General features: G+C 42.0%; 6 protein-coding genes across 7 annotated transcripts; all 6 read left to right on the top strand.

The window, feature by feature from the left end:
- Positions 1–1,319: 1,319 nt before the first annotated feature.
- LOC142081378 (pantetheinase-like) lies at positions 1,320–7,160 on the top strand. The gene is given in 9 exon segments (XM_075148098.1): positions 1,320–1,731; positions 2,089–2,229; positions 3,095–3,287; positions 3,818–4,081; positions 4,084–4,111; positions 5,174–5,547; positions 6,446–6,496; positions 6,499–6,621; positions 7,041–7,160. Coding segments are annotated over 9 exon segments (1,497 nt in total). The 5' UTR covers positions 1,320–1,528.
- Positions 7,161–11,408: 4,248 nt separating this feature from the next.
- LOC142080461 (pantetheinase-like) lies at positions 11,409–20,304 on the top strand. The gene is made up of 7 exons (XM_075145850.1): positions 11,409–11,671; positions 11,776–11,906; positions 13,901–14,093; positions 15,538–15,829; positions 17,006–17,379; positions 19,304–19,474; positions 19,734–20,304. The coding sequence occupies exons 1-7, from the start codon at positions 11,459–11,461 to the stop codon at positions 19,860–19,862; spliced, it is 1,503 nt and encodes a 500-aa protein (XP_075001951.1). The 5' UTR covers positions 11,409–11,458; the 3' UTR covers positions 19,863–20,304.
- Positions 20,305–21,902: 1,598 nt separating this feature from the next.
- LOC142080460 (pantetheine hydrolase VNN2-like) lies at positions 21,903–33,115 on the top strand. The gene is made up of 8 exons (XM_075145849.1): positions 21,903–22,031; positions 23,968–24,198; positions 24,303–24,433; positions 25,512–25,704; positions 26,293–26,584; positions 27,608–27,981; positions 28,150–28,320; positions 29,624–33,115. Exons 2-8 carry the CDS (start codon positions 23,986–23,988, stop codon positions 29,774–29,776), a joined length of 1,527 nt encoding a protein of 508 aa, XP_075001950.1. The 5' UTR covers positions 21,903–22,031; positions 23,968–23,985; the 3' UTR covers positions 29,777–33,115.
- Positions 33,116–44,544: 11,429 nt separating this feature from the next.
- LOC142081377 (trace amine-associated receptor 1-like) lies at positions 44,545–45,561 on the top strand. The gene has a single exon (XM_075148097.1). It carries the CDS (start codon positions 44,560–44,562, stop codon positions 45,559–45,561), a length of 1,002 nt encoding a protein of 333 aa, XP_075004198.1. The 5' UTR covers positions 44,545–44,559.
- Positions 45,562–58,360: 12,799 nt separating this feature from the next.
- LOC142079953 (trace amine-associated receptor 5-like) lies at positions 58,361–59,346 on the top strand. Its single transcript, XM_075144628.1, is given in 4 exon segments — positions 58,361–58,391; positions 58,394–58,762; positions 58,765–58,969; positions 58,971–59,346. Coding segments are annotated over 4 exon segments (981 nt in total).
- A 7,167-nt stretch (positions 59,347–66,513) lies between these two features.
- STX7 (syntaxin 7) lies at positions 66,514–100,492 on the top strand. 2 transcript variants are annotated; one of them, XM_075145847.1, is made up of 11 exons: positions 66,514–66,637; positions 67,102–67,158; positions 73,386–73,539; positions 88,472–88,541; positions 90,443–90,533; positions 92,247–92,384; positions 93,119–93,171; positions 93,931–94,021; positions 95,352–95,424; positions 96,381–96,463; positions 99,088–100,492. In XM_075145847.1, exons 3-11 carry the CDS (start codon positions 73,458–73,460, stop codon positions 99,178–99,180), a joined length of 774 nt encoding a protein of 257 aa, XP_075001948.1. In that variant the 5' UTR covers positions 66,514–66,637; positions 67,102–67,158; positions 73,386–73,457; the 3' UTR covers positions 99,181–100,492. The 2 variants fall into 2 exon arrangements, with proteins under 2 accessions (XP_075001948.1, XP_075001949.1); XM_075145848.1 differs by lacking the exon at positions 67,102–67,158.
- The last annotated feature ends 19,910 nt before the right edge of the window (positions 100,493–120,402 follow it).

The raw sequence follows: 120,402 nt of genomic DNA, 5'->3' as shown, positions 1-120,402 counted from the left end.
AAAACTCAAGGGGAGCTGAAATAGGGGCATACCTGCAAACTCACACTAGATGACTTGACCTCAGTTGTGGCAGAAGTCGTCTAATTTCTCCTTGAGCCCAGAACTGGGTCCTAAAAGGGGTTCTCTGTGGTACCCATTTTTCCATAAATAAGAAAAATGGTCTAGTCCTAGCAATTTCCAATTAGTTTTTCCTGTGAGTAGCTACTGGAATTTACATGAGAGAAACTTCTTTCTCTGCCAGAGCCCTTTTTGGGGCACTAGCAAGAACTGCTCTGGTAGCCAGCTGAACTGTGAAGCATCAGGGTACCAAAGGGCAGGCTTCCCCTGGGAACATCCTGGCAATAGCTCCCTTTTCTTTTGTGTCAGATGTTTGACTTTACTGAAACCAGGAATGTACACCTCAACCTATTATGAAGTGCTGACCCTGCCAGTGCTGATGGTGAGGCAGGTGAGAAGGAGCTGAGAGGACTAGAGGTAGACACAAGGTGCACAAGATGCAGATCTGTAGACATGAGACTTAATTAACGCTCTTTGTGGAATGACTTGTTCACTTACCTGACTTGTGCTGTTAGGACTTGAAGTGGCTGGGATTACCAGAAAGAGCACAAATGTCATTGAAGTTAATGAGCTGTCCTGCAATGCATGAACTTCACCAGACCTCCAGTAGAACCTAGACAGGTTTAACTAACCCCTCTAGCTTTCTGGCAACACACCTTCTCCCCTCTTCGTTCTTTCACGTACACAATGGAGGTGAAAGAAACCTGAAGAGGAATCCTGGTTTCCAGGTTTGTTGTTCAAGTCTACTCACAAGCATGTTCTTCTGCCATGGTTATCCAGGGGTCCTGGAACCATGGTTAAAGCAGAGCAGTGGGATGTCCCGTGGGAAACTCAGCAATCCCCTGGCTAGTGCTGTGCTTGCCTCATGCAGTGGCAGGTCTAAGTAGCCATCTGCTGGTACTAACTCTGATGTACAATCTGTGAAGCTGTGATAAGTAAGGACTGTGCCAGAAATAGCCAAGCTACACTTGGTTAGATCGGAGCAGCTCTGAGCTGGGGTGGCACAGGTAGTGCCCGTGCAGCAGCACCGACCTCGGGACCAGCCGCCTGCCTCCTGCAGCCCTGCCTGCACCCCGTGCCCTTGAGTTTGGGCAGGAATGTGTCCGTGCTGGTCTTTGCTGAGATCTCCCAAACTCTGCTTGTTTTCCTGCTGTGACCCCGGCTTGCCTTGAGCTGCCTTACTACAGCAACGCCACGCCTGAATCATTCGCAGATCTGGCAGCCGATGTGTTTCTTCGGCTGCAGCACAGTGGTGACTTCTCTGTCGGTGGTGTAAGGCAGAATTGCTCAATGCTGGCGGCTCTCTTGCCTTTGATGTTGTGAGACTTTCCGGGCAGGGTGATTGCATCTCCTGGTGTCAGCTTTCTGCCACTCTGGGGAATTCCCAGGTTTTGTGCAAGACTTTCCCTTCTAAAGCCCCCTGGTTTTGCTCGCCCCCGACCTCCTCTTGGGCGACTTCCAGGCTCCAGACATGGGGCTTCCTAAAGCTCGTGCCTCTGCCCTGCTCTTGGTGCTGTCTGCTCTGGAGGCCTGTGCCCTGGACAACTATGTCGCAGTCGTCTACGAGCACAACGTGGTCTTGTCAGAGGACACTGAAGTGCCGGTTTCTCCTAAGGAGGCCTTGATGCTGATGGACAAAAATATGGCAATTTTGGCAGTGGCCATCAAAGAATCATAGAATCATTAAGGTTGGAAAAGACCTCTAAGATCATCGAGTCCAACCGTCAACCCAACACCACCATGCCCACTACACCATGTCCCTAAGGGCCTCATCTACACGTCTTTTAAATACTTCCAGGGATGGTGACTCCACCACTTCCCTGGGCAGCCTGTTCCAAGGCCTGACCACTCTTTCAGTAAAGAAATTTCTCCTAATATCCAATCTAAACCTCCCTTGGCGCAACTTGAGGCCATTTCCCCTCGTCCTAAAAGAAGCAGCCAGACAGATATTATGACAGAGTTAGACACATTGATTTTGGTAAACACTGGTCATTTATTCACTTTTTTAATCGTGTTTTTTGGGTTTGTGTGTTGGTACCAGGGTGCCCATATCATTGTGACTCCTGAAGATGGCATTTATGGCTGGGTCTTCACAAGAGAAACCATATACCCTTATCTTGAGGATATCCCAGACCCACAGGTGAACTGGATTCCGTGTGCTGATCCTGGAAGGTATTGTCCCTGCTGTGCGCGGGGGAGCGGTCCGATGGGAAAGACGGCTACCTTTAGGAGTGGTGTTGATAGTTCTAAATGTCTTGGAACAACTGCTGTGAAATGAAGGCAGGTTAGACATCATGTAGTTGCCATAAATAGCTTCAGACAACTTCCTTCATCATTTTTCTCTGTCATTTTTTCTCACTATAATTCTTTTGATTTTAGTTAGTATACTCATAAAGGTTGAGATTTATTTAAGAGAAAAGCAAAAACTTACAGAATCTACATTTCAGTAATGTATTCCATGCATGTTGTAAAAAATGTTTAAGACACAGGAATATTAGGAATATTTGTGAATAAAATAACAGCTACTACTGAAAGGATATATTGCACAATTTTAAATTTATATTTTTGAATCATGACATGGTAGTCTTTTTATTCTGTTATTTTCCTTAATAAATTGCACCATTTTTTGAGGCTGCAATGTTTGGTGAAAAACAATGAAATGCACCGTAGAAGAAACAAATCAGCACAGTAGCTGAATCAGGAGCTGAAGCAGAAAGCTGAGATTAGCCCATGTGTCAGTGTAACATCAACGCTGTACCACACGCTGGCAGCAGAAAGGAGACGCAAAGGTGCAAAGGTTTTCTTTCACTGCGAGGAAACCCCTGTGTTCCTCACTTATCTGACACGAGGTGAAGCTGGAGTTTCAGCACACTAAGCTTTGAAGCACAAAACCGCTGCCTTCTGTTGAATAACAGAAAACGACAGAAATTACTAACTTAAACCTACCATTCTTGTCATCTGTACTCTTAGTGTTGGCATTTTTATGTATTGACTGGTTTTAACATTTTATTTCCTTTCTTCCTTCCCTACTGTTTAGGTTTGCTCCCTCACCAGTGCTGGAAAGACTGAGCGGTCTGGTGAGGAATAACTCCATCTATGTGGTTGCGAATATGGGAGACAAGAAGCCCTGTAATTCCGCTGATCCAAGGTGCCCAAGTGATGGTCACTATCAGTACAATACCAACGTTGTCTTTGACTCAGAAGGGAAACTGGTGGCTCGTTATCACAAGGTAAGAGGATTTTACAAAGTTCAGGAAGTGCATAAGCCTCAGGTGATTAAAGAGGTGAAACACAGGCTGCTTCCCAGGCTTAAATGTATTTGTACATAGAGTCATTATAGAGCAGGTGTCAGAGGACAGGTGAAAGCCACTGCCTGAAGATATCTTCGTTCCTGCTATTTTGAATTTAATAGCAAGTAATTAAAAGGAATTAATTAAAACTCAGTAAGCCTTCTATTTTTACTGCTTCTCAATAGGAAGTGACACATGCGATAGTAAAACATTAATGTCCTAAACTCTTCCTAACTAAATACAAATCCCCTTCACTGGTATAAATCAGAACCACGGATATTTGTGCTTGACTCCTCTTGCAGTGGTATGAATTCTCCTTTTCGAAATTAAGATATAGCATGTTCACAAAACATATTCTCCATTACTTGTATTTAAGTGAATGTGTATTACATTCAATATTAGTCTGATTTAAATGGTTTGATTTCTTCTCTAATCTTTTTTTTTCTCCATTCCTTCCTTTCCATGAACAGTACAACCTTTTTGTGACAGAGAAACAGTTTAATTACCCCAAGGATCCAGAATTTATCACTTTCAATACATCCTTTGGCTACTTCGGCATTTTCACTTGTGCAGACATACTCTCTCACGACCCAGCTGTGGTCTTGGCAAGCAGATTTCAGGTTGACACCGTTCTGTTCCCAACCGCTTGGGGTAATACTCTCTCACTGTTGTCGGCGGTCCAGTTTCACTCAGCATGGGCTATGGGAATGGGCGTCAACTTTCTTTCAGCAAATATACGCGCAACTCCACTTTACATATGACAGGTAATGTGATATTGCTCTAATTGATCTTGTTCCCGCGGGCAACATTTATATCTATGTAGTGCAGTTGACCGGAGCAGAAATTCCCGTCAGCTTTAGGCATGCCTACACATGTCAACAGGATTAGGACAAGAGAACTTGTTGAGATAAAAAGGAAATCAAAGCGTGATATGTAAGAACTCAGAACTGCTTAAGTTGACTAGAAGACCTTTAGTTATTTGTTAAATGATCAGTCCTGAGAATTTATGCATGTGATTCGTCATCTTCTTTTATCGAGCTTTTCGTCAAGTGAAGGCCCAAACATTTTTTCTCCACTAGGTGGAAACCTAACTCTGAGAAATGTTCTTGTGAGTCCTGCAAACATTATCTCTGGGCTGGAGACCTTGTGTCGAGTTTTCCTTTCAGGCTCTGTTTTCACTGTATATTATTCCTGAGCAGATGCTAGAAGTCAAGCACAAGTTTTGTGGGCAGGCGCTTGCAGAAGTGAGAGAAAACTTACTGGTGTTGCTAAAATGTAGCCCTAAATTTTGCCTTCCAAATAAAAGCAGATATGGGCCATTCTTTTAGTTCTCAGTCATTGATGACCATATGTCATACAACTCATATTCTTTATGGATAGGTTTTACTCTGGGTTTTAAAGATTTATGTATTTATGTAAAGAGCTTGCATAAAGATGTGACTTTTGGTAATATCTTTTCCTTACAGAATTTTTTTGACTTGAGAGTGTTACCATTCATTTTAATCAGAAATACTGATTTCTGATGCAGCTAAACTCAGTGAGGAATGTACAGCTTCAGCCACCTAAATCATATATAATGGCATATAATTAGCACACTAATCTTGTCACTTACAATACATGAAACATCAGAGTTTTGTCTACTTTCCATTGATTGCAAAAAGCATAGGTTAGGATTGTAGTCTGTGAAGGCTTAATTTAGTTTCAAAACAATCTGATAAACATTAGAATAAAATTTGACACATGTTTAATTAGCGAAGACTGCTTACTTGTACCATACACTTGCTTTCAGATTAAAAGCTAAGCTTTCTGGTGTTATGTGTTTGCAGGGAGTGGTATTTATGCCCCAGATGGTCTGAGAGCATATTATTATAATACAGAAACGGAAAATGGTCACCTTTTGGTGACAGAACTGAGTTCACGCCCGCGTCTGTCTCCTGACTATCCTGCTGCTGTTGACTGGAAATTGTATGCCAGCAGTATTGAACAGCTTCCATCAAATGATCGTTATTTCAGTGGGGTCATTTACCATGATCTCTTCTCCTTCACGGAGTTCACTGAACCCGAGGGAAATCGTGCCATTTGCCGGCAGGACCTCTCTTGCCATCTGAGTTACAAGATGGCAGAGAAGCAGAAAGATGACATTTACGTTCTGGGTGCCTTGGATGGGCTACATGTTGTTGAAGGAGAGTATTATTTGCAGGTAAAGGTTTTCCATTCCTATTTGGACAGTGGGAAGGCTGCAATACTCTCTTTGCAGCCCATTTGCATTTGTCTTATTTTTGATTGAGGGGGTTTAAGAAGGGGCATTTTTTAGGCCCCTCTGAAAACATTTGTTTTCTTCATGATGCATTTTGACTTCATTGATCCTGCTTTTCTGTCTGTGTTATAAATGATGAAAGTGAAGACCCTGAGTTGACCCTGTGCTATAACACTTCAAGGAGGTTTCCATATATGTGTACAAAAGGGAGAGAAGATCGTAGAGTTCTCCCTGTCTTCATAGGGATGCTCTCGTCACAACAGAGAGCTATTTTCTGCTCAGTGGATTGTGCCATCGTGCTGATGTGATTCTCTAACACGCAGTTATCTCACAAAATGAAGAAACTAAATACGGATATAACCTTTGTATTCACATGGCTTGCCAGTGTATTGGTTCTTTTAAATTTCACTGTTAGGCTTTTTTTAATGTGCTATATCTTCATCTCTTTTCTTTATGTCTTTAGAGTATTCCCACTAGAGTAGGCAAATAAGTATGGCTTCAGTTTTTTGGGAAACTCAGCCAGAGCTGAAGTAACTTACCTAGGTCATAAACTATTCCACATCTATAACTAAATGTGTATGCATTATGCATGAATTCAGACGTAACTTATAAACACACGTGTGTACACACAGACACAGTGCTTTGCTGCGGTGCTGGCAAAGAACTGTCTTTTACAAAGTTCAAAGTGCCAGGAGCACCCATGGATCCTCCTGGCCTAAATAAATGAGTAGATGCATTGGATAATTTCTTCATCGTGACAGCTTTTCTTACAATCAAATCTAGCTCTTGACTGTTGAAAGCTTAGCAGTATTTTGCCTTTCTGTATCCTCCTCCCCCGCAGATATGCACGCTGCTCAAGTGCAAGAGCACAGACCTGAACACGTGCGGTTCCTGAACACGGTGGAGACTGCGCAGACCAAGTTTGAGACGTTCTCCCTCAGCGGCACCTTTGGCACGAACTACGTCTTTCCAGAAGTCTTGTACAGCGGGGTGCAGCTGGCCCCCGGGGAGTTCGAGGTAATGGGACTCCCTTGTGAGTTGTCAGACTTGTAACACAAATGGTCAAAAAGCCACTACAAGACACAGGAGCAACTAGGGCGCTATCAGTGTCCTCCATTTCAGTAACTGGCTTGAGTTCAAGGCAGCTTTATTTCTGCCTGATTTTCCTGGCTGCATTCATACAGCAGGTCCATTTCCCCGATTCCCTTTTTCCCCAAATCTCCTAGAACAAGACCTTCCTCAAGATAGAAGAAGTGTAGTTTTTCTCAGACTTTGTGGTATCTCCAAGTGAATAAGAGACTCAAACATGCTTTGCTTTGTCTTTTTTCTAGACATCTCTCAGCTAGGTCAACATTAATTAATATATTATTTTGTGTTTGTCATACAATAGTACTGCTTTGCTGATGTTCCTATTTATTTTACTTTCCCATAACTAGGTGCTAAATGGTGGACGACTGATAAGTCGGACTAGTACATTGAAGCCGCTTTTGAGTGTAACACTCTTTGGCAGGTGGTATGAAAAGGACCCTACACACACAGAGCAAGCTTCACCATGATTTCACTGCAGATCCTTTAAGATCTCATGTGCTTGTTTCTGTAATGCTAATTATTCATAATTAACAATAATGTTAATTAATGTTAATACCCATAATTATAGTGGCATTCTATTTCTCAAGTTGCCTTGTCTAACAGCATAGTCATTGCACATTGATTTGTTGACTTGATTTTGCAGCAAAAATAAATTACTATTCTGGGCAGTTCTGTATGTGTTTTTGTAAGGTAGCTTTTGATTCTCATAGGCTTGACCTTGATCTCACTGGGGACAAGAGAAAATAAATTCCTCTGACTTTAGTGGTGTAGGATTCAGGTACACAGCGGTGGGTTGTGGTCCAATAACAACCGATTTTTAATTCTTTGAAATTTTTGGCGGGGTATTAGAAGTCATTTCCACAACACTGTTCCGCCCCATCTCTGAACGCACACTTTTCTAAACCAGAGATTAACAGAACCTTTGAAGGCCGATGGTTGAACTTTTAAGTTACCATTTACTTTGAAAAAGAAAACAAGCCTCCAAACACTATTGCTTCAAAAACAGTTATTCAACTGAGTACATAGTGTAGTATGTTATCATGCCATGCCCTAAGTTACAGTTTGAGGCGTCTACTTGAATCTTTCTGGCCACAGTTTTAGGGTGTGGAAAATTTCCTTTCCACAAAACTATCTGTAACTGTGTCACCTTTTTCAAGCAGGCAGGTGGGTCCACATAAAAAATTGTCAAAATGAGCAATTTTGCAGGTGCATATTTGTCTTCCCGCGAAATGTTTGCTCATGCTGGTGCGAGGGAGAGTCAGGACTGTGCAGGCAGGTGTTGGGAGAGGCTGACGAACAGCTTGAACAGATTGAACGCACTGTCACGTGTGCGGGTGCAGGCTCTGTAGACTGTACCTTCTAAGCAAGTAGACTGGATTACTTCGGGTGGCACAGCTAAGATTTCTATGTCCTGTTAATTCTGCTTGTTTTGCAGGTTTGTTTTGAAATAAAAACACTGTTCACATTTAATCTGACCAATGTCACAAAACATAGACTTGCAGGATGTAAAATACATTGTTTTTTAACAAAGTGAATGTTGCAAAACCAAGATTTTAGTCTCTAGATGTAGTAAATTGTAACCCTCTACAATTCATATAATAGAAGTAAATCATAGAATCATAGAATAATTAAGGTTGGAAAAGACCTCTAAGATCATCGATTCCAACCATCAACCCAACACCACCATGCCCACTAAACCATGTCCCTAAGTGCCACATCTACACGTCTTTTAAATTCTTCCAGGGATGGTGACTCAAAAGGAAAACACTCTACTTGTTTGTGGAGAAAAAGTACTGTCTCTCGACATCTATATCTGCTCCCTAGGACATAGTGCCCTGTTACAGCTAAGCAACATAACTATGTGCTGTTGCTAAAAATGAGCGGCTTCTGATTTCCTCAGCCCTGCCCGCATGTCCTCACTGCTTTGCCGTGATTGCATGGTTGCAGGTATGACCCTTCACACAGGCTTCTCCACAGCAAGATTAACCTGTTGAATAAGGAGTAGTCTTCCCCGCAGTCTCTCTTAGCAGAAGAAAAGGAGCAGGACCACAATCTGAAGACGGACCACCTCTACAACTAAGCTGATTTAGCATCAAATCGCATCTTGTTTCACAAAAGTAAGTCAGTCCTCAGGTAACTGCTGTCCTGAGGCAGTAGCAGAGACGGGGGAGAGTGCAGTGGAGGGGTGAGGGGAGTGGACTGGGAGGATGGAGGTGTGAAAAGTAGAGGGAGCTCTAGGATAAATTTCTTCTTACGTTGCCCACAGCCATGTATAGCCTGGACCGCTGTAGTTTCGTTAAGTTTTATTCAGTGGGTTGGTTTGTTTAACTGGAGTTAGTTCCTTGCTCCTGGCTGAGCGCCCAGCTCTGCAGGCTGAAGGCGGCGGTGCCTGCTGGTACAGAGGCGGACAGGGATGCCTGCATCCCACCGCACTACTGAGAGCCCCCTGTCCTGGCAGTGTGACTTGAACTTCGTGGGGCAGTGCCTGGCCCCTGCATTTGTCACTTTTTCTGCTCAGCTCTACCAGGCTGGTCACCTTTCTGGGCTGACTAGCTGTTGCTAAACAAGGGAGCGTTGCTAAACAAGGGAGCATTTACTGCTTCCTCCTTCAGACTTACGTCTGATTGTGGTTAATGTGACTCAATCCATATTTCATTCGATAAGACAAACAGGGGAAGAAAAAAAGGTTTCCAAGCTACATTACTTCAATTTTCACTAAAGTCTCTATTGCAGCCTTTTAAAGGCTCATATTTAAGGCTCCTGAATGAGCATGCTGTATCTAGCAATCATAGAATCATAGAATCATTAAGGTTGGAAAAGACCTCTAATATCATCGATTCCAACCATCAACTCAACACCACCATGCCCACTGCACCATGTCCCTAAGCGCCTCATCTACACATCTTTTAAATACTTCCAGGGATGGTGACTCCACCACTTCCCTGGGCAGCCTGTTCCAAGGCCTGACCACTCTTTCAGTAAAGAAGTTTTTCCTAATATCCCTATCCTAAACCTCCCCTGGCACAACTTGAGGCCATTTCCTCTCGTCCTATCACTTGTTACTTGGCAGAAGAGACCAACACCCACCTCGCTACAACCTCCTTTCAGGTAGTTGTAGAGCGCGATGAGGTCTCCCCTCAGTCTCCTCTTCTCCAGGTTAAACAGTCCCAGTTCCCTCAGCCGCTCCTCATAAGATTTGTGCTCCAGACCCTTCACCAGCTTCGTTGCCCTTCTCTGGATGCGCTCCAGCACCTCAATGTCCTTCTTGTAGTGAGGGGCCCAAAACTGAACACAGTATTCAAGGTGCGGCCTCACCAGTGCCGAGTACAGGGGCACGATCACCTCCCTACTCCTCCTGGCCACACTATTTCTGATACAGGCCAGGATGCTGTTGACCTTCTTGGCCACCTGGGCACACTGCTGGCTCATATTCAGCCAGTTGTCAACCAGCACCCCCGGGTCCTTTTCCTCCGGGCAGCTTTCCAGCCACTCTTCCCCAAGGCTGTAGCGTTGCCTGGGGTTGTTGTAGCCGAAGTGCGGGACCTGGCACTTGGCCTTGTTGAACTTCATACAGTTAGCAATGTATGCAGAGAAGTACTTAGAGGTGAACATTACCAGATGGAAACCAAGGTTCCTAATGGTTGAAACCTTTGGTCAGCACTACTCTCACAGGGAACTCTCTGGTGCTTGCATTCACCCACATTTCTGTCTTTTCTGAGACAGCTCTACAATGACAGCCTGCTGTAGCTGAAGGCAGGCAGCCTGTTCCGCTTCCCAGTATTCAGAAAACCTTTTCCAAATGAGAATACTGCAACTACTAGAAAGTCAAAAAGTGGAAAATATCATAGCAAAAAATGCATTTGAACAGAATTGAAGTAAAAGATTTAAAATGAAGGCCTCTTAATACACAGCATGTTCCTGGGGACAGGAGAGATGAGCAGAGGAGCAGGCATGCCACCATGCCTGGTGAACTAGCCTGCCCTGCTTCAGCAAAGTGGCAGTCAGGCAATGAGGTATTCAATTAATGGCCTGGCTGCTGCTTACCTGCATGATTTCAGAGGAAAACATTCCCTCCAGATGTGATTTTTCTAGTGGAAAGCTGTTGGAAAGTGATGTATGGCTAAACAGAAGCGACTGGGAGAGCCACCGGGATAAATGCAAGGGACAGTCTGTTGCTGGCATGTTAAGTATATTACATCTAAGTACAGTGAGATGCTATGCAATGACTTTGGTCTAAAGAAACTCCGAGAAGTAAGGTGCACATAATGGCACATATCACAGGAATTGGGGAGTATGAAGACACTAGAATAAAGCAAATAGTTTTTAAAACCCTCAATTTTGCCACTCAAACTTCATAGAAGACTAGCTCCAGGGGTGACACATTCATCTTTCACGTGAGTATCAGAGTTGAGTCAACATAGATAGCAAAAGTCTATTGCAATCAATGACAGAAAAAAGTATAACAACAAAAATTGGACCGTTCTTTCTAGCCATGTGTTTTATAACTTATTTTTCTATTGGCACGATTACTCTTGGCATTGCCCAGTTTTTTAGTCTCGTTGAGTTGCGACATCCTTACTGAGTACTGTTACACTTTCCAGTACGAGACCAGTGACACTTGATTCCAAGGTAATGCTTTAACAGACCAGCACTTCCTCCTCCTTTAAAGTTAAACTTTGTCCCTCTTTGCTTTTCTATATATGCGCCTTTTGCACCATTTGGCGGCCGTGACTCAGAGCATTCCAGGAGCTGCGAGGCAGCAGCCATGCTCCCTTCCCAGCCTCTCCTGCACGCTGCGGTGTTTGCGCTCGCAGTCCTTCAGGCCCTCGCCTCCGACACCTTCATTGCAGCCGTCTACGAGCACGCGGTCATCCTGCCAGGTGCTACTAACAAGCCCGTTTCTCCCGACGATGCTTTGGCCCTGATGAACAGAAACATGGATGTCTTGGAAGGGGCCATCAAGGAAGCCGCCCAGCAGGTACTAGGTCTATCATGAGCGTTGTTGATTAGTGTTTTCTTCTCCTGCTGTCCCTCCTGGCTATCTGTTGATGGGTGAATTCTTAACGGAGCCTGTTGTGTCAGGGTGCCCACATCATTGTGACTCCTGAAGATGGCATTTACGGCTGGCGTTTCACAAGAGAAACCATTTACCCCTACCTGGAGGATATCCCTGATCCAGCAGTGAACTGGATTCCCTGCACTGATCCCACAAGGTGATTTCTTCTGCAGTGATTTATGTGGTTTCAAACTAGTGTCTCATGGAGTCATTAGAGTCATGCTCCCAGTAAATGCCTAGGAACTGCTAATGCTTTTGACATGAGGTTAAGTTTCAATTAAAGTTGCATATGAAGTTGCATATATGATAAAATATAAAGCATGTCCATAACTAATTGACTAGAGAACCCTGTTAAAAAAAATGGTTTTTGAATTAGACACTTGTTGTGGTTTAACCCCAGCCAGCAACTAAGCCCCACGCAGCCCCTCGCTCACTCCCCTCCGGTGGGATGGGGGAGAGAATTGGAAGGGTAAAAGTGAGAAAACTCATGGGTTGAGATAAAGACAGTTTAAAACTCTATCCCAGCCAAAACCAGTGCAGCACTTTAGTGAGAAATTCAAACAACATACAGAATTTGGGTGCTAAATGTAGAGGAAACTTCTTTTTATTTTTTCATTTGGAAAAACTTTGATGCCAGAATATGCTGCTTCTCATTCTGCTTTTGGTATTTGCACACTATTTTGAATAGAACTGATTGGAAATTCTTAACACTAGTTTTTATTTGCTTTGTTGGTTTGTTTGGTTTTTTACAAATGCTATGTTCATATGTATAAAATATAGCATGCATAAAAACATACATACCATTTTTCTGGACAGCCAAGAAATCGTTTCTGAGTAGCTAATAACAGAGGTGATAAGTTCAGTCAAGGTCCAAATCTCTGAGCGATACAAACCCAAAAAGTTTTAATCTTAGTTTTTCACAGTTAAGATAAAGTCCGAATTGCTAGAGTCTCTGTGCTGTAGAACATGATCTGTCATTCAAATGTCATATTCCAGCAGGGACACGATAACCTATAGCTGAGCGCTGGACTTCAGATCCATACAGCATGAAGTAAGTGCTCAGCCATGAAAGTACAGCTGTGGTCTGCCTTCTTCACTGCTGCTTTCTGCACCTGCTCGATGATGAGGTGCTAAGACCATATAATATTACATCTGTGAGGATGTAATTCCTCAACGGTCCTGAGGGAAAGATTCACAATGGGGAGAAGTGCAGGATGTGCAACTTTTTACTGAGACATAAGTAGTTAAAATATACAGAGTCTTTCAGTGAATGTGGGGTGTGGGGTGGCAGCGTGTCTAAGCAGGTCTTTATTCCAGTTCTTCACAGTTAGTTTTTGTGAAGGTGATCTGTGTGTCTCTTCACTGTCCTAAATCAGGTTTTTCATTAGTGCCTTGTGGGAATATAATGTCTGCCATCACAGTCTGGCATGCCCTATGCCTTGGTGTTATATATGTATCTTGCATGATGGTCCTCCTGTATGGCCCATGCACACCTTGCAAAGCCATATGCATCGCCACTTTACAGAGGGTGATGTCTGCTTTCTTTCTGGCCTGGTACGGGTGCTTCAGAGGTGCTGCCAGTTTATGGCACATGGCCTGTCACATCTTGAACAGAATATCCCACTGCTGTTCATGCCATGGCTAGAGGACTGCCGCTCCCGTTCGTGGGAGGAGATGAATTGCTTTGACCACATCACTATTCCACAGCTCAACTCTGCTTGGTGTGTTGAGGGCCCAGAGCTGTGGTCCTCGTTGAGGGCCCAGAGCTACAGTCCTCAGGTGCTGTTACGCCAGACGCTAAGATATTCTCCTGTGTGACACCAAGTTAGTCTCTTCCTCTGCCCAGCGATTCCTCTCCTGCCCTTTCCCAGCCCTAGGATTATCCGTTTGCTGCAGAGCATGTTCTGGGTGCCGAGGGGTGCTGGAAGGCAGCCCAAGGGCGGCATGTCCCTCCGGACACTGATGGGAAGGCTCCAGGACCTGCCCCAAAGTGTGGGAAGCAACCTGAGGGAGAGCTGCAGCCACCTGTGTATCTGCATGCCCTGCCATGACTGCAGGATCAGAGGGGCTGCCGGCGTGCCCTCAGCACTCCAGTGATGGACACCACTGACAGCACAGACTTTGTTAGTCTTTTTTTCTAAAATGCATTAGATTTGCTCCAGCACCGGTGCAGGAACGACTCAGCTGCATGGCCAGGAATAACTCCATCTATGTGGTTGCAAACATTGGGGACAAGAAGCCGTGTAACTCCAGCGATCCTGGCTGCCCCAGCGACGGTCGCTATCAGTACAACACCGATGTCGTCTTTGACCCGGAGGGGAAACTGGTGGCTCGTTACCACAAGGTAAAGTGGCCTTGGAAAGTCAGAAGGTATTTTTCCATTACTTCCAAAATATCTCCATTTGGCAACAGAATTAAATGGCAGTCTCATGGCAGATTTTTGCTCCTGTTTATAATTTAAAAGAATCTCTCTCTTGCTGTGAAGTGTTGACTCCAAATTTGCATTTGCTGTTATGTTTCTCAAAACAGACTAGAATGAAAAATGATTGCTCAGGTCCAATTTAGTGGCATATGATTTTGGTTGACTTCCTCAGTTCGTTAACTCCCTATTACTGGAAATCCTGCTGCTTAAGCAGCTTTAGATTTCAGTGTCAGGTTTTTACCAGACTACCTCTTCAGGTTCCAGGATTTTAAAATGTTCATCTGCATCTTGTCTTAGATGCTTAGTCTGATTTAAGGAAGACAGACTCTTTCATATCGATTTGTTTTCTGATGATGTATCAGCACAGTTTTTGCATAACAGGAATTATGTGGATAAAACCACAAACCTAAGCTGGGTGTAAAAAGAGATGAGGGCATTGAAACATTGCACCCAATGCAAGTATCTTCTTTCAGTTTTATGCGCCTACCTGCAAGGTTCATCGAAGTTGTTTGAGGGTCATGTGCCAGATATCATGCCAGTGTGGCTAGACTGAAGTCAGTTGTTTATTAAATGCACTTTGGGCCCAGTATTTCACCTGGTTCTTCAGAGACGATGCCAAGATATTTCTTTGTGAAAAAATTGGTTGAAGGGGACACGGATAATGCGAGTCTGGTCCCCCGTGTGCCATCCTGGCACAGCCCAGGCGCTGAGTTACAAGTTCAGTAAACTTGAACCTCTTTTCTGGCTTGGTGGTACGTGTTTATTGTCCAGGTCACCTGGAGATTAAAGGACTCTTTTAGTAAAAGTGAATGTGATGGAAGAAGGAAAATGTTGGAAAGCTGTGAATGTCGCAAACTTGGATTTTTCCGTTGGCTGAGATCATCTGCTTTTTCCCCATCACCACCACCTTTGTTTTCTTCTCTGCTCTGCAGTCTCCCTGTACTGTCTTGCACTTCCTTCTGGTGCTGTGTGCTTCCAGTCCTTCTGTGCATCTCCACACCAAGGTCACCAATGCTCCTCTTCCATTATTATTTCTCTTCTGTGTGTCTTATGGGTCACAGGAATTATAAACTAGGTGGGGAGAGTGGAGAGATTATTTTTATGGGAGTTGCAGGTGGCTGACACCAACAGACCTGCAGATAGCCAGCTGCTTTCCTAGCTAGATGCCAGGACAATATGCGTCTCCCCATATCCACTTTTTGGGCACTATGGTGATCATACCATTTTAGCCTGACTTCCTACATGTGAAGGCTTCAAACACAGGTCAAAAAATTTCTCCAGTAATTCTGGACAGTTTTAGGGAATAACTCCAGGATATTATAGTAAGTGCCTTTAACTGGTTTCTCTTTTTTTCCTTCCCCTACAGTATAATCTCTTTATGTCAGAAACTCAGTTTAATTACCCAAAAGAGCCAGAAGCCGTCACCTTTGAGACCCCCTTTGGGAAGTTTGGCATTTTCACGTGTTTCGACATCCTTTTCCGTGAGCCTGCCGTAGTCCTGGTGAGCGAGTTGCAGGTGGACACCGTGCTCTTCCCGACAGCTTGGATGAACGTCCTGCCATTTCTGACTGCGGTTGAGTTTCACTCTGCCTGGGCTATGGGCATGGGTGTCAATTTGCTTTCAGCAAATACTCACAACATCATCTTGTCAATGACAGGTAATTAATTCTCACTCTGTCTGAAAAATCTTTATAGCCATGAATCTTTATTCCCTGTTCTGCAAGGTGATTTTGCAGAGGAATATAATATTTGAAAGGTGAAGAGTCTAGTCACCAAATTTTAAACCTGACAACCCCTATCCCTACTGATGCCATACAAAGCACAGCAAAACTTGTGGTGTTTTCTTTTCTTCTCCCTGGCTTCTTAGGATTTTCCTTTCTTTCTTTTAATGCCTCTAAAGAAGTAGGAAGTTACTGCCCCTTCTATCTGAGTAGAAACCTCCGAAACTTAGGTTCTTTTCCTCTCCACCAGTAATTCTGCAATTGAATGCCAAACAATAAATATTCTTGTAAACCCAACACATGGCTCCATTTATTCTGGCCAAATGAAAGACTTATTTGTAGCTGTATTTAACACAGTTGTGGAAACGTGTTAAAAATGAATTTTCAGACCTGTTGCAGTAACGCTGCTAAGAAGTCTGCATTTTCTTTTAAGAGTGTAGCACTGATTTTCTAGAGCTTAGCTTATAGGATAGTATATTTCAGCTAGACCAGTATCTTCACTGATCTGGGAAACCACATATTGGCTTAGGGCTTCTCATTTGAAATGCTTGACAGGCTACTGCTTGTTGTCCATTTTATGTGGCTCTTCAGCAGTGATGGGTATGACAGATCTTCTTTGATTTCCCTCTGTCGCTTGGCACTGGTCAGGTGTGAATTCCCCATGTGGGGAGGAGTCCTCAGCCAGTGTAAATGGGGCTGGACAGCTGTTATCTCCTTCTGTGTGCACCAGGATGGGCCTGTGATACTTGCCTGTGTTGTGTTTTGGATGGTCTCAATTGGTAGATGGTCCTTTTACATCAATTAGCCGAGAATAAAGGAATTCTCAAGCAACTCTGTTGTGTACAGGAGAAAAGAGGACTGGGGAGGCCACAAATACAACCATAACATAACATCCTCTGCCTTGTCTGCACTGAGCAGACCTCACCCAGGGAAATAAATCCTATTCTCTGCCAAAGCAGGATCTCTGTGTACTGAGTTGCTAGTGGTCACCATTGGTGAGACTAAAATTTCTGTAATATTTAGAAAACAGTGGATAAGCTAGCAGTAGGGACAATTAAAAGGACAATATGAAATTTTTTATCATTTTTGGACTGACTATTGCACTCTCCTCAGGGAGCGGTATTTATGCACCAGACGGAGCCAGAACATACTACTACAGCATGAAAACTAAGGATGGCCACCTCCTCGTTGCTGAACTAGATTCACACCCTCGCCTTTCTCCTGCCTTCCCACCTGCTGTCAACTGGAGCTCATATGCTTCAAGTGTCAAAAGATTCTCACCGAATAACCATGATTTCAGAGGACTCATCTTCCACGACTGCTTCACTTTCACTGAGCTTACTAAGCCTGAGGGGAATCTCACTGTTTGCCAGAAGGACCTCTGCTGTCACTTGAGCTACAAGATGGCAGGGAAACGAGAAGATGAAGTTTATGTGCTAGGTGCTTTTGACGGGCTTCATGTTGTTGAAGGACAATACTATCTGCAGGTAATGATTCTTTGGAGGGAGAGTGCTTATTTTAGGAAGCTTCTTTACAGGGAGAAACCTTCAGCTCTGGGGGCGGGGAAAACAATGACTTTCTTGTATGCTGGAGTCCTGGTGTCCTATTTGTTAGCAATGGGAAGTAGTTGCTAAAATGTCCAAGCCTGCTTACCTTTAAATCCAACAAATGCAGTGGAGGGGTCTCTAAACCTCTTCTAAGTTCCCAGAGTGCGCTCACTATTTTTTCAGCTGTGCAATATTGGCTAAATTTAGGTCCTCTTTTGTGACTATCTGCAGTAAGTGTTCTGAATCTCCTGTGTAATCCTCCTCAAAGAGTTGCTGTTAAAAAAGCAGTTGATCATATCTATTTTTATGAGATGCTCTGACAATTTAGAGTCACAGAGATGTTAATTTTTTGTCATTACTCAAATCATAGCAATGAAGTTTACTGAAATGGGATATGACTTTTACTGGAAATGTCCACTCTTCCTCTCTTTTAATCAAATGTTTGGGAAGACAGTGAGTTACATCCTGCTTGAATTTGTTTAAAGTCATACTAGAAAACCTTCTTTGCCTTCATAATTAAGTTATTGTGCCAGCAGATTATTGGTTTTTTAGTTACTTACTTCTGTCTGTCAACACGGTCTTTGCATATCAGCTGGTACAGACTCCAGGATATGGGGGGAGGTCTTAGCCAGCAAACAGCTCATCTAATACATTTAAGAAGGTAGCTTGAATAAATTCAGTTCTTGGTGAGCTCGCTTGGAAAATTTATTTCAGTGATTGTGGAAGCTGCCAGATGGTCTCTACCAGTACTGAATTTTCTAGAGAAGACAAGAATTTCTACTCTTCCTTTTTCCCCTCAGTATTTTTTTAATTTCCTCAGAACATTCTGAGAGAATTAGGTTCTTTATTTCTGCTTGTTTGCATTTCAACAGGAAACCACATATGGCGATGAATAATACTTCTGATGTTTGCAAATGAGCTTCTTCTATCCCCCAATATCTGACACAAATAGCCAAACTCCTCCATCACCTGTCAGCAAAACCATAGAATCATAGAATCATAGAATAGTTTGGGCTGGAAGGGACCTTTAAAGGTCATCTGGTTCAACCCCCCTGCAGTGAGCAGGGACATCTTCAACTAGATCAGATTGCTCAGAGCCCAGTCCAACCTGACCTTGACCAGGTCACAGCCAACCAGCCAACATCCTTTGAACCTTCACAGGAGTGCTAGCCCTATTTCATATTTCTTCATGGTGTCCATAAACGTTTATCAGCTGTAACCTGGAGAATTAACTTTAAGGACAAAACATTGCCATTCCTACTTTCCTCTATGTGCTACAATTGCTAACACAAAACTGTAACAGAGGATGCTGACTTCATCACCTTGACATATATTCACCAGGACTTGGATGGAGAACGTAAAATTCAGATTTGCCATGGACTACCAGACCATCTAATGAATTGTCATTAGCAACATCTACAAATCCCAGTAAAAGGACATGTATGTACAGTTGCACAATGTACCCATGAGGAGGACTTTGTTTCATTTGCCTAAAATTTCCATTTACAAACTCATCTTACCAAGACGTGTGAGAAGGGAATCTTCAAATGAGAGAACTGAAAATTGGAAGAATTAGTGGAAGTGACAGGATTGACCTTCAGGGATGAAATACGGTGCTCTGGCAGCACTTACTTCAGAAACTAAGGTTATTTCTAACTACTAAGGCAGTGCATCTCTGGAATACCCCCAATCAGATCAAGGGTTGAAAAAATAAGCTACAACTGAAAAGGAGTTGCTTAAAGATTATGAAAGAGATCCTGTGATGGTCACCTGCTCTGACACACACTAGCTTTGATGACACAAGGCTTTCCTACCAGAGTGTTTCTGTCTTGCTAAGTATGTTGTTGTCTTCTCCTCCCGGCAGATATGCACGCTGCTCAAGTGCAAGAGCACAGACCTGAACACGTGTGGGCAGCCGGTGGAGACTGCGCAGACCAAGTTTGAGACGTTCTCCCTCAGCGGCACCTTTGGCACGAACTACGTCTTTCCAGAAGTCTTGTACAGCGGGGTGCAGCTGGCCCCCGGGGAGTTCGAGGTAATGGGACACCCTGGAGCTGTGTCATGCTAGGTTCTCTGCAGGGTAGTAATGGAATAAACTGTTTCAAAACAGCCAAAGTGACCTTGCTCATAGTGAATAATCAGATCTATTAAATACCTTTTAATGAAGTCACTCGTTTCAGTAAGAGATACGGTCTGACGTACCTTCTTCCTGTTTTGTCACATCTTTCTGAGCTCTTAGCATGTTCATATGTGTACTCCTCTAACTACGTCCTTCTCTTGCCTTTGTCAATCAGGTGTTGAATGATGGGCGCTTGATAAGTAAGACAAGACCAACAAAACCAATCGTCACTGTGACGCTTTTTGGACGGTGGTATGAAAAGGATCATCTGAAACAAGACCCACAACCACCAGCCTTCCCATGATACCATAACTGAAGCTGTATGCTATTAATCTCATGTCCAAATGAGATACAGCATCCTCTACTACAACAATCTCAATTATGTATCTTATTTCCGGTTGCACAAACTTCTTATCAATGTGCTTTGTTTAGTAATAATGCAGCAATATTATTTTATTGCTACAATTTATTGAGAAGTATCTATTTCTATATCATAAGATTACTAACCTTTTATTAGTGCAAAACAGGAGTTGTGTTTCTCTCTCTGTTTTCTGGATTTTAATTTTTCTAGCTCTCAGAAAATCTGTATTGTGGGCCAGAGGATATATTCTTATTAAAATAGCATTGCATATTTTATAATTGCAGATTATTATGAGACCAGAAAATAAAACAGTGAAAGATGTGATTCATGGCAGCTCTATACAAAAAAAGCTCAATAATGCTTTGTCTCTGATATACAACTACTTATGCTGACCTATACAAGTCTGCTCTTTTACCTCACTTACACATTTTTTTTCCTATTTGTGTTGCTTTGGTTTTGTTGCCTTTATGCCATTGGTGCACATTGTGTGGCACATGGCAGCACAGAATAGTGCATCATGGAGGCTGAGCAAGAGCTCCAGTCAAAGAGCCAACCCTGAAACAAAACCTGACACCACTTCTTGGTCAGAACTCAACATGAATCATCATTTCTTTGAAATCTCTGTTGAACCAAAACTTGGAATGGAAACCTCAAAATATTCTGCTTGCCAGTTATGAACAACAGCTTGTCGGCACCTGCTGGCTGCCTGCACTGGATGCTATTCAGTACTGGAACAGTTTGCACCCAGTAAAGAGGTCACCGAGTGACCTGGTATCACATAGCAGCTCCTCCCTCCCATCTTCTCTCTCTTTCTGGCTGTGTAACACCAACATCTGTGAAACAAACTTTGTCTTTTGCTCCTTCATGATAATGCTGGGTGGTGCTGCCCTGCAAATTCATTTACTGTATGGATTAGCAGGGATAGATTTCTACTTAAGACCAGCTACTGCTGTTGAGAAGGCACTGTTCACACCTTTGCTTCCTCTTCTCCCCCAATGACCTGTGCTTTGTTGCTGCTGCTAGACCCTAGTGACCTTCCTTCAGTGTATCAGTGTATAAAGATGTGCATGTTGTGTGGCTGCGTCTTTAAGAGTGGTCAGAGACCCCTCTTCATCTAATTTCTCCTTCCTTTTCCCCACACTGGCACCATTCCTGGTCTCAGCATGGTGCTCGCAAGGTCCTCTGTTATGGAGCTGGTGAGAAGTTGGGAGTGCAAATACAATCCACGCTCCAACACTGATTATCATTGCTGTGCACCATATGACCTTTTCTGTTTTCAAATGTAAATAGATACTCACATGTGACATAACATAGTGTCATGTCTAGCATAATGACATGTTTACCAAACGCCCAGATAATGTACTCTGACTCATGTAAGCTCAACACCAGTGCTGCTAGAGTCACACTTTCTTAAACCTTGTTCACTGTTGGAGTTACTGTCTGACCACAGACCGATCTCAGTCTGGCAAGGGATTATCCCGTGTGATCCTCTTCCCATGGGTACAGATTCAGCACAAACACTGTACTTGTCCCCTGGGAACCTGGTGGGTGATACCACAACGCTCTCCCAGGGAAAGGATCTGGATTTAAGGGAGGCTATGGCACACAAGAAGGTCTCATCCTGCAACCCAGAAGGGATTCAGCGGGAGCATGTGGCTGGTGCGGGAGCTGAGGCAGCTCCTTCAGGTCTGTTCACTGCTGATACCAGTCCTCTGGCTAAGGGAATGTGTGTGCAAGTAGTATATGATCCCAACCCTGAATCTGGTGAGTATCTTGAATTCAGGATTTGGTTCAAGGCCATTGTGGTTTGGTTTAGGTATATTTGTATGTTGAATATTTTCCTATAGAAGACTGGCATAAGCCATCATGGCACTAAATTCTTTTTGCTACAAAGATTGCATAACATCTATCGTTGTGAAATGTGTTACTGTGTGAAGTGAGTCAAGCATACAGAAAGTAATCTTTTGCAAGTCTACCCATGCATCCATATACCGACTCAGTCTGTATAAAGACAAGGCTGCGTGTAACCACCAGTAACGATAAACACTTCTTCCAGGGAAGTGCAGCAAAAAACCGTTTTGTTACCTGACAGCTGAGGCAGAACCAAAGAAGGTAAGAAACTTGGGCAACCAGATACAAGTGATTTTTGTGCATGTGCAGCTTTAGTGTGAAGATTTCTGCTGGAGTCATCTGTAGACGTAAGAAAGCAGGTTGCAATAAGCAAAATTTAGAAATTGTGGCTCCCGTTCATGATACTCTTCTAACAGAGACCTTTGGGGACCAGAGAACTTCAGAGCTCAGTTACTGAGTGATGTGCTGATGGGTTTGCTCAGACAGCCTGCCTGTTTGTCCCCTGCGATGTGGAGCAGCCCCCAAAGGCCCTACAACTCTGAGCCAGTGCTGTGCTGAGCTGGGGTGGCACAGGTAGTGCCCGTGCAGCAGCACCGACCTCGGGACCGGCCGCCTGCCTCCTGCAGCCCTGCCTGCACCCCACGCCCTTGAGTTTGGGCAGGAATGTGTCCGTGCTGGTCTTTGCTGAGATCTCCCAAACTCTGCTTGTTTTCCTGCTGTGACCCCAGCTTGCCTTGAGCTGTGTTACTACAGCAACGCCACGCCTGAATCGTTTGTTAACCTGGCAAGTGACATTGTTTCTTCAGCTGCAGCACAGTGGTGACTTCTCTGTCGGTGGTGTAAGGCAGAATTGCTCAATGCTGGCGGCTCTCTTGCCTTTGATGTTGTGAGACTTTCCGGGCAGGGTGATTGCATCTCCTGGTGTCAGCTTTCTGCCACTCTGGGGAATTCCCAGGTTTTGTGCAAGACTTTCCCTTCTAAAGCCCCCTGGTTTTGCTCGCCCCCGACCTCCTCTTGGGCGACTTCCGGGCTCCAGACATGGGGCTTCCTAAAGCTCGTGCCTCTGCCCTGCTCTTGGTGCTGTCTGCTCTGGAGGCCTGTGCCCTGGACAACTATGTCGCAGTCGTCTACGAGCACAGCGAGCACAGCGTGGTCTTGTCAGAGGACACTGAAGTGCCGGTTTCTCCTAAGGAGGCCTTGATGCTGATGGACAAAAATAAGGCTTGTGGGTGAAACTGCATGGTGAAGAAGAAGATATTGTCAGGATGAAGAATATTTTCCTTGGTTTCTTGCTGAGCAGTAAATGATTAGCCAGGTTATGTTCCTTTACTCTCACAGACATACCACAGGTTCTAACAAAGGTTTTTTATGAAGCACCTGAAATTATAGTAGTAATATTCTATTTCCAAAATACTATGCAAAAATTGCTTTTCGTGAGAAAAAAACTGCTTTGTATGAGTAATTTCACATTGCTTATTGTGCATAAAATGCCTTTCATAACAAAAATAGTAAAAAAAAAATCTGTGTTGTTTAATTCTTTCTCACAAAACAAGTGAGTATGTTAGCTCTAGGAGAGAGATCAGCACAGTTCAAGGGTTAGTTTATATTGCAGTATGAACCCAGGGGGGGAGGACATTCTCAGGGCACCTGCTATAACTATAATAAGCCATTGGCCAAAGCCAAGAGGCATGGCAGGACTATGTGTTGTATAAGCATAGCTGAATCAGCTACACTCTGAAGCGTGAGGGCTGTACTTCACGCAGGTGGTCTGCCTTCAGCCCTGGCTGAATTGTTAACCGATGGCAGCCACGTGCAGTAAGTAACACTACCTGGAGTAGTGTGCCCTAACCACAAGAGTCTGGGCTCACCCTGAGATGGGTTTGGAAATGTGGAGAGGGATGTATGAATGGAGTGTGTAAGTGCTTCTTCCATGGAGACTCTTGTAGATCAGCATGGCTTCTGACATGCTCTCTTAGCGTTTTGTTCACGTTTTATTTACAGCGTTTCAAATCGGAAACAAGATCCAATTCCTAGAAATGTTTCTTTGACTTCTTACTATAAATAAATGTCCTGATTGTTGGCAGAACTATGCTGTACCTTCCCAGATTACTCAACAGAAGATTATTTCCAAAGCACACTTTATTAGTCTTTACTCCTCCTCTTTCTATCCGGTTTATATTTCCCATGCCTGATCCAGAAGCTGCGAGGAGCAGCCATGCTCCCTTCCCAGCCTCTCCTGCACGCTGCGGTGTTTGCGCTCGCAGTCCTTCAGGCCCTCGCCTCCGACACCTTCATTGCAGCCGTCTACGAGCACGCGGTCATCCTGCCAGATGCCACTGATGAGCCCGTTTCTCCCGACGATGCTTTGGCTCTGATGAACAGAAACATGGATGTCTTGGAAGGGGCCATCAAGGAAGCCGCCCAGCAGGTACTAGGTGTATCGGGAGCTTTGTTGATTAGTGTTTTCTTCTCCTGCTGTCCCTCCTGGCTATCTGTTGATGGGTGAATTCTTAACGGAGCCTGTTGTGTCAGGGTGCCCACATCATTGTGACTCCTGAAGACGGTATTTACGGCTGGCGTTTCACAAGAGAAACCATCTACCCCTACCTGGAGGATATCCCTGATCCAGCAGTGAACTGGATTCCCTGCACTGATCCCACAAGGTGATTTCTTCTGCAGTGATTTATGTGGTTTCAAACTAGTGTCTCATGGAGTCAAGAGCTGCTCCCAGTAAATGCCTAGGAACTGCTAATTTTTTCAATCTATTAAAAATCCCAAGTACCGTAGAAATGAGATGCATTAAAAAGAACTCTTAATTTAGTGGAAGTGGGAATATGCAAGGTAAAAAGCATTGAGACAGTCTCACTCTTAAAAGTTGCAAAAGGAGGAAAATGAGGAACTTTTAGGCAAAATCATTAGTTTTAAAACATGTAAAACTTTATCACTTCAGATCAATTGTGAAAAACTTCTGTAAGTATAAGCTAGTTTATTATCATGTCAGATGCATAGATTAGACAAGGTGATTCACCCAGCTCATGTGGCTGGGTGATTTCTAAATCAAATTGCACAAAACATTTCCCTAGATCTGAAAGAATTACCTTTTAGAAATCCAACTGCTTGCAGAGTCTGCTGTGTTACACAGGGCTGCTCTGAATGTGAGTCAGCAGGGGACACCAAGAGGACCAGGCTCCTGTCTAAGCCAAGCTTTTGTATTCTTCTGTTCTGAGGCTTTATGAAACAAGATTTCAGGCGTCCTCAGCTCTGTAAATGCTGTGGCCACTTTTTGTTAAAGGCTTATGGGCAGCAGCCTTAAACAGAGTGAAGAATCTTAAAAAAGGCTAAAATGGTCTTTTAAATCACAATTTAGGTCTGCCTGAAAACATATTTTTAAGTTATTTTAAGTTTATATTTGTATATTGATTTAGTCTCTCCTCTGTTTTCTGAAGCTGTCCATATCTTTGTATATGTGTTAGCTGGGAATTATATCCACACAGAAAACAACATTGTTAAAGGTACAGGAAAGAAGAACACAGGGAGACCATTTTTCAAAGCTAAAAGAGACCAGCAATTTAAAATGATGACAGAGAAGAAAATGAACAGAAACTATGATGTGATCTATCCCTTTTTCTGCACCTGGAGATATGCAGTTAGTGGAATAGTAATTTTGAATGCATTTCTTCCACATCTGAACTTAAACTTGTAAAATTTTTTGCTTTTTTTCTTTCACCAAAAATGCATTAGATTTGCTCCAGCACCAGTGCAGGAGCGACTCAGCTGCATGGCCAGGAATAACTCCATCTATGTGGTTGCAAACATTGGGGACAAGAAGCCGTGTAACTCCAGCGATCCCAGCTGCCCCAGCGACGGTCGCTATCAGTACAACACCGATGTCGTCTTTGACCCGGAGGGGAAACTGGTGGCTCGTTACCACAAGGTAAAGAGCATCACCCTGTAATTGATTTTAGTATACTTTTCATCTCTCTGGCACCAATCTCAGATGGTTTATAAATAATTTTACGTAATTGTAGAGCGGCAACTAATCCAGGATGATCTGATGCAAGGATCTTATGGCCAGAAGGAAAAGCAGGCAAGTGCTTGATCGATCAGGCATTATTCCCAGGAGCACTGCAGCTGCAGAGCTCGTGCCGGACACCAAACACCTAAGGGCTACATTTATGATACTAAACGGGAAAGAAGCAGTGACAGAGTTTTCCATACTCAGTAGATGTTAGCGGGTCTTCAGCACAGTTTTAGCCAAGCCAGATATGCTTTTGCAGGTGATGTCTTGGCAGGGTTTTGCAGTTAATATTGGCTGGGCATTGCTCCCAGGAGGTAACTGGGGCGTAGCCACACCTTTTGGCAGGGGGAGAGGGTTGGCTGGATGGATGCAAACCCACTGTGCTGGCCAGCTCAGGTATCTCAACCCCCAGCACTGCCTTAATGCCCATCTCAGATGCAAAAGTAGCTGTTCATAATCTTGCCTTATTTTCAGTTTCTAATATGCCATTTTCTTCACCTGCAGTACAACCTATTTAGAAGAGAGACTCAGTTTAATTATCCAAAAGAGCCAGAAGCCGTCACCTTTGAGACCCCCTTTGGGAAGTTTGGCATTTTCACGTGCTTTGACATCCTTTTCCGTGAGCCTGCCGTAGTCCTGGTGAGCGAGTTGCAGGTGGACACCGTGCTCTTCCCAACAGCTTGGATGAACGTCCTGCCATTTCTGACTGCGGTTGAGTTTCACTCTGCCTGGGCTATGGGCATGGGTGTCAATTTGCTTTCAGCAAATACTCACAACATCATCTTGTCAATGACAGGTGAGTTGCATTTGGGAAAAGGGAAATCATATTCAGATCACCGGATTCGGCAGCAGGCAAAAATGTTTTACAAATAGTGAAGTCTCTGGAAAACAGTATTTCAATGAGACTAAAAATATTCTTGATGTTTTATTGAATGTAGTAAAGAGCTTCAGGCAAGGAAATGTTGAATGTTCTGGGGGAGGTAAAATTAGAAACTGCATGACATGAAATTTTGATAATATAGAAGTGAAATTTTATTTCAAAAATAGCACAAAGTTTCACTTAAATTTTCAGCCTCTCATTTAGAAGCAGCATTTTTTGTTTAAAATTCAATCAACAGTTCAATGGAGAAAAAATGTTTTAAACAGAACTTAATAACCTAAAACCAAAAGGAGGATTCCTATTGCATATTGAATGAAACACTTTCAGGTTTTTGTGGCTGCTGAAGAATTAGAGGTATTTATGTTTCGGTTTCATCTGAGTAGATATTTACTGCCAATATGTTTTCTGTAAACATTTTCTGAAAACATTGCTGTAGCTGCATCTGTAACTCTCCCCTGAAGGCGAAGCTGAAGCCGAAGCCACAAAGGAACTTCTTTGCCTGCCCTAAATAGGCTGAGCTGAGTTTAGGCCACAGCCCTGGGTTTCCTTCTGTGAAACGTAATTACCCCCATCGTTTCCTCCTTTGGCAAATATGCCACTCTTAGAGCTCTGATTTATACCTAAACTAACCTAAGTTCTTAAAAAAAAAGGGGTGGTCGTGTGTCAAATTGCCATTTAAGGCTCAAATTCAAGATCCAGGGAAGCACAAAACCTGTAAAGGCCGTGTTGTTTAACCCGTGAAGTTTAGGTCATGTTTTTACACTGGGATGGGTATTTTAGCGGTTCTGTACTTTAAAGTTCTTCCAAAATTCTCCGTAACGTGTTGACTGAAAACAGCAACACGGAAAAGCCCGCCGGTGTTGCGGGGGGGGCGGCTGGCCCCCTGCCGAGCTGTGCTCTGGGGTGCAGCTGACGGAGGGCCGTGGGTGTCCTCGGCAGGCAGCGGGCTGTTCACGCCGGAGGGACCCGCCGCCTACCATTACGACAGTGGGACCGAGGAGGGATGTCTGCTGCTAGCAGAGCTGAGCGCACGCCCCCGTCTTTCTGCCACCTACCCCCCCGCCGTCAACTGGAGCTCCTTTGCCACAAGCATAAAGAAATTTCCAGGAGAGAAAGACACCTTTTCGGGAGCTGTCCGGCGGGATATATTCACTTTCAGTGAACTCAGGCACAAAGCTGGAAATTACACGGTTTGCCAAGGAGATCTCTGCTGTCATTTGATCTATCGGATGGCAAACAAGAGCAAAGATGAAGTTTATGTCCTGGGTGCATTTGATGGGCTTCACGGTTCTCTCATAAAATACCATTGGCAGGTAATTGGTTTTGTAGGGGTGAGTGTGGGTTGCATATGCCTACATCCCAACCATCCCGAAACACTTGTCTGTTCCTGCATTGTGAGAACTTTTCTTACAATCAAATCCAGCTCTTGACTGTTGAAAGCTTTGCAGTATTTCGCCTTTCTGTATCCTCCTCCCCCGCAGATATGCACGCTGCTCAAGTGCAAGAGCACAGACCTGAACACGTGCGGGCAGCCGGTGGAGACTGCGCAGACCAAGTTTGAGACGTTCTCCCTCAGCGGCACCTTTGGCACGAACTACGTCTTTCCAGAAGTCTTGTACAGTGGGGTGCAGCTGGCTCCCGGGGAATTCGAGGTAATGGGACACCCCAGAGCTGTGTCATGCTAGGTTTCCAGTCCGTGGCGCTGGAAGCTGATACGTCCCATCCAAGAACCACTTTCTTTGGTTCTGCGGACCGTAACTGAAGAGGACATTTAAACGGTTGGATTGAATTCATCCTTTCTGATGAGAACGTATAAATGCTAAGGCTGAGGATCTCTTCAGTGTTTTCTTTAGCAAACATGCCTTCCTACTTCAGGTCCTAAATCTATAAATGGCAGCTTTCAAGGAGCTATTTTCTACAGGTTTCTGCTGATAGGCATTTTAGGAGACAAAGAAATCAAATACTCTGAGAAATTGTCCAAGCAAGAAAAAATACTAATGAGTATCATACATAAGAGCAGACAGAGATCCTATGCAGATAAAAACGTTAAAAGGGATTTTTGAGGGTTTTGTAGTTTTTTTTTTTTATTTGAAACTTCATCGTATATTTTTGCCAAAAAATGTTTTCATTCATAAACCTTAGATTACGTTTATGTAAGAGGTTAGATGAAATCTTAATTGATTTGGAAAAGGTATATAATAGCTTACAAGAGACAATGAAGACAGTGAAAAAGAAGAGTTTCAGGGGAAACAAGGGTGATTTTTTACAAGGTAGAGAATGGAAAAGCATTGCTCATCCTGCATATTTGTTTTGAATGGAACTGCTGTAAAAATATACACATCAAAGGATTTATTAGTATGCTAAAATATGATCATGGTCTAATTTAAAAAAATATTTTTTACATTTTCTTAACAAATACATGCTTATTGTTTGTCACAGAGGCTCTTAAAAAGTTGCAGGTGTTTACAGTCTATGAATGACAATAATTTCAAATTGATCTGCAAAAAGTAACTAAGCAAAGCAACATATGGCAAGTAGCCTGAAATCCTCTACTTGCATCTGGAAATTGTTTCGTTGTTTTGGGGTCTACAAATCAAAAAAGATTTCAAATTCCTGTCCCAGATATGTATATAACCTTCATTGTCATGTATGAGTTACTAATGAGAACTTAACAAATCAGTTATTCTCACTCTCACCTTCTTATGAGGTGGAGAAAATGATCTTTTTTTTTTCCAAAGGTGGAGCTGGAGGAAGTTTTAAAGGGCTTCAGGTCCAAGGAAATGTGGGAAGGCTATGGCAGAGCCAGAGCAAATTCTGCTTTCTTTCACTCTCACGATTGTCTTTTAAAAGTGCTGCATCAAAATATTCAACATCTAAGGCCTATCTTTTCTGTACCATGCGATATTGCTAGTCTGTTAGTGGACTACTAGTGTAATTCTTTCTCTTTTCAACTAGGTGCTACGTGATGGACGTTTGAAAAGTAAACATGGCACATCGAAACCGCTCATAACAGCAACGCTTTTTGGAAGGCTTTATGAAAAGGATCTGCCGCATCCTCTGCGAACCTCCCCACAACATAACTCCTTAGCGGGTACACAGTCACCATAGACAGGAGGGGAATTCCCTACAGTGATCCACCTCCTCATGAGCCGTGGCAGTTATCCTGTATCATTCCTGTTCGGCAGTCTTGCTCAGCAGCCGCAGCAGTTGAGTTTATTTAGAAGAAAGCAATGTGAGCACTCTGTTGTGTACCTGTATCAGTGGTATATTTTTTTAATAGTGCTTGAGCCAGTGCAACTCTTTTTTAGTACAAATGCTCTGTCACATGAAATCTTTAATTAGAAATGATTGTTTCCCAAAGATATCATGTAGCTTGCCAGAATAACACTAGAAAAGAGACTGATACTGAAACGTGTGAAATGTGAAGTTTGCCAATTTGCTGCAGAACAAATCTTCGCCAAGGAAGCCTTTTTGTCCCTTTTGCCCCTTCCTGTTTTTTAGGGTGTATAAGCACTAAGTGTCCGTGTTTCTCAGCCAGTCAGCAGGGCCTCCCTAAAGCTTAATGGGCCTTGGCCCCATTCTGACCAAGGGACTGTACAATGAAGACAAAACCAGATTTGAAATGGTTTTAGGTGTAGCCTTAGGGAGAGAAAGTAGTCCTCCACAACCCACATAGGCGCTGAGTCTGGCTGAGCTCCATAACGCATTTTCAGTTCTGCAGTCCCTCTGAGCTTGCACTGCTTTGTGCAGGGCAGACGCGTGCTGGGTCCAATGCATTTACCATATAAACACAGGATGCCAACACCTTCCCCTGGCTATTTGAAAAATTTCTTCAAAACTGTGAAAACATAGGAAATAGGCAATGTTTTAGCACCTGAAACACATTTTACCATGTAGCGTGAGAAATGGGCATTATTCGGGACTCGTAGCAATGATATGTAAAACTTGGCAGTCCTAGGCCTGATTTCTGTCTATCATGTTCTGCACCAAACAGGCCTCGTTTGTACCACATATGCCTTGGAGTCGTCCCTGCCTCAATGCTTATCCCATGGTCTTTTGCGTCTACTGCCCTTCACATCACTGGCTTACAGCCTGCACCACGCTTAGCACTGAGCTGCCCTAGATGTGGCACATAAGAAACAGTATGTGGCTTCCCACCCCATGCACACCAACGTACGTTATCCAGAAGTTGTTGAAATCACATGATTTCTGTTTTCCCATCTGCTGCTGCTTCTCAGCACAGAACTTTGGAGGCTCCTTCCAGGACTTGTTTCATCCTGGAAATAAAACAGCTGAGCTCGTACTCAGGGGAGGGACTGTACTGCTTGGGAGCAGTTATTCAAGAGACGCAGGGCCTCGAGGTCATGCTTGCTGGTGCCTTCTCCAGCACCTCACCCTCTTCTCACCTGACTTGTGGTTGTAACCCAGACTAGTCTTTCATCAGACAGAGGAAGTTTTGGTCAAGAGAGATGATGACCAACCTGTGGCTGTACTAATCCCACGTGACTGTTGGGTGCATAGTGAATATGGGGTCCAGAATTTCAAGATGCAGACATCCACCCTTCAGCTGAAGCTGAAGCTGACCCTGCTCCCCGAGCCAGTCTGGTACACCCCAGGAGCCCCTTGTCTTGTCCATAATGGGCAACAGTTTGGGAAGGGCAAACAAGACTGAGCATGCTGGTTATGAAGGTCTGCAGTGTCATCCTGTTGACAGGACGGCAGGTCCGTTGGTTTGCACGGGGGTCAGCACAGTCAGGCACATTCGGAGGAAAGCGTCTCTGCAGGAGCGCAGCTGGGAGCTTTGCCCTTTGCCCACCACCCTTTGGCCTGGGTGGGCCCCATGGTGGTGCCTCCCCATCCATCCCCAGTGCTGCTCACTCAGCCATCTGCCCTGGGAGAGCTCAAGGAAACGCTCTCAGGAAGACAAGAGCTACCCTGACTTGTAAAGTCCAGTACTGAAAAGGATCCTAAAATGGTTTTTAACTTGAAAACATAATTCTCTCTGCTGCCCTTGAACCCTGCTTTTTCCCTCTCTACCCCAGAGGAGGGACCTCCGGTACCTTTCTGTTCTAGTCTTGGTCGCTCCTTGAGACAGCTCAGGCCTGGGCTCCAGCGGGGTAGGGCTGGACGGAAGCGAGAGCCCCGCTGGGGGGGAGGCGGCTGCCCCTGCAGCCCCCTGACTCACAGGTGCTGCAAAGGCTGCAAACTCGGGTGTGGAGCCAGCGCCGCACCTACTTCTTGCGTGCCCTGCTGCTCACCTCCATCTCCCCCTTGGCTGCCCTTCAGGCGAAATATGCTTTTATTACCTGGCCTAGAACTGCTCATGTGAAAAAGAAAAAAAAACAGAGGAACTGCTACTTGAGTGGCATGTGAACGCAATTTGACTTCTGTTTTTGTTGTTGCAGTGAAATCACTTGATTAAAATCTTTTTTTCACTGGTTGGCATCAATAGCTTTACATGCTAATCCACAGAAAAGAAGAATCTGGGGATACTTCAGGGAGAAATACTTCACAGATACATCAGTGGCACTCTTGCAACAAACAAATACTTCGCAAGTTGCCGGTAATCTAAATCCTGAGCATTTCATGTACTCCAAATGGACGTGGAATTTTCTGAAACTGAAGAGGAATACAGTTGGGAAACTTGGATTGAACAGAATTGTAGACATTTAGTTTATTATTACCAGGTTTATCTTTCTCCTATCAGGTTAAACTTTCCAAAAATATCTGTAGCAGTGGAGTCAGTGAGTTCATTACTGTTAATGAAATTGGGCCCCTGGGGAGATAGCTAAATTTTAAAGAAATATTTTTCTTTTATTCAAGAGTAGATTTTATGCCACATTCTGCTCTCTTGTCACTATTCAGGCTGTGATAATTGAACATAAAAATCGCCCACATATCACTTGCTGGCATTTCTGAAGTATGGAGTACTTCCCAGATACATGCAGAGCTGACTGTCTTAGGCTGTCAGAGTTGGAAATGGGTAGGATACAACGGATATTGCTAGTTAAGTAGCTTATGGGATATCAGGAAAGGGCTCTTGAACCTCATCCATGAGGGATGCAGAAGTCCAGGATTCTTTGAAAATGACACTAAAACCAAATTTGAAGAATGGTTGACGTGTAGTTTTCAAGATGTGCTGCACAGCTTTCCTCTCCCTGAGAGGGTAATGAGAGTGCCATACAACGAGGAGTTTATTAATCCCTTTCTCATTTCTGATGATAAAGCAAGAATTTAACCAAGCAGAGGATGAAGTTACATGGACTATTGCAGCAGTCTCAGAATAGCTCCATCATTTTAAATGGTAAGAACCATGAATCCTGCTTTCGGGTAAGGGTTCCCTGGAAGGAGTGCAAAAACCAACCAGATCTTCAGCTGAGGAACTTGGTGGTCACAGTGACTAGATGAAGTTCAGTTTCAGGAAATGTGAGTTTTTGTTTTGTTCAAATTATGCAAATTACAGAAACATTCAGAATACAGAAGCAGAGAGATAATGAATGACTGATGCAACAAATCACATTCACCTAAAACGGTTTCTGTTGAATTCACAGAAACTTAACCGGCTACGCACTTACTTTCCTACCTGCTAGGTAAGAGTTAGAAAAGAGAGAACGTTAGCTCATCTTGAGGGGAAAAAAAAAAGGCCTCTCCTACATTTTCCTTATGGGACAGAATTTGAGTTTCTGAAAGAACAGGAGTGTTTACTGACTCTGGGACAGATGTGCCAGAGGAGAAGAATCAAATTAATTTATATGTAATCCACATCAATGACTCCACCTCAAAAGCTGCTCCAGATGGTATCCTAATGAACGCCATCCTTTTCTGAGCTGGAAAAGCCTGCTCTTCACACGTCAATATTTCTTCCTTATACCTTGATGCTGGCCAAAGCAAACAAGACCCACCTGTCCACGGTGTCTCTGATCAGATGGAGAGAAAAACAAGTCATTAATAGATTTTATTGATGCAAGGCTTCAGATGAAGGTAGAAAAATACTGCGCTAAAACAAGTGTGATCCAAACCTTATGGCTGACTTAAGTAAGACTGGTAACAACTTTGGGGAAACTTTAACTCTGAGTAAAATCTAATGTGCTTTATTGTACATATTGCATTAAAGCAAGCAGACCTTGAGCAAAAATAGAGTGACAGAATCTTAACAATCTGGGATTTTTTAAAGAGAGCAGGACACTACAGCCATGTCCTTGTACACATATTTTAGTCATCATGACCTCAAGTTATCCATTAAATAACGTGGAACGGCGAGGTGCAGTCAGAGATTATGCAACTATTAGACCCAGTAATACAATACTAAATGTTTACGAACAACTCGTGTTATCATAGGTGAATTACTGGCAGTATGGGACACCATTGCTAGGTACACAGAATCAGTGCAGATATAGTGAGTGATAAAATGACCATGACCTGAGTTTGAGTTGAAGAATTCATACATTTCTATTTAACCAAGAATGAAATTATAACCCCACCTCATCCAGACAGTGTTTGCAATGTCACCATCCACCATCAGGGCAGGAAAGCTGAAAAAGAGAAATAACTTGCACAAGTCAATAAAGACAGCAGCAATTATTAAAAGGTTTACCACAGCTAATACGAGAATGCTTCTTAGTGGCTTGTGATGGACTATGAGATGTCATGGAGCCCAACAGAGAAATAATTCCAGTATATCTTTTAATAATTAAGCTCTTGACACCGTAGACAAACAGCACCTCCTACTGAAGCCACGGTGAGCACAACAGCATTACCCAGTGTTGCCTACCTGTGGATCAGACACAGCTAGAAATGATCAGTCTTGGTGAAACAGAAACTTAGCATATTGACAACAATATGTTAATTTCTCTTTCAGTTTAGAAAAGAATTAAGAATTAGCAGAGGCACTTGTAGGCTCCATCTGTGAAAATATTAAAATGTTTCTTGTAGCTATTCATTACTATAAAGTTGTAAGTGAAATATCCATTGTCTGTTCAGATATTCTCATGGCAGCAGCAAATTTCCACTACAAATATGTACAATATAAGAAATGCATTGAACTACATGATTTTAACTTTGCCTATGCACCTTCATTTGCTTCTTCTAATGTTAATTTTGATGAACTCATAGTCTGGTAGCTGTAATGGTGTCAGGATGCAAAAGCAGCAAGGAGTGTAAGAAACTAATATCTTTTAATGTCAGAAAAAATAGTCAATCTTTAGGAAAGCCCTTTGCAGAAAAAAAGGAGAATAATTTGCATACAGTTGGTTGCCCAGCTCACGTACTGCAAAACATAATAAAATAAAACATTAAAAAAAAAAAAAGAGTACCTTAGAGATAGTCCTCAAGACCAAGCGATGACTTTTGTAACAGGAATGTTTGAACACTTACTTCTAAATGAGTGTTAGGAGTATGAGACATACTTGAATTTATTAAAGTCAAATACATAGAAACAGTTTTTATAGGATGGTTATTTTTATATTCTGGAACTCACCTTGCTGTGTTTTCCACCCATTTGAGATTTCTTTTTGTACACTGAAAAAGGACTATTCAGTTACAGTTTTGGGGTTCTTTAAGGAAAAGACATTGTTTTGTTCAGGCAAAAGCTTCTTAGTAATTCATGTCAAATTTAGGAATGGTTTTGGAAAAATCTAAACCTTATTCTGCAACATTTATGAAAATCTTAGGCAAAATATAATAATGATAAGCAGTTTTAATGCCTTAGCATCAACTCCATTAAGTTGAGCAAAGAGTACAGTGAACTTTAGGCCTTTGCCATTGCTAAGTTACTTACAGACTCTTTAGGATACACTTCTCCATACTTGTTAGAGACCTTTCTAAGTTTTCCATATAGCATTTATTACTGTGCTGGCTAAGTGCTGTTATCTAACACCTAAAGCTCTCTCTTTTCTTTTTTCATTTTGTCTCCACTAAGAGCCAGAAATCTTGACTTAATGCTCTTTTCACTGAGGTCCGATAAAGTCAAATGGGGGCAGTGGGTTTGCTCTATTACTACTAAAATCAGTGGTGGTACATCAGTTTACATCTGCTGATCGTGCATCTGCAGAGACAGAGATGTTCTGCATTTAGTTGTGAATCCAAACAGTTGTATTCTGTGTTTTTTTTCAGTGCACCCTGCATGGAGACTCTCACACCACTTGACTGGGTTTGGTTGGGGCTGGAAGTCATTGGCTCTGCCCAGGAGAGTTCATAGAGATGGTGATCCATATAGGTCTCACCTTGGCAGAAGTTAGGTGCACTGGCCCTGTAAAATCCCCAGTATCTTCATTTGTTACCCAGCTGACAAACTGTACAAAAATTGATCAAAAACATACAAACTTTTGTTTTCTTCCCATCCCCTACTTGATTAGTAGTTGTCTTCTCCAGTTTCCTCAGAGATGTTTTTACGCTGAGTTGGCTGCAAAAGCTAATCTAACCAAATTGTGAAAACACATTATAATTCATTCATGGAAACTTATTGTTCAGAAGAAGAATTATGCTTGCCTAAATAGAAATCAAATATGTCTGACACTGAGATATAAAAGGGAAGAGCAAGCTGTAAAACCGTGGCCATTAATGGACAACGATGTACTTCCTGGTAGCTAGACTGAAAGACAGAAAGCTTTGGCAGGTGTGGGTAAAAATACATGTGTGGTGCCTTTCATAATAGATGTCATTTAGCTATACCTCAAGAGTATCAGATGGCTGTATGTATAAGGACCAGAGCTATAAAAAAAAAAAGCTTCAGTTTGATCAGTCATCATTACCTAGCAACAGGCTTAAACATTCATTTTGTTGAAGACTTTCTAAGCCTATCTTTAATGTTACACTAGGCATTTTAGATTGTTTATTCATGTTAACATTAGCCTCTGTTTGCAGGGATTTTTCCACGTTCAGCGCTAGACTAAACAAAAAGCAGGCACAAAACCTCTCTGATTAGGAGAAAACAATACCTTTTTAATCAGTCTTGTTCTCAGATACTGTTGAAGTATGTGATTGGATTTTTTGCAAAATATCCAGTCTGGGATAGACAAATCAAATTTTCAAAGATAACTGAAGTTGCTAAAGTTTGGCAACGTTACACAAAATTGAAAAGAGGGCGAGAAACATCAGCCCTTAAAAACAGTTCAGTGCTGTTAGCTCCATCTGTACGTTGACCATAATAAACATCTGTCTTTACTTTGTATGCTTCTTTCCATGAGCCTGGCTTTAACTTAATTCAAATGCAGTCGTCTTTCCATATGCTACTGGCTCTTGTCAGAATAGATTTATTATCTGCTTATCTTTTCTGAATATTTAATATTTACGTCATTCTGTTGATGCGATTTTTCCAGCAGGCTGTAAACCAGAGTCAGACCAAGCATGCAGCCGCTCGGCTGTGGGATTCACGTGGGATGAGTCAACACCGCGCTGTATCCGCAGGCTGCGCCGGTTCGTGATGAGGAAATAACTCCTGAGCAGGTACTGTCTCCATCTCATGCAGCCTGAAATACGGTGAGCTGCTAACATGCTAGTCTGGGATATTATTTTCTTTCAAAGACGAATCTTCAATGGTTAGCACTGAAGGTAACAGTTGTTATTCTGCACAGATCACTGCGTTCTTTCTGTAGTGAACAGCAATAGCACCAACAGCAATGAGGTTTTGGTGGTGGCCGAGAGGATGATTTAAAAAGCCATTCATTCCCAATAGCTGAAAGAGAAGCACAGCTAGGGGGCAAAACTCTTTTCAGGCACAGCTGTGAATTCGGAGTAAGGCTCTTTACTTTCTGTGAAGTTATTCCAGGGCCATGAGGATGCAGATGATGAAGCTGGGATCGTACCTGCTTACTGCTCACTGCCTCCCTCCTCTGCGTTCGCCTTCGTATTGGAGGTGGTGTTCGGAGGCCACCGAATATCTACAAAGCAGCCACAGTCCTAAATTCACTCCTGTGCGATTGGTGGGTGCACGGGAGCACTGGAGAGGCACAGGGGACCTGCCTGGCTGTGTGGGTGCCTCCGCACGCGCACTACAGCTCGGGGGATTCGCTCGCCCTGCCGGGGAGAGAGGCGAGGGGCTGCCCCTGCCCTCCGGGGAGCCCTGGTGCTGCTGCCTGCGGGAACAGCTTTTGCTACCGAGCAGAGGCAATAGACTGCGTTGTGGCATTACTTAGCAGGGCTACCAAATATGTAGAACCCCCACTTCCCCCCATGCAGAGATAGTTTCTTGGCTTTGGATGGATGTGTTTTGCTTTGCTATAAAAACATTTTCTTGGAATCTCTTAGTCCTCTGTGCATTTCAGAGATTTGCATTTATCTTGGGGTTTGGATTTATTGCCCTGATCCTAAGCACTACACTTTGAGAAAGAGCACAAACATCGCATTACTTTGTATAAACAGTTATTTTTCCTTGGCAAGGAAAAGTGATGGTTTCCACTGAAAAGCAAGAATATAAAACATGGGAAAAGATCTAGAGGTCAATCATCTCATCCGCTCTTCTTTAAATTCATCTGGTATAAATCTGGGCTAATTTCAGATTGTTTTCAGTGGAATTGCACCAGGTTTGCAGCAATAGCGTTCAGATTAGTAGATGGCACATCTTCTCATTTAATCCATATAATGAAGTATTTATTTTGAACTAAAAGCTCATTGGGAATTTGTGCATTTCCCCCCAGATTTCAAACATATGAATGGAAACTTAAGAAGATAATTTGTTGTAATGCTTTGCTTTTTTTCCTGAGGACTGCATAAATGGTGAGTGGAGTTAGCTACTTTACTTTCAAAATTCCTCTCCAACCATGGGGCCACCTTAGAGCCCCCAGTAGTTTTAAATATATGGTTCCCCTCACAGAGATCCAGTTTTTAAAATGAACCCTATGAAAACGAGAAACTTTCCTCTGTTTAATGGATACTGTAAAATGATATTTTCTGCCAAATGACCAAACTGTACCCGTAGAAATACAAGCTAAAAGAATTAAAGTAGAAATCAATGCTGTCCTGCTTTTTTTTTTTTCATGGTAACAGTTCTCACTCCTGAGCCCCGTTCTGTTCCTTCCCATTTCCAGCGTCCCTTTCACAGCCTTGTCTAAGAAGGACAGAATCATTTTTTAACACATTGTTCAAATGGGTTTGGTGTCTGGCAAAAGTGCTATTTCCATTTCCTCCTGTGCTGTTTTCCTTTTTAATTATTTTATGTTTTAAAAACAAACAAACAAGAAGTGTAGATGACCCAAGGTATGCTAGGCAGTGTGACAACATCTCTTTTTCTTGGTTATCTTAAAATCTGAAAACTAATTATTGCAGAAATATAAATTTTGCAGAAAAGAAAGTCACAGCAACAATTTTTTACTTTGAATTTTGAAGTATAACTGCTTTAGTATATTACAGACTCAAAAGGCTGTTGAACACTGACTATTTATAAGTCCTCTGAGGTCTCCCAAAAATAGAGCTTGACATATTTCTCTTTGATATTATAAATAGCAAGTTTGAGAATATTTTCATGACCCGCGTCAGCATTAAGCCACAAGAAAATGCCTGTTTGAAGCATCTGCACCAACAGCATGAAAGCTTGTTACCAAAGTGTTCCTTGTTGCTCTCAATCAGTTGACAATTTGGCCTGCTTAATTACTTAATTATCTTGGTATCTCATAAACTGCCACTTTACATTCATTTCAGTAAACATACCCTTAAATGCCACCTTTCCCATGCTCGCAGCTTCCTCTGGGTCTGTGGTTCATTCCTTTCCGATGTGTATGGGTCCTGCAGCACAAGCTGGTGCATTCAGAGATAACGAAGGCTAAATGCTATGCCCATGGGTTGGCGTTTGGTAGAAGAGTGAAAGGCATCTCCAAAAACAATCTATACAGAGAGGTCCTGCTGTGCCCACCAGCAGCTCTGGTCGCGGGGAGCCTCCTGCTGCCGTGGGGCTGCCGAAGGCACCTGCTGGACCCCACACCAGTCCTGTCCCTGCCGCAGGCAGTCGCGGTCACCAGCCAGCCCCAGCCCACTCTCTCCTCTACGCTTTGCAAAGTACGTGGTGGGTGTTTTGCAGCTCTTGGCCCCGAGAGGATTTTGGTAGGAGCAGGAAGGCTGGCCAGCCCCACAGATGAGTCTTTTCTTCTTGAGAGGTGAAGTCAAGGTGAGAGCCCAGCCACACTGATATCAGGGACAAAATTCATCTTTAGTGTCACCAGGTCCCTTTTTCTGCATTTTTTCTTTTTAAAATACATTTAATTATTTTAAAGTATATAGACTTTGCCAGTAGTCAGCTAGAGATCAAACATGGCCTGCCCCAGGGACCTGTGCTCAAACTGGCTGCTCTCAGATTTGTTATTTGAACTTCCCTTCCACCAGCATATTCCAGTGATAACTGCACAGTGCAGGCACACAAGATATGACTGTTAAACCACCATCTGATAAATATAATAACCCTACAACATACAATTTTGCATCATTGGGTTTTGACTCTTCCTCTTCATTTTATTTCATCTCCCTGAGGACTCCTAACCCTTCCAAAGTCTTCAGCAGGCTTAAAAGAAGCAGGTTGCCTCCTGGGGAAATGTCACACGTGAGAGGAAGAATGGCAAGTTGTTCTTGCATTTTAACGCTCCCTGAACAGACTCAAAATCTGGTGGTGAAGGGAGGCAGAGCAAAAACCCAGACTTCACAGCTGGCTGCTGCCTGCCCGCCTGCAGCGGAGCAGAGCTGTTCAGGGCAGGGGAAGACTCCCCAGCCTCTCTGCTGTGATTCTGGTAGCACTGGCACCCCAGAGGGTCCCCCAGGGTTTCAGCTGGTTGCTGCCACCCAACTGTTTCTGAAACAAACACTTGAAGCAGAGCTGCCTTCCCAGATCATCGCCTTGAGATTTAGCCACCGAAGGAGAGGCACGGCAGGAGACAAGTGTGTGTGCATGCATGGATGTCCTTTGACTAAATCCCCATAATGAGCTGGTCCCTATAATGAGCTGGCCACCAGACTTCTTCATAACTATGATTTTTGTATAGAGTAAGGCAACATGGATTTGTTCCCCTAAATTTTACCTTCCTATAAAATGTATATGTCAAGACGGTAATTGCCAAGGCCTAAACCTTCACTCCTCAAAGAGAAGTGCCTGGCTCCAAGGAAGGCCCACAGCTATGAATCTCAAAAGGGGGAAGGCCTCTCTCACAGACCAGTATGTGGGTGCCTAACATCTCTTTGACATCTCTAGGACGAGAGGAAATGGCCTCAAGTTGCACCAAGGGACGTTTAGATTGGACATTAGGAAAAATTTCTTTACTGAAAGAGAGGTCAAGCCTTGGAACAGGCTGCCCATGGAAGCAGTTGAGTCACCATCCCTGGAAGTATTTAAAAGACGTGTAGATGAGGCCCTTAGGGACATGGTTTAGTGGGCATGGTGGTGTTGGGTTGACGGTTGGACTCGATGATCTTAGAGGTCTTTTCCAACCTTAATGATTCTATGATTCTATCCCCAACTCTGAGCAATTGGACCTGACTCCTCTCCTTGACATATCCTTTTGCCTCTCTCAAGTGGTTTCTCACTCAGCCTGATGTTGTTTTTGCACTTTTTTTAGTTGGCAAACTCTCTTCCTATAGCAAGGAGAACCTTGTATTGCAACACCCCAGTCCCTCTATGAGTGCAGCCTCAAGAAAAATAAAAGAACTGAGTTGTTTGCATTCATTTTGATTTTTGTGCACATAATATAATGAAGCAGCTAACCCAGGTCATGCAGCATAGTTTGCAAGAAGTAGCATCTTAATCTACCTTGTTGTATATGTCCCCGAGGCAGCCAGCATAACTGGGCTTTAGCTGATGGTCACCATATTAAGAGTCTTTTATGTTCAGCAGTATCTGTTTTAAAAGGCTGCATGGTCCTTTGTGGAGCAAAAAACTGATGCTCCTCATCTGTGGCTCCAGTACAGCCATTAATAGGTGTTTACTTTAAACACCTTTTTAGTAGCTGTATCTTGCAAATAGCTGTTAACTGATTAGGCTGTTAGATTAAACCTGTTTGTTCAGTAGAGTAATCAGAACTAGGCTGGTAAATACACATCATGTCACTCTGCACACAATATACCTTTTCAAGGAAATCTTACATGCTGCTGTAACCTACCTATACTGACATACTTTGCTATATTTTAGAAGCTTACAGAAGGGAGACTACATGGCGGGTTTTGTTCTGCACCTAGATAATCTCAGGCTGCTCACAGTGTGACTACAATGTTTAATCAAACAAGTAAACGTACTTCAAATGAGTTCAATTTACCTATAAATAAGGCCCATTAAACAAATATGACCATTACAGCCGTGATTTTGTTTTTAAGTGGGTAACAAAATAAACAGTTTGAGCTACTATTCATATTAACAGCTGCTCCTGAGACAAGGGGCCAAGAACGCTATTCATTGCACCCAACGTCCTCCAGCAATGTGCCAGGGGCTTCTGGAGGCTGCTCGGGCTGTGGATTAAGTGCCTGTCCTCTCAAAATTACCCAGAACTGTTACGATGGTGAAGAGGCTCCGCTGCCTTTTGAGATGGTCTTTAAAAGGAAGGGGTGCCCCTCAATGAGCAGAAAACAAATGACCATCAAGAGCAGACTTCTACCCAGCGTGAGGGGAGAAAGGTAGGAGGACAGGGTTTTAAAAGGATGCTTTTTCATATTTCCATTTTATTGAATTGTAAACTTTGCAACTAATTATGAAGTGTTCTGTTTTCTTGTTAAAAACTTCAGTGTTTAGCTCATTTGGACAGTTTGCCACATGAGTTTTGACTTATTTTGTTTCCATTTCACGCAAAGCTGCACACTTGATCTCAGTTTGCTCAACATTTTGGCTGGAGTTCCTTCTTTCTGTTTAGCGAAAAAACAAAATCTCCTGAAAATAAGATTTTTTTAAAAGAAAAACAGTTTCCAGGGGAGATCATATTTCTTTAGGCTAAACAGTTTCTCTGTCAGAGAACAATAGGGAAGTTGTTCATCTTTTAAATAGAAAAGAAAACTAGAGATAGATTAATTCTTTTTGATTGGCTTCTTAGACCGTTTTACCATATTTGTTTGATTTATTTACATATTAAAAAAAATGAAGGTTGAAATATATGTGACACATTTATAACCTGAATGAGCTTAAAACTTTTATAATTATGTCCAGTATATACAGTTAAATCGGCGTTTAATTCTTTCTGATGTGAAAATTGAAGATTTGAGTTAATAAAGATCCATCTGGCTGCGCTTCCTCTATCTGGGTGTAAATACACCAAAAGAAGGAATGGCAGGCAGGAAAAGAAACACGAAGAGATTGACCAAAAGTGAAATATATGAAGTGATAGTTAAAGTGAGGTGGAAAAAAGCAGAGATGGGGTTAAACATTAGTAGGTAGAAAAAGGGGGAAGCAAGAGGCACCCCAAACAGTAAATAAATATGCTCAGATTGTGTCCTGTACTCCTGAGAGTGCCTCTGGATGCACCTTCTCCCGGCACTCAGGTGCCACTGCCTGGCACTGTTTGAAAATCCCTCTGTAAACACAAGCTGTTAGTTATAACCCTGTAGCTGTCAGGGTTTTGCAAGCTATAGTTTATCATTTGTATTCAGCTTCCATTTAGCTTCTAATGGCATGGTGTGTTTGTAATAACATTTGTTTCAATATGGGAAAAAATTAATTATTCTGTTGTGTTCTGTCCAGAATAACCAGAGGCAGTGAAGTCCTGAAGCAAACGGTTAAACTGGTACCGGCTGAATTGCCATGTCAGTATTTTTCTGACTTAAACAACCACATTATACCATAACGATAATGCCACTGAATAGCATACGTTAATGTTCTTTATTTTTCACAATAATACTATTTTTCTGTTAATTACAGGAAAACCAGATCTTTCAACAATGAGTATTGCTTGCTAAGTGCTTAAGTACTTTCATGAAACGCTTTTGTAGAGACTCGCAAGAGAGACATGTTACTGCATACATGAGAGCACGGCTAATATTTGTGTCCTCAGTTGCAGACTAAACCGATGTTCAGAAAATGTTTCTCTCCATGTTTGTGCCTGGACTAGAAACAGTATTAACATAATAAATATACAAAACAATGCTAAACTACTAGCACTGAAATAAACTAGAGCCCGACAGAAAAGATATTTGCTTATACAGCAGCTAATGCTTCAGATTAGTCAGGCTCTTCCATTATATTTTGGCAGCAAAAGGTCAGAAAAGTTTTTTTCTCCTCTTAGATTTTTTCCTTACATCCCTATTGACAGTTGGAGCCTACAAGAATTTTGAGTAAGACTTGATCTGGTCAGGCAGTGCCCTGCCTCAAAACCAAGGGCTCGTGGAAACCCGGGTTTTGCCAGGGTGCACAGCGGGGTCAGTTATGGCTATCAGGACAGGGCTGGAGGAGAGGCTGAGATTTAGCCTTCTGTTTTACACTTGTACATCTCAGACTTGTGTATCAAAAAATAAGTTGAGGGAGTTTCAGAATCTAAAATTACTGATTTTCAAGAGCAAAGTGAGAGATACAGGACTCCGACAAATTTTGATGAAGAAGACTAGGACTGTTTAAACAGAAAATAACGAAAAGGACTTCTCGTCTGCCCACTACACAAGACATTGCCCAGTGCAGGCCTCTGGGAGCCACTGCTATTCTGGTGTGAGGACACCCCATTATACAGTTTATTTCATCAAATAAGATTCCCATTTTAAGGGAAGTCTAATGATAAAAGTGTCATTCTGTTAAAAGTATAATTACAAAATAGTTTTATCCTTCATAAATAATGAAATGTGAATTTCCCACACATCCAAATAAATGAAGGTGTTTACAATTGCCCTTTTTTTTCCTCCCTGCAGCTCTCCCTGTATAGAAAAGAAAAAAACAGTTGTAAATGTATCTCAGCATTAGGAAAAACAGTACCTGTGCTGCATACCTATGTGGATTTGAGACCTCAGTAAGGATGCAACCGTGCTGTGAATCCGTAAATGCCTCTTGCATAAGGAGCAGCTGGTCAAACAGTATCCGTGTTTCCATGTATATCTTCATGGTTTGCATTATTCTGGCCACAGTGGTTGGAAATTTGACAGTTATCATCTCAATATCACATTTTAAGCAGCTCCATACGCCTACCAATTTCCTGATACTTTCTATGGCTACAGTAGACTTTTTGCTGGGATTCCTCATCATGCCTTGCAGCATGGTGCGCTCTGTTGAGCACTGCTGGTATTTCGGGGAGCTCTTCTGCAAGATCCACACAAGCACGGACATTATGCTGAGCACGGCTTCCATCTTCCATCTTTCCTTCATATCCATCGACCGTTACTACGCTGTGTGTGACCCTCTAAGATACAAATCAAAGATAAATACTTTTGTTATCTTGGTCATGATATTTGTAAGTTGGATGGTGCCTGCTGTTTTTGCTTTTGGGATGATCTTTCTAGACCTAAACTTGCTAGGGGCAGAAGAGATTTATAATCACATACATTGTGCAGGAGGATGCTTTGTCATTTTTAGTGAAACTTCAGGTGTTGTGGCCTCCGTAGTGTCTTTTTACATCCCTGGATTTATTATGCTGTACATCTATAGGAAAATATATGCTATAGCCAAGAAGCAAGCAAGATCCATTGATGCAATTAGCCAAAAAAAGATGCAATTTGAAATGAAGCACCACATTTCATTCTGCAGAGAAAAGAAAGCTGCCAAGACATTAGGCATAATAATAGGAGTGTTTCTCATTTGCTGGAGCCCCTTCTTCTTCTTTACAGCAACCAATCCATTTATGAATTATGTGATACCTCCTGTTCTCATTGATGCTTTGGTTTGGTTTGGTTATTTAAATTCTACATTTAACCCAATTGTTTATGCATTTTTTTACCTGTGGTTTCGCAGGGCATTAAAGATGATTCTGTTTGGAAAAGTTTTTCAACAGGACTCTTCCAGGACTCATTTGTTTTCAGAGTAACATGCTTTAAATGGTTGGATTCATGGCTTTGAATTTTTGTCTGGAGGCTGAGCTCCCAGATGTAAGAGCTGAAAATGAAGGAAACACCTATATATTTATTCATCTACCAAATCTGGTTCAAGCAGATAAGCAACTATTGTGCTTTACATCTTCTTTCATTCCAGACTGGGAGTTGTATGTGGTTTTTTGGTTATAGCTATTTATATGCAATGCCCAGGAAAGCAAGACTTTAGTTTAAAAAAACTTACAGCAGTTTCTAACCCTGTTCTTAATCAATAAGAAATTATTCCAATGCAACAGATTAATTTCTTGAACAAGGTGTGTTTATGTTACAATATTTGTGTTTATTTATTGTCCTCTAGAAAGAGCAGAAAAGCCTTTCCTTTTGAATTTTTAGACATCTTTGAGTAAAACCCAAAGTTTTTAGGTTTTGTCCCTCCCCTTCAGTATGTGTACAGAGGTCAAAACAGGCCCATACACAGCCATAACAGGGCACTCTGTGGAGGGAAGATGGGACAGAGAAAAGTCATGCTGCTCCTTCTGTTTCCATTTCAACTAATGCTTGTCACTTTTGAGTTTGTCATTTAAAGGCTTTGCTGCTTAATGAGATCAAAAGCATGTTTAACAAGACCAAAGATAAGGAAAAATATGACGTACAGAATGAAAAGCAATAGTGAAAAGCAACATTGAACCTGACAATGCCAGAAAATGATGCTTGTCTAATGAATGTTTCGATGTAAAGTATTCACCAATTTGCACCTTACAGAACTTTCTTTTAGCTTGGACATATTGTTATTTTGTCTGATGGCAATGCTGTGACAGCTGGTGAGGAGAGTATATAGAGAATTGTTATAGAAATGCTACAGTTGGCCTGAATGGAGGGTGCATGGGGCAAGGTGAATGTGGAAGCACCAGGAGGAGTGGCAGAAGAAGGGCTCTAGGAATGGCTTGGGGTGACAGCGTCTGGGTGAGCAGGCTGTCAAGGTTACATCTGTGTGCAGCTTCTCAGGACAGCCAGACTGGGACATGAAGGACAGGTGAGTAAGCCAAAAACTAGCACATGGTCACCAGCTGAAGAAGACCCACAGGCTGTCATTTTTTAAATCTATGACCTGGCTTTTCTAGAATTGACATATCACCAAACAGAAGGAAATAATACCTCTGGCCTGATCCTGTGACACCTGGTTGGACTGCGGACTAGTCCTGGGAATGGACAGAAAAGGATTAGTACCTGAGAAGAGAGGAGAGAAATGGAGAGAAATGGAGAGAAATTGATGACTTACTGAAGAGCTATGCTCAGCAGTAAATGATGTCCTCCTTTCACGTTGTTGGAATAAGTGTTCATCGTATATGTATCTTGTCTGTCTTTTCGGTGCCCTGTAGAGCACTGAAGCACTCTATGCTGTAAAGCATAAAAGTTGAATGATGCAACATTTCAGCAGAGCAAAATCAGGATCTGAGATTGTTTTTTTTACTGTTTCATTGCCATCTTGTAAGTTTGCACTCTCCAAAATGACATAAAAATGAACAATGAAATATACACCATAGGGGCACTAATCCTTGTTAGTGATAATATGACTACTTTAATACTTTATCTCACAGAAATAAAGTAAATTAAGATAAAAAAAAAATCTATCTTTCTGATAAATGAATGGTTAATTCTCTTTGTTCATCCCCAGTGAGGCTGGCCTGATGTAGTTCATTTTCTCATACTCAGTGTTACCTTCTGAAATTAACTACGTGATCACTTGGACATCTGGATCTCTCTTGAAATAGCAGTTTCAGAAGTGCTTCCAGGTGATACCTCCTTTCTTCTGGTGGTGTTATAGATTGAAGGAAAGTGATCTTTCCCTATGAGGAATGTTGCCAATCTGAGGCTTTTTAAGTGTAAGTATATACTTATCCCCAGTGGGATGGGGGAGAAAATTGGAAGGGTAAAAGTGAGAAAACTCTTGAGTTGAGATAAAGACAGTTTAATAGGTAAAGCAAAAGCTGTGTGCACAAGCAAAGCAAAATAAGGGATTCATTCATTACTTCCCATCGGCAGGCAGATCTCCTGTCACTTCCAGGAAAGCAGGGCTCCATCACGCCTAACCGTTACTTGGGAAGACAAACACCATAACTCCAAATGTTCCCCCTTCCTCCTTCTTCCCTCGAGGTTTTATTGGATGGCCGGGCCCAGAGGGTGGTGATCATTGGCATGAAGTCTAGTTGGAGGCCAGCAACTAGTGGTGTACCCCAAGGGTCAATACTGGGTCCAATCCTGTTTAACATCTTCATTAATGATCTGGATGATGGGGCAGTGTGTACCCTTCCAACCTCAACCATTCTGTGGTTCTATGAAATTTAATTCCTATAATATTTTCTTCTTTGTGAGTGTTTTAATAAGATATTTTCACCTTCATGCTGTCACTTTAAATCCAACCAACAAGAGTACTGCTCACACTCAGGTATGTGCTTGTCCTTGCTTTGTTTAGACAGCTAGCTTGTTATAAAATATGCTTGCTGACAGCCCACCCCATATTCACCCACCACACTTTCACACTGAACTGGACCCTCTAATTGAGGTCCTTGCCATGCTGAACTCCCTCTGAAGTCAGTAAGAGTCACTGCCAGAGTTCACATCAGTTACATTCTTAAAATAAGATTGGCTGAATTGTCGTTACTGAATGCAGCACTGCAGCCTTTTTATTGTGAATTGTACCTCTGACTTACCTTTCGTGGTATACATACAGTGTATACTCTACCCTTATTAAAGTCTGACTACCAAAAAGTCACCCCCATGTTTATTCATTCCTTGGCTTATCGCATCTATATCAGTATGGCATGCCAGTGATAGCTGCTCATTTCCTTTGCTGAAAACTTTTTAATGGATCTGTGATAACATGAACATGTTCTATTTTGGATCTGGAGAATCCCAATTTCACCCCAACCCTGAAACACTTGAGACAGCAAGGAGCTGGAAGGTCACAGTCTTGTCTGGGGTGGTGCGTAAGGCTCTCCCCTTTCATAATAAGAAACATAAAACCCAAGGTCTTTAAGCTGATGCAAATACTCTCTCTGTGCACAGTTGCCACTAGCTGAACAGCCAGAGCAGGGAACCGAGCAGGGCTGGATGCAATAAAGGCTTTAGGCACCTTCAAGTTGGATACTACCTTGTCCCATATCATTGCGTAACGCATGCCCAGGGAGATCCCTGGATTAAACGTGAGGGCAGTGGGAGTGGTGCTCAAGGAGAGCAAGAAAACTGAGCAGCAGGTTGCTTGCGGCCAATGGCCCAGCTCTGGAGAGCTGGATCTCTAACACAGCCCAGCCCTGGCTTTTGGAGCCTGTGCTGTCACCTCAGGTTTGTCTAGACTCATCTTAATCTCGTTTTGCTCCTGCAGTGCTTTCCTGGGGGCCAGCTCTCTGGAAGCTCTGGTGAAGTGGAGGGCAACCTTTGCATACATTTCACATGACACCTTACTGGCCAGGGTACCATCTGGGATGCTATCAGGAACTTTCTGCTTCTCCTTTTGGAGCTGAGCCACATGAAATACAGTGTTTGGGGGCGATACGGAGAGCCCGCAGTGTGCCGGTGCTGGCGGGGACAGGGGAGGTCCATGCCAGGTGATGGGGGACGCAGCGGAGACAGTGTCGCAGCAGGCTGTGCCAGGTCATGTCTGCATACAGCTCAATGTGGCTTCTTCAGAGAAACTTGCGTGCATCAGATCTGTCTGTGTGTTAAAACTAGTCCATGAGGGGTTTTTATTGAAAGCTAACAAATGCTAAATGTCCCTGACATCCTTCCAGCAGTGAAGCCATGAGTCAGATGACGGGCCACAAAAAAATTAGATATAACACTAGACTTGGAGGCAACTACATATCCTTTTTAAGTGTCTTCACAATGTTTGCTGCCAGCAGTATTTGCCACTGTACTCGACTATTCTGCAGAGTGAATTTTAATCCCTTCTGTTAGTTACACAAGAATGTGTTAAGTTAATGTTAGGTGCCTAATTAAGTCTTTAAGTGCACACTTAGGCATTTCTGAAAATTATTATTAAATTATTAAATGTCTAGCTGGTAACACATGATGCAACTGGAGGCATTTGAATTAATGATTATATTACTTCATTAACATATAGCATAAATCATTTGGAGTCAGCCCAATGCATTACATCTCCTACAAAGACAACATTTCTTCCAGACTGCAAACCTTCAGGGAACAATTTTGAGCTATCTGTGAGGCTTCAGTGTGTCATGTCCTTGTGTGTGTCCAGTGCATGTCCTTGGATGTTAAAGGAGTGTCTACTTAGTCAGTCTTGCTACCCAACTTGCAGCCTGCAGCTAGATCTTCTTCAGTAGTTCTTCTGGCCAAGGGGACTTGCAGATCTGTCAGATGGTGGGATCTGGTTCCTGAACGACTCTGTGGCATGTCATGCTGTTCCACCTGCTGTAAAACTTGATGCTGGTGCTAAACTTAGTGCTAAACAAAGCACTGCTTTGCACAAAACCTAGGACATCAGAGTAACATGGATTTTTTGTGGACCACACCTGCTGGTGCACAGGAGAACCTGAGTGTCTGTGGGTTCTGCTGTAACATATTAACCACATTCAATTTACTGGGTACACCATTTATGTTCAGATGCAAGGACTACAGATCTCTTCATTTCTTCCTCTCCTTAAATATCATGGTAAGTTGTTTCATATCATTTTTTCTGAAACACATACTCACACACTAATCTATTTTTCCAAACTACACAGTGAACTGCTTTAGCATGAATTCTGGTCTATATCACATTCAGACCATGTTCTTCTCTTCAGGGCAGCAGCCAGAAGGGTTAGGACTTCCTGTATCTTTTTTACTGTGAATGATTCCAGCAAGAGCTAATGTTGCCCTTGGAGGACATATTTCCAATCCTGGATTCAGAAGGGAGTTCAAGCTCCCACATCTAGGTGGGCACCTCAGTCTGAGAGCACCCCCATGGTCCTCTTCCTCTCTGGTACATCCCGGTTTGAACATGCAGGAAAACAAGACACGCTTAAGCGTGTCTTAAGCTGGATCCCGGCCAGCTAATCCACACTCAGCCTCCCTCTTGCAATGCCTCTAACAGCAACATTCAGAGCTGTCTTCAAAGCCAGTGATTTTTATACAAACAATTGCTCTATTTTTATTCTTTAATGGTTTGTGGTCAGAATAGTTAAGTTCACTATTATTTTTCTTTTCTTTTGGTGTTTTCTGTCACAGCCTAAACTGTGAGAAAGGATTTCCCACCCCCTTGTGGAGTCCACAGGCAAAAGCAGCTTTAAAGAAAAAGGACGACAACATCTATTATTAAAACAGGGGTAAAAAAAAAAAAAAAGTTAAATCCTTGGATTGCAAAAACACCAGCTGAACACTTTTTGAGAAATAGATTGATTTATTTTTGCAAGCTCTGTGCTGATTTTTATTTTATACCTTAATACTGCAGAGCACTTAACAAGTATTTAGCATGAAGTCACTGATTTAACTATGGCTCTGAAGGCAGGCATGTTCTGGAGCTGAAAGAAGTGAGCAATGACATAAAACATCCAAATGGCAATTCTCTGGAGACACTGCAGTAGCATTTCCAAAATAAATTATTCAAGGTTTAAATTAACAGTTTTGGTTTACAGGCATTAATTTTTCTATTCAAAATGAACATATGCCAAAGAAGTCAGATAAGTTCAGGTAAATTAATGCTCAATAGTTAGCATCCAATTTTCAGTTATAATGTTTTTTTGACAAAGAACCCAACGACATTTTAATCAGCTTTAGTGAAAACTAAGTAAATGAAAGTAACTGTTCCAAGAAACTCTGGACAAAAAGGCATATACAGCTGTAACTGTAATATATTAAAATAATTTATTTATTCTTCCGTTTACGTCACCTAATCAAATCATTTTCCCACTAGATCTGTTGTGTGTCAGTCTTCATGGCTGCAGCAGCAACAAAGCATCGATGAAGCATTACAAAGAAAACTGACATAGAAAAGCACGTGCAGTTTCTCAAGAGACAGCCATGAGTCTTTTTATCTATATATAAACCAAGAACGTTCCAGTTTTTCTTGTGAGAAAGGAGGAGTGCTTTCACTTGTAGTTTTAATTATACATTTCCACCAAAATGCAGGATGCAAAAAAAGAGCACTCAAAGCGGCTTTGGATTTTAATAAGAGAAAGGGTATTTAAACACACAAAAAAATTAATCTGGTAGTGCTCTGGGTTGTAGACCGGAGCAAGATGGAGAGGCAGGGGAAGGGAGCCTTCTGAGGCAGGAGGGGAGAGGAAAACAGGCAAGTATTTGTTTGACTCCTATCGGGAGCCGCCTCCTCTTGCTCCGTGCCTGCAAGCAGAGGCTGCAGCTGCAGCAGCTGGCAGGCGAGGCCAGCCGGGAGCAGGGCAGCCCGCCCGTGCCACCAGCCCGCATCAGCATTTTCATACCAGGCAGCTAGGGACATCTGAGCTCCATCCTGCGCTTGGGAGCCTGCCCTCTGACACTTTCATTTCAGAGCCCGCGCGTGACCGACGTGCGCTGGCGCTGCAGGCACCTGACATCAGCGGAGCTAAGGGCCAGATTCTGTCCCCTCGTCCTTCCGTTCAGATGCCGAGTGACAGGAGGGACAGTCACAGCACTTGCCACTGTCACCTTTGTCTCTAGACCCGATGCAACACTGTAATCACGATGGTTTAAAGATACTTCTGAAGATATAAAGATACGTTTTAAATAAATCAGGAGAGGCAAGATTCGACCCAAAGAAGGGATTGTGTGCTCGAGAACATCTTTCTCCAGAAAAAACTCTCCCCTACAGACCTTGTTCTTCAATGTTTAAGCAATTTTGTTTTATCTGGTTTTCTTCCCCAGGACTGGCTGTGTTGCAATACTTTGGCAAATACTTCACGCTGCCAAATCATAACTTCATCCAGCCTCTGGAGCTCACAGCTGGTGTAGTATTGCTTTGACTTTGTTAAGATTTTAGGGCCTAGATAGGCAAGATGTAGTTAACAATTTAGGGCCTAGAAATGCAAGGTGTGGGCTTTGCCCCTGTGCTACGCACGTGTATGCGGGTGGAACCGTCCTGTCCAAAACGGGAGGAAATGTGTCTGTGACTGCCTCCACCCGTCATCTCCGGCAACGCACTCTCCCACCAAGTTTCTGGTCTGCTCCTTGGTCAAAACTTTTCCTCAGTGTCATGTTATGCCCCACAGCACAGTCAGCTCCATCAAATCATGCTGGTACCTTGGGGCTCTCTCCTGCAAATTCAACACCTCTTGTGATGCAGTTGTGTGTAGCACCTCACCTTCCCGTCTGATTTCTCTCTCTTGATTGTAATTATACCGTCTTTGATCCATTGCATTACATCACCAAAGTGACCATCCCTATGATAGAAGTAATTTTCTTAGATAGCTAGTCAATTTTATTCTTGTTCGCCTTTAGCGTGGTTTTCTCAGGGTTAAATACTGGCATTATTGGAGAATACATGGCACCTGCAGCGGTTTCTGTATTTCTCTCATACTTAACAAATGCTGAGGAGTGCTGGCTTCTCCCTTTGCTTCCTCTTTTCCAGGCACAGTGATGGTAGAGATACAAGTCCACATATTATCTGTAGCAAGGAAACATTGCAGAAAAATTACTAAAATTCTGCATGTGTCACAAGAATCAGAATTCCTTCAAAACCAGAACAAAGTACCAGAAACACCATGTGTAATCATGGAAATTTGGGGCGTTTTTTGGTTGGTTGGTTTTGTTGTTGTTCTTGGCTGCCTTTCTCCCAATAGTTGATCTTTTTATGAACTTCTCAGCACCTAAGGGCTTGTGCAATGCCACCTTCTGGCTGGATTATTTCAGCTCTACCTGCAGCCTTATCATTTCTGGTTTGTTTTATCGTTTGTTTCAAAAAACCTTTGAAAACGGTCATTGTAAGTGCAATATTCAGGCTCTGCTATTTTCAGTGTACTGTACTGCCTTCCTGTAAAAACTTGTTAACTAGTCACATCCTTTATAAATGAATTAGCAACGCCTGGAATTACTTTCAGAAAACTTTGCAAATATTTATATGGGTTTGTTTATCTTTACAGTATTTGCATATACTGTCAAATACAATAATAGGTAACCTATGGGTGGACTTGCATTTAGCAAGATAATGCAATATCCTAAGAAATGTTGTGTCCGGATGCTAGGAAAGGACCCAGCTGACAACATACACAGGATACATTATCCAGATTCTCTGCTGTGCGCACAGAGACACGAGTTATGTGGCCACGACGCTGAAGAACCATTGTGTCCAAGGGCCAGCGTGAACTCTCATGTTTAAGCCACTTGAGGCAATTATTTAGATATCATTGTCTGAAAATTAGCACCCTAGTCATCCCGATCTATTAGCCAAACTTTCCAAATGAACCAGGGGAGCAGAATGGAGCCAAAACACTTTTTCCAGCTGAAAACACTCAGCCATCTTTATCTACTCACAGGACTCCAGACAGAGTCTTACAAGCGCTGGTAAACCAACCTCAGCCTGCTTTTATAAACATAATTTTTCATCCTGTAGCTAAAAATATTTTAAATGTGGGTTGATTTAGGGTATAATGGTCTAGCCTCTGAACAACTGCCTCTCTCGCCATGTGCGGCACTGCACTCCTCATGAAAATGAGTGATCATCAAAATAGTCATCTATGAAGGTGGATACATTCTCTCAGAGGAATTAAAGGTTAGATTTTTAAAAAAGGAGTAAATCAAATATAAATAACCCCCCCCATGATATTTCTCAAAGGTTTCATGGGCAAAGCTTCAGTTCTGTCTTCCCAGTGGTTATTGCACTGTGCCCCTTCCCCACGGCGAGGACGCCAAAGTGATGGTCGCGTGCTGCCATGCGGCTGCTCTGTTGTGTCAGTACAAAAGGAGCGTGCTCCTATTTTGGTGATGCAAGACATTCCAGCGCATCTGGCTTTTCTAATATTAGTATTGGCAGAAACGTGATTTTTATTCCTCATTGTGACAATTTAGCAGAAATCAATATCTCATTCAAGTAACACCACCAGCAGTGCAACATTGCCCGCTCAGACAGGAAGAAAATGTGTTTCTACAGGGTTTGAAAATGATGTTTGATGCCCATGGAGCAGCCCTGGGCCAGAACATCCCCTCTAGTCTCGCAGGCCCCACATCAGCCGAGCAAGGAAGAAATTGTGGGCAATTATATTGGCCATTTCTGCTTCCTTTGGTGGAAATTGTAGGGAGTGAGTGATATCTGCCCAGCCTGGGATCAGTGGTCTGGCTGCAGGTCAGTGCTGTGCAGGTGCCACGAACCAGCAGAAGACGGGTGATGGGGAGGCCTGCTTTAAGCTGCCATGTGCTCTCCTGCTCCTTGCCCAGGGGAGTTCGGCCACCTCTGCCCACTTTCTGCCACTAAAAAATCTGCCCACTAAAAAAGGCAGCTTTGCCTGGGCCACATCCAGATGGCTGAAGGCCATTTGATGCTTTTCACAGGCTGGACTACTTGATGGCTTGTATTTCACTATTAACTCTTCATTCATTTTGTTCTGCCAGTGCTGTGCAGTACAACACCTTACTTCTCCCTCTCCCTTCCTTTTTTACCAGCTTAAAATACCTTAAGTTTCCAATTTTTCTTCTGAAATGTGAATTAACAGGCCCTATTAACATATTGCTTGTTTTGGTTAGATTATTCCCAGTTGATGTGTGTTTTGCTTGCTGCAAACAACAGCAAAGGGAATTGCGAGTTCTGGGGAAGGGCTGTATTGGTTGTTCCTGCAGCCCTCTTTTGCAGTCTTGGGATTACGATTGCTAGCTAGCTTGACAGGGTAAGTATTTTGACAAGGATGTGATTTTACTTGGAATTTGAATGACAAATTACTTGGATGAGAATGATACTTTATTGCATATAAAATACAGGAAGAATGAAAACTAATGAAAATGTCAGAGCACCAAGGACAAAAACCTTATTGTTAATATCAAGAGCTATCCAAAAGCCTATTATAATCTTAATATAAATGATCACTTACTAAAATGTGGAAATAGGAAAAGGAGAAACAAATCTCTGAAATTTTACGGCAAGTCTCCAGCTAAGCACAGTGTTCAGAGAACTATGCCCAATTTATACCTTTTTGCACTGGGATTTTTAATAGTGTGGAAATGTCGCCTTAACTTGTTGTTAGAATCACAGAAGCACAGAATCGTTTAGGTTAGAAAAGACCTTTAAGATCATCAAGTCCAACCGTTAACCTAGCACTGCCAAGTCCACCACTAAACCATGTCCCTAAGCACCACATCTACACATCTTTTAAAGACCTCCAGGGATGGTGACTCAACCACTTCCCTGGGCAGCCTGTTCCAAGGCTTGACAACCCTTTCGGTGAAGAAATTTTTCCTAATATCCAATCTAAACCTCCCCTGGAGCAACTTGAGGCCATTTCCTCTCGTCCTAACGCTTGTTACTTGGGTGAAGAGACCGACACCCACCTCACTACAACCTCCTTTCAGGTAGTTGTAGAGCGCAATGAGGTCTCCCCTCAGCCTCCTCTTCTCCAGGCTAAACAGTCCCAGTTCCTTCAGCCACTCCTCATAAGACTTGTGCTCCAGGCCCTTCACCAGCTTTGTCGCCCTTCTCCAGACTGTTGAAGCAAAACTGAAAAAAAAAATCTTGCTCTTGTAGGAGTAGCTCACCATATAGTAATAGCTGCTATTTGTGTCCTGACATAAAACAGAATGATATGGAAACTGATGCTGGCTTTAGGTCTTCCTTGTATTAAAAATTCAGTCTAAACAATTGCCTCAGCCTTATTCTAACAGTCTCTCTACTGGGCGTCAGCAGCCTTTGGCACAGAGTGCCTCAAAACCATCAAGAAGCAGGGGAGCTGGGCAGCAGGCAACTTCTTAACCGAAGAAACTCAAAGTAGGGAAGGAGAAGGACGGTGGTCATATTGGAGAGCTTGTAAAAAACTAATTGCAGAGCAGGGATGAAGAAGACAGCTTCTGATAGCTGTACCGTCGGAGTCCCTTAAAGATCTGGTATGAGCTTGCTCTGACTGAGCAGGAGATGAGAGTGGAGGATCTGAGACCGGGAAAGCTTTCACTGAGAAGTGAGAAGCTTATTTTAAAATCCCATATCCTGACTAGGATGAAAAATCCAGGACTTTCCTGAGTGATATTTGTCTCTGTAATGTCCATGTTAAAACAGACCGTTCCACTGTGTCAGAGAAATATCACAAAATCATCCAGGAGCGAAGGCTGCTGTACCCACCTCTTCTGCCAGCTTATACTGTGGGATAGAAATGGGGACTGCTATGGGGGAAGCAAGGAAAATCCAGAGGTACCTGATGTACCTACTTTTGGAGTGAAAGACAAGGTTTGGGGCAGACCAAGGCTCAGGAGCAGGCAAGGGAGGTCTCCATGGGGTGAGGATGAGCTGGCATAAGCTGCATCTTCTTGCAGGAACACCTGAAGAAAGAAAATTCACAGCAAACTCTGATAAAAATCTTCAGATATTCGACAGCAGCTGAGAACGTGTGCATTTATTCTAGTTTGAAAATGGCAATTTTTGCCAAATACACAACAGTCTCTCTATGTCCCTAAGGTGTATTACTCACCTTTAGGGACTCTCTCTCCATCTGGTTTATATAACATCTCATGCTTTCCACTCAGGCAGTAGACACATACTTAGAAAAGGATTTCAGTGCACTGCAGTACAGCTCCCATTCTATGAAAACAGATATTTTACCGTAAGTATTCCTGATTTAAAAGTTTATGGAAATACAATTAAGAGAGATTTGCTATTATGTTTTGTTGCTGCTGGGAAGGATGGGAAAGGTGGGAATAATTTCCAGCTATTATACCAGTCATTTCAAGAACAAAAATACATCCAGAAAAATGTCATGTATTTAACTGTAGTTGTCTTACTGTTAAAAATCATACCATTCAGTTATCTGATTTATTAAAAAGACTACTGGAATAATCCATTATAATCCATTAATATCGTGTATTTCTTACAGCTCAGATTAAAAATTAAATAACTTAAAATTTAAATAGCAATTTTATAAGCAAAAAGCAGGGGCAATCTTTAGGGCATATAACAATATTTCTGTTTGCCTCGATGAATATTTATGTCATCCACACAATGGATATCCATATATATCCCCATAGCCAGAACACTATAAAATGAGCAACTTGCCCTGAGGGGTTTTCATTTGCAATCAGACATCACTTGTTTTACAATAATCACTTCACAGCTTCTACTTAATAAAAAGAACCATAACTAAACTGGAACTTCATTCCCAAGAAAATTCACAAGAACCAGTGTACCATTATACTAGAGTCAGCTTTCAAATCCCTTAAGGAGCTTTGGCTTTTCCTTCTAAGCACTGGTTTTCGTTCTAAGGCTGACCTTCTCTTCATTGACTGCTTGCCCACACACCTCTGGATTTGCTACATTTCCTGCACTACTCCTGGTATTGGCTGAAAGAAAACCAAAATAGAATCTAATAAATGATGCCACAAAAATTGAATACGCTGATCTGGAGCTGCTTTATTTCAATAGAGATATAAAACAGATAAATCAGGCTCATTTTTTTTGCTTGAAATATGGAATCTGTCTGATGGCTTTAATAAAAATACTTGATTAAAAGACATCTCTCCTTCTAACCTGTCTTTTTACTACCTTTTTTTCAGGTTAGTCATTTGGCACTTCTGCTGGAAAGTGAATCCTTTTCCAGGCTTGTGACAGAGCCGGGGGAGGCCGTGGGAGCTGGGCAGGCTGGCCTGAGCTCAGCCCAGGGCCCCAGTGCTGAGGAGGGGATGCTCATCACCTTGTGCTACGAGGTGAACGGCTATGCTACAGCACCTTATGCCCCTTCAGGGTCCAGCTGACCATTTATCTGGCCTGTGCCTTGGGCACGTTGATCAGGGTGCTGGGGAACCTGCTTGTCATTGTGGTCGTTTCCCATTTCAAAGCCCTGCACACCCCCACCAACCTCCTTCTCCTCTCCCTCGCCCTTGCCGACCTCCTCCTGGGGCTGACCATGCTGCCCTCCAGCACCATCCGGTCCATAGAGAGCTGCTGGTATTTCAGAGATGACGTCTGTAGGCTGCACACCTTTCTGGACACACTCTTTTGCTTGACCTCCATATTTCATCTGTGTTTCATTTCCATTGATTGGCACTGTGCCGTCTGTGACCCTTTGCTCTACTCCACCAAGTTCATGCAGTGGCCTGCATTTACATTGGAGTGGGGAGGGCAGTGCCTATGGCTTATAGCTCTGTCTTCCTCTACACTAAAGCGATTGCAGAAGGACTGGGCCATTTTTTGCAAGATATGGCCTGTGTTGGTAGCCGTCAGCTGCTGTTCAACAAGCTCTGGGGCTGGTTGAGCTTCCCAGTATTCCTCCTCCCTTGCCTCATAATGGTAGTATGTAGAAATATTTACTGTGGCTAACAAGTAAGCCAGGCTGATAAACAACATGAGTAGGAATATTGGGTCTCAGCTCCACATAGGTGCATCCAAGAGTGGAAGGAAAGCAGCAAAAACTCTTGGGGTAGCTGTAGGAGTCTACCTTCTGTGCTGGTTGCCCTTTACTACTGACACCATGGTAGAGAGTCTTCTGGATTTCATTACCCCCCCAGTTCTGTTTGACATCCTAATTTGGTTTGCTTACTTCAGTTCTGCCTGTAATCCCTTGATCTACGTGTTTTCCCACCGTTGGATCAGGAAAGCTGTGAAACTAGTCTTGACTCGCAGGATCTTTTGTTCCAGGACATCTACAATAAACTTGTACCAGGAATGACCAGATCCTTCATGTGCACTGTAGAAAATATTGTAGGCAATATCATAGCATTTCTCATTAATATTCTTCAACATCCACTTAGTTAGTATTTCTCTTCTTATTTTCTAATTTTTTTAAAACAGCTGGCTTGGGCAGATCCCCAGTTTAAATAGACATGCCATTCTCTGACTCACCTTCCACAACATTTGTCCCAGCACACACGCCTTATTAAAGTCTTGCATTTGTTACGTCATGCTGACAAGCGTTTGAAAATTGGCTGTAATCAGCTCCAAACAGAACCCTGTCCATACTGTTCCTCGGGTATCCTGAAACAGTTGCTGCCTGTTTCTGAAGAGAATTTCTTCACAGGCAATTGTCTAATTTTTACACAAAGCGGATAGTGCTGATTTACAAAGTTACATAGGGTCAGTTTTTAAATACAAAAAGGCATAAGGATGCAACTACAGATGAGATCAAATGTCTACCTAAGCTAGTGGCCAACAGCAGATGAGAAAGCAAGGTTATACTGATATTTTTTATATTCTTTTTCTAGCCCACGGGGACATGACTCTGATCCAAAGGCTACATATGGGAGATACAATCCTGAATTCCTCAGTAGGGTCCACTGAAACCCGTGGAATCTCTGCCTGTTTGATCCATGTGCGCAAGGTGGCTGCTCCATACCTCTGAACACCTTTTTTGCCTTGCTCCCTATCTTTTCTACTCCTACTGCATAAAGGGAGTTAGAAGAAGGGGGAAGAGGAAGGACAGGAACTGCACTGGGTACTCCACCTCCAGATATCAATAGGTATTATGATGTTTTATGTTCCGTTCTTTAATTTCTTTTCCCTGACAATCCTAAAATTCTGCATGCTTTTTTGTTTGCTTGTTTCCAAAGAAATGAGTAGGTCTGCTTACAGACATAACATATGCTTACATCCTTGGGCAGAGCAAAAAATGTTAGTGTAGGTTCTCAGTTTTCTTCGGCTATCTTTATGTGCTTTCACGAGGCCAATTTTAAAACTGTAGATGCTGATAAGTTGAGATCTCTGTTCAGCAGCAAGCTGCACGGTAAAATTTTGTACTATTCATAAGCAAGTTATTTTCTACCTCACTGTTATGAACATTTTATCAGAAAAAAAAATTGTAGTAAGCAGTAGTAACTCCTTTTTAAAAAATTAACAAGCAGCTAGATAACAACTCTAATAATTTTGTCTTTTTCTGTTAATGGTATGTAAAACTATTATTAGGTTAGAAGGTTGTTCAAATTTTTAGTGCCTTCTAAAAAAAGTCATTCTGTCTTATAGTCAGCTCCTTATTTTCTGAGTGACAAACACTAAGAGAACAAACAGCTACAGAAAGCGTGTAACTAGTAGTAAGAAACCAGCAGATGCCCCATAGCATACTGAAAAGAGTGGTCAATTTTTCACTAAATGTAGTAGTCAAATTAATCAGGCCCTACATGCGTAAGGACAAAAGAAAGGAATTGCAGAGCAGATATTCGGTAGGAAAACAGTACAATGCACTGATTGTTGTAGCAGCTGCATATTTTAATGTATGCAACAAACTAAATGGTAAAACTCTTTTCCCTCTTTTTTATTTTATGTTTTTTGCATGGCAAGAACAGTTTCCTCTACTAGTACAAATGAGCTACAGCTTTGAGATGTTGTAATCTGCTCTGACATCTGTTTATCTCAAACCATTTTTGGTTTTGTCCATAACCTTAAGACCTAGTTAGAAAAAGTATTGGTATTCAAAATATTTGAAGCTAAAGCATATGTCTGGAGGAAGCAAAAGGGAAAGAGGGCTTATGTGTTATTTTCAGGGATGTCCTGAATAGAGTGACCACAAAATGTTGGTGTTTTTAAACTGAGACATTTATGAAGCCTTATGCCTGTAGTTGGAGTGTCATTCAATCTCACTTCATTCTCCCAGTGTCTGATATACCCCCAGTTTGCTATATTAATCTTCATTGTTTCTTAGGACAGAAGCCAAGGCTTCTTCTACTGTTCCTCTGTCTACGCATGCCGTAGCAGAAGGTAAAAACCTGACTCCCTACTGCATAGAGCTATGGAGTTTCTATAATAAGGGTACCAAACCCAGGGACCAGGCTAACGAGTAAAAGGCAGAATAGGATTCTTAGAAAAATTCAGGTGCCAAATTACCATAGAAATATATAGGTAAGCTGTGGTATATCTTGAAAGACCTAGACTGTGTTCTGAGTTTCAAGATTAAGACTCTTTAATGAGTATGGGTAGGTGTTTATAATTATGGTAAATGCCTAAGCACTGATTATAGCTACAACCAGAATGGCTGTTTAAACTCAGCTGTAGTCAGTGGATATTTAGGATATGAATCATTTGCCCAGTGCCACCTAAGGTACCTTAGGGAACCTGAGATGTCTACACAGGGCTAGCATCCAGTACCAATGAAGCAGCAGCTGAGAACCAGGTGGGACACATCTGGGCATCTAAAATGGCACTAGATATCCATCTGTGTGGCATCGAGCTTAAGCAAGGCATATAATAGAAGTTTAGACATTTAGCTATGTAGAAATCTGCAAGTCTCAAACTGAGTCATGTCCTAGGGGCATCTTAACAACATCTTTCATTGACACTTTTTGCTCTGAACTCATTGCAGCCAAAGCAATAGAGAAAGGGAATTTCCACTGAGTTTCTAGTTGGTTTTTGAGATATTTTCTACCAGTCCTTAACAGATTACAGAGGGTGCATGCCATGAATGTATTCAATTGGCCACTTCTTTTCTGAGTCCCATTGCATAATTTGTCTTTATAGTTTTTTTTTCTTCTGTGGAAGCTGTTGAGTCTTATTCCCTCGATGGGTTACCACTGTCTATGCTGCAGTATAAGGACTACGCCATAACATCAGGTGATTGTTGCTAGATCTCCTTTTTGGCTAAACAGCAGGCTGGAATGATGGAGAGAGGGAAAAGCAGAACCCAGACCACCAATAAGTACAGTGACAGTGGCAGAGCAAACAAGTGAGAAGGAAAAGCTGCTAAAACTCTGGGAGTAGCCAGATCGTTTTCCTGATTTTCTGACACCGCATTTTGCAACTATCATTAAGTGATGTTTTCCTCACCTTTGTAACTCCCCTCTGTCCCCTTGCCTTTGACGTCTGTTTGGTTTACCTAGCCAAATTCTGTCAGGATCCCTTTGTGTGTTTTTTTTTCTCCATGGTTTCAAAAAGCAATGAAGGTAATTATGAATTGTAAAATGATGATGAGGAGGAGGAGGAGGAGCTGTAAAATGATGAAGATTGATTACTCAACAATGACCTCATTTTCAAAATTACAATCTATTGGATTCTATCAGAGCTAGTTGCTGACCTCAAGTCCACAGATTTTATTCTTTTTAATATATTTCATTCTGTAGATTTGTATTTCTTTATCTGAACAAAATATTGCCATTTAATTTTACGCCCCTTACAACTCTTCATCATTTTAAAACGGTCTGGCTGAAGTTAGAAAGAATATGTATTTGCACATACTTCTTAATTAAAGACTGGGCTTTGAAATAATAATGTCAGCTCATTTCACTAGTGCAGATGAAATTATATTATGGTCTTTGAAAATTAAACAGAAAGGCAAAGAAAGTTTTGAAAATAAGTTGCTAGTAAACTTCATTTTCTTTTTTTTTTTTTTTTTTTGAGGAAACATTATCAACTTTGGGAACAGAATTTTCCTCTATTTATTTAAAATATATGCTATCACTTTAATTACTGCTGCTGGAGAGCAAGTACCAGCCTAAATAACACGCAAATGGTCAATACAGTTTTTAAAAACAAATAGGTTTTTCAGGCCATTCTGCAATATAATTAACCCATAAGCTTGTTCAGGCTGGAAACTGTCATCCATCATAATTTTGTACAGCATTGGGTGTAATAGGAACTTAATCTCATTTCGGGTTCTAGAGCAGATATTTTAATTAAATTAGCAAATGGAGATGACGACAACAATAACAGGAATTCTTTCAGCTGGTGGAATGCATCAGTAACAACCACCTGGGAAGCTCTGCCAGGCAGTTTGCCATTGGTACCAAATACCGGCAGCGTTGCTCTTTCTGGCTGAGGCTAGTTAGAGGCGCGCAAGCGATAGCGGAGAATGAAATTTGCCCACAGGGTAAATTGCGCACCACTTAGGCACCGCTCACGCCTTGGAAAGAGGACACTCATCAGGAATACGAGGCCAGGGTTGGGCTGCTTCCCCCTCATTTCATCATGCATCATGCAGGCATGGGGAGCTGCACGGGAATGCGTGTCTCGTTCCTGCCTCACAGGCGGCCCCGACGCTTGTGCCACCCGCCCCACTGGGCCCGCCTGCCCGCCGGCCCGTGCCAGGGCAGGAGCAGCAGGTGGGAGCAGGAACAGAGAGCAGGAAGGTGGGGCAGATTTGGATACTGGGCTGGGAGGAAGGCGTGCCCTTTCAAAATCACACTATGCTGGTTTTGGTTTAATTTGCAATTCTTTCAAACATCCGATACCACACTGAGTACGGATCCTCAAACCGAGCGTGTTTGAAGTGACATCCCTTTTAGCTCAGTTTTACATACATCAGCAGAAATATAAATGGCGTATACTCTGATCTTCAGTTAGTGAATATCCAGAGCATCCTCCATGGTACACTGTACCTATAAATAGCAGGGTCTCAACATTTTCCCCTTTCTTTCCCCGGAGCTTTCCCCATTTCATTTAATCAATTGAAATCTGATCACGCTCCAAAAGCAACAGGAAAGGTCCATAAGTAGGTGAATATATGATTCCAAACTCAAACCCCACGTGACACGGGTGTGGGACCTCTAGAAATAAGCCAATTAAATGAGCTTAGAGACAGAATTGTGTAGCAGCACTCCTCTTCAGCATCTCTGATGATAACGCTTAGAGATGGCTTCTTTACAACTCATGTCCACAGATTACGCACCATTGAAAACATTCTTATTTGCTAGCAAAGGAAAGCATGCAGAAACCAAAGGAATCCTCCTGTTTTATCCAAAAGAGTGAAACGGAGCACTTCCTCCCAGCCAACGGCTTTTCTATAGGGGTTGACAAAAATCCTCTGAGGACATACTGTGCTTTTAGCAGTATCTGATCAATAAATAGGACTTTCTGGCTGGTCTTTTAACTGTATATTCATAGTTATTTTATATTATTATATTAAAGAGGCCATTTAAATATTTTCATAGTATGGACAACATTTTAATGAAAAGTTTGTTTTATCATCCAGCTTTCCCTCCCAGGCTGCAGTATCTTTGCTGCAACCGGTTACTTTAAAGCATCATATCACAAAGGTTGTTAGTTATTGGTTGTTAGTTATTGAACAATGAAAGGTGGATGCTGATGATAACTGAGCTAACAGCAGGTGAGCATCAGCGTTTTGTTCATAAAACATCCAGCATCGCTAGGAAAGTGTTTGGATACCTCTTTTCCATAGTATGAGTATGATAACTGTGTATTACCTCCAAGCTACAAAAATAAGTAACCAAGCGGTGATCTCTAGATAAAGTATGCTCACTGACGAAGGGCCGCTCCTCATTATTTTTAATTGGAAGTACATATTTGAAATCAGATAGCAAAAGATGTATTGTTTTCTGGAGAAAAACTGACAGTGAGCTCAGCTGAACTGTTATAAAGCAAGAGTGACCAGGCTCAATCAACAGAGTTTATACAACAAACACTTGGAGATAAAAATCAAGGCAAGGCCTTAATTCAGAAGGGACGTGCATTATACTCTCATTAGTGTACCGTCTAGTGGGATCACCTTGGATCAGCTTCAGTATGTCAACAGCATGGGGGCAAACACCTGCGCATGTAGCAGCGCTAAAATCATTGGTAATCAAAACAGCCTATTAAAACTAGAATGAAGATGTATAGAGTGCTCCTGCAGCAAATAGGGATATCGGAATGTTTTTTCCTTAGTAGCTTTAATTTATGAAAGTGAGAAAAGGACATTTCCAAGCATCAATTAACATAAGAACTATATGTAGGCATACAAGTCTCAGAGGCTACATTGTCTCTCCTTTCAGCATGCTTTGAGACACACCGAGAACCACCAATGTAAAGGGTATCCTGTTTCAGGCCTTTAACTTCACTCCATTGTGTTGGCAGTTTATTGGACTTTTTCTATTAGTGCTATTTGTTTAGGATGTTATTAAGGTTTCCACTCCTCTAGTCATTTCTAAACCTTAGCGATGACCGAGATCTGTGACGTAGCAGAAATAAACTTGCACTTCCCAACTTCTGCAGCTCTTCCCTAGCCAAGGCTGGGCTTTGCGGAGGAGACAGCGTTCCCAGCAGTCGGGTGCTGCACACTCAGTGGTATTTAACGTGCACGGCGTATCCCGCAGATGAAGCAGCCCAGGCCCAGGGCTCTGGGGAGCATCTGGTCCTATAATTTTCCCTTTGAAGAACTGGGGAGGATGCAGAAGCGCCCCAGCTGCTATGCAGGCGGCCTCGAGGCTCACCTGTCGCTTCTTCCCGGGTAGCTGGGTCGGGAGGAGACCGGGTTTCCCCGTGTCCCTGCTCCCCTCGCTCCCTGGTGCCGCGGCTGCTGCCGCCCTGGCCGCCACGCGTGTTCTGCTCCTCCCACGCACCCGGCCCAGCGCCGGCAGCCGTGCCCGCGCACCCTTCGTTTTCCGCTGTTCCTGGCATCACTTGCCCCCTCTCTCAGCTGAATATCGTAAATCTCTTCGTTTAAAGGCACCTTTAAATATATCAATAATTTCCCACTCACTTCCTTCTAAGTGTCTATTCCCATTTAGAGACGAAGTGACCAAAACTGAGGGCAGTGCTTCAAAGCAGGATATTAAGGTAGTAACATCGCATTTTTCACTGTAATATTATTTCCTTACTCATGTTTTCCCCTTAATTCCTGAAGCCACAGCGTCTTTTCCTTAAATTACACTCTCGCCCCCCATTTTTTCCACCCGCGGAGGGCTGCGCTCCCGCAGCGGCCGGCGCGGGGCCGGGGCTGCCCCGTTCCCCTTGGGAGCGCCCGCGGCCTGCTAGCGGGCAGCTGCCACCCCCAGGCCGGAGCCCAGCGGCCGGCAGCTGCCCCCTCGGCAGCAGCAGGCAGCCCGGCCGGGCCCCGGCCCGCTCAGCCCGCCCCGCTCGCTCAGCCCGCCGGGCGGGGCAGCGGCGCGGCCCCGCCTCCCCACGCCTCCGCCGTCACGGCGGGTCGGGGCGGGGACGGGCCGGGGCCTGTCCGCCCCGCCCCGCCCCGCCCTGCCGCCGCCGCCGCCGCCGCCGCAGCTGCTGGTGCCCACCGCGCCCGGTGGGAGCAGGTTCGCCGGGGCCGGGTAAGGGCAGCGGGAGCTCCGGTGGGGCCGTCCGCCCGGGGAAGGGGGCGGGCAGGGCGGTATCCGGCCTGCCGGGAAGGGGCTGCCAGGCGAGGAGAGCCTGTCAGAGGGCGGCGGGAAGGGCCGCGGCGGGCCGGGGCCGGGGCCGCAGCGCCCCGCGGGCCCTCGCTGGGGCCGGGGCCGCCCCCCCGGGCGCGGCGCTGCCGCCTGGCCTGGGGCGAGCGGGGCGGCTGTGGGCGGCAGGGGGGTGACCGGGCCGTGGGGCGGGCAGGGCCGGGGCCGCGGGGGGGGGGCGCGGTTTTGGAGTGCGGTCGGTTGTGTCACCACCAGCCCCTTTCCCCCACACCCCTCCCCGTGACACCCCCCTGATATCGTGGCTTTGGGCTTGACGCTGGCCGTGATGCTCCAAGGAGAGACTCGGGGCCTACAGCTGGTGTTTTACAGCAGCTTATGTCGACTTGTAGGGTTGGATGGTTACCTTCGCCGAACTGAAACGCTCTCCGTGCTATTCCAGATCTGAGGTGAGCAAAGCATGTCAGCAGGAGGAAGGGAGATTATAAAAATCACCTGTGTAGATAGTGAGCCTGGGCCTGGCGCGTCAGGCTCCTGGCCGGACATTATCACGCCTTCCTGGTGAACCACTCGCCGCTGCGTTGCAATGGGCACTTCTTGAAACTGTAAAAGGAAGTGGAAGGTTTCATTCTGCTTTGCATGAACTGCAAGGCACCGCATCTTTACTGAAGCTCAGTGATAAAATCCCGGGATACTTATTGCCAGAAACGATGTGCTCATGTGTTGTGACCCCCTGCACTGATGAACAAGCCATGCAAAGGCAGAGAGCTGTGCCAGCAGGGCGAGCGGAGCCCTCCTGACCGATCATCGTCCAAGCGTGTGCTTTGCCAGCAGTGCAGCCCTTCTTCTTGGAGCTTGGGGTTTTGTGCAAGTGCTGTTAACAGAAAAGAAGGAAAAGAGAGAAAATAAAAGTTAAAGTATGTTAAAATTAGAAGAAAGTGATGCTAAATGGTGGCGTTGTTACAAACTGTATTTGTGTTCCCTTCATGAAGACATCTCTTGTAGTCATATCAGAATATTAAGTAGCACTCTTCTTGGTGGCTTACATTGAAGTGAAACTTTTGGGGGGGAGGAAGGGGAAGAGACCATGAGCTGTATGTAGTCACTAGTATCCTGGTAGGCCTCAGAGAGACTCAGCATCCAGAGCAATCCGATTTTGTGCAAAGATAACTTCTCCCTCGGTGTACTTGATCTGAGCATTTGGTTCAAAGTGAACAAGGTGTCATTAGTGAGATTTGGGTACAAACGTGTAGCACGCTAGATGTCCTGTGGTTCTGGTCCATCTTTGTTTTCCCATGAGACATTGTTTGTCTGCCAGCAGGACAAGAAACTTGGCAGTTTGAAACTGTGATCTCAGGTCCATTTTCAGCCCTCCCGTTCCCTCTCCTCCCCAATAGTTCCAGTACCCAGTGTTCATTTTCTTATTCCTGCTTCATTGTCAGGCCTCTAAACGCTTTGTGCGCTCCTAGGAATCATAATTCCCTTACTTAAGGCATTTCCCCAAGAACTAGTATGTTCTGTTAGGCTTGTGAAAGCTATATGCTTCCTTCACCTAATTCATTATAAATATCGGTGTGGATGAATTGGACAATGATAAGCATATTCTTTTTTTAGCCATATATGCTGAATGTTGGTGATGCATTAGGCCTAATAGTATTTCAGGCTTCCATAATTTCATTTTCCTGGGCAGTTCTCAATGCCATCGCTTTAAATTATGTCTTTGTTGGACAGAATTGTTTCTAGGGAAAATGACTAAAACACTAACCAGTGACACAATCTAATTTTTTTCTTTTCCTTTCTAAAAAAAAAATACTTCTAGCCATTACACAATGTAAGCTTGGTTTTGGTATGTTTCTGCATGACTAATGTGGCAAGGCTGAAGGAATAGAAAATTACCTTTTGACATCTTTTATGTTAGTGTTGCTGTGTTAGAGCAAAGAAAGTTTTAAATAAACTTTTCTTGCTTTTCCCTACCCTATATGGATTTAAGTTTGACTTCTACCTGAAACTAGATATAAAAAAAAATCTGGAAATTTTTTTTTCTTTTAAGAAAGCAAGAAGGAATTAATTTTACTGCTATTTTGTTTGCATGTTTATTATGCTCCATAGTTGGTTTTGTATTATGGAAGCCCCCAGCCTGCCTTTGTGGATCAGGATTCCAGCACATTAGGAGCTGTAAAAGCACAAAATGGAAAATATGATCTCTGTCTCTAAATATTTTAGCCTAAGTATAAGGGGAAAAAATAGATAAATCCAGAAAAAACTTAACCTCCCTCATCCCCACTAGAGAAAATAATGACAGATTTAATGCTCACCTGTATATTACTAAGTCACTTGCTATGAGTCAGTTTTGAGAATCCCTCAGGTGCTGCAGCGGGGAGTACTTATCTTACAGTGTGCAGTCTGCCCTTTATTCCAAGAGCTTTTTTTTTTTTTTTTTTTTTTTAAAGATTAATTTTACCTGCTGCGCAGTTACTGCTAAAGTCAGCAGCAGATGCTGTCCGAAGATGGTAATGTGTTTTCGGTTGCCTTAAATAGGTGCCAGAGTCACTCTGTAGATGTACCTTGTCTCATCTTGGTATTTGGGTGGTAAAACCTACTGAGGTGAAATAGATTGAGCAACGTTATATTGCAGAAATCTTACTAATCATAGCTGTTACCATGATACAAATTTTCTGTAGCTAACATTGTGACTGGCTGCAATTTTCTTTTGCCAGCAGTCATTTTTGCCTGTGTTTTCACCTTGCTTGGAGGATTTTGCACTTTTTTTTTTGCCAGTAGTTTACAAAGAAGGTCACATTTAGGAGTTGCTTAGGAGAAGCTTTGTTTCTGTGACCTTTATTTAGGAAAAAAAAAAAAATCACATGCAAGAAAGCCCCATGACTTGTCTCTGGATATTTAAAGGCATAAAATCCTAATTCAGATCAGATTTAAATTTTCAAGCATTTCTATGGAATGTAGCATGTACTTTTTGCTTTCTGAAAGTTAAGGACCCATGTAAACATTTCTAGGTCCTGATGCTAAAACATTGCTTAAGCAGTAAAATTATTGCTTAAGGGTTCTTACCCTAATGTATATGGGCTAGATTTATAGGAGAAGGAAAACTCTTAGAATATCTAAATGAGAAAATAAAAAATAGATTAGGTGCTTATTAACTGTAGCTGACTGGAGCCTGCAAGATAGTTAGGTGACTGCTGCCGAGATCTAACATGTGCTGTGCTTGTCATGTCCCATCGTTTTGTCCTGATGGAGCTTTCAAGAATGGCACTGGGGAGCTGCTCGGTTGTGGAGTTCCCACTTTCTTGTCTCTGCATTCAGCAGTGATCTGACTGGAAATAGCCAAGGGAAAAGTGGATTTTTTCCATGCCTGACAAATACCTTTCTAGAAAACAAGCTGATACCCAAGCAAAAAGTGAACCTTAGTACGGGATGACAGTGTGATGCAGGAACCAGTTAATGCCGAAATTAGGAAAAATATACAGCAATCCTTTGAATTCTTTAAACTTCATGTATGTACAGAGAGGTCTTGCTTCAGTGAGTGTTGATGAAGCGTTCTGATTCTTTATTTCATTTGTGCCAGTAGACTCAGTTCTTCGGACTTTCTTCAGTAGCTTGACAAGCCGAGTTGCCACTAGGTATACTCCCATTCAAAGACAGAGGTGTTGAGCGGAAGATGAAAGGTACAATCAAAAGCTCACACCCAGCTGAAACTTTTAGAGGAACTGAATACTACCACAGATGCAGCTCTGTTCCAGTTTGAATGCAAAGGGTACTTCCCTCAACTGCAGCTGATTATTAACTTTACCTTTTTAACAGTTATGCAGGCAGATACCAAAATACGTCATGACAGAGTAGTTAAATGCTGTAGAAGTGAAAAGGGGTAATTTCTATGGAAATTCAGAGTTTGATGAATGCTCCTATCACCTTGATATGGAAGGAGATGGTTGGTGCACACGTCTGTTTTGTTTCCTGGTGGTTGAAACCTTGACCTTGTCAAAGCCATTAGCAAAACTCCCGTTGACTTCCCGAGGGCTCAGCTATTTGTGTTTTCAGAGGAGTTTGAGTAACACTGCGCTAACAAGCAAAGGATGTGTGAGTGGAAGTAGGGTGTTCGTTGGGTTCAGACGCCCGTGTTGCTGTGAGAACTGGAATGAGGAAGAAGTTCACACTTCCCGTTTAAAAAATAATAATAAACAAATACAAGATTTTCCTTCTCTTTTGGCTGTTCAGTTTGTTTTTTCTTGACTTGGGGAGTTTTTTGTGAAGACTGGGAAGTGATAAGAGCTGGTGGCTGACCTGTTACCTCTATTTCTGTCTGTTACCCAGACCAGTAGCTTACCCTGTCACTAACCCGTATTACTAACATGCTCGGGAATAGCATTGCTGGTGGAAGAATTTGTACGGCGTAAAACAGCTGTGAATTTACACTGCTATCCTACAAATTTACTGTAAATCTCAGTTGAAATATATCTGTTGATACAAAGAATTGTAGCTAGCATTGTAGTTAGCATGCTACTAACGTGTCTAGAAATAGTTGTAACTTTTAAGAGAAACAAACAATGTCAACAGTTCTGAGAAATCTTCTTTTTCAAACTAACTTCTTTTAGGTGGTTTCTTTGGATTTTATGCCTACAATTGTATTCTCTGCTAAATTGATAGAATTTCCTTACTTAGGCAATACACCAAGGTATAGAACCGTTTATTCGCTATAAAGTTTTCTTGGGTTTGGTTTTGCAATACAAATTCTGTTGCCTAGAGTTTCCAAAAAGATCAAGGGTTGTTATGCCAGCCTTGGACCAGATAAGTGGGATTTAGGCTGGCTGGCTGACTGACTTCAGACTTTAGTCTGTGACCCGAAACAACTTGAATCTGCATGTGGTACAGACAAAGACAGGAAACAATACTGCAGAGAGCTACCATGACTCGCGGGCAATTGTGCAGCAAGTACGTAGAAGAGTGCAAATACACTCCCTGTCGCTCATCTGCACCAAGTTGTTCATTACCAGGGGACATTTCAGGGCCTGAAGGCTCCAAGCAGGGTTTAGGACCCTGGTGCAGCAGCCATTTCAAAATCGTGCAGGATTTATCTTCACGGTAGTAGCTGCTTGTTCATCCGGCATAGGTAATGTAACCTGCAGGGCAGCGGGAATGAGCCTGACCTCTGTAGTTATGTCCCTGGTGAAGTTCTGGTGGGATGTGTCTGACCAGTGCAATGTCTTGGCAGCTCCACTAGAGATCATTTCATATCATAGAGATAGGAAAACAATCACGTTTTAAAACAACCAGGGTGTTGCTGCGCTAGGTGAAAGAAAATAATACTTAGCAACAAGGACTGTTAATTGTTTTTTTTTTTTTTAAAAAGTTCATAAGGACTTGAGTTTGCAAACTGTAGCACGCTTGACAAATCAGTTGGCCTTTTCATTTCCTTCTTTTCTGTTTAAATATTTAAACGTGCTTTCTCTCTCTCCCTGAAATCGAGTTTTAGCAGTGTCTGTTAAACAGAAGCTGACAGGCCAGGAGAAGAGGACGTTTCTTGGAAGGCACATGATTTGGGTTGAACAGTAGAAGTGTGGGGAACTGGTGAGGTTAAAATGTTGAACCCATGAAAGTGATGTGCAGGAGAGTGGAAAGGATAAAGTTAAGACTAAGCACAGCCTGGATGAAATTGTGGGATTGTGTCGGGTGCACGTATACTTGATTAGTCTGCATTTTCACTGCAGAACAGGTAAATTGCCAGTTTTGATTTGCACGTGTATCGTAACTGTGTCTTGTTAATTTAGATTTGGAGTATCTTTGAGCTTGTGCTGAAATTTGGCCTGCATGGGTGGAAAGCAGGCTAAGACATTTCTAGTAGTTATATGCTGCATGATTGTATATGTGTGCTTTTAGGGCAAGTGTATCTGTGAGTATTTGTGTTGTCAGATTTTGACCTTTTTATATAAGATATGATAGTTCTGGGTGCAAAAAACACCCCTAAAAATGCATTTGTGTACCCAAGTTTTTGAAAAATGAGTTCATATTGAGAAACACAGCAGCTGAAACAGGATAAAGTGGCAATTCATAGAATTCAGATGAAACTGGATTACAGCTAAAACTGAAGTTGATACAAATGGTTGGTGTTTAGAGGGAATTGGGTGTCTCCTTCATTCTGATATCTTGTGTGATATCTGCTGGTTTTCTTCCAGTGGTTTATATATGCTAGGTTGTATTGGTAGGATGGGGATGCACAGTATGGAAATAACCATAATTCATCAGAGGATTTGGCATTGACAGATTAAACATACAGCTTTTTTCTGGAATGGCAACAAATGAAAATGCATACTTTTTCATTGCTTACAGTGGGGAAAAGATGTAAGAAGTTTGACAAAGGATGTAGTTTCTGTGATGTAGCTGCTGTAGTGTAATTGCAGATCTTAAGCTGTGTTTATTACTAAGAATCTCAATAGTAAGAGTTATTGTAGGAAATTAAAAAAGGACGTCATATTCTTATTCAATACTTTTTTAAGAAAGCGTTCCCTTAAATGCCGTCTTTGAAGTACTATGTTTGCGGAGAGGGTAAACATTAGTATATGGAGTTTTCTTTAATCTTTTCCTATGTATTATTCTTTAAGATGATGAAGACCTTTGTAAACCAATGACCAAGACATAATTCTGTTTTCTGGGGTTTTCTGGTTAGGTGTCCTTAATTGGTGGAGACTGTCTGACTTGTTCCCATCGTGGATGAACTTGACAGCGAATCTACTCAGCCATGTCGTACAGTGCGGGTTTTGGGGATCCTAATCAACTAGCCCAACGCATAACTTCTAACATCCAGAAGATCACGCAATGCTGTAAGTTGGATTTATGCATGTTTTATATAAAACTTTAGTAATGGTGGTGCCCCCCATTCGAGCTTAGTTTCTCAGATTCATTCATGGGAATTCTGTCTTTGACTTCATCTGCTCGTTTGACAGGTTTGTGGCACCCCACACAGCAGATCCAGTCCTTTGTATGTATGGTTAAGTGTGATCTGTCCTGGGGAAGTATAGTATCACTCTGTATTCACCAAATGAATAAATAATTAGTAAGATGGCTGCTGGTAATAAGCCAGCTTTGTCCTGGCCAGTTATGTGGCACCTTAAGATGCTAGGTTGAGATGTTTGCTGAGCAAGGGTTGCATCAAATATTTGCTGGAGCTTGAATTGTTTAGCAGGGAAAGAAGCTGTGGCCTTGCAGCTTGCCCTTGGAAGGGCATACATATTAGATAATGTAAATAAGATTGTGCAAGTTTTAATATACCTGTGCTTAGATTCATGCCACCTAATTTTTTTAGCCACCTAACTGGGGTGTTCACATTAGAGGTAAGTTATGTTTCTGCGGTTTTCAGTCCTTTTCCCTTTCCCTTCATTTTCCATTATATTTTTAATACATGTGAGTGTATATATATAAAGCAAATACAACTTGATCTCACAAATTACACAAAGTATATTGTTCATCAGAAGGGAGCTGGTCAAATCATGCATTACAACAATTTAAAGGGATATCCATTACAATGTCCACCCCTGGTCCCTTTGGGCCAGGTTATAGGGTTTAACATTGCAATGAACTCCTCCCCTTGCTCCTAGCCTGGCTAGCAACAAGCCTGCTATGTCCTGGGCTTATCCATGGCCACAGGCTTTGAGGTGCTCCAGCATAACCTCATGCACAGCTACTGATGTGCATTATTAACTCTATCCCAACCGAAACCAGGACAGTATGTCAGATTTTATTAAAACTTTGATCTTTGTTTTGCAAGACGAGTTTTAGGAGTTGGTATTTGTAGCACAGATTAATGGCACAGATTGGGCTTTTGCCTGTTTTTTCAGCTACATTTTGTATTTTCTTCCAGAAGGAATTTCTTTAAATCTCAACAGGCAGGAAGAAAAATTGCAATTTTGCTTTCTTGAAAAGTTTCTGTACATTAGGGTTGTAATTCCTCAACCTAAAATTAACAAACTAGCTCTGTAAAAGCCCTTATGCTTTATTTCCTAAAATCTGCTCAATGAATTCACTCAGTCTCATGGCTTCTAACTTGGTCTTCCAGAGGCACCTGCCAACCTATAACAGACACCGAGGCCCCAAGTTGTAAAAAAGAAGTCTCGGTTGTCAGGTGAAAACGTAAAGTGGAATATATGGTTGAAACTGGAGCATTGTGAAGACAGTCGCTGAACATAATTTACCATCTTGTGCTGAACTCAGCGAGTCCTTAGTCTCATCCTGTCTCTTCCATCTCCTCTCTTGCTTCTGCTGTGTCTCCCCTCCCCTTGTGACAAACAAGGCATACTAAGAGCAAGCTGTCAAGGCTTAGATAGAAGGAGACGTGCGACAGGAGTTACCTGCAATCCTGCTCTCCTTTCCTTTTTGAAATTTAGATGGCTAAAGTCTGAGCAATGGACAGGTGCTTCTGCCATTCCAAGACCCAAATCCAAATCTCTCTTAGCCCTACTGCTGCATGGCTTCAGAAGCAGGAGCTTTGCCTTCAAAAGCTCCAGCCAAGCACTCTTCTAGGACGGGTAGGAACACAGCTGGATTCAATCCCTCGCTCTTCTGTAGATCTGACTGAACTCTAACCTCTCAGTTGTAGTCCATTCTCCTCTGGTAGATTTTATGAGGATCTGGATCCTATGGGCATGCTGAACATGTTTCCCGGACTGAGCTTTCTAAGGGCTTATGTACACTTTTCTAGCTATTTTGTTCCCATGTGTAGTACCTATCCAGGTTTCTGTTGGAAGGTGTGAGCTGCAGTAACTTCCAGGTCAAAGGGGAGAAAGTTGCAAGTTTAGGGAACTATTCAGGTAGTCAGCTGCTGAGCAGGTGTCTCTTAGACTGCAATTTATCATCTTGGTTAGGGAGGGAGGGGGAGAGAAACAGGAATCTTGACCCTAAATCCATGTTTTTCCTTCTAAGCAGTTGACTTGATTTTGCACTTCTGTCCAGAAATGCTTAGCATTTGTGAGATGTGTCAACACATTTGAAATCTTCTTGGTTAACCTGGAGTTGTGTAGCTACTCTGGTTTTCAGAGTGAGATTAATAGAGTAAGAGAGGTTCGTTTCAGATTACCGAACCATTTCAGGAGGTCCCTCAAAACTAATTCACACTTCTGCTAACATGCAAGCAAACTGTGAATACTACTACAGAGATGTAGATGAGATACAGATTAGTTGAAAGGAAGCTGGCTCTTCCAGCTAGAAGCTGGCCCTTTAACTTGTGGGAGAAATTCAGAAGAACCTTGTAAATTAGACAACACTGTGCTGCTGAGATTTCATAATACACCAGAGTTTTATAGTATTGGTCGGAACAACAATCTTTACTGTAAGATTTCTTCAAGGTTGAATTATTACACACACCCCCTTCAAGTAATAAATTTGATGTTTCTTGATTAACTTTTTAATATGCCATACATATACAAAATAAAATACATATATTAAATACCTCTCATTTCATAATGCATCCACATGACACTGCTGTTGTATTAATACTTGTGATCCTTATCTCCCTTCTTTCCTAGTTCATGTAGCCCACTGTTACTGATTGACAAGCAAAGCTCATCTCTATGCTGGATAGGCACACCACTTCAATAATTAAATCAATTGCAAGACAGTATTCTTTTTGGTTTGTGTTGTTCTGTGGTAATGGAGAGGACCTATATTTCTATCAGGTAACAACTGGGTTAGCTTAGCACCCTTTTTACTTAAAAGAACATGTTTTATTGATCTGTTGATCCAATCATGCAGTTGATTGTTATGTTGAAAATGTGGTAAGAGTTGTAAATTGCTTGTCCCTTGCCTGAACTGCTGGTGAACTACTACAGTAAATGCTATCTGTAGTAGGTTGTTTGAGTTTCTTTGGAGGAGAGGGTGTTGGTGGGTCATTTTTAGGACCTTGAAGATATAAGCGAGCTAGCTAATGGGAAGCAGCATACACTGCTGTCTGCACTGAGCTCTCTTGGAAACTTAAGCCAGGAGGGCACCTCTATGTGTTTGGGATCCCAAATCCCAGAGCATTCTGTGAAAAGAAGGTTCTTTCGGCTGTTCTTTAAAGAAGGATCCGTGCTCTGTTTTATGTTTCCAGCATTTCTGCAGAAGTAAGTGATTATTACATCACTTAGCAACATCTAGGGAATGGAGTCTGCTTTCCTCAGCCTGAAACTCATGTTTTGCTTATCAGCGACATATGCAAGCAGAGATTTAGGGAACTAGTCTGCAGAGCATTTCACCGTGCCTTTTGTTAAAACTGTTCCACTGAGCAGCTGGAATTGCAAAACTTAAGGGTCGTCTTGGTATCCGATGTAGAGGGGCAGGCCTCAGGCAGGAGAGGGAGAGTTAGGCTCTCAGACCCACTCCTAGTGTTTTTAGAGAATCCACGTGACTCCCTTTGAGCAGTGCCGTAACACCTGGGGGGCCTGAATCACATGCGCTTGAATGAGCTGCAGTGTTGTGTGCTGAACCTTGGTGAGGTCAGCGATGCCTGCGAGCTGTGTCTCGCTGGTTTGGTTTCGGGTCTGTGTTACAGTGATGAGAAGCAGATCTGCAAACAGCTAGGGAACCTTCAGATTTAAATAATAGAACCAAAGAAGTGTATAATGAGCTTTGGCACCTCTTAGGCTTAGGCAGCTGCTAAATTTCTGTGTTACTAGAACACAGTTTAAGATTAAGGTTTGAAAGTCTGTCTGTCTGGGATCTGGTCCAAAGTAACAGTAATTCTCATTCCAGGCCTATCTTATATCTGATTACAAAATCTACATGACACACATTGTGTTGGACTTTTGAAATATGAATTTAAAGGTGGTTAAGGTTTGTCCCTAACTTTCTGAATATGAAGAACAGGAATATGGAGAACAGAATATAAGGAATAATGCAGGGTGTAGAGCTCCAACCTGTCTGGGCTTTGCAGATGGAGAACCTATTATCAAGGTGTTTTAATCAGTGTTTACTGAAGGAGCAGTAGTTCCAGAACTGGGTTTCATAGGTTGCACTCTCACTTATGTGGCAGCTTAATGGCAGAGAAATCTCAATGCCTTGCTTCAGTATTTCCTTGAAATATTTCCTGTTGGTCATTCGTTTACAGCAACTGGATAGTCAAGGAATGAGTGTGATGCACAGAAACAAGATGAGCTAGCAAAAAATATTTCTTTGTGACAAAACAAGTCCTGACTGCTTACAAATCTTTATTTCTACCGGGCATGTTCATTTATCATACTAGGGATATGCCTAGTAGGATGACAGCATCGAGTCCATATTGTGATTTTTTTTTCTTTTTTTTTTTTCTTCCTCCGCTTCTTGAAGAGCATGTCACAATCAGAGGAAATCTGATCTTTCAACAAATGGAAAGATTAAAGTAGAATAAGTAAAACAAACAAAAAGCCTAATTTAAAAGCTTTACAATATGTTAACTTCAGGCTTCTTATAACTGTGAAGATGAGGGGGAGCAGTTCATTGAAGTCTGACTGTTTTCTGCATTTTAAAGAATTGATTCTCTGTGTGTAGCAAAAAGAGGGAAAGCATTTTGTTTAAAAAGATGTTCCAAAGAGGGAGCAAAGTGGGAGTTGCATTCATCTACAGGGACAACTCCACAGTTATAAGAGTAGGAAGGATATGGTTAGAGGAGTAGGGGCCTCTTCTACTCAGCTGGAAAGATTTGACTCATGTCTCTGACAGGAACTGTGCAAGAAGAAGTAACCAGCCGTGGTTTTTCCGCCCCCCACATACTTCTTCTCAAGTCTCTCTCCTGTGTGGGGGTCATTGAGGAAGCAGACTTGTATGCCTTTGTTTTGCTTTGCTCCTAATAATTTTCTTTTCCTAATATATGACAAACCAAATATGTCACTGAGTGCAATCCCCGAAAAAAAGCAAGAACGATACAGGCTAGAAAGATAGCTATCATGTCTCCACTGGCATCTTAAGCCAGGCTTTGGGAGCTGTTGGTTTAGAAGCAGTTTAGAATGCTGCCTTTTGCTTGGGAACACAGAACAAAGCCTGGTCTTGATGAAGTACACCCAGTCTTTGAGTTTTAGACAATTTCTGTTTTGCAAACTGTAATCAAGCAGTTACAGAACCTACGCTAACTGAAGTGAGGCATTCATATTCCCTCCCTACCTCTCCCTTCCTAACTCCTCCATTTTATAAAGGTCGTGGCAGGATTTTGGGCAGTGGTAGTTGCAAAGTCAGTAAGAATGGTATAATCTACCCTTGCTCAGTATTGGCAAGGTCAGTGATAGAGTATTTGACTTGTTCATGCACACCGAAAATCAGCCCAGCTGGAGAAACATATGCTCTGCATACTGCAAGATAATAAAAATAAAATAAAATTCAGTAGTCGCAATCCACTTATGGCTAGAGGGAGTCTGCCTGGCTTTGAGAGATTCTTTCTCATAAAGACTTTTGCTTTCTGCTGACTTTCTTTTCTGTTTGTTAAGGTAGCACAAACACCGATTCATATAGAGCACATTCCCAGAAGGTCAACTTCAGCCGGCAGAGATCCCTCTGTCATATGATACCTCTCCTGTGACAGCATTCTGTTGCATCCCAAGTTTTCTATAAGCAAGCAGTATTTTCACTGAATGTTGTTAAAATGGGTGTTGAATTACATCAATCATATGACTTTGCCTTTCACTGTAACTGTAGAAAATCATAAACACAGATTAAACCCTGAAGAATATTAGAGTTCTGATATATGCCTTTTTGTTGTGGTTTAAGCCTGGTAGGTAGCTAAAACGTTCAGCTAAAACAGGCTGAAACGTTCATGAAAAACTATGTCTGCCGCTGTGTTTGTAACACCAACAGATTCACATGATTATTCTTTAGCTAAAGAAGGATGCAGATGGGCCAGTGAAAAGTAAATGAAATCGCTGAGGTGTTGAAATCAGAGCCTGTATGAAAACAAAATTCTGTTTTGTCTAAAGTGCGGTTTTGTACAGGTGTGGTTTTAAAGCAAGTAGGCTTAAAGTAGAGCTTGTTGAGACTTTGAACGATAATATTGTCAGAAATTTCCAATTAGCTGCAGTTAACCAGAATTTAACTTTGTGGGAACATACTAGTTGGAACAAATCTTTTTTTTATTATTGTTGCTGTTGTCAGGAAGGTTTATGAGATTTAGGATGATGTTTCAGTAAAACCGGGAAAAGGCTGGTTATTTAGGGGTTTTAAGCACCCATTATCGTCCTCCATGTTCCATTCCTTTTCCAAGGCTGAGGAATTGAACTTGAATCTGCTATATCCAATTCATAACCTGAATATGAAGGATAATAGGAGGAGGAATTCAGATATTTTGGGTCTTTCTAAATGCCTATCTTTCTGCAATGAGGTAAAGTCATGAAGCCCATTTCTTTTAGAAATAAACTATTTCTGAAAACTTCAAGCATGAATTATTTGCATAATATTTGCAAAATTCCTAAAGGCTTTGTTCTATGTAAAGTAGCATATATACTTAAGGTAGTATGCCTCACAGATTTGTTTATTAATTTGGAGAGTTTTGTTAATATTTTTCTGTGTTTAGTCGTGTTTGTTAAAAATATTTTGGTTCTATAGAAAATGACATATGAAAGTGTGTCTTATGTGGATGACAGTGCACAAGAAGGACAGGGATTTTTTTGCGCTAGCAGCAGAACAGAGTGAAAAACGGATCTTCCATGTACACCCCAGCACACTATTTGTGTTAGTATGTGCAGAAGAAGCAGAATTTTTCCTTGTCCTACACTGTTTTGCATTACCTTAGTTAACTAGTCTGGGCAAGGTGGGGACGAAAGAGCTCTGTAAATTAAGCCATCTTAGTTTGGAAGCGGTTTAAATAACTATTGTAAAACCACTGTGCAATTTACAAATAGTGAGGTGACCAATGAAGACATCCACAATTTTGTCTGCAACTGTTGCTTTTGCTTATGGAGCAAGTATAAATGGACTCACCTAGACAAGATAACTTTTGCAAAACAGCCTGCATTTGCAGCAGAGAGGGGAAGAGAAGCGGCCAGGGTCCTCATGCTCCTTCCTATCTCTTGAGAGTTATATTTCAGAGCCTCTCTAAGGTACTTAAAATACCTATTCTAGTTCAATTCTGTTGGGTTTTCCTCCTTGCGGGCAGAAGAGGAGATTGCATGGCAGTTTGATTGTCCAGAGAGCCCTCTATCAAATCTCCTATAAACTGGTGTGCAGGAGCCTGCATTCCAGCTAGGGCTCAGAGTAAACCCAGGTCAGTGATTGATTACAAATGACCCCCAGAGTAACAGCTACTTGCTTGTGTTGCTACGGTCTGTGATGTGTTGCATGTCTTTGCTTCCATGTTAGCTCCCGAGTTAGCTTCCTGAATTAATGACCTGACCTCTTTAAAAAACAAGCTTTCCTCATGTAGGTGGGTTGGGTTTATGGGGTTTGTGCAGCTACTGTTTACTGCAGAATCACGCATCATTTTCATAACTTAAGCTACTGGTATTCTTTAGAGAAACATTTAAACTTTGGGGTTTCAGGGAGTTACCAGGGATGTTTTAGGATAGGAATACAAAGTGATTACAGCTTGATTTAATGACTTTCCCTTGGCTGAGCTGTAATAATTGATCACCTGGTCAGTTATTGTGCACTTAATGTGTATTTAGTGTGCGCTACGCCCACATTAGAAGAACAGGCACTACTTCAATCCCACTTCCCAGTGTCCTTGGAAGACCATTGTAAATGGTAGTACACTAGCATGAAATAATTACAGCTGCACTGAAAAAAATGAAGGCAGGTCCTGAACTCCAGACATTGTTACTGATGTTCCTGATCTCTTGGGGACATGATGCTATTTAGAAATTCTAGAAGCTCTAATAAAATCCAACAGGAAAGAGTACAAGACTTGGTGTTTTCCCACTCTTACGTACTTACCAAGTCTTTAGTCCATAGAGCTCTGAGAACAATCTTCATCCCTATCCTCATTTTATTTTCTCCTTCCCATGCATACTTCAGTTACTGTTTCTCTGTGCCAACGTATTACCCTGTTTTAGAAAAATCAGTGTTATACAATGAGTTAAGACAGAATAAAACAAATCACTTAAAACCAAATCACTGAAGTTTTTGGATATTTAATTCCAATTAGGTGAGCTCTGGGGCATGGGGCTGCTTTTTACTAAGTTGGGGTCTTTTGACTGGTGTCCTGGATTTGATTCCTCTAGTGAACTGTCACTCTTGGTTAAAGTAGAGATAGCAAGGTGTACGGCATAGCGGCGTTGTAATTTATTTTAAATCTTTAGTGAGTGTGAACTACGCTAGTAGCTTTAAAGAGGTACTTACACTCATACAGGAAACTCCAATCTGCTGGTTTTATTGCAACTACATTAGGTTGCTCTATGTCACAGCTTTTATGAAAGATTGATCCAGCAATGTTTTCTGCAGTGTCTGACAGTCTTTAATCAAGTATTTTCAGTCAAAGTGCAGAAGGAAAACACATTGAATTGAATTTTAATAAATTGAGGAAGCCTGTGGTCCCCAGGCAAAAGCAGTTTGAACTGGTGTAAATTTTACAAATAATTCTTCTATTTCAATAATCTGCTCTGAAGTGACTCTGAAGTTTATTAGATTCCACACAACTTAATCTGTAACTGGATGTGCTGTTTGTTGACTCACTTGTTCAGCTGGAAGAAAGTAGGAGATTTCTTCATAGTTACCCAACCGGTGGCAGCATATGTAAGGTCTTCGATGAAGCATTTCTGAATGGCAACCGTGCTGGTGTTGTATACACTGCTTACTTGTCAGACGAAGCCATAGCTGAGCCCGAGCCTCACGTGGAGCAGACTTCGCGTTTGGTGTGCACAAAGGAACGCTTTGCTGATTCTGTTTATTCTGCTTGGGCTCAGGAACTAGGAAAATGACTGAAAATCAATGTCTTTAATTCCCCATTGTTAGTTTTAGTCCTGTGAACCTTAGGCAGTGATGAAAACCCTATCTGTCCCTTTTTAAGTAAAAGACAGTGGCATGGGGGGGACCCTCATCATTACAGTTAATATCCAGGAGCAGCTGTAGCTGCTGGTTGGAACAGTGCTCTGCTGCTTCTTCCTGTGACAGGTCCCAAGCCTTGCTGTTCTGTAAGGCAGGTTTCATTGTACTCGCCCTGCCTGCTTGTCTGGTTCTTGTTCTCTGCAATACAGTGCCTCGCCGGCGTTTTTTCCAAGCACACCCAATGGGTGCCGCATTTCCTGTGGAAGCATTAGACCGTAGCTTTATGAAACTGGGCAATGTGGTGGGTCTGGCTTGGATTGTAGCGCTGAAGGAAACCGCTGCTGCACGGCTATAATGCAATCTTGTGTGATCCAAGTAAGAACTGAGGTTCCAGGCTGCAAAGGGGTGATAAGCAGCACTCATTAAACATATTTTTTCCCCCCAGTTTCATGCTTCTATGTTGTGGCCTCCTTTTTAGGACTCTCTGCGTTATGTGTTGATTCACCTCACTCTCCAGCTGCAAAGCGGCAACAAGCTTGGTCATGGTCACTTGAGGGTTTAATGTTTGGTTTTCCAAATGTTAAATAGGGTGGAGGTTGAGATGGGAAGACAGGTGATTGTAGGTAGCCTGGGAAAGCTTCTCTCCTGTGGCTGGAGTTACTGGTAAGTGTTCCAAAGTAAGACCATCCTCAGTTTCCCTTGTCTCATGCTAGGGATGAACGTGATGCTTGGACACTTCTCAGCCCTGCCAGAGAAGGTGGGTGACCTACAGTCAGCTCTTCATTTTCCTCCTCTTAGTTTGCCTTTCAAACATTAGGATTTTACTCAAGGGTTTGTTTTTTTTTTTACCTTTTGTTCTGCAACAATACTATGGTGTTACAGCCTGTACAGTGATTACTAATTCTCAGTGGGGGATAACTTTGCCCCTCGTTTGGAGACATTTTAGTCTTCATTGCATTAATTTATTTATTTGTATCTTTATTTTAAGTTTGAAACTTCCTGTGTGATCTTAAACGTTTTCATCTTCAAGGAGCAGAACCAGAAGTTATGTCAACATGGATTTACTTGTGGAATGGAACAGCTTTGCAGAGGCGGCTGAAAAACAAAGGAAGATGAGGAGAAAGGAGATGAAACTTTCTTCTTTCCCAGCCAGCTAAAAGCCAGCTGTTAAGCAAGGATAGTTTGTGATCCAATATGTGAAATACGTTTTTATCTATGGAAAAAATAGTATGTATTGCAGATCTGGCAGGAACATGTTTCTCAAATACTCCTACCTGTTAAAAAATGTAAATATTTCTACTGTAAATCTCACTACTCCTGTAACTCATGCAGGGAAAGGGAGGCCTTTTATATGAGACAGTATTACTATTTTTTTCTGTGCCCTTTTTTTTGTTCTCTTTAACAAGAGGGGGAGCTTCCACTGACTAGAAATGGAACCACTGTTTGGCTTAGTAAAAGTAAACATGAGCTGACTCTTAAATAATTTTCTCTGTAGGAATTCAGGTTAGGTCTTAATTGTTTCTCTGGCTCATCATTAACCATGTCTGACTTGTTCCTGAGTATATGACCGGTCTGAGAGTGGCTTTCATCAGCTAATAGTTATGTGTTATGAGATCTAGATCAGAAATGCCGCAAAGACAAGTGAAAAGTCTTCTTGCTAATACACATTGCTTCTTTCTAATGCAAGATTTATTTTCAAGTGGAAAAAGTGAGACTCTCTTCTTTTGCATACGAGACAGCAGTGCTCGGAGAAAATGCATTTTGCTTGCATGGTGTCATGCACCCTGCTTCCTGCGCTGCCCAGTTCCCAAGGGGGACTTGCCTTCTGCGGTGGCTCATTGCCAGCCCACAGCTGTCAAGGTGCTGCTCCTGCAGAGTTGCAGCATGAGCCCTGAACGAGCTGTTGATTTCATTATATGCAAACATCTACCCTGATCTGCAGTGTAGCAGTGGCTGCAGGAGTTAGCATGCCTCTGACGGAGGCTGTTGCCATATCCTGGTGACTTTGGTGAAGAATGCCTGCGTGCACGTGGTGTGTGCCCTTCTGCAGCTCCTGAGCAAAGTCCAGCAGCTAGCTGTACGTACCCAAGGAACCTGAGCTAAAGTGTCAGACTTTGCACTGAAATGGATTAAAATCATGCATAAGATCCAGTCAGGCTTCGTTACAGGATTGGTAATGCCCAGAAGGACTGGAGGGACCTCTGGTAGTTGTATTACTCCTGTCTTTCAGAGCTCCTTGGGAAGTTGGAAGAATTGGGAAGTGGGGAAAGGAAAACGATAAAGGGTGAGGTAACCTAGGAACCCGTCAAAACTGTGCTCTGATCTTTGGTCCCTGACTGTTAGCAGTATGTTTACAGTGCAGAGCTAGGACTTTGTGAGTTGGGCCTAAGCGTTTGGCTCTCCGAGACACTTGAGCATTACTGATGGATTGAGAGGCACCAAAGCAGCTGCCAGATGCCTTGATGTGCCAGCCTGAACTCCCTGCACAGGGGTGAAAAGCTGTTTAAATGAGCGAGGCAGTACCATTATGAATACCACCATTAGCAGTGAGGCTGGGAACTTAGGGGCCTCTGTTTTATGAGAAGTAATCCCAGGTTTCCAGCAGTTTTGCTCTCCCTCTTCAGTGCCAAGACCCTCTCTCTGCTTGTTTCCCAAATGGGGCAGTGGAAGGAGCCAGCAGAGATGTTTCTACAGTCCAACCTTCAGGAGGAGAGGCTAAGGCTACCCTGCTTTTCCCTTGAGGAAAGGAAGAGGTAGTGACTTTTATCTAACAAGTTTTGAAGCCAGTTCTTGCTTTGAATCAAATTCTGTAAGATCTCTGTGTGTATATGTGAGGGAACAAGACACTTTACCTCTGTGATCCAGGTGGTAATGTCTTAAAGCCTCTTTTACAGTTTGTTTTTATCAGTAAAGCTGTATGAGTTCATGTGTCTGGACAAATGTCTGGGGTTTAGGTGGTTTTGTGATTATATGTATAATATTATATCAAATGTTTGAATGAGTAGTAGCTACAGTAAGAAATCTGTTAAAAAAAAAAAAAAAAAAAAACAAAAACAAAACCCAAGCCAAACCAAAAGAATTATAAGACTATATAAGAAATACATTTTTTTAGCCTGTATACACTCTAGCATGTCTATATTAATATGCAGGACTACAAAGGATGGATTTCTTTAGCTCATCAACCTGCATGTATGTAGTGTAAATCAAGATTTCAGGAAGGTCATTTCTCTGCTTCCTGTGTTACACTGGTCCTACCAACTTGCTTTTGGCTTTTTTATGAAGACAGCTTCAGGAGTGTTGCTGAAGACTGTTGGCCACAGTTTACTTTTACTGCTCTGTCTTTTTTCTGTTTGCTTACTTGAATAAGCAATGTTTCACTTTTCAATGCAGTATACTTTATATGAACAAAAAATTGAAAAGAGAAATGCTATTTTTTTTCTGAATAATATCCTTATTGTGAAAGGTTAAGGTGGAAAATGCTAAATTACAGGAAGCCCAGAAAAATTGGTGTCAGTTCAGTCCTTGTTTTTTTTCTTTATTTTATTTTTTCCCTTTGAGGTTTGAAAGCCTGTTAGCACTTTGCTATTTTTATGCATGCTTACAGACTTCTTGGTAAAATGTGTTTTAATTTTATGCTGAATTCTTGAATCACAAGACCTGAACTGGGATGAACTTCCCTCTGCCTGGAGTTGTATAGCTGACCAGTTACGTGGTGCTGGCTTTTAATTTCCCCTCGATTATCTACTTGTGTTCGGTTTTAGAAGTAGGATAAATATCTAATTAACTTGGAATGCAAATATTTTAAGTATAGGCTTTGTTTCAGATAATTTTTCAAGTGAGAGCCTTTATTTAAAGCACAAACCTGTATTTTCTTTATTTGCAGTTAAATAATGCATCTCTAGGTGGCGGTAGGACACACCGATACTTTTTCTGTCTGCAAAACAGCTGTCAACAGAGTGCTTGCAGTTTGTTTTGTGGTTTGTTTTGTTTTGTTTTTTTTTATTCTCCCTGTAAAAGTACATACAGAATACCTGAGCACCTTGGCTCATGAATCAGAAGGGAGAGTACCTTGGAACAAATAAAGGATAATTTGTGTTCAGTTTTATAGATATTAAAACTTCACACTGCTGAAGAGAACACCGGCCAGTTACCTTTTTGTTTGTTTGTTTTAAAACAAACTGTTACATTGAACATAAAAAGAAGGCTTAATTACCCAGAGTCGTTATTTGTCAGTCCGCATGACCAGCTCCAGCTGCCGAGGAGCAGCAGGGAGGCCCCCCCGGCCCCGGCAGTAGGAGACCCCCTTGGGCAGGGCAGGGCTGGCGCCCGGCGGCTGTAGACAAAATTCAAAATTTTTGCTGCTCTTCAGCTCAATTAAAATACAAGCTGCGTGAAACCCACCTTACAGTGCTATTCCCCTCAGTAATTTCTTAGTAGCTCATGTCCACTCAATTCCCACAAAGATTTCTGTCCTGAAGTATTTGATTTTTACCTCACACAAAACTTGGGTACTAACTTTCCTCTTTTTTTGATATCTTCATTACCTGAGTGGGCACAGAGGGTATTGACTATAGCAGTCGTTGACATCATGACGTTACGTAAAGCAGTGTAGAAAATTCAATATCATCTAATTCACTGGAGACTTGTTATGAAACAAAGATTAGAATTAATATTATTACTAAAAATGTTCTAAGGAATTCCAGTTTTATCTAACTGCTATAACATAAGTCACAGGTAACTTTCTTCATGTAACTGAAGTTCTCTCTGTTACAGATCTTTTCCATGGCATATGGAAAAATACTCTTTTTTTTTTTTTTTTTAATGGTTTTCTTCATTACTTAGAGATGCCTTTTACTGCAATTTTAACTGTATTTAGGAAAAAAAAGATAGTGTGCTAGTAAAGTGAGGATCCCACTACTATCATACCGTTATATTTTCTACTGACTGTGTGGTACACCAGTCTGCCTGGGGAGGGCCACAGAAATACAGGGAAGACAAGTCTGTTCCTAGCCGAGGTCAAGCAAAAATAAGTTATTTTGCATATGTATTTTTTCATTTTAGAAGATGTGAGAGTGTTAAGCTAAGATAAAGCATGTGGAGAATATTAGTTTTGCAGTATTTCAACTGCATATCGTTGAAATGTCTGTCCATTTTTCTCCTCTCTTTCTCATGTGACAGTAAAACATATTATGCTGAAAATAAGGCTCAGATGATGTGTTACTTTTTGCCGTTCAAAACTAATATATTTTATGAAACACAAACCACCAGATTTTTAAGGATATCCCACATTTAAAAATACAAGGATCTCAAAATTACAATTTAAACCTGGACACCTGACTTTTTCTTCTTTTTTTTTTTTTTTTTTAAAATGTACTGTAAGCCCGTGAATGCTTTGTTGCTGTCTCTTCATTAAGGCACTGGTTCTGAAATATTTGTTTATGATAATGTCATGGCAGTCTTTCATATGGCTTTCCAAAATGACATGCGTAAAATATTAAACTAGAAGAAGAATTGTGCTGCTTATTTTAAAAATTAAAAGGCCTGATTTACATTTATTATAGTAAAACTATTAACTGATCTTTAAATTGCCTGTTTCTACCCAGACACTTGAATACACTCCCATCCTTTATAAGAAACTCTGGGCTTTGTCTTTGACTTGGCAAAAACCATTCACTAGTTGTTTTGGGACTTCTTAAGTGGAGTCTTTGTAGTAGGCTGAAAAAGTCTTGAATATCAGTTTCTGTCATCTTTTATGGCTTTAGAATTGTCAAGCAAAAATGCATAAAATTAAGTGGGAATTGTCTGTGCCCCATTAAAATTTCTCTTCCTCTTCCCAAACAGCTGCTGAAATACAAAGAATACTACATCAGCTTGGAACACCACAAGACACACCTGAGTTGAGGCAGCAGCTGTGAGTACTTCATGTGAAAACGTTTGATTTTATTGCATTGTAAACAATCTCCTGGTAGGTCATGAGGTGCTTTTTGTTAGGTAGAGTGCTTGATCTCACTGAGAAAGGCGAGTATAGAGAAATGCTTGAAATTTAAATGTTGCGATGCCCTTCTTAAAATTAATCTTGGATAGTCTTTGTAAACTAGAGTCAGCTGGTTTGCCCATGTACATTGCCTGCAGTATCCATACATCTGTAAAACCTATGCTGTATGTCAGCAAAGGGAAAGGGGCAGGACCAGAAAGCTATATCACTGTTTTAAAAACAAACACCCACATCCCTCCACTCCAGTCAACTCTTCAAATTTATCTGCATAAGTTTCACAAGGTAATGAATACACTGAGGGTTTTTTGTGAGATGTGATACTGGGGGAGAGAGGGGAATGTCTTTTTAGTAATGAAAGCTACAGTAAGCGATGACATTATAGAATAAATATGTACCAGAAATACTAAAATAGCAGAAGTGAAATAAGGCTGCAAGGCAGATGCAGTTTAGTAACCTGAAGGTGGACTTTCATTAATATGTCACTAGCAGGGGTCAGTCAGCTGCTCTCCACTTCTCTGCACAATCTAATGAACCAGTATGGTTTTTTCCTTTCAACTCCTTTACCACATTAATCTCAGCATCATAAATGCACGTAAGCGACGTGTTGTGCTAACTCTGTGGGTGAGGATGTTGTCAGTCTTCAGTGTGGTTAATGCCACACTGTGGCCGTTGAATAGCAGGAAGAAGTGTGTATTGGACCAAAGGCATCGCATTCATTTTGTGTGAACAAAACATTGCTTTATAATAGCCTGAGTTCAGGGCCCATAACATGAGCCAGGTACAATCCACAGTGGATGTCCTGCTGGAGACTGTGAATAGGTGAAGATCAACATACGCAGTTTATGCAATAACCAAACAGGATCTAGGCATAAATTCAGAACTAAACACGGTAGAAACTGTTGTGGAAGACACATTTCAGTCCCTTTCTGGAGATAATATGTATGGTAAGCTTCCTTGAGTTTTCATCTGTCCCTTTTTCACTTGTCAGAACATTTGGCCCTTCCTTTCATGTTGGTATGTATCTGAAGAGTTATTTGATTATTTTAAATGTTGATGTTGACTGTTTGCTAATAGCTTTCCAGATAAAACTTTTTTATATACACTGGGGAGGAGGATGCAAAAGCAGGTAAAGAATTTGAGTTGCTCCAGGAAAAAAAATACGAAAATTGGTAAAGGAGTGTGTGATAATATCAGAAGCAAAGAGACAGAAAAAAAAACAAAAATAGCAGTGCTGTTGAAGAAGAGGCTTTTTTTTTAGCAGTGTTAAAGCTATTAGTAAATAATGAAGTTTTCAGCTAAGTTTGCAGCTATTGTATCATTGGAGAATATAGATCTCTTTGGATAAGCTTCCCAGGAACTATCAGGAATTGACCTTTCATGAACTGCAGTATCAGAATTATAATCAAGCCACAGTATGTTCTTACGCACAGAAAAACTTGGTCTTTTCTACAGTTATTGTGAACTCAGAAATGACTAGGTGCTTCCAGTTATTGATAGCCTCGAAAGGACTATGAAAAGCATGTTTAGATATTCATAATAACTAGAAAGCTATTGCTGCACTTTAGGAAAACACAAGAAACCTCGGGGGGGGGGCGGGGGGGGGGAAGGTGAGTGATGAGATGCTGTCACATTGAGGAATACACCTTCTTCAGCATCTGTCCCACCTGGAATCCGTGGTGTCACCCCTTTAAAGTAAAGAATAAAGACGGCTTCGTGCACTTTAGAGAAGCATTTAGTACTGCTGCTTTTCTGAGAATCGGTGAAATTCAAACAAAGTAACCCAATGGTCTCTAATGAAACTTTGCATTTGGTTTTAGGCAACAGAAGCAGCAATACACCAACCAGCTTGCCAAAGAAACTGACAAATACATTAAAGAGTTTGGATCTTTGCCTGCAACAAGTGAACAGGTATAAAACCAAAGAGCATGTCTTGTTTGACTATCATGTTGGCTCATGTAGAGTATTTGAGTGACTTCAGTTCTGCATGCCTGTTTTTGTGCTCCTCACCAGGCTTTCAAAGCACTGTTTAGTTAGTCAACACATTTGCACAACAGGGACACTTACAACATAAGAATATTTTGTTGCAGTCCGGACTTGTTCCAAAGTTGTTTTTATGTATCAGGAATGAGGTAGTTTGGCTGAAATGGTAGGAATCAAGGCAGCGTGCTGTGCCTGTGATTTCAGGTAGCTGGGCACTTTGTAATCTGTTGCAGTGATGCTAAGTCTGACTCCGCAGGCACTCTGACTGCTTCCAGGGTCAAAGAATCGTGTGCCAAAACCGCTTGCAGGGCAGGTGGCCAGACCTGTTCATCTACTGTCCGAATAATTTGATTATGCACAGTAGGTCTGTTCTACATCACTCAGATCAGCATATATGCTATGTCTTGTCCACAGGCTTTTCCTTTCTTAAGAGGAGTGGACAGGACCTGTTACTAAAACAACTTGTGCAGCCTTTAAACTGCTTCTTTCCCAGGTTTGTGTAAAATCTCAGCAGGAGGTAATGTGTTAAGTGGCTGTTGTCACGAGCACGCTCCTGTCTGCCATCCTATGGTTTCTTATCCTAGCGAAATCTGTCGCTTAAATAAAGGATGAGCAACAGGATCCCAGAAAACATGAATTCAGGTTATCGTCACTCAAACAACTTGCCTGGTCTGTGACTGGTTATCAAGCAGCCTTTAGGAAAATGAATTGTCCTGAAACACTGAATTCAAATGGCAGGCCATGATCCACGTGTGCTCATCCTGTCAAGTTGTAAACTTCTAATAGAGGTCTTAAAACTTGGTCTTGGTATATAACCTCTAGTTCAGGCAAAGTATGTATGTTTGGTTTTTTTTTTTATGGTTTCTCTGTTTCTTTATCTTGGAGCTGAAAAGTTGGCAATGAGATGTTTTACTGTTTAATTTTACTCCTTTTATCATAAGCAACTTCATTAAAGCTACCTCCCAATGAAATGCATAAATAACAGATTGATGAATGGCAAATTATAGCCTCTCAGAAATTTGGAAGAATGTAATGTATACATTTAGGGAAATATGGTGGAGGCTCTCCTGAGTGCCCAGTATTCCTCTTCCCTCCCCTACATCCAAAAAAAAAAAAAAAAAGCCTGAAAGGTTGGAACAGGTACTTTTGTACCAGTTCTTAAGCACTTAAGGGCGGATGTGAACCCACTTCTGGATGCAGCTCAATATGTATTTCCAGCATTTATGCAAAATACATGTGAAGTGCCCTATTCTTTCTTTTCTGCACCCTTCCCCCCATTCAGTCACCTTTGCATATTTTTGCATCCACGGTATCAAAATATTTCACACTTAAACAGTGGGTTTTATAATCAACGGATAATAAGGAAGGTAGAAGCTTTCTTGTCCCTGTCCATTTCTCATTTCCAGCTGTTAAATGAAACTACATCGGTTTCCTCTTTAAATGCCTTAAATTGTGGCAGAGTTATGTGATCCCAGAGGGAAGGAAGGTTTGTCCATGCAGTTGCAAATGGTTTTGTAGACAGCTTTCCCTTATACCTATTTAGAAAAAAAGAGTATATGCCTTAGCATTGAGCAGCCTGGAAATGGCAGAGCCTGAAAAAGCCTGAGCTCATTTGACTTGGTAAAACTTTTTCTCCTATAGCGTCAAAGAAAAATACAGAAAGACCGTCTTGTGGGGGAGTTCACCACAGCACTAACAAATTTCCAACGACTCCAAAGGCAAGCTGCTGAGAAAGAAAAAGACTTTGTAGCCAGAGTAAGAGCCAGCTCAAGGGTATCTGTAAGTATCGGAAAATGAGCCATTATACTCTGATTACAATGGTGTTGGTGGTGTTTGATGTCAAACTTGCCTCCTTAATGCTACTTACAAAAGCTCATATCTAACTCCAAATCCTGCAGAATGTGTGAGGTATGATTGTAAGTATATAATTCTAAGCTTTCTTTGCTCACTTTTATGCATAGATGAATTATGCAGTTCATTTTGTAGTAAAGGTTGAATTAAGTTGTAATGAATCCCCACTGAAAACTGTTACTATTCCCTTGCCTTTGTCACACAAAGGCATGAACTGCCCCTGGGTTCATGCTGTAATCTTGCAAGAGCAATTTTTAGCATTGAAATGCTTTTGCTGGACCTTTAGATATCAACAGATTTTTCCTACAAAGAAGAATCACTTGCCAGATTTCTATGCAGTATTAAAGTGAAGGAAGTGCTGAGGAGCTTGAGATTTTGAGCTTTTCCTTGTTAACATATCAATTTTGCCTTTTTATTCTGTGCCAGATACATGTTGCTGTACTTGTAAATTTTAGCAGGCAGTTACTGAGCTGAATGTTTTTGCTTGTATTTCAGCTTTATATATATATAAAGCAAAATCAAGATGAGAACGTGTTAAATCACGTCTGTTTGAAGTTGACTTACTATAAACCTTGTAATATTGACTAATTATAGAAATGCTGACAGTGCTCCTTTCAGGGCCATAATTTTTTTATTTATTTTTTTAAACACTGATCATGTAGGGTGGTGCTCCTGAAGACAGCCACAAAGAAGGAACACTTGTCTCTTGGGACAGGTAGGCTGAATTTGTTAATAAGTCTTAATCTAGCTGAGAATAATAAATGGCCTGCAGGGAAGCCAACTGCTGATATTTTTGGTTTTTCTTTTTACCTTTTTTTCTGATCAATTGCCTGTTCTTGGAGGGAGTTGGGATAGGTTGTTCAGTCAGGTTTTCTTCCATAGGGCAAGTGTAGAGAAGAGGCTTTTTGGTGGGATAGGTGGGAAGAAAAAGGAGCAGTTCACATCATCTCCCCCTTTTTTCCCCACGCTTCGGCTTCAGTCATCTCCTTAAGCTGCCCCAAGCTTACCTGGGCTTTGTGAGACCCAAACTTAGGTAAGCACAGTCCAACCTGTGAATAGAGTAAAACTGTTAAGCTGTGATAAAAGGGTCCAATGTTTACTGGGAGCTCCCATTGCTTTCATACTCTCCGAGAACTGCTTCTCAGTCTCAGATTCTGTTTTGTTGGCTAGCTTGCTTTTGCCTCGGATATAAACTCCGCAGGTCGTAATTCAGAAAAAACTTCACCTTTGTGTTCATAGTTGGAATTTCTAATCAGCTAACTCAATGCTATGTGCAACTTTGCTACAGCAGCAGCTTCCTATACTAAAGGTGTGATTGTTAGACCTTCCCTGTTAGCTAGACAGAGAAGGGTAAAAATGTGCATTTTGTTAACTGATTACGTAAAGTGTGTGCTATGTTTGTCGTTTTAACTGTTCTGAGTTATTTCTCATCGTGCCTGTTCAATTCCGGGTTTTTGGGGGGTTTTTTTGATAGTCAACCGCAAGCACAAGTGCAAGATGAAGAAATCACAGAAGATGACCTCCGTCTTATTGAGGAGAGGGAATCTTCCATTAGGCAGCTTGAGGTATGTACTAGTGTTTTTTCAGCAGAATATGCTTTTACTGTTTCCAGAGAAAAAACATTTTATAGTGGCATGAGCCTTAATTGCAGACATTAATCTTGAGGGGCTAGGGTTTGTTTGTGGGTGTGGTTTTTTCCTTCAAAACTACAAATATTGCCTTTAGATGGTATGTGAAACGTGCATTAGAAATCTACTGCATGAAAGCCATGTTTCGATACTGTGTTTAACTTCAGTGGTTCAGTTATGGAATAAGAGAGTTCTCCTGTGATTGTATGAAAAATTATATATCCTTTTTTCCCAACATAGCAGTCATATTATGTAACCTTTTTTAACAGTGACTATAAAAGAAGCAAATTCATACCTTTCCTCCTAGGTATTCCCAATGTATTATTCAGCATCTTCATTTTGTAAGCGGCTTTTTTGAACACTTCTTCTGGAAATACTGAGATGCTATGTTTCATTCAAACTTCTGTAATTAAGGGCTTGTCAAAAAGTTAAAAGCTTTTTAAAAACAAGATGTAAAGTACCCAAAAAATTGTCACATGTTGAAATACTGAAATACATCAAGAGAACTCTGTGAAGACAAAATGAGTGTTTCCAGCCAGTCTGGAATCCACCTCTCTACTATCAACAAGAAAGATGCTGGAACTGGGGTTTGTGTGGAAATGTTGCTGGTGCATGTGGCAAAATCCATTCTATGTATAAATTTTGCAATAATCTCTCCCTTGCCACCCATACGTTAACATACAGTGAATTGAACTAAACATGTATCAGTTGTTAGTTGAGAAGAGATCATATGCACAGTGGTAACGTGACATCTATCACTTTATCGTAACCAGATGGTAATAGAATAATCTAATATAGGTGCAGCATCCTGGCCATATTATAGAGGTAATTTCCGTAAACTGTGCTGCTTGTGAAATTTTTGTGTGTTTAATTTAATAGATGTACTATTGCAGAAAACTAATGCAAAATACTTTCTGCATATGCTTTTATTCACTTGGGTTAAAGGGATAGCTTTTAAGCAAAGTTGGCATGAGCCTGCCCCTTCTGTTGAACTAATGCAAGTATGTGTGTAGATAAGCCCTCAGCAATGAGAGATCCTGTTTGTGATGTGACATGAAGTGTACTTTATGCACATACTCATCTTCACATAGTTTGATTATAATAAACTTGCTCTCATAATACAAAAAAGCCATCCAAATAAACATATTAATGTGGGTTTTTTTTATCCTATAGCGTAAGGAGTCATGGATGCGTACTTAGGAGAAGGAGCAGTATTTGTATCCTAGAATATGTTATGTCAATTAATGTGCTGATTGTTTTCTTGCAGGCAGATATTATGGACATCAATGAAATTTTTAAAGATTTGGGAATGATGATTCATGAGCAAGGTGATGTGATAGGTAAGTCCAACTCAATTTTTCTCTGAAAATGTTTTATTCTGTCTCTCTGCACCAATGTAGAACTTCCTTTTGGTGGAAAAATTCCTGTAATGAGAATATCAATGCTAAAGCAAATCAGGTGCAACCTGATAACGGGTAGACTGGCTGAGGTGACTGGTATACATTAAGAAAGTGTGCTTAAAATGTAATTTTAAAAAATTATGTCATTTTTAAAGTGTATAAAATGTGTTTAAAAGTAGGGTTTGGAACTGTTTGTAGATAAAATTGGAGTTCATGTGGGGAGTTTTACTGTATTGTATTATATCACTAAGTGTGCGGATTCCTGCTTTACCCTCCATGCAGATAGACTTATATTTTTGATGAAATGTGATTGGAAAATACATTTTCTGAGTCTGTTGTTAAACCACACTGTTGTCTGTGTCCAGCATACGTTTGCAGGACTTTTTCTATCACCTTAGCCCACAATCTGTTCAAGATCCTGTCATATTTTTCCACGAAAAAAAAAAATGTGTCAATATGATAGAATACCAAACTGGAGTCTATGCCTCTTGGGGTATTTCGTGTGTCTGTTTCCTCTGATTTCAGAGACCTTAGAGCTTTTTTAATCTGAGCAGAGGGCAGTCAGTAGCAAATTGGAGGACATAAAAGTACTGAAAATTTCTACCCTAGTTGGTTTCTAAGGCTCAGCCCTGCTTCTAGAGCAGGGGAGCTGTTACTGACATGAATTCAGCCCCTCATTGCCTGGGCGGTTTGGAAATGAACTCAGACGTAAGTATAGGATAGGTCAAACTTCCGTAATAGGTTTATACCAAAAGGTATAAAACTTTGGGTATTGATGAAGACTTCAGCAGTTGAGGGGCAGCTATTACATATGCTCTCAAGTGTATTTCAGCATTCCAAACCTTTGGCTGGGTTATGACTAACCAAAGTTCAAAATCTTTCCTTTTAAAATAAAGACAGCATAGAAGCCAATGTCGAAAATGCAGATGTACACGTGCAGCAAGCAAACCAGCAGCTGTCAAGAGCAGCAAACTACCAGGTAATGTCAATGCTGACTGCCAGTTGTGTGTAACCGTTCTTTCTCGGTAGTCCTGACTTCCACTTACTTACACAGTTCAGATTTTGCTCATCAGTTTCCTCAAGGCTTGGAGGCTTACTTAAAGCTTTATGTTAGACTACGATGGTATTTCTAGGTCACTATAAAACAAAAGTCAGTCATCTCTGAAAACTTTGGGTTTCCTATAAAATTATCCAGGCTGTTTCAGAGCACCTGGAGTTATACCTTTATTTAAAAACAAACAAACAAACTCCTCCTTTTACAGCTCAAGAAGTAAAAGGTTCCTGTAAGAGAGTGAACCTCTAAAGATCACTGGAGGAGTAGGGAAGATAAGCAGGGAGGTCTTTTTAAGATGCTGCCAACTAGCATCAATTTTTGCTGTCCAAAATCTTCTCAAAGCCGTATATATCCAGCTTCTGTTAATTGCTACCCTGATGCTAAAGTCTCAAACTTTTTTGAAAAGCCTTTTAAATATTTTTAAATGCCACTTCTTTATAATGTTCTGGAACTTATTAGAAATAATCTTATTAGTAATAAATCTTCCCTCTTTAGTCAGAGTTAGTCCTTAAGACTTTTTTTTTTTTTAATCTTCTTATGTTTGTTAGTAGTATCCAGAACAGTAAATCAACGACAAAATATCTGAAGGATTGCCTGCTGATTTCAGAAGTGGGAGAGGGGAAGGGGTAGATGCATCCTTGAACTGTATTCTAGGTGGCACTAATTGGCCCGTTAAGTATGGTTGATGACTCCTATTTTGATACTGACAAAGTTCAACAAAAAAGATAGTAGTAGTCAAAATTTTCTGTGGAAGGTATTAGTTTTCTGGTTGAAATTTTAAATGAAAAACTTCATGCTTTATCTTGAGGAGGAAAGGGATCTCAAAGGAAAGTTATCGAGACTTTTGACAAGCTTCTGTTCAGTGGGTCTTACAGCAGAGACCGACTACTCTGCAGAGTTGGCCTGTCTTTGAAAGAATTGTTTAGTTTGCTTCAGACTTGAACTTTCCTTTGCTTGAAAACTCATCCTTGTTCCAAGATGCTGAAAAATCATTTCCACTTTCAGCAGGCTTATTTTAATTTCAGCAACTATTATATCTGTATGCCCTGACTCCCTTAAGGAAGTGTTAGAGGCCCATGCTGGCGGGGACGAGGCTGCACATGGTTGGTACCCTCACAACTCCTGTTTGTGGGTGGAGAAGGTGTGGACTGCCCACACAGTGCATTCACACAGCAGAGCTGTTTGGGCAAAGCCAGGCTCCTCTCCTTTCTTTCCCCCTTCACCACTGCTGCTTCAGCAGTCGTAGAAATAATGATCAAGCGTATGAGGAAATAAGATCTCCATGTTTTTAGTCCACCAGCTTGCTTAAGTAGTGTTGCAGGGAAAATGTTTTAACTTCAGTGCGGTGTTGGCAAGAGGTGGTGTCCAGGGTGAAAAAGGAAGAGACTGGGAGTGTAAGGAGAGAATCTGGCCACCTGTTAAGTAAAAAGGAAGATACTTTAACAAACGGATTGAGTTCTAGCAAGTAAAATGACGAAATGAAGAAATCTTAGCCTGACAATGGGAGAAGAGAAGTGACAGTGAGATACTAAAGCTAGAAGAGGAGAATAGTTAAGACAAGAAACTTGGTAGTGTGGGTGGTACTGGGCAAAGAACTGGCAGCTCCAGTGAAGAACTGGCACAGATGTAGTTCTGTGGTGGAGAGGGGTGGAAATCAAAAACACCCAGGCAGAAGAACCTCTGCCAAATAAAGCAAAGTGTGGCTTTGCTTCTGGAGCTGTGGCCTAGATTCTTGAGATTTGAGTGTTATTGTCCCTTGGCTATCAGCAAAAGCCTGTGAAACCCACTGGTAATTTCCGTGCCTGCTGTGAAGGAAATCTTCAGATTTCATATCCTTCAGGTAAAGGATGACAGACTGCTACTAGTCTTGGGTGCTCTGGTATCTCAAGTTACAGACCTGTAGATGGGAGATGTGAAAGTTCTGGGCATGCTCATAACTTACACTTTATTGTAGTGACATCTATATAACTGGGTCTCTAGTCAGGTCTCTCTTTTTTCTTTTTTCTTTTTTTTTTTAATTTTTTTTTAAGAGCAAGTTGTACCTAAGAAACTTGACAAAAACAACTTTAAAATAACTCTGTGAATAGATGCAAAGTCAATCTTCCAGAAGTCTAAAATTGCAGTCCTTTGTCCCCATCTGTATATATGTTAATGGTCTTTAAAAATTTTTTTTCTAGCAGACCATTTCTATCTCCTCTACTGTGCAGATTGATTGTCCATTTTCCTCTCTATGTGGTCACCTGCTCTCACGTTTTCTTTCCCCCAGTGACCTAATGGCATCCATTCATTGCGTTACTGCATTCTCTTTCACTAGTTTATTATGTATGCCAGAAAATACTACTGAAATCATCTGTTGAATAATATAGCCATAAAAGTAAGTCGTGGATAACTTTGCTCTTTTTTTTTCTGGAACAACTTTATATGACTTGTTGTTAGTAAAGACACAATTTAGTTAGATTGCACAAGCAGTAGGACCATAAAAGCATTTGAGTAGTCTTCTGATGTGGTGATGCAATTTTCAATCAACTTGGTTTTTTCTCTATTGGCAGCAAAGGTCCCGAAAGAAGATGTGCATCCTCATTATTATACTTGCTGTTGGAGTATTGCTTCTTGGAATCATCATATGGTTATCTACAAAATAAGTCTCTGGAGGAAGTGTTGTAATTGGTATTTAAATTATGAAAGGAAATTTCTAGTCATGGTTTGCTCGTTGTGAAGCTGAGTAAAATAATGATTCTGTACTTCATCACACTTTTTATAAGACTTTTTGTTTTAACCTGAGAAGTAACATTCTCAGTACTACCATCAATATAACTGCCTGCCCTCTTGGATGTGGGTGCTGTCTTACCAGAAAAAAACAGTCAAGGTCTTAAACTGTTCCGTTAACTTAAACATAAAAACCTCTTAAGGTTTAGGGGGCTAATCAAAATCCTGATAATTTGTTTTGATGGAGCGGGTAATTATCTTTTGGGATATTGCTAAATGTTGCCAAAACAAACTCCTGAATTGTTGCTTGAGGCAATGAATTCACATCTCAGAATTTATTTTTAAGTTAGAAACGTCTTTCTATCTTTCCCCTTCCATCCCACTCACCTGCCCATTTGATATGGGTGGTTCAAAAATAAAATGTAGGTTGCTGAAGTTGGTGTGATCTCTCTTTTATAGCTGCAGCCTTTGAATTAAGCCTTCAGTTTGCCTGAAATCTTTTAGATGCTTCATATATCTCTGTATCTGGCATGGTTATGCCTGGAAGCTTCCTGCAAAGGTAGGTAGGGTGGATGATGTAATTATGTGAATTTTTTGTTTCAGTTCTTGCATTGAGAAATACTGTGTTTTATGTGCAGACGCCTAGTATCTTTGCATCCGAAGTGTGCATCAATGAACTTGGCTAGATGAAAATAAGCTCTAGTCTGTGAATTCTTAGATTTACTGGGAAGAATAGAAATTCCCAACTTCCTAACTGCACTTGAATGTTCTGAAACTGCTGTGATTCGGTTTCCGTGAACAGATCCAAAGTTGTATGTGAGGTTTTTCATACAGCTGAAGAAAAGAAGATTACGAGTTCAATTTCAAGTTCAACAGTGGTATTTGAAATTAAGTTGAAATCGGTTGAACTGATTCAAACTGTATGAGATGTTTGATGCTTATTGCCTTTAAAATGACCTTTTTCCTTTTGTGCCATTTTGTACTAATATAGTAAAAATGTAACAACACTTTTTTGCCAATTAATCTATTTGCCTTTTTAATTGATCTTGGTGAACTAATCTGAAAAGTGTACAGATGAAAAAGTCACTAAATCAGTATTTTATAAAGTTCTTGTACACTAAACTTGATAGAGAATGCACTGTTTACATGGTGAGCTATGAAATATTATTTGGGAACAATCTAACTGTAAGCCTAAATGGACTTCAGAATTGTAACCGTGCAACCAAAATAAAGGTCTTTTAAAGAGAACGTTTTTCTAGTAGTTCTTTTTTTCAGAATCTGTTTTTACAAGCACAGCTGTCATCTTTGCTTTTAAGTAAATGATTGAAACTTCTCTGAACAACTCCAGAGAATTTCAACTCTGCTGGCTAATCAGCCCAGAGAGACCTCGGTTCCTGTGCTGCTTTCACATCATTAATGAAAACGCTCCTGGATCTCGCACTCCCACCTATGTGAACCCGGTCTCAGGAGGAAAAGTTGCTTCACTTTGTGTGGGTGCTGGGAGTAGACTGTTACTAGCTCTCCTTCGGCATAGCATGAAACTTTTGAGGGATGGGAATCCGTGGTGTGGGAAGGAGGCTTGTGCTGCTGTATTTGGATTCCCAAAAGCATGATTATGTTCTAGTAACATGGAAAACACCTCTGAGATTGAAAGGGGAATTTAATTTTCATGTAAGTTGCAGTATGGACTTTTGTGTGTTGAGATCCCAGCTACTGTGTTCCTGTGGCTGCCTTTGTGCTGTGTGAGGCTGAGAAACTGTTACCCGTACTTGTTAAGGAACTATCAGATACCATGGCATGCTGGCCCAAAGCGTAAGGCTGGCACTAGTAATGCTAGTGCCTTTTTTTGTTTCCAGACTACACTGGTCTAAACTAGAAGAGCAGTCAGCATTTTGGCTGAGTAGCTTTCTCAGCAGTGAACCGTCTAAAACTGAGTTTGGAAGTTTCCTGACCTTAATGTTTAACAAACTTTTTACAATATTGCAAACAGGCACAGGGGGATGGCCTGACTGTACTTGCCCAGGACATCCTTTTCCGCTGTTGCAATACCTAATACCTGCTTCTGTCAGTGACTGACTGATTCCGCTGACATGCTCGGGATGGAACAGCAGCACTTCAGGAGCAGATCTTCAGCCCTGACTCCTGGCAGATCACAAATTCTGTCTATGCTTGATACTTGTCACATTTTGTCTGCATTGCAATTTCTTTGTTTGTTTCTCTGCTAGGAGGGTTCTCTACTAAAAGGTTTATCAAGTTGAAGAATATTGCTCATCTTGGGATGAAATGGTATATTTACTGATTACCTATTTACCTTATAAAGGGATGAATACCTTCCTTATTGAAGGTATTCCTTTATCCAGCAGTGACTGTAAAGCAGAATAGCCGGTACGTAAAGCTTCATCCATCAGGAGCTGGTGAGAATCAGACTGGGGCAACAATTTCGAGTGATTTAGAAATTCTGCAAATTGCACAGCATCGCATTTCCCAAACCCATGCTGCAACCTGCTACCTCTGTTCTTGTTCTTCTGTGTTTGATTTGTCTGCGTGTCTTTATTTCCCACATGCAGTCGGCTCTTTCTTTTTAGACAGTCATGCACCTTATCTGTTAAGTTTTCTCCGGTGGTAGCTGTTCAGGCACTGTCAGGGAGAAGAGCGCTGCTGAGAGCCATGGTGCATGCATTGCTTACTTTCATTCACGATCTCCTACTCATAAAAACTACTTATTTATGGGGTGGGGGTCCCTCCCCCACGTGCTCTCGGATGAAAGATTTCTTCCTTTCTTGCATCCCAGTGGAGGGGGGACACTGGAGTCCTTTACCTCTGGAAGAGATGCAGGGCCGCTGTCAGAAGTGATGGGGATGTCTCCGCCTGGGCAACCAGGCGGGGGCTGGCTGGCTCCAGCAGGCCGGGCTGCCGCTGCCCCGGCCGTCAGGCAGAGGGTGGTGGGGAAGTCAGCGCCGGAGTGTTTCCACACAAGCTCCTGTGCCTGTTGGAGGCACCAGCCTGCAAGGCCCTAATTGCTCATTAAGAATCTCAGTGCTATTAATTTTCAAACTTGATTAGGCAGAAACAAAGTGTTGGGCTTTTTTGTATTTAGAGTGTCCATGTTGGGGGGTATAAATACTCCTTTTTAATCTGCTCTTAACGGAGCTCCTCTCCTATCTTTCCCTCCTCTGCATACATGCACGCTTAACTGTATAAAGTGCAATTTCCAAGTATTTAAAGAAAGCTTTGATATCTGTTAAGAACCTGGTAAAACATCTGGATGTAACATGTAAGAGTCAATGTTTTTAGAACAAAGATTTTGGCTGTTCTAAATTACCCATCAATATCTGTCAGATTAGCAAGGCCAAAAAATGCAATCAAAGCACCCTTCATTTTACTGAAGGAACCTGGTAAGAATAGTTCCTTTGTAGTTATCTTAACCACACACCAGGGGTGCCTTTCTGTTCTTTCTTGCTTTTTCAAAGAGCTGAAAATCACAAGGGCAGACAGCTTTGTAAAGGCGCTTTTTTTTCCCCTCCCCCTGCACCTCCCCCCTTGGAAATTGTTCTTGATAATCAGCAGGGTATACAATATTCCCAAACTAACTTCATACCTAAGAGCCTTCTTAAGTCACCCACACGCACGCTGCGTGCATACAGTCGGCAAATACGTTGGATGTCAGAGGTATGGGCTAGATTTTGGACATCAAAAGTAGTTTGAAACCATGAAAAAAAATTTAATCTTGGGAAGTAAGGGGTCAAAAGGTGGGGGGGAGGGAGATAATGACATCATCTGTTAGTAGAGTTTGAAAGATCAAATACCCTTGTAGTTGGTCACTGGTTGGGGATGTTTCAAGGACTCTTTGTGTTGCTGGGTATCACGTTTGGAACAGTTGAGTTGCTTTGCTTTGGTTTAGTTCTGGTTGAACCTATTTGATGCTTTCCGGAGCAGATAGTTAGTGAGAGAGGAAAGAGCAGAGATCTCCTTGCTGCTGGATATCAACATTTGATGAGTGTCTGTTTCTTACGATACCTACGGTGCAAAGTGGTGCTTAAGTGCATAGCGTGCAGCTTTCCTTTTCAGTTTGCAATTAAGACCAAATCTCTTACCCAAAGCTGTTGTGGAGTGAGGAGTAATTGATCTCTGATGAGGTGCCCACCTGCAGAGCCATTCTAGATGCTACTGCAACATAGAGTTGCAAGAATAAATACCTGAAAGCTTTCAGACATCTTTGTCCTTGTAGGTGTCCCCGATGGTGTCCCTGAAGCTACAGAAGTTTCTATAGCTTAAGCATGCAAATAAGAAGGCATTTATTTAGTTCTTTGTGTGTCCTGAATGCATTCAGTGATAAAGGAAGCCAAGTGTTTGCACAACAGTAAGGAACTCTACAAATCCAGAAATAACCAGAAAAAGTAGCAGAATGTTCATTTTTGAAAGGCATGCTGTATTCCCTCAAGTAGAACATCACGAGAGCACAAATGATGTCCTAATTTGCTATTTATATAATTGATTTTCTACTTTTCCCGTCGGCTATTTTGAATGTCTAGGCTTCAATGCAGCTGCAATGATTCTTTTTTCTCCTATTCCAAATATCAGAAACTATTCCAAATATCAGAAAGGTATGCGGGGTAAGGGAATGCATCACACTTGGTTTTGCAAGAATATTCTGATGAAGAAATACTCACTGTAAGCGTCTGCTCCTTGATAATCATGCCGCAGTCCACAACACAGCACTTTTCTGCTACTGCTGAGAAACAGATTTTTCTGATTTAAGACAAAAAATAACCCAGATTAAAAGGCTTGTTAGCACAAGAACATTAATCACATTGCAGCTTTGTTTTTACTAATGTAGCGTATTTTAAAATATGTCTTGCAAAAAGTGGGGGGAAAAAGTAAAAACAAAAAATAGTAAAAAATGGAGGTTACTAGCAGCATTGTTCACCCCCACCCGGCCTAGCCAAGTTCTTCGAGATTCATCCTGGACTGAGTTATGATCATGTTTTTCCTTTATTTAATATTTATGCAGAAAATGTTTGGTCTTTGGCAGTGCAGGTTGAAGAGGTAATAAGGGTGGGAAGGAGCAGGCAAACTGCATAATCCAGGCAGTATAAATGATAATACACCTTCCCGCCTTTACTCAAAAAAGGAAAAGCTGCCGGAGCTATTGCTGTAACCGCCAAGTTGCAGGTTGGGAGGGAGCACTTGACTATGCTCAAGACCCACAGCCAGTGCCTCAGCGACAGCTTCAGCTGCCTGCTGGATGGACCTTTATCTAAAGGAGGTAAGTGGGCACAAGAGGAGGATCCTTCCCGCTGTAAAGGAGAACATCAGCCAGCAACTTACGGAGAGGGTAGATAAATATATTCCCTGCCATCTGTGTCGCGTTTGCTCCCTCGCACCCACCCTCGCATATGCCTGGGTGTTCTCTCTGCAGAGGGAACTGAAAACCCAAAATTGGGCTCCCAGAGCCCAGCACAGGGGAAGAATTAGACCTTCGTATCTCGTGCTCTTCAAGAACTTCTCTGCCGCAGACTGTCACTGAAATAGCGAGAAGCCTCATTGTTTGATAGGCCCTTCCCTGACAGCTCTTCTTCAACCAGATAAAGGATGAATATAATCTTGGAGACTAGCCACTGTGTTGTCAGGGAGAATTAGGCTGAAGAAGCTTGGAGGATTAGAAATGCTTATTAAAAAGTGGATTTAAACTGTCTTTGTAAGATGACAAAAACAAGTTGAGGCTTTCTCATCCTGTGTCAGCCTTGGTTTTGATGTCTTCAGCAAATCATTATTTAAAATAAATAATCTTTCCTTCTCCTTTAAATGGAGAAGGAAACTGCATTGTTTCTATTAGTTTATAAACTAGTTTGCAAGTTCCCAAGCAGGAACGAACCTTGAAGCTCTAGGGGGAGAGGAGCTGTCTCTGCAGCGATGAGCCACTATCCTTCTGCCACTGCACACCCACGGTGGCTTCCCGGGAAAAGGGCAGCCTGGCACCTGCGCGGCCAGGCAAAAGCACAGGGCATCATTCATTTTCAAGTCTTAAGAGAAAAGCAGGCTTTTCATTTAAAGGATGAAATACTTTTAAATACTAGCTTCTGGAAGAGGAGGATTTTGCTAAATATATTTGGAATATAAAATATATTTTGAAATATAGAGATTTGCTTTCAGTGCTGTATAAACTGAGGGTAGTGGATTATATGATATTTGAGATTTATTCAGGAAAAATATCAGTATGATTCTGTAAGATGTGTAAGATATTTTCTTGGCTGCTCGTTATGCTAATCTAAACGAGCAGCTACCTGGAAAGAAGGGCTGTTTCAATAGGATTTCCATAACCCTTGGTTTGGGGCAGATCGTGACTGTCTGCGTGGATTAAGACCCTGTCAGCTTAACCACGTAGCGTCCCCGTCCCTTTGAAACTGTCTCTGTGAAGCACTACTTACAGTTTGTCTTTGCAGAAACTTAACAGGAGAAACAAACACTGTTTTTCGCAAGGGGGGTTGTATCTGATTCACAAACAGAGTGTGGGAGGTGCATAAACCAGCACAGAGAAGGAACCAGCGCTACAATCCACATCTCGGGCTTTGCCACCCTTGGAGTGGTGCCCTCAGAAACCGAGGTCCCTCTCCAGGGCTCTGACTCGCCTCCTTCGGCATCTTCCCTATGCTCCCCACGCCAGCTCACCCAGACAGGAGGCAATGTTTTTTAAAAGAACTCTTTGCACAATTTATCCTGGTCTTGTCTTTCCTACTGGCAGCTTTTCCACTGCTCCAGCCTTCGCCTGGCAGCCAGTACGGGCAGAACCAGCTCTGCTTTAAGGTTCTACCATTGTGCCGATTTTCTTTTTACAAAGAAGGTCATTTAGGTTGGCGACATGATTGCTAAGTCGGTAGTTCTAGGCTGGAACAAACATCTTATTCACTCGGTGTCAAAGGCATTCAGTGATGGAGCAATTTGACATCATCAATTCAGTAACTTCCATGAACTTCTCAACCAGTTGTAGCCTTGATCTCAGTATAGCTCTTCCCCGTGAAGAGGAAAATTCAGTTTGTTTCTCCTGGCAGACACTGGAGTGAGATTTTTTTCCTTTTTAATCCCTACAGTTCTAATTTTATGATGGAACTGCACCTGAAAACAGGCAAGTACCCAGTGAGCCAAGCATTTCCTTGCAAGTCAACCCTCCTGTCATCTCCTCTACCCACCCCCCCCGCCAATTTACATCTGAACATTGCCAGGACAGTGGAAGTTTGACCTCAAGTTACTCTTTTCCCCCAGACATAAGATATCCATAAACTCTCTAGCTAAACTGCAACTCCTCTGGATTTTCAGTAGAAATTATTTCTCAAAAAAAAAAAAGTATGAGGTTTGTGATTCATCCATTTGCAAACACAGCTCTGCATAAAAAGGCTGAAGGGATATTTTGTAAACCATACACATAGACTAGAAGAGCTCTGAAAAGCCAGAAATATTACATAAAGACCACAAGACTAAATGAAAGTAAGAAAAATATTTGAGGGGAGAGGATGAGGTAGGGGAGACAGAAAAGGATCTTTCTATAGCTCGTGCTATCGAGAAGGGCAGAAACAAATATAACAGCTGTAGGTCTGAGAAACTGGACATGACTGCAGAGGGTTGTACTGAATAACACTATGCAACATTGTTCTGGGCAGTAAATGGTGGCCGACTGTCACCCAGTACAGATGACTCAAATTTTGGAAATTGCTCTTTTATGAATAGCCTTCTAAAGCTGGCCTTTTCTACAGCCAGAAAAACCATCTTTGCTGTTGTTGTTGTACAGCTTTGGGAGGGAAAAAGCCAGGAGCTTTTCTGCATGTTGTGTTTCATTTGTATCCTAAGGCTTCAGTAGTCTGGTGGAGTCATTTTTGTTATGAGCCTTGGGAAGCACTCAGATCCCTGAACTTTTCTTGACTTCCCAGTTATGTTCTTGTTTTCTGGGAAGGGTGTGTGCAGAGGAAAAAAAAACATAAGGAAGACTGGAACAGAGGCAGAAAGTGTTAGGAAGGCTTGTAAGAGGATTAAGAAGACCAAAGTAATGGCATCATAGTAATCAAGAAATTGAGATATACAGGCATAATTCAGTTTAGCTATGCATGAGTTGTTATAAGACAAAATACATACCAGTCTCAAAAACTTAGACGCTTAGTAAGTCAGATATTTTATTAAATCATATTCAAAATTTCAGGAAAGCATAAATATATTTGCCTTGACAGCATCCTTAAGGTTGCAAAGGGTCCAAGAGTGTTGTTACTTATATTACTTTTGATTCTTAATTACTTTTGTGCCTCCTCATCTCTGCTGGTCTATCGGGAAGGTGCTGGTGAAGGAAATGGGCTGTTCCAAATGCATGTTTGTGCATTTGTGCTTTTCAATATGATTCCCCTGCACCAAAATCATATCTGCAATACTCCTATGCTATTCTGTTGGGATGTTTCTAGCAAGAACCCTGCCCCAAGCTGTGTTCTCCGCTTGGATGCAGCAACTCCGATCCCCAAAGGAACGCAAGGGCAAGACTGATCAAGACTGATTTTTTGAAAGGCGTGTTCAAAATACCACTGCGGGTACTGAAGATATAGTAAAATCTTATGCCTATCTGACATGCTGCTCTTTGATGCCAAGGACATCTTGAATATTTTCATCTGGCAACTGAACTTTTTTTTTGGAGTCCCAAATTCGGGCTAGCCTTCAGTAGTTGTTCCTTAAAGGGAAAAGGGAGGAGTTTCCTCATCTTGGTTCTCAGTCTTTCCTGGTCAGGCTTTGCTGTGTAGATACACAGGGGATCTTTTGGTGAGGTCCTTAACAAAATCAGCCCAGAAGCATTTAAGGAAGGCAAGAAGTACGACGTTATCAAATGCTTTAACAGGAAACCATTTGTCTGATCAAAAATTCCTGAGCGCTAAAGAAAAAAACACACGGGGTTTGTAAATCAAAATGGGAAAGGAGAATGCAAATGTAACAAGGTTTAACCCAGTCTCTAACACGAGCTCGTTTTAGGAGCTGTTTTTTGTTTTGTTTTTCCTACTTATCCAGGGTTGTGAAGTTTTCCCTGAATATGCATTACAGAATACTTCCCACTGTGCTGAGTAGTGCTTAATGACTATTAGTCATTACGGTGCTAATAGTACTGATTTGCTTTTAATGGGTGCCAAAGTACCTTGAGTGTTTACTTTGTTAAAGATGCTGTGGGCAAGAGGATGAAGTAGACTTAGGAGGATGGCACAAGACTGGGCTGGTGCATGGGTGTCGTCTCAGATGAGAACAAGTAGGTGACAGCTCCACCTCAGAACCTTGCTGTTTCCGCAGTAGTGATGAGGAAATCATTTATTAAAAAAAAAGAAACAAAACAAAATCCAACCCAAACCAACAAACCCTAACTGTCTGCTTGAAACTCGGGCAACAGCCTAGTGGTAGAGCCTGAAGCCTGAGCTGCTGTGGCATACCTACCTAGGCTGTCTTTTCCCTCAAAGAGGACCAGAGCAACCTGGACAACCTGCACGCCAGCCACCCTATTGGTGACATTTTTCCACCAGCTGTAAGCGCCCAGACTGGTGATATGCAGATCTCCAGCCCAAGATGTGCTGATGCTGTCTGGAAAACCCTTGAGGGTTGTTTTTAGATCATTACTCCAGATGAAGATTTGCTAGAAGAATAAACAGGTGACTGTGGATGTCTCTTGAACTAGCGGTGATGTACCTCACAGAGAAATATCTGACAAGAGGCTGCGAGCACATAAACTAGCAATTTGCAAGGAAGTCTGGGTTTGGACTGTAACCTCGCATCCTACCAGGCATAACAAGAGTATGGTGTTGAAATAATACAGAAGCTCCTGAAAAATGCTGAGGAGTCAGACTCTGATCTATACTTAGCACTGTGAAATTACAGTACAGCGCCAACAAACCGAAGTTCATTATTCGTAGACCATCTATTTAATGGAAAACTGAGAGTTTAGCTGTTGCAATGTCAGGCCTGTAGGAATAGAGAGAGATGAATGAAGCTAAACAAGAAAAGACATTATGATTTAAAGTCCATGAAATGCCACTACTTGCTGAAAATGCCACATTGTGCAACTAGGTTGGAAAGAAGCGGTCAACAACAGCATTGGTATCACATGAGTCTTCTGAGGCTGTGACCACAGATGGATGTGCACTGTGACAGCCTTCTCCAGCTTCCACAGGGGGTTTGGGGGAGAGCACTGAATTCACTGCTTCCTCGAGGAGCTCTGCTTCAAAAGCAGAACTCTTATGGGCCCAGGTATGTGAGCTCCAGAGCGTTATGCTGCCAGAACAAATCATTGTCTGCTGGCAACAGCGGTATTAGTATTTTAAAGCAGATCTACAAAACACTAACAGGGCAAGGGGCCATCAGAAAGCAAATGCTGTTGCTAAGTGCTAGCAGTGTGTTGGCTGGGAAAGGAAGATGTGGTATTGGGAACTGGTGTCTTTAAAGGGCTTAGCTTCAGAGACGCGAAGTCTGCAAAGTGGTGGTGGAAGTGCAAGTTCCCCAGGCAGATCTGCCGGGACCGGTCCCTGAAGAAGGAGAGTTTCTCTGTGACCAGAGCGATTCCCTTACACTGCCATCTTGGTGGCCTGTCTTGCTTTATTGTACATCCCTTCTCAAAGGAGAAATGGAATTGCCCCTCCCAGCAGGGATTGTAATTTCCTGTAGTTTTCCCTGCTGAGCAATTTCAGTATCTGGTTGATCTCAGTAGGGCAATTTTTCTCTTATTGGAGGAAGGAAAAGAGGGGGGGGGGAAGATTCTTTTCCTGCTCTGAGCTAAAGACCAAATTCCTATCACCAGCAGAAAGTGTTAAACACAGCTCCACCCAGGACTCCCCGCAAATACTCCGTGGCTATTGAGCTCAGTCACATGTAGAAAAGTTGCTTATACAAGTATGTGTTTCTGGCTTCAGTCTCGTGGGTATATTAACAAACCTGTCGTCGCCAAAAATTGAAGTAACATGTATTCATGCTTTGGATTGGTATTGTGTGCTCCAAGCAATGATTTGATTAGTTTTGTTTGGAAGACTCTGGCTTTGGTGAAGTGAGCCCTGTTTTGAAAATGTTTGTGCCTGTGAACGTTAGACAGCTGCAAATCTGTACAATAGTGCTCACATGGGAACATCTGACAGCTGGTTTTCTCCTGATGTTTAGAAGAAATGTCTGCGATCTGCTGTGGTCTGGACTTAAACTTTCTCAAAAAGTCTAGAAATCACTCCATCATACTTACTGTTTCTTCTGCAACACTTGCATAACGTCTTTGAAAGAACGTCAGTGATTCATAAAATAATACGTACTGATGACACTGTATCCTCAACATAGCTGTATTGTAAAAGAATAAGAATGCAAAAGGATAAATAATTCTATTAGAGTAACTCTTAAATGACCACACTGAGCATGGGAGAATATTTTACCAGATCTGGCATTCTCATATGGTCATAAACCATCCGTGCAGCCCCCTCTCTACACAGCCAGCTACTGAGAAGGTGAATGGCCTTGTTGCGAAGGGATTACAACACTTCCTTGCACAAATACGGGGCAGGGCTATATAACAAACCTGGAAAAAAATGGGATTTCTTGTCAAAACTATAATGAGCTAGGCTAGATTAAAAGTTTTAAACGCACAATTTTGAGTTCGCTCATTTGGAAAGCACTGGGTTAGGGAGTGGCTAGGGCAGTAAACTGAGGAGCAGAAGCAGTGTAGGGAAGGAAGGGAGAGATGGGGGAAAAGTGGTAACTCCCGACTAGGAAAGCGATGGGGAATGTCTGGGACTTGGCTGGGACAGCAATCTTTTTACCCAGCTCAGACGCAGTAAGAACAGGACATGTGCAGCAGCCCGGACACGCTTCAGGTTGTGTTACAACAATTAAAATCCCTTACAATGATAACTTGTCATTAGCATTGGAATTTAGCTTTCCCATGAAGATTTTTTTTATTTAGAATTTATGTCCTGCTGTCCCCTGCCGATGTAAAGGTCAGAACAGCTCTGTGACTCCAATGTCTGATCACCACGGAGTATTGCCCAGAAATTTCTGCACCCAATTCAGAGCTCTGGGTTGAGCTGGTATGTACCTGCATATAGGACTACGGGTCCTGCCTTGAAGACTGCAGGGCCTGAGTACCCACCACATCTTTTGGGAAGCTGGTCAGGCATTTATGGTTACCATTTACCTTTTCCATACAATTGTCCTCCTTCTTTTGAATTTGAACAGCTTTTGCTTTCGGTGTTGCAGTTGGGTAACATGTTTATTTACAGATTATCTTTTTTTACTGTAATTTTATCTATTGGTGGTTACAGGCTATGATCAACTCATCTCTTATCTTTGACTCAGAGTTAAGAAATGGAAGCAGGTTTTCAAGGTCTTCAGTGAATCTTTCAGTCATTTTCTGTATATTTTCAGTTTCTTAACTATCTTTTCAGTGTGTGGACCCTGGAACAGGGGGAATAGCACAGCAATGCTTGCCTCCTTCCCTGGAGGCAGAGCCAGCTCTCCTCTCTCTCATGGTTTCACCCTGGGGGTTCCTGCTCAGTAGATTATTTAGCATCATGCCTCGGTCTCTTTCAGCATCACTGCTTCCAGGGTACTTTGTCTATCACATACCTGTGACTTTGTTTTTTTCTACCCTTGATGTTATGATGTTGCATTTTTGTGTTCCTTCTTCAGGTCTGCTTTGTGTCCCCTGAAGTTAGTGATCCATTGCTGACATCACTGATGTCAAGAGATTATGCTATTTGTTAATACTAAGAATTTTAATTTCATTGCTTTCTGTCATATTCCTTTCGACTTTATAGTAACAGTGCTTGTTATTCTAGATTTGAAACTTGACGAAAGCATCTATGACCATGATAAGGAACTCAACAAATCCAGGAGAAAAACACAGACATTTTAATGATGACCATGTTAAACACCGTATTTTGGAAATCTTACAGTAAACTTAACTTACCTTCAAATCAGCAGGCAAGAATCTCATTCCTCAACCTGTGCACACTTTATATGCATACATTTTATATATAAACTCCACATTTCAACAAAACTTTTTTCTTTGCTTAAATACAAGCCATCTTGTGTGTGCATTAAGTGTTTGGGGGTGTGTGTTCCATATATAGAATCAAAATGTATTGCATCAGTTCTGAGTAAAAAAACTCAGCTTGAAAGTTTTAGAGATGGGTATTTTTTTTCCGCCAAGGAATGTTTTCCTTCTCAAAAGCAGGGTTACTTCTCCTGTTTGCATTGGGAATTTACCACTGACTTCAGAGGAAACAGGATTGGGTTCAATAGTTTGCTGTGTTGAAAAATTCTGGAAACTTTTATGTGATGGTGTAATTGCGAGCTGATCTTCATAATTTGTTGGGAAGACAGATGCTACTGTTGTTGTCCAAAGGATGCAGTACATTTGGCACCCTCTTTCTGCTACATTTTTGTTTCTTGTGTGTATTTATAGCTTTGACTGGCTATGCAGGCTGTTTGCACAGAGGGTAGGGCACGGGGATGCTCTCCAGAACAACACATTCCCCCAAAGGCATCGTCCCACCTTCTGCTCTCCTTCTGTTTTGTGTTTGTTCTGCTAATTTTGACATAAATAAGAGAGGGAAATTAAACCCAGAGGTAAGTTATGCTCTCTGAATCCATCTGTCCAATTAGGAAAAAAGTAGAGATTGTTCATTTAGATTTAGGAAACTGGATGCCTATCCAGTAGCCTTTGTGAAGGCTGCACAGTTTCTTATAAAAGTCATACAGGTTGAAAACCTATATCCACCAGCTGATTTCTGAACTGTACCAAGACAGAGAACGAGGCCGCGAGGGGTAGGGACCAGGAAGCACCTTCCTCCCCTCCAAGAGCAGCTGTGTTGGCTTCCAGTCAGTCAAATCCATACATAAGGCTTAGAACAGCAGTTACGGGCTTAAATTGCTGCTACAAAGATTAGCCACCAACAGAGCTTTCTATTGGGAAGAATGGTGATGGATCGGAGTTGATTTTATCCAAAGGAAGAAGGGAAGAGGAGAAGAGAAAAAAATCCACACTGATGGACATCCTAAAAGGGAGGCTGGACAGACATCTCCTGGGTCTGACACAGGTAAAACCTGATCCTATGCTGGAGTCAGGGATTGGCTTAGACGGTCTCAGGAAGTTAATTCTCACCTGGGAAGTATATTACTCTGATAAAGACTCCAACTTTGATTTTAGACAGTCTGTCTTAAGGAAAAAAAAAAAAATCCACAGGTCTACTCTCAATCTGACAATTATTTGACAACCTGCATTACTTTTTTTTTTTTAGTAAAAGAGTGGTTCACATTAAATTGTTATTAACCCATTAACATATACTCTGTCTCTCAGAAATTTAGTATTATGTGGAGATAGCAACAGACAGTATTTAATTAACAAATAAAATCTATCATAATCTCTCTACAATCTTGTTAAAACCAGTAAAAAAATTAGTTGAATAACCTTGGTTTTCTAGATTTCTACTCATGTTCGAAATTACGAAGACACAGCAGAGAGAAGCAGTTTGACTCCATTTTTTTCACTGGTGTCATTGTGGTGAAAGTCCACCTGGCACCAGTTGTTGTTCTTCCTGGGGCCGGCTGGCTTCCTGCACTCTGCCTCTGCTCCAAATAAATAGATTTATCTGGCCATATGAGAGAAAGAGTATAGGAGTTACTTTCTAGGTGAAGAAATATTAGAAAAAAGGAACTATTTCATAGTGTTTAATCCATCCAGATGTTTTGTGTGATCACCAAAATCTTTGAAATATTATTCAAAAATATGGATGGAATTTTTAATGGGACTATGAGAAATCAATGTAGAGGTGTACCATAAACCACCCAAACCCAGAAGACTCAGACTCCTCGTTTGTTTTGAAAATGTATGCAACTCTAAATGTTGTTGTTTTAATTTTTCCGCTATAGTTTGTGTGCATTTAAAGTTAGAAATATTTCTCTCCAAATATACATACTGTTTTCATATTCATTATACATAATGAATTACTCATTAATTCAGGCCTACGCATTACATCTGTAACACCTGTACATAAACTAAACGTGGCAGGTTCTAGTGCTGTGTGGAATACCCAGGTTTAGCAGCTGGTAGCGAGTTCTGGGAAATAAGAGGTGCACTTTGCCTCCTGGTGCTACCCTACTGAGGATGCTCCTAGGTGTTGATAGGGGCTGGGGAGCGAAGGGCGAAGAGATGTTGCCTCTCTATTGTTCCTTAATGAGTCAATTAATCATGAAGATTTAGCCTGATGACGGGTGGTGACCTAACACCTAATTTACCCGTGCTGGTGTGTTGTGGCATTGAGGCATTCTTGCTAGAGAGCAGCCCGGCAGAGCTGCCTGTTCTGCCTGTTTGCAGGCAGCAGGGTGTCCCAGAGACATAGAAAGGTTGGGGTTCAGCCCGTTTCTAACGTACAGACTCTGTGGCATGCCTTGGGTCAGACGCCTGCTGGCTGTTCTCTTACGCAATTTAGCTTACATGCAGGAAATCCATGAATATCGAACATTGATTATACATTACTAATTAATGCGAAGTCTTTTATAAACGTTTTATAAACTAGCTAGCCAATAGCAACACCGTCTTGCTAACAGAGGGCAACAAGAAAGCTGTGCTCACCTGTGAAAATGAACTGAAGCACCTTTTATTTACCCTTTTAATTTAATGATTTCTATCCCCATTGGAATTACCTACATAAATCCAGATTTTGACATCAACGTGATGCAAGAGGGTTAGAGAAGTAGCTTGCATATCCAGCTGGAAGCTTGTTGCAGTGGGAGAATACCCACGCAGAATAAACCCAGCGTCACTGACAATCCTGTTTGTGTTCGATGTAGATGGGGGACCGAGAGCGGGAAGGTTTGTGGGTTGAACTTGGTGCTGTCTCCGAAATGCTAAGCCAGCAGGACGGGCTCCTAGGGAACATTACTACCAGCACAAGAGGAGCTGGAAAGCTCTTCTGTCTTGATCCAAGGCCAAGATTGCTTTAAGAAGAGGAAGGTGGATGTGTTCCACCTATGCCTCTGCCAGCACCAAACATTTCCTCGGGCACACGCCATGATCTGGCTGCTCTTAAACATTTGTTCAAAGTATTTAACTTAGAGGAAAAAATCTTCATTTGGGAACAACTGTTTTGTCTTAACCTACTCGATTAAGGTGGGAGAACAGAGCATCGTGCTTATTTTATCGATGTTTTTGAAGCTGCACCTAGGAGGACAGCAACCTGGCCATGTAAATACACCAGCAGTTGTGTATTTACCGTTCCTATGCATTCCGGTGTTTTTCTGAAAAGATATCAAAGGCGTTGACTGGCTCTGAAAGGGGAAGTATATGCCTCCATTGCGTCTTCTGAAAATGGAAGCCCTCTGAAAGCGAGATATCAGTCAAAGTGGGGATACAAGCTCTCCAGCATTTCAGTATATATTTTTTCTGGAATTTGCTCTATTACTTCATATTTGGGTCTTTAAAGTTTTATTTTTCCCCTTGTCCTTTTTCCACCCCATTTACCAAATACTTGAAAATTATTTTTATATTGTAAAGTGGAAAATGCCTACAATTGATTGCTGTAAACAGAGTAACTGCATGAAGGCTTTTACATGTCTTTTTAATTCTCTTTCTGTGCATTTTATGTACTTGTTTTGCATTTTTCTTTTCTTTTGCACTTTCTTTTCACAACTTGAAGACACAGTGGTTTTTGCTTTCAGGTTGGCATACCGAGGAGATACAAATTCTTCTTATGAAGTAATATACATTAATCACTGGAACTGAAAGCAGGTTTGGCACCAGAGTGGGTGCCTCTGGGTACAGAGGTGGAGCATTTCTACCTTTCTGTTCTTGAAGCAGCCTGACCTTGGCCTAAGTTAGGACAGTTTGAAGCTCTCCTGTGCTACCTACAATCTACGTTTTAAATGCTCTGTTAATCTCAAACTAGTATAAATAAAGACTAATATGCTTTCAGCTATTCTTATGATGAGTTTGGACTGATGTCGGTTGATGCTCTAAATGACTTGCCCGAGGGCAGGAAAATAAAATCAATATTAGAAAAAAAATTATTTCCCCGATTCTGTGCTCGGGGCACTAGCAGAATGATTTAGCTTGCTTTTCCACACTGGCAGGCTGGTTTCTGCAGACATTGCCAAATTTCCAAATACCTTGACTCAAGTTCATAAAAACTTCTTACTTCTCTTGGGAGAGAAATTGGAGGGCAAGAGTTTTATTAGACCAGTTGGAAAAGCCGACAGGCTTTACAGCAAAGAGTCCCTCATTTCTCTTGGTTGTGGTTGTTGTCTTTTCCCTTCTTTTACGAGTACCTCTGCAAAAGGAGCCACTTAGCTGCAGTCAGTTGTGCAGCGCAATACTGGGAGCTGATTCGCAGCAAATTCCTCAAGGGGATACCTCGGCAATGGCATTGCTACACGGTCGTACCTCCTCAGGTGTGGGCAAGAATTCATTCCCTTTCATTTTAATTCAACCCAATCTCAATTTTTTTACTTTTCACTGAGTATATCTGTTCTGGCTGATGTTCCCTATAGTGGAATACCTTTTAACATATGTACCTTTAAGTGCAAGTAGCATTTAAAAATGGTTACTTATACTTCATATGTAGCTTTACTCAGTTAAATTGCAATTACAGTTCTACCTGTCTGTCCAGCTATCTGTCACACAGGGCATACACAGAGTTTAAATGCTTTTTGCACAGGTTTAATAGCAGATTTTTTTTACAGTAATTGCTATGTACTGTTCTTCACAGCGTTACTTCACAGCGTTACTTCACAGGTACGTGGTGCCACGCTTGTATGTAATGCATTTGCATGCATTTCTTGCAGGACCCGAGAAAGTCCTTACATAGATGGTTTTAAATGTTTCTATACTAATTAGACAAGGGGTGTCTGGTACAGGCGTGGTCTTTAGGTAAGCAGTGTGTTCGAGGGAGACGGTCATGTTGTTGCTCTGGATGAAACTCGGTGCCACTGTTGGCTCCAAGTGATTTTTAAGATTTGTTTCTTACACAGCTTAATTAGCTGATTGGCTGAGGGCCAGCTTTCTTCTGGATAGTCACAGGTTGTTGTTTCAGCTGTGCCATGTTCTTTCTTTCCTTACAGTTTTGGGAATTGATGTGTGGAGTATCTCATACAGCAAAGTGCACTGGTTTGTATCAAAAGATGTCTACATTTTTAGCAAGGTTTTAATGCTTTGTAGATCTTGTGCGCTTTTTTTCTCAAATATTTGTGATATTAACAAAAAAGTGCTATTTCTTAATCAGTACTTTAGTATATGAACCATGCTGTGCAATGGTGCGAGGGAGCAACTGAAGATCGTCTTCAGTAATGGTAGTAAGAGATTTTAAAAAGAGAACCACTCACTGAATCTTTCTTTGTTTGGTTAGGTGACTGCCTTCCTCTAGAAGAGAAGTGGTGTGATTGAGTTCAGCCAGGAGAAGGTGGTAATCTGATGTTGGCCTGTGCTCCTGCCAACAGCATTACTTCTAGACCAAGGCTCAGATTTAGACTGTGTTTTCTTCATATGAGTTTGGTCTCTTAATGATGCAAAAAATTTTTGGTGAAGTCACCAGAGTCTCTTTATGTGAGTTTTGGGAATTGTGCTACTCTGCCCACAAAGTGCCTCTCCTAACTCTACTAGGAAAGTTCTATTACATGAGTATTGTTCTTAGGATTATAAATAGCAGCAAGTTGAAAAAGGTTGGTTTTGTCACAGTATTTGTAGATCAAGTGCACAGCTCTGCAAAACCGTTTGGATGGTTTGTTTTAATGGAAAAATATCTGCTGGAAATTGGAAAGCAATAGGGCTGCTGTTCCTGCATTTCTACTAGTCTAAACGTAACCAGCGTGACAGTGTGAGCAGGGATACTGAGTGCGGTTCCACTGTTGGAAGACAGGTTACCAGCACCCCCAGGTTTTGGTAAAGGGTCACAAGGGCTTTGGGAACAAAGGCTTCAGAGCTGCTGAGAAGCAGCAGACTGACCCTCGAGCTGTGCAGAGGCAAGATCATTCAATCCCATGGGAGATTTCAAGAACTCGAGTATTGTTTCCATTCTAGCTCTCAATCTCCAAAATGTCATTTTTCTCCACAAAAGAAAATAAAGCCCGGGAACAATCTGGGGTTAGCTTCAGAGCTGTGGAACAGTGACACCCTGGCCACAGGCTCTGCTGGCACAGGACACTCGCATGCCGGGCTGTGCGGGGGCTGTCCACCCTCCAAGGCCCCTACAGCTCACCAGAAACACCAGGCTGTTTCCCATGAGTGTTACCACTTTTACCAGACCCGCTATAACAAACCTCTGGCTTTTCTGTTCTGGCTGATGCTGCAGTTTGTCCAAGTCACTAGATGATCCTGCTGTCTTGGCTTTTGGCTGAATTACTGGAATGATCTCAGCCGACCCCAAGTTTGAGTTCATTAGAGCCTGTTTTTCAGTTTTCTGTCTGCGCCTGTTTGCTGGAAGAGGAGCAGAGAGTTGGCCGGAGGTGCAGGGGGTGGAGGCCAGGCTCTCCGTAGCTCTGCAGAGCTCTGCAGCTCTTACCGACAGCAACCTCTACGGTGCACACCTACCTCCAGCCCTGCTTCCCTCATGGCACCCGCATCCAGGATGGCTGGGGAACCCTATTTCTGCTTGCTGTGCTGTACAGCATAGTGCGCTGTGTGGGATATTCCATCATCCTTCCCTATATAACAATATCCCATGTTGCGTACAGGCTTCTAAAATGTCGTCAGTACCATCCTTACCAAACTGAGACAGCATGAAGTACTTCAAAGTGAGTATTTTCCACTATTTTGTACAAGCACTTATACAACACATACCATAGGAAGCACTAGTTAGACTTTGGTGCCCACTGTTGTGGTTGAAAGGCAGCGATCCTCCTACCAGATGTGGAATTCAATCGTTCTTTCTAAGAGTGAAGATTCTGTACGAGCTTGTCATGTCCAGATGATTGAAAATTTATCTCAGGGTTTCTGTTATGTAAGAACGTAATATACAGTCTTAAAAGAAAATTAAGAAAAAAGCTAATTTTAAGAAACATCCTTCATTCCTTCTTTGTCCCTGCCCCCAGAAAACATAAACATACTCTTTTGTAATTGTCCTAAGGATCCCTTCTTTAACACAGAGTTTTACAAAGGGTGCGTCCCCCCGGGTGGGTGCTGAGGTCATACCTTTGGCCTTGAGAGGTATCGTGCACTTGCAATTTCTCCTTAAATTAATCCACATCCACTTGTAGGTGTTAGCAATTTTTTAGAACAGAATCTAAACACTCAGCATCTCACCATTTTCTATTTTGTCAGTCATCTGAGTTTGTACCTTTGAAGTTACTGCTATAATTGGAAGAAGGTCACACCAATTCTATTCCTTTAAAAATTATTTTCATTTCACCAGTATCTAATTTTTTTTCTCTCATTTCTTATGATGTTTTAGGTGAAAGTAATTTTTGGTGCTTATCATTTTGTAAGCATTTTCTTTTCTAGAAATTGTTTTGTAGTTTGATGTATTCCTCACATCACAATAGGTGGTGATATTCTGGAAGCCCCAGTGATACTTGTGAAATATTTTCATGCAAACACCTAAAAAGGAAGCATTGCTAATTTCCCTTATGTACTAGTTTGATTGGTTTTCATAGAATTAATGTTTAATTTCTGTTGAGTGCCAGCCTCTTCCTCTTTTGTTTAAACATGAACAAAACACAATACAAACAGCACAATTTCATCTTAAAACTGATTTCATGCTGCTTGGAGCTTTCAAGGGCCAGTACAACCTGCGGACCACGACCTTCCCATTTTGGGCGCTGTGCTATTTTTTCTTTCCATCCAGATTTACAGGGGGCTGGGGAACATTCCTCCAAAAACGTCTTTCTGACCTTTACTTTCCTACCGAAATGGCGGTGGAGTTGGCAGTGCGCGGAGGGGAAGTGGATGCAGCTTCTCTTACTGGTGTGTCAGGGACCGCATGGCCGAGCAATGGTGGCACCGGGGAGGAGTGCGGGTGTGTCAAGGGACACGAGTGGGGTTTTGCGCGGTGCTTTTGAAGCCGCCTCAGTGCAAGTCACTCTGGCGGTCCTCGTTTTCCACCTACGGAGCAAAACCAGCTCTCCCGACGGGGGATCTCCTGCTTAGCCATCCGGCCGCGGCACCGTGCTCTCACACTAAGCGAAGAAGC

Source organism: Calonectris borealis, chromosome 3, assembly GCF_964195595.1.
Source record: "Calonectris borealis chromosome 3, bCalBor7.hap1.2, whole genome shotgun sequence".
In the NCBI taxonomy this organism is placed as follows: Eukaryota; Metazoa; Chordata; class Aves; order Procellariiformes; family Procellariidae; genus Calonectris; species Calonectris borealis.
Note: the sequence above shows the minus strand (reverse complement) of the source record. Positions and strands in the feature narration are given on the sequence as shown.

Excerpts from the sequence above, each read along its gene's own strand:
- LOC142080461 (XM_075145850.1), top strand. The coding sequence starts at position 11,459 with ATGCTCCCTTCCCAGCCTCTCCTGCACGCTGCGGTGTTTGCGCTCGCA. Across the intron at positions 15,830-17,005 it reads CATCATCTTGTCAATGACAG|GGAGCGGTATTTATGCACCA; the intron begins GTAATTAATTCT and ends CACTCTCCTCAG. Across the intron at positions 17,380-19,303 it reads AAGGACAATACTATCTGCAG|ATATGCACGCTGCTCAAGTG; the intron begins GTAATGATTCTT and ends TCCTCCCGGCAG.
- LOC142080460 (XM_075145849.1), top strand. The coding sequence starts at position 23,986 with ATGCTCCCTTCCCAGCCTCTCCTGCACGCTGCGGTGTTTGCGCTCGCA. Across the intron at positions 26,585-27,607 it reads CATCATCTTGTCAATGACAG|GCAGCGGGCTGTTCACGCCG; the intron begins GTGAGTTGCATT and ends TGTCCTCGGCAG. Across the intron at positions 27,982-28,149 it reads TCATAAAATACCATTGGCAG|ATATGCACGCTGCTCAAGTG; the intron begins GTAATTGGTTTT and ends CCTCCCCCGCAG.
- LOC142081377 (XM_075148097.1), top strand. The coding sequence starts at position 44,560 with ATGCAACCGTGCTGTGAATCCGTAAATGCCTCTTGCATAAGGAGCAGC.
- STX7 (XM_075145848.1), top strand. The coding sequence starts at position 73,458 with ATGTCGTACAGTGCGGGTTTTGGGGATCCTAATCAACTAGCCCAACGC. Across the intron at positions 88,542-90,442 it reads CCTGAGTTGAGGCAGCAGCT|GCAACAGAAGCAGCAATACA; the intron begins GTGAGTACTTCA and ends ATTTGGTTTTAG. Across the intron at positions 94,022-95,351 it reads CTTCCATTAGGCAGCTTGAG|GCAGATATTATGGACATCAA; the intron begins GTATGTACTAGT and ends GTTTTCTTGCAG.